Here is a 121896-nt window from a genome sequence, read left to right as displayed (position 1 = left end):
ATCTGTTCTCTGTCTTCATTGAGGACAGAACAAGACAAAATTCATCTAAATTGAAACCAGTAATATTCACGTTTACACAGAGCCGAGTGCTGACAGCAGCAGCTGGGAAAACGGGAAAGTGCGGCATCTTCCATTCTGAAGATTACTACTTACTGTGCACACAACCTTCACAAAAACAATTTACCCTGGCCACTCTATACTGACCTTGAGTTCTTTTATGGAAAACACATTACTGCTTAAACCAAATTACGTCAAGTGAAACAAAACTAACAAAACCACAATGGGGGAGATTGGCGAGATCTTGGGCCCCATGATTATTTAAGAAGAATTTACATAAAGTTCGATGGCTATGAAACAACATCACAGACCCCAGGAACCTCCTCCACTCATTAACCAAATGGGCATCACTAAAGTCATAGAAATTGTTGGTCTGTCTGGCTAATGAAGACAGCCAACAGTCTGCCAAGCCCTTAGCAAAAGGGTTAATGGAGAAGGCAGAAAAGTCATAGGAACCCTTTGAAAAGCAGCTTGAAAAGCAGCTTGAAGAGGAGCTAAATGTGGTCCAGAGTACCAAATTATCTGCAGTTTGCCAAATGTCCTCTGGACCACCTGGAACCTTCCACTCTAGTAACAGACAAAAGTCACAGACAGAGCTTATGAGGCCTAACAACAGCGGGCATCTCCTCAGGGTCTGTTCCCTGTATCATGAACAGCATAGGAGTAAATCTGCACAGGGCCCTTAAAGCAGATCCTCAGTACAATAGAGGGATGTTTTATGTAGACTCCTGCAGGGGGGAGAGCCAGGCAATGGGGTAAGAAACCTGCATTCCAATGGTGAGAAACATTTTAATTGAAGGTTCCAAAGTTCACAAAACCAAAGAAAGACATTTGGATTTCAGTCACACAAAAACTGAAACACAAAGGAAACATCTGAATTCTTTGCTTTTACTTTATGAAAAATTCTTTCAAGGGTCCCAAGGACCAACCCCCACAGCTATAGGCTGCTCCAGAAGAGGTAAGGCAAAGATACAACATATTTTAGCAGCATTCTAAAAGTCTGACTGTTCAATCTTATGGAGATAATTCGGTAACTCATTCAATTAATACATCTTCTGCTTCCTCCACTGGAAAAATAGGAAAGTTTTTTTTTAAACTATTGTTTATAAAATGCTTTCAAAATCTTTATAAGTAAAGGCCCCCAAATGATACAATCCTAATGGCAGTATATACTCATTGTAGATCTCTCTCCTCACTGTAAATTAGTTTATGTCATAAATAAAAACCAGTTTCTCTCCCCTGCTTCAAACAGCCTTTGTTGTGACATTCCACTGCTTCTGCTAATGGGGTGAAATACTGGCTTAACACATAATTAAAAAAAATAAACCAAGAAATAGAATGAAACTAAATGGGAAATTTCATGAGAAAGAAAATAGACTGAGAAAACATGCCATTTAACAGGTTTTTCAAGCCACTGCTTGAATCTGTATTGAGCACCTCCCCTGTTCAAGGCTCCATGCTACATAACAGTGGCTTTTTCATTTGCCACACGCAAACATTAAACAAGGAAGCTATAATGGCACCTATGACCAAATTAAATTTTTTCACTGGTTTTTTTTTCCCTACTTCTGTTTCCCTAAACTACCATTTCTGCTAGCAATGGTAGTCCATAAGACTAAATATTAGCAGGAGAGGCTTTCAAATCAGAATCCTGACATGAGACATAAGAAAAGTTCTTGTCAATTTAAGGTTTTATTCCTTCCTAATAATAATGTTGGTCTTTCATATACAAAGGTGGCACCACACACCCACCAGTAAGGTATACCTGCTGAGCTGCTTTTCCAAGAGTGGGGATGGGGTTGCAAGGACTGCACAGTCTCATTCTGGACCTTCTGAGACTTGAGGCATTTATGTGGGAGGGGCAGGGGGCAGTCTGTAACTGTGAAACCTAACAAAGGTAATAGGGGAATCAAAGTGACTTTAGTCTCATCATGCTCATACATGATCTCTGCCCACTCCAAGTCATGCTGGCCATATTACTTACCAAAAATGTATTATTTATAAAACCCATAAACTTAAGAAGCCAAGAATTTCATTATAAAAACATAGATTTTTTTTAACACTGCTGAGTTTGCACACACACAAAACCTTGCAGAGAATCTTTCTGCTATTTATTCATTACTTAGTTTTATAAAATTAAGGGAGCCCAGTAAGACATATCATAATCAAGTATTTCATGAAAGTGGCTCGGAGTTGTTCAGTCACAATGAATTTGGCTAATCCAAGAATCATACTGTCTTAAGTTATAAAAAACTGTGTACCATGAGCACACAGTTGACACACTTAAGAAAAACTACCAGAAACCCCCAGTCAGGAAGGAGGAAAACTCTTCTTGAAATAAAAATGTTTATGGTAATGAACCTCTCTACTTGGAGTCTGTTGGAGATGGCAAAGTCCTTTATCTTTCCAGAGGATAAGATAAACCTTATACTCACTATTACAGACACAAGACAGAAATGAAAACCATTGTACTTGGCAATGGGACAATAAAGAAAAACTGAATTATTCGAAAAAAGAAGCTGGAAGGCTTTTAAAAAACTCCAAGCTGGCTACAGTACATTTATCCTTAATATCCTCACAATAATTTCTTTCCACAATAAGAAAGTATTTCCAATTATATTTTTCATCCCTTATCAACTCACTGCTAACCCACCCCATGCACGTGCCATCAAGGTCAGACATCTTCTGCTCTGCCCCAGCTCCGCCTCTTCAGGCCACCCGAGCCAGCCACTTCTCAAAGTCCTGGATGTCAGCAGAGCCGTCGTCTCCCATAGCTCCCTTGGCGCTGCACTCCAAAAATTCCACCTTCATTGGCAATTGAGAAAATTCAAATTCTTTGCCCTTCTTTCCAAGCTGAGTGATAACAGCTCCTGAGCTCTCCAGTGTGCTGGGGGCAGCAGTGCGAGTAACTCGCAAAGTATTACTGTCAGATCAAGGAAAGACATAAATTAGAAAAAGTAGGAAGGCCAAATTTCTACAGTACTGAAGATCCTTAAGAAACTAGAATATTTCAGAAGTCTCTCATAGCACTTATACTTCATATACATTATACTATAATGAAATTTCATTTTAAAACTGTTTTTTAAACAAAATAATTTTGCCAACTGTAATTTAATTTTTTCTTCCTGATACTGAACTAGGACGCACATGTAAATCTTACGAAGAATCCTTTACACATTATTATTCTATTTGCCTTATTCCCCCCAGAACTTTCATGCTTCTCTCTCACCTTGCAACAACACTATGAGATAAGAAGGGTGAATAAAGAAATTGAGGCACAAAAAGATGAAATTACTTGTCCACATGTGCAGCCCTAGTCCTGCCCTTTCCACTAAGTCATACCTGCTTCCCAAATGTTCTAAATACCAGTCCCCCTTTAGTAACCCTTTTCTTTCACAAGATTAGAATTTTAGAAGTTAAGTTTTCTTAAAGTATTATGAACATATTTTTATACTCATATTAGCTAACATCAGAGAAACATCGAGGTCCCTTTTAACTCTAGTTCTATTGTGCTAAGATTATTCATTTGCACTTCAACCTGATTATTATTTTTAATTAGATTATTAGGAAAGTCTCAATTTAAAGCATCTTAGTGCCATCTACTGGCTATTAAGTAGAGGTAAGCATTACTCCCAAAGTGTTTCTCTGAAGTGGTACAGTCGGAGATAAAAAGCTTGTCACTCTTTTTCCCAACATGATTTGCTTCCAACTAAAGTAGTGGAACACAGAATAGGTCTACAAAAAAACCTTCATGAATAAATGAATGAATGAATGAATAAATGAATGAATGAAAAGCATTTATTAACATTACATGCCAACTGGTCAGTCAATAAACATTTATTAAGCAAATACTATGTGCCAGGTTCTGTGAAGACTGTGGATAAGCACTAGGGATACAAAAAAAGGCAAAAGAGAGTCAGTCCTTGTCCTCAAAGAGCTCACAGTCTAATGGGGAAGACAACATGCAAAAAAGCTATAGTGGATAGATAGTCAAAATAGTCAGAGGGAAGGCACCAGAATTAAGGGAGATTGGAAAAGGCTTCCTATAGAAGGTAGGATTTTAATAGGAACTTGAAGGAAGCTAGGAGGCAAAGCTGAAAAGGGAAAGCATTCCAGGCATGGGGACAGCCATTGAAGCTTGACTGCAGAGCACATTAGGACTGGGAATGGGGGGAGGGAGATGGCATAAGGTGTAAGAAGACTGAAAAGATGGGGAAAAGGAACTGGTTAAAAAGAGTTGTGAACACCAGAGTATTTTATATCTGATGTTGGAGGTGACCAAGAGTCAGTGGCGTTTATTGAGTACAGAGGTGACATGGTCAGACATCACCTTGGAAGATCACTTTGACAGGTGAATGGAGAATGGCCTGCCATGGGGAGAATCTTGTGGCAGCAAGACCAGTCTAAATGCTGGGACACAAATACAAAAACAAGAGAGTACCTTCCCTCAAGGATTTAAATTAAAACTGGATGAAACAACATGTTGAAGGGAATAGTGGCCAGGGCAGAATATTTTGCTCTGGAAAGTCACAGAGACAGTGAATGATGCCACAGAACAGTCACGATGATGAGGCCTTGGTTTGATGATGAATCCCAGAACAAGAGTGTGTGCAGGTACAGGGAGAGATGGAGGGGGGGAAGTGCAGTGGATACAGGACAGCAAGGCAGTTGGCAAGAAGACAGACTGAGTCAATGGCTAGATGGGATGTAAAGAATGGGATGGTCTGGGGCTATCTGTGTGAGTTTGCTCTCATTCACTTACCCATGAGGACACATCAGCTCCAAAACTGGGTGGATTAACTCTCCTAGGACTTGGTCTCTGAAGGCTCAGTCTGGTGGGTGTAGTAACACCCAATTAACTATTTCTGTAGCCATTCTTGAAAGTGTTTTACTTAGAAACCCAAGTAAAACAGGACAGAATCTCCTGTCCTAGAGACTGAAAGCAGTAAGATAGGAATATAGTAAAAAGAACTTTGGTTTAAAGAGAGGGAATGCAAAGACTACAGCACAGGGAGTCCTTCTCTTGAGTACTGAGGTATCACTGTCTCAAAGTAAGAAAGGTTAAGGAAAATTTTATTCAGTGTTGAGGAGGAGGTGGAGGGGGGGAAATTGGTTCCTTTTCCCAACTCACTGCAAATGATGTAATCACACAAAGTAAGGGGAAGAGAATGGAAGGTACAAAGCATTAATAAGTCAAACTAAGTACAAAAATATGTCTATGCCCTGTTATCCAGCTACAAAGTGAGAAAAGTACAGGCCCTGGTAGAATTAGAAAAGCAACTGGTTATGGACAGATTGGCTGAAGATTGGTCATGCTCTTGGTGGCCTTCAAAAAGCTAAGCCTGACAGCCCAGGAGAAGCAGGAAGCAGCTGTGTAGAAGTATGATCACTGTCCTCTTGGTAGAGGATGAAGAGGGAGAAAAGGGGGTTGTATTTTCTCCCTGTTCTCACAGGCTATGGCATCTGCCACTCACCAGTAGTAGCAGAGAGAGAAAGAGACAGAGAGAAAGTTGGGGGTGGGTGGACAGGAAGCAGCTTCAAGAAACACGACTTTGACCCAAAGACCCCAGCTTCTGGGATAAGAACCCACTCTTTGAAAAAAAGACTGCTGGGAAAACTGGAAAAGAGTATGGCAGAAACTAGGCATAGACCCAAATCTCACACCACATACCAAAATAAAGTCAAAATGGGTTCATGACTTAGATATAAAGGCTGATACCATAAGTAAACTGGGAGAACAAGGAATAGTTTACCTATCAGATCTATGGAGAACAGAAGAATTCATGACCAAACAGGATAGAGAACATTATGAAAAGCAAATGGATAATTCTGATTACGTTAAATTGAAAAGTTTTTGCACAAACAAAGCCAATGCAACTAAGATTAGAAGGAAGATAGAAAATTGGGAAAGAATTTTTACAACCAGTCTCTCTGATAAAGGCCTCATTTCTAAAATATATAGAGAATTAAGACAAATTTATAAGAACACAAGCCATTCCCCAATTGATAAATGGTCAAAGGATATGAACAGACAATTCTCAGATGAAGAAATTAAAGCCATCTACAGTCATATGAAAAAATGCTCTAAATCGTTACTGATTAGAGAAATGCAAATCAAAACAACTCTGAGGTACCACATCACACCAACATGACAAAACAGGAAAATGATAACTGTTGGAGAAGGTGTGGGAAAATTGGAACACTAATACATTGTTGGTGGAGTTGTAAAATGATCCAGCCATTTTGGAGAACAATTTGGAACTATGCCCAAAGGGCTACAAAAATGTGCATACCCTTTGATCCAGCAATAGCTCTTCTAGGGCTATATCCCAAAGAGATCAAACAAATGGGAAAAGGACCCACATGTACAAAAATATTCATAGCAGCTCTTTTTGTGGTGGCAAAGAACTGGAAATTGAGAGGATGCCCATCAATTGGGGAATGGCTGAGCAAGTTGTGGTATAGGAATGTAATGGAATACTATTGTGCTATAAGAAATGATGAACAGGCTGACTTCAGAAAAACCTGGAAAGACGTATATGGTCTGATGCTGAGTGAAGTGAGCAGAACCAAGAGGACTCTGTACACAATAACAGCCACATTATGCAATGACTAATATTGTTAAACTGAACCCTTCTCAGCATTACCAGGATCTAAGACATCTCCAGAGGTCTCGGGATGGAAAATGCTGTCCACATCCAAAGAAAGAACTATGGAAGTCGAATCGCTATCACTTATTTTTACCTTCTGTTGAGTTTTGTTTCATCTTTCTGATGGTTCCTCCCCATTGGTTTTAATTTTTACTTACAACTTCACTAATGTGAAAATATGTTTAATAGGAATGTAAATGTAAAGCCTATATCAGATTGTGTGCCGTCTTGGGGAGGGTGGGGGGTAGAAGGGGAGAAAAATTTTCAACTCAAAAGCATATGGAGGTGAATGTTGATAAATCAATAAATTAATAAAATTGAAAAAAAAAGAAAAGAAAAAATAGAAACATGACTTTGAGCAGCAAGGAAGAGAGGCAATTATGGACTGAAGCACACTATCAGGAGTAGGGTGTGGTGGCAAGGGAATCATGAGCTAGTTTCAGGAACAGGACTCACAATGTACCTTGAACCTGATGGTAACGGCTACCCTCTAGGGAATCCAATTCATGAGTATGAGTGCCAGGTGGGGAGGTAACCCAGCGTGGTGTAATATTTGCAATTGTTAAAAATATTTTTAGACTAGTAAATTTCACAGATTTCCCTACATAGCTATTAAATCTCTAATCCTCAACTAAAGTCCTACTCTGGTGCCTCACTGTGGTCCAGAGGAGACCTTGTGTTCTTGAAGGTTATTCCAATGGACTGCAATTTGGGGTGATTAAGGCTTTAAGTAGAGGCATAGAGATAAGCTGTTGCTATCCTCAAAGTCCAACCTAGATATGTACAATGTCAGCACTAGAAGGTTGGGTGCCTGGTAATAACTTCTTTGGTTCATGGTGCTCCATAAGAATTCATGCACTAATACAATCTAAGTCTGTAAGAAAGAGTACCCACACAATCATAAATAAAAGTAACAAACTAACTGCTCAGTAAAGAACTTGCTTTATTTTTTAGCACATAATGTTAACATCAGAATCAAGTTTCATGTTAATTTATATAATAGAGTTGAATTGGACTTCAAGACTAGAAGCAGCAAGATATAGTGAATCTGGAATCAAAGACCTTAGTTCAATTTATGGCTCCTACATTTACCAGCTGTGTGACTACGGGCGAGTCGCTCAATTTCCATATTTGTGAAACGGGGATAACAACATTTGAACTCCTTGCATAACAGGGTTGTTGCAAGGAAAGCGTTCTGTAAACCATAAAGAGTTAAGTAAATGTGAGCCTTTAGTCTAATTCTTCCCTTACCGTCCTAATCCAATGCTTCGCTGTGGCACAGTGATTCAGGGCTCATGAAGGCCAGGCCAGCACTGTGACGGCTCCAGAAGTCCCCAATGTGTGTGCTGTCGGAGGACCGACCTGGCCCAGTCAGAAGCAGCACAGCAATCAGCTGGCTACAGGCTGAGGAAATTCTCAGCTACAGCAATTCTTGAAGACAATCTATTCAGTCTCAGAAAGGATGCAATCTATGATGGTACAGGGAGTACTCACATTTTTTAAAAGCTGGGCCTTTGACTTCATGCTCACAATGTGGATCAGCAACTCATCTGTTGATGTATAGTTACTATGAGAGTTGCCTTGGGCACAGGGATTAAGTGACTTTCTCATGGGTCACACAGTTACTTATAATGAATAAATGACACCTAAATTTAATATACTAAATATAATTTAATAAGCAAAAACGTTATGCACAAAATATTTTGTGTTTCAAATGGTGACTTTAGATCTGTTCAGGGCTGACTTTTCTAAAAGTTCTAAAAGCATATTTTTCAATCTTTCCAAAAATTTCTTTATTTTGGGAAAGTTTCTAATGCTTTAAAATTTCCAAAAATCTCACTTCTCTACTGCTAACAATGATTCAATTCATAGCTTCATCTCTGTATACACAGACTAGTTTTTTAAAATAAAAGTTAATAATTTCCATAATTATTTCCAGTCAGATCAAAACATCCAACCCTATGGCTATATACTGCATGGTATTTAAAATCAGGAAATCCCCTCCATCAATATATGTAGAGGCTCTGATATCTAAGCAACAAGCTGAGAGACAGTGGCTAAGTCATCTCCCTTTTCTGAGTCTTAATTTCTCTATCTGTAAAATGAGGATAACAATGTGCTACCTTCCCCCTAAGGTTGTTTTGGAAAAAAGCACTATGTAAGCCTTAAAGTTACTGTCATTCATTCATTTATTTATTTATTTTTGTCCAGGCAGTGGGGTTAAGTGACTTGCCCAGGGTCACACAGCTAGTAAGCGTTATGTGTCTGAGGCCGCATTTGAACTCAGGTGCTCCTGACTTCAGGGCTGGCACTCTATACACTGTGCCACCTAGCTGCCCCAATAAAGTTACTTTTACTTATACATATATAGATATAGCACATCTATATATTACATATGCACAGATATAGTATATAGATAGACAGATATAGATATGTATGTATAGGTATACATACATAGGTAAATATGTGTATACACATACAGAGAAACATACACATACAGACATATATATCTCAAAGATTTTAAAGTGCTCATAATTTCTGACACCCAATTTTTTAAATGACATGGATATACTCAAAAGCCTTAGATCCATACTCACAGTTCTTTTTCCAGCTGCTGCTGAATTAATTTGGCAGATTTTGCCATTGTGAGATCTAGAAAGATGAAGATGTTATCATTGGTTTAAATCAGGAATGATATTAGTAATAAGCCCTCCTACACAGAGGCACTTTCATGTTTGAGCAGTCTTTTATAGATTTTTTTCTTTTAAAAAAGGATGACCTTTATTTTCTTTCCTTCTCCACCACAGAGCAACTGTATCTGCACCTACAAGTTGTTTTAAATCGAATTACAATGCTAGACAAGAGAGGCATAATTTTAAATGTAAAGTGAAAATAATTTAGCAGCTCTGAAACACCTCATTAAAATAAAAATGATCAACAGGTATTTTCCTTTGTAAGTCTTTGAAAGAGGCTATTAGGACTACTGAGGCTGAGCAAGATCACAAAATGAGAGTCATGGAGCTAAAATCAGGGTTCAAAATACCTTAATTTATACTTAGTTATTCACAGTTGCTATCTCTTTTAATATCATAGTAAATGCTCCTCCCAATCACTAAGTTTAATAAACATTTGCATCACTCAGGATACACTGTCAAAATGTATGAAGATGTCAAAGAACGAGAAGCCAAAATGGTACTACATCTGAAGATGTGCTGAGATAATCTTACCAACATGATGATTACCTTGCTTATTGCAGGCTATCAATAAGGATGGTGCATTCTTCAATACCATGCTGTCAATAAGGACCTGATAGAGAAATTCAGCTACGTCTTTCACCTCCCGCTGGAATGTTGCACTATCCACCACAAACACAATTGCTCTGAATAAAATGAGAAAAAAAAATAAAACAGAATGAATTGTCACAATGAACTATGAGTTCTGAACTAGATCACATATGATGTCTTCCAGGCCTATATTTCAGGCATGAACCAGTAAAACAAGGGAATGCTATAGGTGGACAAATCAGAATCAGGCTCAGGACTTCCATTAGTGCATCTGCAGCTTCTAATCCACAATCATCCCTTTTTAGTCACTGAGACTCCTGTAATCCATAGGCAAATTCGAAAGCACCATATGAGAGCTTCCCTAGAAGTTTTCTCCACCCAATTCAACTCTCATAGATGACTTCATACCCTTCTTCATCTAAAGAATAACTTCATTAGTATTAAACATCCAAAAGAATGCCCCCAGAATAAGTCATTAATATCATCCTCCCCCTTTTTAAAATAAAAAACAATTAAGCAAGAGATTGAAATAAGATAAGCAATATCTTAAAAGGCTAAAGTCCAGTCAAAGTCAAGATGAAAAGCCAGACATCACTACTCTTTGCTTCCATCTTGGCCTTCTCATCACTAAGTCCTGAATTTCTTAAGGAAAATTCACTAAATAGTAGCTGAGGGCTGGACCCCCTACTCCCCTCCCAACCCTCCAGGTGCTAGAAGCTGAAAGAATACAAAATACATAATACTGGCCTAGGCCCTCATGGGATACGGATAAGAAGGAGGTGAAGGTGGATGGCCTTCTCGCAAGGGGAAGAAACCAAATGCAATGGCTTTTTCAGAGTCACACCCTCATTGCTTGGCTTCATGACATCATACATTCTGTTGGTTGACCTTCTACTTCACTGGCAAACATTTCTCATGATCCTCAATGGCTTCTCTTCCTAATGTTCCCAAGACAAGCTTTCCCCAGTGCTCAGTCCTCAGACCTACTGTCTTCTATCCTGATAGTGTTTTGCTCAGAGCTCTCATTTTCTCATATCAATGATCATCTTGTGCAAATAACACCGATTATCTTGATCTCAACCCTCAATGCTCACTCCCAAACACCAGTCATACTCCAATATCCCATTAATCCCTCAAATTCAACCTGTCTAAAGCTAAACTCTAATGCCCACTTGAGAATTGGCTTTTTGACACATTTTCCTGAAGCACACATAAGTGTGAGTCTCGCTTGAATGTGTATATTTGTTCTAAGACTTTTGTTTTTCTTCTTTTGAGGGAGAAGATGTAGAAAGGAGAAAAAATAAATTCTTTTTAACTGAAATTTTTTTACAGGTTTTTAAAAAAAGAATACAAGAGCTCAAACTTTTGATTAATAGAAGAACAGGCAGAACCTATGAGTCTCTTAGATTTCTGTTCATAGCACCAATATTCTCCAAGTCATCCAAGTTCAAAAACTCAATCACCTTTCAGTCTTTCCCCTGCCTCCCTTTTTTTTTTTGGCTAACCTCTTCATTTTACAGATGATAAAATGGAGGTGCAGAGAAGTGAGTGACTTGCCCAAGGTCACACAGATAGTAAGTAGCAGAGCTGGGATTCCAAGTCACGTCCTCTGACTCCAAGTCTGGCTTTCTTTCTTTGGCACCGTATGTGTGATGGGCCATGTGAGGAATGGTGCCTTCTTTCGGTAACTTTCAGCTTATAAGGGGAGTTAAGACACATTCTACAGCGATAGAAATAAGGTAAGAACCCTATAAATGGCACAGGAAATAGATGTTCTTAGAGTTCAGAGAAGGGAGAAATCATTTGTTTGGGATAATCAGGAAAAGCTTTGTGGAAAAGGTGGCATTTTTTGAAAAATGGGCTTTGAAAACAAGTCACCAAAAAAAAAAAAACCCCAAACCTAAAAAGGAATGACAGAAACATCAAATCAAGAACCAACATGTGATCATTCTAAGTTATGGCTAATGCCAATCTCAGCCATTCTCAATAAGCAGAGGAGAAACTCTAACTAATTCACTTAAATCAATTCAACCAACATTTTCATTAAGCACCTACTCTGTGCAAGGGACTGTGCCAGGATGCAGAGCCAGAAAAGCAAGAATTTGACAGTTCTTTGCATCACAAAGCATTTTGTACTCCACCGTGTGAATAAAACATGGGCCCTAGTAAATCAATAGAAAGTAGCTGAGTAAGAGAAAGCACTAACAAGCCACAGGGAGAGCAGACACAGGAACCCCAGAGACTTCCTAGAGCAGGCAGTCCCTAAGTTGGGCGCTGACCAGGATTCTGAAGGGCTTCTGGTGATGAGCGGGGTGGGAGGGGGGATCTGGACTGAAGAGGCTGCGGTGAGCTTTCCATTTTAGGCTGCTGAGTTTGTATTTTACTTTGGAAACTATGAGGGGATCCCAAATGAACGGTTACACTGATGGACAGGTTTTAGGAAGATGGTTTTGGCAGCTGTGCAGACAATCAGTGGGAGATGGGAAAGCCTGGAAGCAGGGAGACCAGTTAGGAGGCTACTACCATGCCCTCCATGAAAAATGGTGACAGCCTGAAGTACAGTGAGGGGTGTGAGGAAGCTTAGAGATCTCCTGAAGGTAGAAGTGATGAAACATGGAGAAAGGGAAGTGCCAATAATGAAGCTCTGGGCTTCTAATGCAGGATGTCTGGGAAGATGGCAACAGCTTCAAGAGAAATAGTAAAGTCTGGAGGAAGAGCAGGTTGGGGGGGGGGAGGGAAGGAACATAACCAGTTCTGTTCTGCCAGAAAGACAAATACTTGGATTAGATCTAGGAGGACATCTCCCATGCAAACTCTGTACCTCCTGGAGACGGTGCATAAATTCTAAACACATCAACCTATGTGTAACATTCTTCTGCAGCATTCCCTCTGTGAAACTCCTGAAGCTTTTAATATCTGCATAATGAAGTTTTCTATAAGATGCTAAAGTAGCGCAGGCTCTAAAAGGCCCCGTAAAGAGGCAGGACAAAAACAATGACCATGACTGCTGAAGAGCAGGAAGAGATGAGTGAAGAAGCAGGTTAAGTGTGAAGATGCTCCCAATGTGGTAAAGACAAGGATCTGGAGAAAAGTCATTCCATCTTTTCAGTATTATGTCACCTTGAAAACAGGTCTAGAAACAAAGTGGAAGATGTGGTCTGCGCAGATGAAGTCATACTGAGCAGAGAAAAAAATTGTGGAAGAAAAGCAGAATGGTGAGTGGGTCTCCTCATTGGAGAGAATGGAAGAATCAGAAACAGAGATGGCTATATAAAAACTCCTCTTCTGAAAAAACAATCAGGAAAGAAAATTGAGACTGAAAATTATAAAGAGTGGTGTTACTACACTGGTGGAAAAAATCAGATTGCCCAAATGAGTGCATCTAAGTAGCCATATTCACAGGCAAATACAGGAATCAAAACTATTCTCTTTTACGGGTGAAAAGGGGGCCCTTCTGAAATGAAATCTTTTTTATCAAAAATAAATCTCATCACTTCTGAAATCTGCACAACTATTTTGTGGGACTGAGGACAGGTACATTGTGGCTTTAGCAAGCTTCCCTCATTGATGTGATTTGTGCTTCACTTGATTTTTCCTAAGCATGAGAATCAGTCACTTAGTTTCCATATCATTTCATCCACAGTAAGATGTGTAGTGAATGAATTAAATCCAGAGAGCTTGGTCACGGTATGCCTATTTTCCAACTCTAACTGCCATGTGACTTGTAAAATAAAACTGGCTTTGTTTAAACAAGAGAACTGAACAGGAAAATAGTTTTTAACTGTGATTGTTTTCCTCACAAAACAGTACTTTTTAAAAAGTACTGAATTTTTAAATATCACCCAAAGCCATCCCCTTACTCCTTACCACAGACTCCTCTTGAACATATTTGAGTGAAACAAGCACACTAGCCGTATCTGACAACACACACCTCATTCTGGTCCTATGAACCAATACTCCTCTGGGGCATGTTTCATTTTCAGTCCTCTGAAGTCAAGACTGGTCGCTGTATCCATCAGATTTTTTTTTCTTTTTGGTGAAGCAATCGGGGTTAAGTGACTTGCCCAGGGTCACACAACTAGTAAGTGTTAAGTGTCTGAGACCAAATTTGAACTCGGGTCCTCCTGACTCCAAGGCCAGAGCTCTATTCACTGTGCCACCTAGCTGCCCCAGATTACTGGTATCTTTCAATGTTATTTTCCTTCACTACACAGTATTTCAAGAGGCAGTAGCAATAAAACATATATCTGGACATTTTCACAGAGAAGGAAAAAAAAATCTAATTATTTCCCCCATTAGAGTGTGAGCTCCTTGAGAGCAGGCACTGTCTTTTGGTTCTTTTTGTATCCCCAGCACTTAGCACAGTACCTGGCACATAGTAGGTGTTTAATAAATGCTTACTGACTAGCTGACTTCAATTTATAATTTCAGTTCTTGATTTCTGCCATGGATTAGGAAAGAGTTTTCAAAGACTTTTAAACTGAAGCAAAATAATTTTAGAACAGAATTTTTAAGGGGTCATTAATATTAGAACACATTGTCCAAATTATGAAATTCTTTTTCCTAAGCTCCTTAAGGTATCAGCCTTTTTTCAATTAACAAAAATGTATTTTCCTCCTGCTGTTTGCTCTCCTGACTCCTCTCCATTAGGGGGGAAAAAAAACCAACCTCTTGTAATAGGTATAGTCAAGTAAAACAAACCCCCATGCTGGCCCTGTCCAAAACTCTGCCTCACTCTACCCCCTGAATCCTTCATCTCCATCAGGAAGGTGGTAGCATAGTTCACCATCAGGCCTCTGAAATCATGCTTGGTCATTGCATTGATGAGAGTCCTTCAGTCTTTCCAAGTTTGTCTCTACAATGTTGTTCTGTACAAACAGTTCTGCTTCTGTTCACTTCACTCTGCATTAGTTAATACAAGTCTTCTTAGGTTTCTCATTTCACATGGACTAACAGTATTCCACTATATTAATATACTAGCTATTTCTTCAACAGATGAGTATTCCCTTAGTTTCCAGTTCCTGGCCACTACAATAAGAACTATTATATTTTTGTATGTATGAGTCCTTTTCCTCTTTATCTCTCTGAGCCAGAGTTAAAGCATCAGTATTGAATGATTTAGCTGTATGATAATTTACAGACAGTATTGGATTTGAAGAGCTCCTGAGACCTTTCCCAGTTCTTAGGTTCTACTTCAAGAATTTTTTTTTAAAGTATGGCCTTCATTGAGATATTTTCATGGAATGAATGTAACATTTAAATAACAAATACTAAATACAGCACCATCATAAAAGTATAGAGTGAAAATCACATAAGTAGTGTCAATTTATGTACTTTCTACAGAAGTATCAATATTATGTCTCTATTACTTACCTGGCTGAAGCCTTAAACCGTTCTAAGAATTGAAGCCTCAAGCTCTCATGACCAGGAAGATCAATCAAAGTCAAACTATTACCCTAGGAATTGACAACAATAACATAAAATTAATGTCAACAAAAACATTATTATGGAAATTCCATGTTCAGAAAAGAATAAACTTATTTACTAAAAAGCAAGTCAGGACAGGATACCAATATGCTATTTGAGAAACAACTTACTTTCACAAATTAGTATAGTTACTTTATGTACTTAATTTATAATATATGGGAAAAAGACCAAAAAAATGTGTGGAATCAATCTGAGTACTGTAGTAGGGCCTGTGGATAATTTTAAAAGGCCATGTTGTTCTCTCCTCAAGAAGTTTACGATCTAGGTGAGGAGAGACAAGAATAAATACATCATGCAACAGAAAAGAATCAAGTACTAATTGATTGATGTAAGTACTGAAGGAGTTCAGAAGAGAGATATTAGTGAGGACTAAGTCAAAAAAGGCTTTACACGGATCCTGAGATGGCTCTGGGAAGATGAAACAGATCTGAATTGGGGGGAGGAGGGACAGGTTGGAGAGGGTGGGAAGGAAGTCAGGTAATGGCATTCCACTTAAGAAAACTAGTCTACACTGCAATACTCACAAAGATTAACAAAAGAGGGGGGGAAACCAGTTGATTTTCAGATCCAAGCTACAAAGACATGGAAAAAATAAATTCAAGAAACTAACAAAATTAACCATTAAATAATATTCCATTGCACGTCCTGACAGCATAGGTCCCATTATTTTGTATATCAGTTTGGAAACATTACAGAAAAGTGACTAAACAGTCCATCTCTTTGCCAGCAGTGTACTCATTATTATGCATTCACAGAGGAAGTCAAAGAAAGAAACAAAGGTCCAAAATAGAACAAAATATTCAAGAAGCATTTTCTGCAACAGCAAAGAACTGGGAAAAAAAAACAAAAACAAAAAAACAAACTGGGTGTCCATCAGCTGGGGACTGATTGAAAAATGATGGCATATGAATGCAATGGAATATTATCCTGTGATAAGAATATAAAGAATTCAGTAAAACATGGGAAGATTAATATGAATTGATGCACAGCAAAATCAACAAAACTAAAAGAATAATATACACAATGACTATAACAGGGTAAACGAAAAGATCATGATCAAGAAGTCTGAGAAACTGGAAAATCAACGAATGTCAGAGACGACAAAGAGATGGACTAGTAGGGCAGAATGTCACATACACTGAAAAGATGTGGTCACTGTATGGGATACTTTTGCTTAATTGTTTTTCAGTGTCACAAAGAAAGGTTGGATCTAAAAAGGAGAAAGGTCCCTAACCCTAGAAATGAATGTGATATAAAGACAAAAGGCATGAACTTGTGTTTTCAAATGAAGCATGGCTTCTAAAATGGAAAGATAGCTTTTGAATAAGTAAAATTGGTTCCTGTGCATCAGCTTGGGAAGCTAACCATTATTTAAATTAGTTTTTTTTTAATGGGAAAATGTATTCTAAGTTATAAACAACCAACTTCTAATTGAAACTCATTTGTAAATTGAAGACTTCCAATATGCTCACACAAATAATGACGTGGGTATTCTAGATTCTGGTGAATTCTTACCCTGTCGTTGTTGACTCGGTACACAGCAGAGCTATCAGTAATAGATGTCTGGGTATTTCTGTAAAGGCCTGTTAAAAGCTGTAAAACAAGGAGATCAGATTAAATTAATCCTCAGGCTTACTGAGCATGAAATTCTTTTGGCCCTCCAAGATGGAAAGCCCAACAAACTGACTAACACAAAAATAAAGTATCAAAATTATTCTTCTTTTCAAATTGTCAGTCCTGCTAGGGGTCACTCAGAATAAGATATTCTTGATTTCCATACCTCTAAAACAACTTGACACAAAACTTTCAGTTCACATTAGAAACAAAATTATATTTCAAAAGAAATTAGTATTAATGACTCGAATTTATTGTTTTTTTCACAAATGCTATTTTTAGTGATTTTTATTTTTAAAAGGAAAGGAAAAGAGACAGAAAGGAAAGATTTTACACTAATTCTGTAAGATTAACTATGAAGTAGCTCATTTCAAAAGAAGCCCAACCATTCTAGTATGCCAATAACAGCCATCATGAGAACAGCCTTACCAACTTTCACTGAAGGGTTTGCCATCCTTACGGCTTTTAACAATATTACTACAATATTTCTGCTCCTTCTGCCTCTTTATCTGTCCTGGCATCTTCAATAATTGGGTGAAAGGAGCAAAGGGGAAGTGCTAAGCATATTTTCTAATGTCCAGTAAGTTCAATACCATTCAGTCAGTTGTGGTAACCACATGAAAACTGAAGTGGTCAAAAGCTGGCAGCTTACATGCTTTCCAAGATCCCCTTTTCCTACCTAAGAGGGAAGGAAATATCTCCATATTTATCAGAATTAATTTACAAAATTCCACAAAGCAACCAATGGCTCAGACAAATATTGCATATTTCTCACATTTGTCCCATAACTTTATTACATAACAGTAAAAACATTTACCCTGACAAAAAGGAGCGTCTTCCCCGAGTCACAAAGTCCCACCAGAAGTACAGCCCTTCGACTGCTCTTTCTGCTTCGAATGAGTTTCCAGCATACTGTGAAAGTGAAGAGAAAATAGTTAAGATAATAGAACCACACAATTTCAGGGACAGAGAATACTTTAGAGATCACCTGGTCCAAATGTCTCATTTTACAAAAAACAAAGCCAAGACTAGAACAAGTCTTCTCACTCCTTATCTATATTCACTATACTAGGTAGCTTGGTGAGGAACTGAAGTCAGAAAAGCCTGAGTCTGAATCCTGCTTCAGACACTCATAAGCTGTGTGACCCTGGGAAAGTCACTTAACTTCTCTGTACCTCAGTTTCCTCATCTGTAAAACAGGGATAAAAACAGTAGCTACCCCATAGGATGGTTGTGAGGATCAAATGAGTCAACATCTGTAAAGCACTTTGCACATATTAAAACACTATATAAATGCTATTATTATTAATTAATTAATTTATATATAAATTATTGCTAATGAACAACAGGAGGGAAAGTTTTTTGGAGCAGTGGGGGAAATTATACTAAAACAGGCCCGCACAACCTGCGGCCCCGGCCGCTAGCAGCATGCCAAAGGATTTCGGGCAGCCCTCGAAAAATGTAAATGATGTTACATATTTTTCTGGCTGCCCAAAATCCTTTGGTGTGCCATGAGGGGCCCAAGGGCCTCAGGCCAAAGGTTCTGCAGGTCTGTACTAAAAGGTATCTTAATCAACTACATTTATTATGAAACCAATATGAAGCAATACCTAACATAAAATTAAATGCAAAATACAAACTAAGTAAATGTAAAGTAATTTGGGAGTGGGGAAGCACCATCAGCTGGGAGATCAGGAAAGGTCTCAGATGGCACTTAAGCTGGGCTCTGATGGGAGCTAAGAGTTCTAAGGGGCAGGGGATGGGGCAAGGAGTGCATCCCAGGCACTGCAATGGTACAAGCATGGATGCATACAAAGAAAAGCAGGCAAGTCAGTAGGCTAGAATACAGAGTATGGGAGAGATTCACTAATTTATATGCAATCCTCTTTTTGTGTTCTATTTTGTATACAGAAATGCTCTTTTTTTTGTTATTTATAAGGTTCAGAATGAAAAAACATGCTTTTAAAATTCCAAACCTAACAAAACCTCTTCAAAATATATACACATATCCATGTACATATGTGTGTGTTATACGCACACACACACACACACACAAAAACACACACATCTATGTTTATATCTATAAAGAAATGGAAAACAGTACTGGACATGGATGAAGTTCACCAAGTTCTGGATTTGAATCTTACCTCTGACATGCAAGTCATTTAATTAGAAGAATCGGGTACGTCAACTGACAAAAAAAAAATTTGCCTGGTCCTGTGGGGCAGTCTTAAATTCTGGTCCTGAGTCTCAGTTTCTTCATGTCATACCCACTAACTGTGGATGTCCCCCAAGGCTCCATCTAAGGCCCTCTTCCCTTTTCTCTCGATACTCTCTGACTTGGTGATCTTATCAGCTTCCATGGGATTAATTATTATTTACATGCTGATGATTCCTAAACCAATTTATCCAGTTCTAAACTCACTGCAGAGTTCCAGTTGCATTTGGAGATTTCAAATTAAATGTCCTGGAGACAACTCAAACTGAACATGTCCAAAAGAGAATTCATTATCTTTCTCCCTCAAACATACACCCCTTTTCCAAAATTCCCTATTACTGTCAAGAGCACAACCATCCTTCCAGCCACCCAGGCACAAAACTTCTCTCATTCTCATTCCCCTGCCCCCCACATATTTCTGCCTTCACAACATCTCTTGCCTAAATCCTTTTCCTTCCATTCATAAAACCACCACCGTAATTTAGGACCTCACAACCTCTTGTCTACTAAAGGGTCTACCCCTGCCTCAAGTTTATCCCCACTTCAATCTGTCCTGCATATGGCTGTCAAAATGATTTTACTAAAAGATTAATGTCTGACCATATCACTCAAAACACTCCGATAGCTCCCTATTTCCTATATAATCAAATATAGGTTCCTCTATTTAGCATTCAAATCTCTTCGCACCCTGGCCTATTCCTATCTTTTCTGTCTTTTAATACATTACTCCTCTCTACAGGCTCCCTACAGACAGAGGGAGGAGTAGAAGGGGCTAGATTGTCTTCAGGAAACTACAAGGCCCCCTTCCGTGTCACCACATTTCTTGGGCAACAAAAGTCACTATTTAATAATCTGCAATACCAATATTGCACTATTCTGCCCTATCTGCAACAGGTCATTATACAGAACAGTCTCTTAAGAACTGATAAAAAAAAAACCTGTCAGATCGAGGGCAATGGAGAGCTCTGCACATCGAAGGCGTGAACAGGAGGGCAGTGAAGAGGCACATGTTGGTGTGCACAGGAGAGCAATGGAGAATAGGTTGGGTGTGAACAGAAGGGCAATGGTTAAGTTGGGTAGGGGTGTGAGCAGGAGGGCACGTGGCAGGTGTGAGCAGGCTTCAACACGTATCAAACGAGGATCTTCAAAGAACAGGAGGCAAGGATGGCAGCACAGAAATATTAGGCGCTGTCATATAGCAAATGGGGGTGGCTAGGAAACAACTGGGGAAATGCCCATTGGCACCCCCTTCGTGGCAGGGACGGTGGGAAGGCTCCCTAGCTCGCTGGACTGAGCTCCTGCTACGTGGCCTGGAGTGGCACTAGAGGGACGGAGATCTGCTTCAGGGGAGGGACTATCCTGATGGGTGGGATCAGAGATACTCCAGAGTATCCAAACCCACCTCCCTGCCCGAGGGGGGATGGGGCAGGGGACTAGACTAGCTGACTATTTTGGAGAAGGTGTATAGGGGCCAGAAAGGGAGGAGTTCCTGGGTTACTCAAAAAATGACAGACATGGGGAATGTACCACGTGGATGCGGGGCCCACCAAGAGAGGAATTCGGGGGCTCCCATTACCAGGCGGCCCCCCCAACATTGCCCAGCTCGCACCCTGGACCCCTCAACAATCCAAACGGCCTGCCAGGCCGCTGTGGCCTCCTCTCACCCAGAGTCAGCAGAACGACAAGCAGCGCCACCAGCACGGAAAGCATCGCGGGGTCCCTTTGCTGCAGCTCCTGGCGCAGAGAGTCCAGATGCGGCTGGAAGGTACCACCTCCGACCCCCATCTGCTCAGCTTCCGCCGAGACCATCATTGAGCAGTGCCGCCGCAACAGAAAGACGTGGCCCTCCAAGCTCTACGCCGTCCTAGGGGAGCGAAGCATCATGGGAATCGTAGTCTTCCGGGCCTCCTGCCCCAAGCCGGTAGTGGACAAGTGTATTTCCTGAAAAGAGCCTTCTGGGAGTTGTAGTTTTGTTAATCTCTCCTTCTCCCCCATATACCTCCCTATACCCCATACCGGACTTTGGCCCCAAGCCTTGTTATGTTAAAGTCGAGGAGAGGTCCGCAATAGAGAACTGAGTTCTGGTCCCTGCTGCCAAAATCTGAAATTATAAAAAAGTGGTTCCCAAATATTGTACCATCGGTCCCCCAAGTAACAATTCTGCACAGCCGATAAAAATTTAACTCTTAAACTCCAGAGCTTTCTCTGACCTTCTTACAAACTGCAGTATCTCCAAGTCTCTCTACCTTGCCAATTTTGAGCCCATGCACAAATATAAGATAATTAGGATTTGTAAAAGTTTATGTTAAATGCCTACCTGTGGGTAGCCATGGTTTCAGTTTTCTGCAACATGAAAGATAAGGTCTCTTGGCCATGAGAATATCATACTTTTTCTAAGCTAAAAGAGACCCTAGAAGTGAGTCAAGATATGTAAAGCACTTTGCAAATCTTAAAGCTGTATATAAATGGTACTGATGAGGAGGAGGGCAATGATGTTGATGATGGTTGTGGTGATGGTGGTGATGATGATGATGATAACTCATTTTATATGTGAAGAAACCAAGATCCCAAGGTTAATTGATTTTTTGTTGTTCAGTCATTTTTCAATTGTGCCCAACTCTTCATGACTTCATCTGGTGTTTTCTTGGCAAAGATATTGGAGTGGTTTGCCATTTCCTTCTGTAGCTCATTTTACAGATGAAGAAACTGAGGCAAACAGGGTTGAGTGACTTGCCTAGGGTCACACAGCTGGTAAATGTCTGAGGCTAGATTTAAACTCAGGAAGATGAGTCCTGACTCCAGGCCCAATGTTCTGGCAAGCTGCCCTTTAAGCACCCAAATTGTGATGTCACCCAAATAGATAAGGTATTTATACTGTCTATTTTTACCATCTAAGGCTGGTAAAAACAAGACAAAAAGGTATAACGGCATTGAAATAAAGAGATGTTAAATATCTAAGACAAAACAAAATATCCACTTTCATAGCCATGAGGCTCAGTCACTCATGTTTTGTTAGGGAGATACTTTTAAAATTTGGACTTCCCATACATCACAACATTTTACCTTTCAATGATAAGGAGACACTGAAGTGGTTAGACAAAACCAGTTTTTGGACAGACAATGGATTCATCAATTTCAAATCCACCCTTGTGATTAACTGGAGGGAGTAGTCTTAGCAGTTTCAAAACTGTCATTCACAATGGAGAGGGAGAGATCAGCAAGTTATAAAGGAAAGCAGATATGTAGCATAGATCCATAGCAACTACCATATTTATTTTTTAAAAAGCATGTATGTTCTCAAAGTTTGTTGGTTTTTTCTGTTTTTGTACATGTATGCATATTGTCCCAATAACCACCAGCTTTTTACTCTGCCCTCCTCAGGACACCACCCATCTAGATTTTACCCATATGCTGCCATGAGAAATATTGAGATAGAATGCTTGCCCACAGATTCTGTAGCTACCCCTGTGTAAATCAGAGAGCCCTCTGCCACATCTCTTCCAGGTCCATCCACAGTCCCAAAAGTCAACTCTAAAACTGCTTATACGCTTTTTTCTTGATCCCTTTTCAGGTCTTTCCAACCCTATTAAGTCGTAAGGGTTGTTTTCTTCCTTTTCACCTACACTGAGTTTCTAGCATTATTTTTATTTTATTTTGGCTAGGTAATGGGGTTAAGTGACTTGCCCAGGGTCACACAGCTAGTGTTAAATGTGTGAGGCCGCATTTGAACTCATGTTCTCCTGAATCCAGGGCCGGTGCTCTTTCTACTGCACTACCTAGCCGCCCCTCTAGCATAATTTTAAACATAGCTTCACAAATTATTTTCTCTGATGTAGTATCAGAAAACCACCAAGAACAGTGAATGCCCTGAAAGGTTACTAACCCTAAGAAAAGATTTAGGAAGAATAAAAACTTATATCCCCTTGGCCCTGGAAGAAAAATCAGTCAGGTCAAGTAATGATTAATGAAGATGAAATTGTGTCAAGGAGAGGTACTCATGTATATCTAAGGTATTTATATTTATAAAATTATCCTTTTATTGTATTTCCACTATCCTCTGCCCTAGCCAGTCTTTTTTGGTTTTGTCCAGACTGATTGAATTAGCATGAGGAACAATTCTAGGTGAGGAAACAGCTTTGCAACTTGTAGTCTTTGAGAGCTGCCCTACTGCATTGAGAGGTTAAGTGACTTGCCCAGTGGCATATGGCCAAACTGGCAAGAGGTAGACTTGAACCCTCATCCTGACTCTACTGTTAACAGGATTTTACTGAGCCAGTCTCTACCCTGAGAATGATGAAACAGCAGTCCAGAGACAAAGTGCCAGTAATCAGGCAGCCATTTAATTAGTTTCATTATAAGGAACAGATTTGCAAATCAGGAATTCTCATCAGAATTCCACCTTACTGAAGTGAAGACAGAGACACAAATGGGAAGGAGGGGGAAAGGTAGATTACAACGTTTTCCCAGGCTTGGGCAGTGCCAATTCTGGAGACCTGTGGGAGCAGTATTGCTGGAGTCCTTGGGGGTCATTACGTGGTGGGTCACAGGAGCAGAGTTCTGTGATGGGAGCAGGTTCTACATTCTTTGATTCCCTTCACTTCAGGTACGAAGGCAGAAGGATGCCAGTGATTGTGAGCCTTGTCAAAGGTTTGATTTATCATTTCAAGCTGCAGTGTAAGTCTGATTCACAAGAGAGGCAATTCTGAAAAATCTATTAGTATATTCATTACACATTTATCAATTATTTTAAAAATCATAATTCCCTTCACACTACTATGCTATATGCCTCTCATTTAGATGACTCATACTGTTAAGAAAGTATCTTAAAAGTAGCATTTAGCTGGATCATGTACTATATTCCATCTTTCAGCCCTCTTTACCTGTGGACAGTATAATCCGTGGGTATCTTTGCTTGTATTGATACTTAATTTTCTTAACTATGTAGTCATATCAACCTTGCCATAGGAACGGATTTCATACCTTTGATGTCTCTCCCACTCCCTACCCCCTCAATCAGCATGATGTCTACTTAAACTTGGAACTTTTGACAAAAATGGGCACTCTGAAGCCAGTCTTCAAATAGAAGACATGCTGGCTAGGTTACACTTCTCAAGTAATGTTACGCTATAATTCAAGATACCCTGTTGAAGATGTTGCAGAAGTTGGATTGCTTAGATAAACTTTGATGTCCCTTCCAACTCTGAGATTCTGTGAATCAAGGAATTTCATCAAAGACTACATCCCTGAGCTTAATAAATTTAGGTTTCTCTACAGTATCCACTGTAACAAAATTTGAGGATGGGGGAACACTGCTCTTTGAACCCTTGTGATTCTCCCATTATCTCTTGCTGCTATCAGAAGGCACAAATGTGTCCTTCCTCTCTGAATTCCATTCCTCCGTTGCTGCAGTTATTTCCAGGGAGGATGATAGGGTCATAGATGACACAGAATGGATCTTGAAGATCAATGGCAGAGCAGCCCTAGGACTCAGGAGGCAAATCCTACTTCTGCCACATGCTAGCTATGTGACCTTGGGCAAGTCTCTTAACCTCTAGATGTCCCTCTCTGAAGAAAATGACAAATGCTATCCATCTCCTCATAGAGGTGGACTAAATGTGAAGAAAGAGACATTTTTGGACATGACCACCATGGGAATTTATTTTACTTGACCACCACATATTTGTTACAAGGGTCTTTCTTTTTCTTTTCCAGTGGGTTGGAGAAGGTGGGAGGAAAAAAAATAATGCTTGATAATTGAAAAAACTATAACATTTAATTTAAGGCAATAAGTTGCAGGGAAGTTGCCAGTGCATGTAAGTAGAAGCGCCTCACTGGGAGCTTCCTACATGCTCAATGAAATCACAGGTCTAGTTTAAAAAAATAAACCTTACATCTCAGAAACAGAAGTGACTTCAGAAGCCATCTAGCCGATCTCCTAATTTTAGAGATGAGAAAAGAGGCCTCTACAAGATTTAAGTGACTTGCTCAAGGTCACACAGGTAGTAGGCAACAAATGGAGAAACTGACTGCAGTGCCCTTGACTCCAAATCTGGGACTCTTTCCCATACTGCTTTCTCCCAAATGAGTCTGTAAAATTCTGTCACACAAATCCCCCATCTAAAAACCCATTACCAAATAAATGAAGATACACTTTATTGCAGATAGTGAGATTTGGGGAAAATGGGATATGTATTTGTAAACTGAAGAATATTAAAGAGTTGGTCAAGATTTTAGTTTTTGTTATAGTAGAAAAAGTTAAGATTAGATGTTAGGATTATCTGTGTCATAGTTCCCATTGTACTACCATCTAATTGTATGGCTTTGAGCAAGTTACAAATCTTGTTACTTGAGGATCAGAGCTCTAGGGCTGGGGCTTCAGAGGCGATGCTCCAAAGTCCTCATTTTAAAGTTAAGGAAACTTTAAAGCCCAGTGAGGTTAAATTAAGTGGGAGAGGTGACTTGCCAAGGTCAGCTACAGTCTTTTTCCCTGAGGTAAAAATAGGAAAACAACACAGGAACCGAGCAACTAAGAGACAAAGGCAGAAAAAGGCACAGAGATTTCCTATCCCCTTTCAACATTCAATACACACACAACACACAAAAAGGTACCAACAGAATCAGAATCACTTTATTCATAGCCAGGGTTTGCTCTAGTCCTCATCATCAGACAAAATAATCTTGCTGGGGTCAAAATAATTGGAAGTCATAAGGGGAAGGCCCTGGGCCTCCCTAAGCTTCACCTGTAGCTCTGCCTCCCTCCGGGCCCATTCCTTCAACCTGTGGAAGAGGACAAAGAGAGGAAAGAGAGAGTGAGGTCCAACAGAAGTCATCACTTGTACTAGCACCAGCCTGCAAAGGCAGAAAGCTGATCAAGTCAGCTTTTTTATCCTTAACTATGTCAAGCAGCAGGTGATTGATTCCCCCAATCCATACTCACTTGTAGTCGGGGAGATAGGCCAAAAAGGTAAAGCCTAGGACCATGGTAAGAGAGACGCCAACGAAGAACACGGCTCTCATGTTCCAGAGGTCTACCAAGGGGTCTTCATGGTAGCCGTGGAAGTCGGGGTTCTGCAGAGGATTGACAGAAGGCACATATGCTTCTCTAAGGATCACGCTGTGACAACTGACACAGTGCATTTTTTTTTTACCCATAAGGCAAAGAAAACAGAGACAGGATGAAAATTTTTATTTGAAAGCAAAATTGCATCTGCTTGTAATTATACAGACTTAAAAAATACATTTGCCAGATAGAAATTATAGTACATGGTAATAAAATCACAAAAATTGTTCTTAAAATTCTTGCATCAATTGACACGACTGGTCCTTGTAATTTTAAGAAATTAGGACCCAGGGAGGAGGAGGGACGTCAGGGGCTGGACAGACAGGAGGGCAGCGGCCACGGGCATAGGCCTGGGGGAGGGGTGGTGGAAAGGGGGCTAAGACAGGGCTGGAGCGCCCAGGCCTCCTTAGTCCCGCCCCCTCGGCCTCTTCCGGCTCCCTGGCTCCGCCCCCTCACCTTCTCATAGAAGTTGATGTCTTCTTCCTCTGGGTCTTCTGGCCAGACGACCTCCGGGGTTCGGGGTCGTTTCCGCACCGCCGGCGGGGCGACCACGGCTCCGGTCGTGCTGGAGCTCCAGCGGAGAGAAGCGGCAGCCGGCACCTTCCGTGCAGCTCCGAGCAACCGCCGAGAGCAAATCCCCAACAACGCCACCGTTGCCATTGCGGCCGCCACAGCTCCGGAACTGCTGGCTTGGGAGGGGGGAGGGATGTCGGACAGGAACAGCCTGCTGCGCAGGCGCAGGCCGCGGCAGCTACCGCTCTACCGGAACCCCCTGTCCCCGCCCTCCTCAGGCTCATGTGACCGAGCATTTCAGGGACGGGAGCCGCAGGCACGTGACCGGAAAGTGGGACCTAGGAGAAATAATCACCTGTTTCTACCAGTCCTTGCGAGAGGCCCTTGTTGGGCCGGGACGTCTTCCTGGGGTCTCTGAGAGCGCTACTCTGGAGCTGTGATGGTGGGGCCTGGGCGCCTGGAGTTTCCTTGCCTCCTGAGTCCTGGGCCCTGACACTTCCCAGCTGGTTGGAAGTGGCACAGGGGTTCCCTATAGTCTGGGGAGTCTGATTAGCAGCAGTCTCATTCATTGCAAGCACACCCTGATCAGCACTGCACAGCCCCCGAGCAGCAGAATGAGGTAGCCGACCCCACCAAGATGCATTAGTGAGCGACAACTGTGTGCCAACCAGACACCAAGGATGATCCTTTCCTTACACACACACACACACACACACACATTTTTTGTTGTTCAGTGGTTTCAGTTATGTCTGACTTTCATGACTCCAGTTTACTTGCTATTTCCTTCTCCAGCTTATTTTATGGATAAGGAAACTGAGGCAAACAGGGTTAAATGACTTGCCTAGGCTCACACAGCTAGTAGGTGTCTGAGGCAGGATTTGAACGGGGAAGAGATGAGTCTTCTGGTACTCCAGGCCCAGTGCTTTTTATGGGATATGAGCCCAAGCTGAGACCTTTGCCCCTTCCCCAAAAAGAATTTGGGTCCCATTTGTCTAAGGGATTCTCCTTGAATTCTCCCACTTGATTAAGGAGGTCCCTAGCCTTCCCATGAGGCTATAGTTCCATCAACTGGCCTTTTGTTATTGCCTAGACCCAATCTCCCAATTCTGTTACCCTAAACCTAGCCTAGCCCTCCATTGTCTTACCTCCCAATAGCCCCTGGCTACTTCCCCACTCTTGTTGCTATCTACACCCCATTCTCCACTTCCCAGTCATTCCCATCCTAGATACCTCCCACAATCTTTCTACAGATAAGGTCCATCTTATCTCCATTAAGGTGCTCAGATTTTTTGCAGTGTAGCCAATAGCTCACAGGTGCTCAGATTCCTTAAGAGTCTGGCTAATGTGGTGGATCTTTAATAAACCTTGTCTTTGGCTGAAAGAAGGCTTAGGTCAAATTCTTTCTGGCAGGACCCGCATATTGTGATCTTGGGGTTCCAGCACCCCAAAATCTCTAGACCTCATCAAGTGTATCTCTCCCAAGAATCTCTGGTGCCCTTTGCTCCTTAAAAGCACACACAGTTACCTCAGCATTCTCTCTGCCAAAAAAGATGTGGTTCCCACAGTAAGTCCAACAGCATGCAGAATGTGCCAGGTTTAGTTGGAAGCCCAAATGATGTGGTTTGGGGTTGCTGGGAATCCCAGAATATCAGGGTACAGGGCAGCATCTGCCTGGGATGAATTCACAAACTCAAACTGTCTTCCAGTCAAGTGGCAAAATTTATTGTAAACCAATAAAGTGGGCAAGGTTCTTAGGGAACCTGCAAACTAATGAGGATGAGGATGAGGCTGATGCTTGTATACAAAAAGGACAGTGAAAGGATCTCTGTGGGGTTAAAGAGTGGTAAATAGTCTGGGGTGGGCCAGATGCTTTGGGTGGAGGCACCAGTGATCTGGGCTGTTGAAAAGTATGGGAAAATACAGAGACTGGGTTGCTTCCAGAGTTACAGTCTTTTCCTTTTAGGTGTCTGGGTCCCATCACTCCATCACATATATAGTGAGTAATTTTGTGGAGAAAGTTCTTTGTAAACTTTCAAGGTACACGTAGTGCTGTACCAAATTATTATCATTAGTTTTCCTTGAAAACTGAGAAAAATAAGGAAAGTGTTAAGAGCACAAGTTGTTTAAAATCCTTCTTGATTGGAGAGGACCTCTAATGCGCTTTGACTTAAATCTAGCAAGTTACTCTTTCCAAGAAAGAGAGAAAATATTTACCCAGGGTTCTCTAGGCAAATGAGTCCAAAGGAGCTAAAGTTAGCTAAGTGGCTGGGTTAGATGGAGGAAAGAATCTGTCATCTCCTTTCTTTTTGAAAGGAAAGCCATTCCTCCAGAGGGGAAGCAGTTGACTAGTTTGCTATTGTTCTTTGTTCTCAAAGAGGACCAAAATGACATCACTATGTTCTAGTCAAGTTACAATTTGTCCAACTGTGGCTGATCAGACCAATATGAGTTCAGTGTTTCTTTCGAGCTTCTTCAGTTCTGCTTTGCTCATAGCAGACAGCACCTTCTCTGATGTGGGCACGCCATGCTGAGTGGTCCCATGACAGTGTCTCCCATGTTACACAGTTCCAGAGTTCTTAAGACAGATCGTGAAAGTATTGCTTTTTCTGACCATCATGTGAATGCTTGCCTTGTGTGAGCTCTCCATGAAATAGTCTTTTTTGGCAAGTGTACAATTCAGTTTCCTGGCCTGGCTCTGGTATACTATCCAGGTTTCACAGGCATACAACAATGAGGTCAGCTCAATGGCTCTGTAGACCTTCAGTTTAGTAGTCTAATACTTCTTCTCTCCCACACTTTCCTTTGGAGCCTCCCAAAACACTGAGGTAGCTCTGGCAATCAATGTTATTGTCAATATGTACATCCCTGGAAAGTACACTGCCAAGGTAAGTGAACATATCCACAGTATTCAAAACTTCTCCATTTGCCGTAACCAGTGGTTCCATGTATGGATGGTGTGGTGTGTTGGTGGCTGATGGAACACCTGTGTTTTCTTGTTGTTAATTGTTAGGCCATAATTAGCACAAGCAGTAGACTACTAATCCATACTTTGTTGCATCTCAGCTGCAGAGGCTGCACTGAGTGCACAATCATCTGCAAACAGAAAATCCTGCACCAACACTCCCTCCACTTTGGTCTTGGCTTGTAGTCTTTTCAAGTTGAGGAATTTACCATCATTGAGGTAGTTGACCTTGATGCCATGTTCATCCTCATTGAAAGCATTTGACAACATGGCTGAAAACATCATGCTAAAAAGTATGGGAGCAAGTGCACAGCCTTGTTTCACTCCACTGGTGACTGGGAAAGCACAAGAGCATCGTCCATTATACAGAACCCAGGCAAGCATGCAGTCATGAAATTGACCTACAATGCTGATGAACTTCTTTGGGCAACCAAATTTTGACATAATTTTCCATAAGCCTTCATGACTGACAGAATCAAAGGCCTTGGTCAGATCTACAAACTGTGTACAGACCTCTGTTCTGCTCCTAGCATTTCTCCTGGAGTTGCCAGGTAGCAAACACCACATCAACTATTCCCTGGGTCTTTCTGAAGCCACACTGACTCTCAGGTAGATGACCATCTTCCAGGTTAAGAATCAGCCTATTAAGGAGGACTCTGGCAAGAATCTTGCCAGCCGAGACTAAGAGAGAGACCCCCCACCCCGTGATTGTCACAGGACAATCTATTTCCTTTACCTTTATAGAGATGAACAATGGAGGCATCGTTGAACTTGTGGGTGATAACCTCCTCTTACCATATAACTTGGAAAATTTCAGTCAGCTTTTGTATGAGCAATGGACCTCCACCTTATAAATCTCAGCTAGAATAGAATCAGCACCAGGTGCTTTGCCACACAAAAGGAACCTAGTGGCATTCAAAATCTCTTCTTCAATTGGAATTTCAGCAAGGGAGGGATTGACTTCAACCTGAGGTAAATGGTCAATAGCTAAAGAGAAAGTCATTCTCTGAAAATTGAATTTTCTTCTCAATCATAGTCAGACCTTACCCAACCTTATAAGGAATCTTATCTAAGGTGAATTCCATTGAGTCCCACCCAAGCAAGTTTGGGTGAAAGTAGATCCCTTGCCTAGATTGCCCAAGGCTTGGGGGTGGTCTGGATGTAGAGAGTGTGACATAATGTCACTCTCTTAGCCCCTCATTAGAGTGAGCCAGCTTCTTGTTGTAATATTCATTCTCTCATTAATTGTTAGCCAATCAGAGTCAATTGCCACTCCCCGGAACATCTATTTTGGCTCCTCAGAGACAAAGCTGCATTCATGACAGATCCAGAAAATCCTACCCTTTTCTGGAATTACAGGCTTTGTCCCAAGTCCAGATGAGTTAAGGAAGAACCCTGCTTTATACTTAGGAGGGAAACAGAAATCAGAGCTTTTACTCAAATACAGCAACAGATCCCAGTTCTGTGTATCACCACTTACTCCTTCCACATAAGCTCTATCCATGTATAAGCAAAATTGAATATGATAACTATTCCTACATTTTGTTAATGTGAGCCTCAAAGGATTTACCACATTTATATAGTGATCTACCATAAAAAGTTTTCTCAGAATCATCCTGAAAAATAAGTGGCATAAGTATTATTACCATCACTTTACAGATAGAGAAACTGCATTGTTAGAAAAGTTTCCGCACTGGGAGTTCTTTATACTAATGGAGTTATAGGTTTGGACCAAAGTCCAAACTACTGAAGTCCACCTACACTATTATTGTCAAACTTAAACAGAAATGGATTCAGAAAACTACAAATTAGCATTACCTATGTTTAATTATATTTTTATTTCTCTTACTAAACATTCCCAAGTTATGTTTTAGTCAAATTTGGGCAACAATTGAGAGTTTTGCTAGGCCATTTGGCCTGCAGTGCGAGTTTCATACCCCTGAACACCCTCTCTCAGGAACCTCTTACTTAAGTTTCACTTAGGTGACTTGATTGGGGTACTGTAGCTTCCACTGTAAGGGATGAGGAAGAACAAAATCTGAAAAATTCTGAGGAAGGACCCAACTGTTCAAGAATGAGTAACTTAGTTTGGGGATTACAGTATTGAAGAATGTGGCCTAGATGAGGGAAAACTTAGAAATGGAAGAACTCTATAAAAGAAGAGACACACACAATCAATGACATTCATCTGCTTTATTTCTTGCTCAAGTGACAGCAGTAAGCATGAAGGTTCATGAAGTTAGCCCAGACTTCTCTCTGGGATCATCTGTTTACAAGAAGTGAGAAAAGAGGCTTCTATCACATTTGCAGTGGGGCATTTTGGATTGCAAGCCCATCTGGAAAATTGTCCCACTTTCCTAGGTTTCTAAATATTAATGAACTTGCAGATAGGCAGGAGGTCTGTGGAGCAGAAATGGGCAGAACATTATTCATATCAGACTATTTGAATGTCTTAGAAGTCTCCAAAGAATTAAAGTCATGAGTCACTCACAGAATAATGGATAGGTGCTTGGTGGTCACTAGTAGGCTGCAACATATTACATTTTATGTATAAATATATACAACAATTCAGACTTGTGCAGAAGAGTGAATGAAAAAGCCTTTATTAAGCACTTTATTAAGCACTAAGCATTGGAGAAATGGAAAATAGAGACAGTTCCTGCTTTCGAGGAGCTCATAATTAAATAGAGAAGGCAACACATAAGCAACATGAAGGATGTCATCATAGAAATATATAACCAGAAAAGGAGATGAACCTGTCATACAATGAGAACAAGAGATAACTCATGGACAGTTTCGTTGGTATTCATAAAATGTCAGGAGAAGCAGCCCCAGCATGGTGGGCAGACTCCAAGTTGAAGATTTATAGTTAAGAGTGGTGCAAGAAGGGCAGCTAGGTGGTGCAGGTGGGTAAAGCACTGGGCTTGGAGTCAGGAAGACTCCTCTTCCTGAGTTTAAACCCAGTCTCTGACACTTACTAGCTGTGTGACCCTAGGCAAGTCATTTAACCCTGTTTGCCTCAGTTCCTCATCTGTAAAATGAGCTGGAGAAGGAAATGGCAAAGCACTCCAATATCTTTGCCAAAAAAACCACAAATGGGGTCATGAAGAGTCAGACAAGACTGAAATGACTGAACAACAATACAAAAATAGAGGTGCAAGATAATGTGTTAATGTTTATATATACAAGGGACCAATGTAAATCTCCATCTGCCTAATGCCTTTTTGTCTCCACAGAGACAAGGTGATGATGGGTTGCAATCTAGACTACTGCTGGGATACTCACATCAATGAAATTATGGATGCATCAGAGAATAGAAGCCCCTCTTGCCATTAGTTTCTGTATCACCTAGTTTAGCATTTTACTGCGTACTATCTTTTATACCCCTTAATTGTTTCATGTATATGGTCTTCTCTACTAGTCCACAAACTTGTTTTAGACAAAAGCCATGTCTTACACAGAGAGCCCTCAGCTTGCAAAGAGGCTGTGCCCAGAAGTTCACAAGTCAGCTGTTTAGAATTCAGAATGCTTTTAGTCAGTCAACGAGCATTTATTAAGCACTTTTTGCATGCCAGGTACTGTGCTACGTGCTGGGGATATAAAGAAAGACAAAAGATAGCCCCTGCCCTCCAGAAGTGTAGTTGGGGTGATAAGATGCAAAACAACTTTGTATAACTAGGCTATATACAGTATAAATTGGAGGTAATCAACTAAGAGAAAGCACTAGAATTTACTCAAAGAAGTCATGTTTTACTGATGACTGATAACTTTGGAGGCCAGCCTAAATAACCTTCAGTGCTCCTGAAGCATATTTCTGTTGTATTTAACATTTTGTGGAACCATGAAACAGTGGTTCTAAAGGAAGGTATAATCTGAGTTCCAAATTAAAATATCAAGAATATTTTCCTCCTTCAGTGGCATCTGAGACTCTCCCTTCTCCCCTGTCCCTCTCTTGCTGGCCAGTTGTACTATGATTCTTCCAGCTCCAAGTCACGGGTATTGGCTTTTTTAGCTTGGGGTAGGGTTAGGTTTGGCTTAGTACACGTGTAGAAGAGGAGTGGGGGGGGGGTGTGGGAGGGTGTTTTGGGAGTAAGTTATCGGCTTAAGTATCTCATATCAAGATAAAATCTAGGGTACCCTCCCATCCAGTTAAAACTGGGAATGCTTCTGAGCTAACACATCCTTTCCTCTGGGGTCCCTTGGAATTGGTTTCCCTACTTTCCTTTCAATTGTCAACACTTGCTGCTTCCAAATCAAGATTTCTCTTCTTATCTTACTATTAATAACACATGAATACACAGCCCTTGTGAAGTTTCCTAAGGGTTATTTTCTTCCCTTTTGGTGGTAGTGATAGAGAAAAGAAAGTGAAGAAAAAGGCTCTAGCTTAAGTCCCTCTCCTCTTTTTCCACTTCATTATCAGGGAAAGAATCCTGCAGAAGCAATAATGATCTCTACATAATGTTCTAAAATAAGTTATTTACATTTCAGAGGAAAAACACTCTGAAATCCACATTTCAGGCTTTCTCTCGTTTTCTCATGGGAGCTGGAAGTGTGGAGGTCTTGGGCAAAGAACAGAATGAATCACCTGCATTAGGGTATGAGGAAATAAGTGTGGGAATGAGCTGACAACAAAGCCTGTGAAGTAGATATAGGAATTTGCAGCAGGAGTGGGGAATGAATAAAAGAGACCCATCCTTAGAGCTGGGGCATTATAACCCACTTCTCTCTCCTATCCTCCTCTTCCTCTATAGCGGTCCTGCCAGTACAAATCCAACTAAAGCATGACCCTGGGGTGGATTGAGGAGCGAGGGGTCAGTAGCAAACTGAAGAATAAGCAAAGGACATGAGGAGGGCAATTCCTGTCATCAGCTATTCCTCAAATAGGTATTTACGTAAATTTCCACGTGTTTGTCTCCACCACACATACTACATTGTTAGGCTCAAAGTAAATCCTCAAAACATGTTTATTTTACTTAATGACATCTGTGTTGCTTCAGTATCCATTTGTTTGTACATTCCTGATTTCCCCCTTGAGGTTTCATTTGACTTACCTGAAACATCTGAGCATTTTCTCAGAGATTCAATGACCTTGATATGCTCTGGTCCCAAATATTTTTCATAGGTTCTTTTGTCTGGAACATCCGACAAGCATTCAGCGTTGTCTGTAAACAGGAGGTCTTTGTTTTTGGACTGGAACATCTGAAACATGTACCATTCTGTCCCATTGGTCCCAAAAAGGTCCTGTATCAAATGGGCAGACATACAGGTGAGGACCCATGGGATTAGCCTTACGGGAGACTTCCAAGTCAGTGAAGTTTATCTTTTTTTTAAAAATTAATTTATTTTGATTTATCAGCAATCACTTCCATAAGCTTTTGAGTTTAAAATTTTTCTCCCCCTCCCTCCCCACTTCCCTCCCCAAGATAGCATGCAGAGTCTGAAAAGGCTAATGGACTGCTGCACCCTATCTTTCATCTGGTTCAGCTGTTCCAGGGTTTTTCCAGGGGCTGAAGTTTATCTCATCGTAGCCTTTTTTCCTCCTTACCCCTACCTGTTCAATTTCATTTCCCCCTCCCAGATGTGCTGAGTGCTCATGGGATGTTTCTTACTTACAGGTACTCCCTATACAGCCCTTCACCCAGTCAGACCTGCCTGACTTAAATTTTTCTCTTTTTCGTAGCATCTCTCCATCAGAACTTTCCTGTCCTATATCTCCATTTTTTCTCTGACAGCCAAGCCACATGTTTCATTGTGACCACACCTAGAGGCAATTTAACAGGGACCTCCTAGAGACAAAATATTTTCTTCCAAAGGACTGAATGGTAGAATATGATTGAGGCATCCTCATGGGGCAGATAATTTATTTAGTGCAGTGAGGCTTTTTAGAATAATGCTGAAATCATCCCATGTAAACTGTCCCACATGCCTGGAATATACTCACTCCTTATTTCTAGTATATAATATATCTGTCAGATTCAGGCTCAACTGTTTTTATCTCTTTGTTACATGGGATGGCTTGCTGGGCAAGAGAGGAAGAGGAATATACTAAGAAATAAAGATGATGTAATGACTATATATATATATATGTGTGTGTGTGTATATATATATATATATATATATTTTATATATATATATATATTTTATATATATATATATTTATATATATATATTTTATATACATATATTATATATATATGTATATATTTTAAATTTAGAATATATACATATATTATATATATATGTATATATTTTAAATTTAGAATATGGGCTGAAGAAAAAGGAAGAACTACTGACATAAATATCCTTCCCTGGAACCCATTCCTCTCTATCAACCTGTGCCCCAGTAGCATTGAGGGTTCCAGGCCCCTAGGCCTCTCAGAGACTGGAATTGGAGGCCTTCTCTTGGCTTCCATTTTTGAAGGGTTCACCTAGTCCACCTGTGGTACAATATACTGCTTTCCATTAATATCTGAAAAGAATAACCATTCCTCAGTCCTTCATCCCCTTCTTTGTTCCCACTGTTGCTGAGTCTTGGCAGAAGCATGAGTGTGTTGGAGAAAGACTAGGAAGGAAGAAACAGACCTCCTACCCTTGACAAAGCCAAATGCTCCACTTGTACTCCGGATTCCATTCCCTCCCATCTGCCCTGGACGCTTAGTGCCTCTTTCATCTGTGACCTCTCCTTATCCACTGGCTCTTTCTCTGCTATCCACCAACAAGCTCAAGTCTCCCTCATCCTTTAACAACCTCCATATGACTCTGCCATTCCCTCAAAGTACAATCCTAATCTTTTCTCCCTTTCATGGTCAAACTCCTCAGTTTCCTGCTTTTCCCTTAATTCAATTAGTTGCCAACTCATGTAGTATCTACATTCATAACATCTCTTCCAGTTGTCTCCTCTCCATTCACATGAACACCACACTAATTCAGGCCCACATCTACTCTCATCTGGACAATTGAAATAGCTTCTTAATTTGTCTCCCTCTAGTCTGTACTCTCTACCCAGCCAAACTGATATTCCTAAAGCACAAGTCTGACCATGTCACTCTTCTGTTCTAGAAGCTTCAGTAGCTCCCTATTGCTCCTAGGATATGATGCAATTTCCTTTTTGGCACCAAAAGACCTTAACAATCTGTATTTCCAACCTTCCCTTCCAACCTATATTTCTAGACGAATTTTCCATTTTGGACCCCTCCCCACCTCCCCCAACTCTTGCACATACCCTACCTCCCAACCAAAGGAGCCTATTTTTACATACTTGATTTTTTATCTTCCATCTCTATGCTTTGGTACAAGCCTGTGCTTAGAATGTTCTACTTTCAGAATTCGATTAAAAAAAAGTTTATGGAATGAATAAATGCTTGGTACCAGGAATACAAAGACAAAAATGAAAAGGTCTTTGCCCTCAAGGAGCTTTTATTCTACTGGCTGGAAACACTGTATGCACAAAAAAAAATCCTCTGTAATCATAATATTCTGTTCATATGGCTTTCAAAATTATATTCCTAAAGCCCAAGTCCAATCACCTCACTCTCCTGTGCATTAAACACCAGTGGCTCCCTCCTGCCTCTAGGGTCAAATACATACTGTTCCACATTTAAAATCCATTGTAACCTAGCTCCAAGCTATCTTCCCAGCCTTGTTAAATATCACTCTCTTTATATACTCTATGAATCAGCCCCAATGGCCTTTTTAATGTTCCTCACACACAGCACTCTCTTAGCTCTGTGCCTTTGCACAGGTAGCCCTCATCCCTGGAATGCCCTCATTCCTTCTTCCTCACTTCTGCATAGTTTCTTTCAAAGATCAGCTCAAGCACTGCTTTCTAAATGATACATTTCATGATCTCTTCCACTGCTAATGCTTTCTTCTCTCATTTACCTAGTATTTATTTTATATGTGCTTATGTTTACACAGACAGCTAGGTGGTACAGCAGACAGAGCACTGTGTCTGGAGTCAGTAAGATTCATCTTCCTGAGTTCAAATCTGACCTCAGACATTTACTAGCTATGTGACCCTGGGCAAGTCACTTAATCTTGTTTGCCTCAGTTCCTCATGTATAAAATCAGTTGGAAAAGAAAATGGCAAACCACTCCAGTATGTCTGCCAAGAAAACCTCAAATGGGGTCACAAAGAGTTGGACACAGCTGAAAACAACTGAACAACAAAATGTTTATAAATGTTGCTTCCTCTAATGGAATCTAAGCTCATTGAGGGCAGGAACTCTTTAATTTTTGTCTTTGTATCCCCAGTGCCTAGTACACATTAAGCACTTAATAAATGCTTGTTGACTGATTGTCTTTCTTTTTCTCCCTCTGTCTCACTCTTCATAAACATATCCTTTTGATGGGGTATGGGCCCAAGCCAAGACCTTTGCCCGTCACCCCAAAAAGAATTTGGGTCCCATTTGTCTACAGACCCCAGAAAACCCTTAAACTTTCTTTAAACTCATTTATCTGGTCAAGGAAGTTTAGCAGTCTCCTGATTATTAACTGGCCTTATCCCTAGGCCCTATCTCCCTCTAATACCCTAATGAAGCCTACTCTTTGATACCCTAATGAGGCCTAATATATTTCCCATCTTTGATCTTATCCAGACCCCATTCAATCTCTTCTTCCCTGTCTTTCAGTTCTTTGTTACCCTGATGAAGCCTGGCTCTCCTTGTCTATTCCTGGATGATTTCATTCAACCTCCCAGACACTCCCATTGGGATTCCCCCTGAACTCCTCCAGTCACCCCAAATTACTTGGCTATTTACAAGATCCATCTTGGCCGCCATTTAAATGCTGAGATTTCCTCGTGCCCGCTCATCCTTATGGATGTCACTAATGTTCTGACTCCTTAAGAGTCTGGCCTGTATGGTTCATCTCTAATAAAACCTTGTCTTTGGCTGAAAGAAATCTTGGGTCGAATTCATTCGGGAAGGACCCATGTGTCATGATTTTGGGGTCCCAGCACCCCTAGCATCTATATCTCAACACTTTGGCTTCAAACTACAACCTCTATCCCTTCCAACCCTCCTTGCTCTCTCATTCCATCCCTTCTCCTCTGGTGTCACTTTCTTCTCTTCATAGTCTTGACTCTAGCTAATTAATTCAACTGCACACTTCCCTGTACCCCTGATTCACCTCTTTCTAATTCATTCTTCATTCTTGTTCTATCAGTCCTCAATTTTGAGTGACTCCCACCATTTGCCTTTGCTACTTTTGCTCCTGAGTTGAGGAAGACACACAACTCTGCCAACTGGGTCCACTACAAACTGATGTTATCTGACTTTAAATGGATTCTCATTATTGTTATCGTTGTTCAGTCATTTCAGTTGTGTCTGACTCTTTGTGACCCCATTTGATGTTTTCTGGGCAAAAATACAGGAGGGGTTTGCCATTTCCTTCTCCAGATCATTTTTACAGATGAGGAAACTGAGGCAAACAGGGTTAAGTGACTTGCCCAGGGCACACAGCTAGTAAGTATCTGAGGCCAGATTTGAACTTGGGTCTTCCTAACTCTAGGCCTGGTACTTCATCCACTGGCTCCACCAAGCTGGTTCTCATTACCGTACAACAATCCTCTTCTTCTCCCCCTATTAACATCCTCCCTTCAGAGGATATTCCAAGCCCTCAGCTCTTATCTCAGACTTCCATTGATCCCTTCAACCCTTGTCTCTTCGAAGATGTCCTTGTCTACTTTACTGAACAAATTGGTTATCAGTCTTAAATTTCCTACTCTTCCTTATTCCATAGCTCAAAATCCTTCTGCACTTTCACTCATTCTTTCCTCTTTTGCTTCAGTCTCCGAGGAAGGTAGCCTCTTTCATGGGAAAATTTAACTCTTCTACTAATGTTCTTTATCCTTTCTCTTCCTGTCCTCTGGAAGAGTTTGTCCCTTTGATAATTCCCATTCTCTTTCTATGGGGTCCAGTCTCACTTTCCATAGCAGCTCTTTCCCTGCCACCTATGAACATTCTCAGGTTTTCCCAGCCTTAAAAAGAAACAGAAAACCTTCACTCAGCTTTGCCAGTTTCTCAAGCCACCATTTTATATCTCTCCTTTCTTTTACTGCCAAATGCCTCTAGGTCCTAGAACATCATGTATTCACTGAATTTTCTTTCTCACAGCCTAGAGATTTCTCAGCTCCTTGTAACCTGGCTACTAACCACACCTTTGTCTGGCTACCAGTAATCTCTTACTTTTTAAACCCAATTACTATTTGTCATCCTTCTTGATATTTCTGAAGCACTTGACATTGTTGAGGATGCCCTTCTCCTAGTTACTCTCCCTTTCCTTGCCTTCTGTGATATTGATCTTTCCTCATTGCTTTACCTGTCTATTTCTTTTCTGTCACCTTTGTTGGATATCATTCATCTCACTTGGTTATGTCATTTGCCCAGTGGGTTTATTTCTATGCAGGTGGCTTCCAATTCTATATCTTCCATGTTACTCTTACTCCTAAGCTCCAGATTTTCATCAGCAGTTGTCTGGTGGTGATTTTCATCTAGATGTCCCATCAATAATACAAACTCAACATGTCCAAAATGGAACTCATCATTTCCCCCCACAAACCTGGCCATTCTCCAAAGTACCCTGTTCTTATCAAAGGTACTGCCATCCTCCAACTCTCCCATGTCTTTAACTTTAACTTTTTTTGGAGGCAATTGGGATTAAGTGACTTGCCTAGGGTCACACAACTAGTAAGTATCTGAGGTCCTCCTGATTCTAGGGCCTATGCTCTTATCCACTGTGTCACCTAGTTGCCCCTTGTGTCTTTAAGTTTAAAATCATGTTTGATTCTTTCTTCTCACTCAGTGCCCCTCCATCCCATATCTGACCAGTTGCTAGGCTCTCTCCATTGTACTTTTTCAACATCTCTCAAATTTACCCCCTTCTCTTTACTAATATAGCTTTTACCCTATTTCTGGCCCTCATTGCCCACCTGTCACCTGAATTATTGTAATAACCACCTTGTTTCAAGTCTCTCTTCTCTCCAATCCATCCTCTACATAGCTGCCAAATGGTTTTCCTAAGCTAGGGGCTGGCCATGTCATTTTTCTCAAAGACCTTTAGTGACTCCCTGTCTTCCCAACAATAAAATACAAATGCCTCAGCCTGGCATTAAGGCCTTCTACAACCTTGTTTGAACCAATTTACCTTTCTAGTCTTGTTTCACTATTTTCCCCTTTACATACTCTTCATTTCATCCAAACCAGATTCCAGTTCTCCAAACTAAACATTTCAGTGCATTCACTTAAGTCATCCCCTTTGCTTGGAACGTATTCCCTTCTTAACTTTGCCTTTTTGACTTTTTATCTTCCTTCAGGGCTCACCTCGGGGGCCACCTCTTCCATGTAGTCTTCCCCAAACCCTCCCAAACACTGGTTAGTACTCTGTCTCTCCACAAAGTACCTTTTACTCATTTGTGTACATGTATCCCTTCCCTCAAATAGAATGGAAGCACCTTGAAAGTAAGTGCTAAAATCTTTTTATTCCTAGGAATGAGTACAATACCTAGCATATAGAAGATACCTGATAAATATTTGTTGAATTTAATTGAATGTGAATTTAAGCAGATAGGTGGTGCAGTGGATGGAGCACTGGACCTGGAGTTAGGAAGATCTGATTTAAAACCTGGCCTCAGAAACTTCACTAGCTGTGTGACCCTGGACAAGTCACTTAACCGCTATTTGCCTCAGTTTCCTAATCTGTAAAATGGGGATGATAATAGCACCTATCTCCCAAAGTTGCTGTGAAGATAAAATGAGACAGTATTTGTAAAGTGCGCTGCATACCTTAAAGCATTATATAAATGTGATTATTATATAGGAAGCTAGTTATATAGATAGCCATGTAGTAGTAGATAGTGGATAGACAAATGAACTTGGAGTTAGAAAGACCTGAGTTCAAATCTAGCCTGGCAAGTCACATAAATCTGCCCAGTAACCCTGGGCAAGTCACATAAATCTCTGCCTCAGCTTCCTCATCTGTAAAATGGGAATAATAAAATAAAATGGAAATAAATGAGTGCAATAATAACACCTACCTTCCAGAGTTGTTGTAAGGATAACACAAGATAATATTTGTGAAGTGTTTCGCAAACTCTAAAGTACTATATAAATAGTATTGCTGTTATCATCGATGTCCTAAATTACACATACCTGTTGGTTCAACAGTATATGGCGAACAAACGCCGCCTTGTCTGGCCGTGAGACCACAGCATGATTTGGGGCCTGAGCCAGATGGCAGTCTTTAGCCTCTGTCACAGGCTTCCGTTTACCATCTAAGCACAAGAGTTCAAAGTCCTCACTCTTTAAGTTGTGGGCCCAGCTTTCTTGGTTCTGGCCTGTAGAGAGAGTGGAGTTCATGATTAGCATCTATCTAGTGGGGATTCTATAGGGATGACACAAGTGATAATCAGTACCCATGCATAGGACCTGCTGGGTGATAGAAATCCATATATTTGTGTCATGTGTAGGTCACAAGTCACAGACTGAAAGCTGGAAGGAAATAACCCCAGAAGTGATCTACTCCTGCCTTCTCATTAGCGAGTTCACCACCGGTAAAGTCATCCATCCGCCTACGTCTCCAGCCCCTATATGAGGTTCATGGTCTCAGTGCAGTTCTTCATGAGCAAGGTGGCTTCTCAATAACTTACAGCTTGTCTAAATCATTGGATACTAGGAACACAATTTCTGCTATTGGCTGTCTTCCCTATTGTCCATCTATTTCTTTCCTTCTTCCTTCTAATATACTACAATTCCTCCCCTTCTTTCCTCTCTCACCCTTAATCACCCCCATGCAATTGTTCCCACCTGAAACTCTGCTCTTCTGAGTTAGGATGTAGGTATAGCCTGGCTCAACTGCAGAAACTGCTGGTACTGTCAGTAGTAAGGGGACGTTAGACATGGTTTGAATTGTGTCTTTAGGCCATGGACTTACTGGGCCATGTAGAGAAGAAAATAAAGCTATACTGTTCTGTAGAAGAAGAGAGTGCTTGGTGGGACTGATGGTTTTCTTCAAGTCCTTTCAGGGACCTTATGTACAAGAGGAATTGTGTAGAATTGTTGTGCTTGACCCCAGAGGGCAGCACCAGGACCAATGAGTAGAAATTGCAGGGAAGTCAATTTAGGCTTTATATTGGGAAGAGTTTCCTAATAATTAAAAGATTAGAATGAACTGCCTCAAAAGATCAAGAATTCTTCATTGCTCAAGGTCTGCTGGTAGATACTGGGTGATAATTTGTTGAGTGTTGCTTATTTAGATATGGGTGGGATTGGATGGTCTCTTAGTCTCTTGCAATGCTGAGATTCTGTGTTTGGGAGGCAAGGTAGTATAGTGGGTTGAGTGCTGGACTTGGAGTCCTGAAGACCTGAATTCAAATCCTGCTTTAGATGCTTACTAGCTGTGTGATTCTAGGCAAGTCACTTAATCTCTCTGGGCCTCAGTTTCCTCATCTTTAGAATGAAGAGGTCAGAATCAACACCCTTGAAGTTCTATTTAAACTCTAAATCTATTACCCTATTATTCTATGTGAGTGAATGGATAGAGCAGTGATGCTAATGATTGTGTTCATTTTCACTTTCACAATCATTTGCACATATGTCTCTAAAAACTACTGGGTAGATAAAGCCCTAAGCCTGGAGACAGAAAGACCTGAGTTCAAATCTAGCCTCGTATATTTACTAGCTATGAAACACTGGGCAAGTCACTTAACCTCTTCCTGCCTAAGTTTCCTCATCTGTAAAACGGGGAATAGTAGATTGTGAAGATTAAAATGAGATATATCTGAGTGTCTGGAACATAGAAGGCACTTAATAAGTATTTGTTTCCATCTATCTGCCTATCTATCTATCTATCTATCTATCTATCTATCTATCTACCTACCTATCTATCTATCTATCTATCTATCTACTACTATCTATCTATCTATCTATCTATCTATCTATCTATCTATCTATCTATCTATCTATCCGTCTACCTATTTGTTTATCTGTCTATCTTTAGAAAGCATCTCCCTATCTTTCCCAGGCTACAGGTGTATGGGTTACTCATGGGCCCAATCACACTTTTAATCAGCACAGATGTTTTGACCCACCCTGTTTCCTACCTGACCTAGTTTGTCCCTTCTTAGACAACACTGTGGCTCCCACTCCCAGGGGTTTACCGTGTGGATGTCAAACCTCATAGCGACACCCAATCTACATAGCCTACTTCAGTTAAGAACTTTCAAGCTCAAAATATCCACCATTTTCAACACACCTGGTAGCTAAGATTACAGGTATGCACCACCATGCCTAGCTCATATATGACTTAACACCCTTCTAGAATACAAGCTCCATGAGAGCTGGGATGATTTCTTATCCAAATTTCACATATCATAGGGCCATAGTGTTAAAACTGGAAGTGGTCTTGAAGATGATCTAGTTCAGCCCATTAATTTTATAAATGAGAAATGAAGTCATTTGCTCAGTTATATAAGTACAGAGTATAAGTGCATAAGAAAGTAGCAGAGCCAGGATTTGAACCCAAATCCCCTGTCTCCAGTCCCCTTTTTACTACATCACACTGTAATCTTTAGCATCTAGGAGAGTGCTCTGTATACAGTGGGTATTTAATAAATGCTTGTTGAATAGAATTGTAGAGGTTTCATGTAAAGACTCATGGAATCACAAAATTTGAGAGTTGATAGACCAACCCACAGTCTAACACATATCTCAGAGGAATTCGTCCTATGAAATACCTGACACATATAGTTTCTACTAGAAGACCTCCAACAAGGGAGAATCCACCATCTCTCAAAGTAGAACATTCCACTTTTGGACAGTTCTAATCGTTAGGAGCTTCTTCCTTATATCAAACCTAAATTGACCTGCTTTCAATTTCTACCCATTGTTCCTAGTTTGGGGTCAAGCAAAACAAATCCACCCATTTAGTCTTCCACATGAGTGTCCTAAAAGTTCTTGAAGACAGTCATCATGTTTTCCTTGAGTTTCTTCTCCAGGGTGAACATAACCACCTTGAACGAAATCTCATAGGAAATAGACTCAAGGCCCTTGGAAACTACCTCCAATTTATCTTGTGTATATCTTATTAATACATAGTTGTTTGCATGGTGTTTCCCCCATTATACCATGGGCTCCTTGAGATGAAGAACTATGGGTTTGGCGTAGGGTTTTTTTTATGCCTTTCTATGTATCCCAGTGCTTAATACATTGTTTATCACATATTGGGCACTTAATAAATATTTGTTGACTAGATTTGACTTGGTTTAACTATCTTGGTTGATCTCTAGACATTCTCCAGCTGTTTATCAATATTTTTCTTAAATTGTGGTGCCCAGAACCTTATAAGATACTCCAGATATAGTCTGATAAGGGCAGAGTACAAAGGGGCCATCGCTTCTTACATCTGGGAACTGTGCCACTTTCAGTGCAGCCCAAGAGGGAATTAGATTTTTCAGCTGCCCCATCACACTACTGATTCATATTGACCTTCAAGTCAACTAAAACCTCTAGCTCCTCTTCAGAATAACTATTTTCTCACACTGTCTTCTTCCCCAATTCCATATTTGTTGCATTGGCTTTTTGAATTAAAGGTAAGATTTCACATTTGTCCCTAATGAATTTCATCTTATTAGATTCAGCCCAATGCCCTAAGCTCTTCAAGACCTTTTTGTATCCTGACTCTTTAATCTATGTGTGATAGCTCTCCATCTCAGCTTAATCTGTAAATTGGTTGATTATAAATCAGATCTATAAATTTGTTGAGCATGTGATCTAAGCCTTTATCCAGGTAATAATAAAAATACATCACCTTTTGTACTTTTTATACTGTTTACACACATGAAAGACCTATTATTGGTCCTTTTCAGGAAAAAATGTTGGTGACTAGAGCCATAGAGATGAAGAGTTCGTAAAATTTCCTCATATGCTTAATTGACTTCCACAGAGGTGAGTGTACCCTGGATAATATGGTTCTAGGGGCCAGATAAAAGCATAGTTAATATCATACCATCTGTATTCTCCAGGACAGTGCTGTGTTTCACAAAGGCAACATCTCCTTTATTCTCAGCCAGGCACCTATAGAAAAATAAGAAGAGAGGAGAGGGGAGGAAAGGGGAGGGGAGGAGAAGGGAGTTGAGGGGAAGAGAGGAGATGAGAGGGTCAGGTAAAAGAGAGAGAGAAAATCAATGTTAGGATGATGTGTTATTTATTTTCCTTCCTTGAAGGCAATTCATTTTAATGTCATATACCTTTCATTTAAGGGAACCATTTTACATATATAATTCTTTTCCTCTTCCCAGCAATAATAGTAATTTACAATCTATGACTGTCACCAAAAACAAAGATAAAAAAGGAAAAGTTTCCATTAAGTTTTTGGATTAAGAAAATATTTCTAAAATTTTTGTACTGTTAAAAACTTTTATTTAAATAAAACTTTGTGGTTCCTATTTGAGTTTTATATTGAAATCTTTAAAAAATTTTGAAAATGTATTACCAATGATGCACTTCAATAGTTCAGCATATGTGTGATTTCATTCACTAGGAGTGCTCCCTTCAACGATGTAGAGAGCAACTTAAGCATAAGCTTTTTTATCCTATGCAACACTTGTCCATGGTCCTACAGATTCTTCACAGGGACTCTGTCCAACTAGCCAAAGACCTTTCTCTTGATTTCTGTGTGTGTGTGTGTGTGTGTGTGTGTGTGTGTGTGTGTATGTGTGTGTGTGAGGCAATCAAGGTTAAGTAACTTGCCCAGGGTCACACAGCTAGTGTCATGTGTCTGAGGCCAGATTTGACAGTTCCTCCTGACTCCAAGGCCGGAGCTTTATTCAATTGCCACCTACCTGCCCCTTGATTTCTTAACATTACGTGGAGAACCAGTGTCATCAGGTCATCCATTGTTTTTCACTCTTGTGCTTGACTGGTTCACCTGCTTTTCCATCCATATGTTTCCTGGATGATATCTTTTGTGCCTCTTTATGTATGCCATTCATCATTCGTAATATGCTCTAGCTTATTTTTGTTTTTTTCCCCCTCCATTGTCCTCTGGATGATCTACAGTTTTGATTTCCCAGACATGATAGAATTCCATGATTCATAATCACAGAGCATCCCCAGGAGAGCTCTGATACTATAAAAATGTGAGATTTTGTTTCAAGAAGGGTTTTTTTTTGGGGGGTGGGGGTTATCAAAAATGCTGCACAATTTCCCAAATCCAATCTAGCCTCTCTCTTCCTCTTAAATTCTTTTTTATATTAGTTAATATCACTGATGTTAACTGGGAGGCTAAAGGCATATTGTCTGGCTGGTTTATACAATGTGATAAAGTTTGAAAGAAAAGTAGATAACTTAATCCTCAGAGATTTCCACCAGGATTCCTGTTCCTATACAATAGCTCTATGAGGGATGAAATGACATTACTCCTTCCTCTATTGTTACATTCCTGATCACCTTAAAAATGATCCTGAGACACAGTTTTAATTTTTTTTCTTCTGACAAATGCAGATTACATTAGGAATTGTTCTCTGCCATTCTGTCCATTTAAGATATTTTTTTCAATGACATCATCACACATATACCATGTGATAGCCAGAACTCAAAAACATGACCCTCAAACAGTAGGAGATGCTGATTAGTGAAATAAAATTAAATTATATTCTTTAGAGTTTTAGTGTTGGTTCTATTTTGATAGCTTCCAATTCTTTGGATTAAGGAATACTATTCTAAAAGACCAAAAGTAGGAATATTATTCCATGAAATATTGTTCCTTTGTGTGTGGCTGTATCTGAGTGCTTAATTTTTGGTTTTCCTCTTGTTCTCTCTATCCTATATTTTCTTTGTCTCAATCTCTCTGTCTCTCCATGAATTTTGCTCTTTCCATTTCTCTTTCCATCCCTATTTCTTAACTGACCATCATGATGAACTGGAGTTATTTTCATGATTTATTCTATTAATTGCAATAAAGGCACATCATTTTTTTTGGTGAAAGAGTGCTTTCTGTTCTTAATTTAAAAGGCTGATGGCTAGAACGTTTAATATCTCTCTCTCTCGCAAAAACAACACTGAATGTGTTTGCTTATTACTTGTATGTGAGTTTCAATGTATTTTTTTCTGTGGGCTAATGGGCTTCAATTGGGAGGCAGTAAGCCATAGTCAATAGAGCCCTGGACTTGGGGTTAGGAAGACATGACTCAAATTTCACTTCAAATATTTGATAGCTAGTTGTGTGACCCTGGGCAAGTTATTTACCCTTTCTTAACCTCAGTTTCCTCATCTGTAAAATGAAGGAGTTGAACTACATGCCTTCTAATTTTCCTTCTAGCTTTAAATCTGTGATCCTATAATTAAAAAAAACATTCCTTTTGGAAGGAAAATAAAAGCTTCTATTCAAAGCTACATCTATATAGCAGGTTAAGTGGTTGGTACTGATTCCTTTATATTGTGGCGTAAGCTTCCTGAAGTTGGAATAACAGCAAGAAAAATGAGATAAATATTGGAAATATGCCAAGAAGATAAGGGATAGACACTGGTGGTAGTGGTGATGTGAACAGGATTCGATTTAGCAGAGGCAGTGTAGCATAGTGGATAAGGAATTGGCCTCAACTACAAGAAGACCCCTTATTCATACTGGCAGGGTAACCTTGGGGAAAGCAGCTTGACTTCTCGGTCCTCTACATCAATGGTTTCAAATTCAGGTGGAAATGGATCCTTGCAAGCTACCTATTAACTTTAAAAACCACAAGTTGACATTATCTATGTTTTATTGTTTTAAATTTATTTTATTAAACATTTCCCAATTACATCTAAATCTGGTTGCAGCTGCATAGAGTTACATGCTTCAAGTTTGACACCTCTTCTCTAGAAAACTCTTTTTTTTTTGTGAGGCAATTGGGGTTAAGTGAGTTGACCAGAGTCACACAGTGTTATGTATCTGAGGTCAGATTTGAACTTAGGTCCTCCTGACTCCAGGGTTGGTGCTCTATCCACTGCGCCACCTAGCTGCCCCTAGAGAACTCTTTAACACTAGAAGATGTTGACCTGCATTAGCAGAAATTGTTTCCTCACCCAGGAGTTCCCTATTCTAATGAAATTACAGTACCATACCTTAAACAGAGGGCTAGGAACCAGTAGTATTCCATCCTGCTGAGTCTAGATCATAAAGAATAGAGGAAACACATCCCTTTTCTTCAGACAATTCTTTATCACTGATTTCTTAGAACAAAGGTATAGCTGTCTGTCTACTGACCTAGTAAAATGAACTGCCTTCAGGGAAGGAAAATAAATAACTTCATCCAAACAGTGATTTTCTCTGTGACACTTACCTGAAAGCCCCTGTGTAGCCATAATATTTCTCTTTGCTGTTGGCAGCACACTTGTTCAAACCTCCTGCCTCTGGACTGCCAACACATAAGGCACAGAGGCTAGAATTAACATCAGCACCAGGAGCACAGGATTCACTGAAGTATTTATCTGCACAGAGGAAAGACAGTTGTTCTACCAGAGTCAATATAGGACCTTTATAAGCATAAAGGGGGTGATCAGAACGTTCCTTGATCACTTTGGTGAATTTACTCCAAATCAACCTGGTTAGATTATAGCATACGAGACTTAGTTTAGAAGCAACTGAGGGATCCATCCCCATGGAATGTAGGCATGCCCAATGAGGCCTAGCAGAGATGACATGGGCATCTCTAGACGACAGTTTGCCCAAGACTCAGGAATGGACAGGATTTGAAGGAGCTGTCCGTGGTCCTGCTCTATAAGATAAGCTAAGGACCAACTTGTTTCTCTTTCTCTCTCTGTCTCTCTCTCTCTCTGTCTCTCTCTCTCCCCCCCCTCTATTTCTTTCTCTCCCCTTCTGTCTCTGCCTCTCTCTGTCTCTTTCCTCCTCCTCCTCCTTTTTCTTCTTCTTCTTCTTCTTCTTCTTCTTCTTCTTCTTCTTCTTCTTCTTCTTCTTCTTCTTCTCTCTCTCTCTCTCTCTCTCTCTCTCTCTCTCTCTCTCTCTCTCTCTGATCACAGACCAGTAAGGAGCAGAGCATACCTGCATTTTAGGAGTGGAAGAGACTCTCTATGTGTAGTTTCTTTACTCCAGGGCCCCAAGCACTTAATGACAATTTGGAGAATCCATCTCCAGACTCCTCCTTTGTACTGGCTATCCCCATACCTGGAATGCTCTCCTTCCTCCCTCTAACTCCTAACTTCCATGACTTTCTTCAAACTTCAGCTCAAATCCTTTCTGTAGGAGATCTTCCCTCACTTTCTCCCACCCTCACACTTACCCCTGTTTGTATCTTACTCTGAGATTAAATGGCCCAAGTAGCATTATCCTGGATTCTAATTTTCTAGCCAGAGAAAAGAGATTTCTTGCACAGCATCAACTTTGGGAGATGCTTCCTAAGTAAATTCAATTGCAAGACTTCCTAAATTTAAGGGTTCCTAAAATTTCAAGAATTGGAGAATTGGACCTTCTAGTTCAGGGGTCCATGGACCCCTTGGGGGTCTGGGAACTTGGATGGGAATTTATTTTCTCCAAACTTTGGTTTCCTTTGTAATTGTGTATGTTTTCATTTGATTCATTAAAATATTATTCTGATAAAGGTTCTCTCTATAGGCTTCACCAAAATGACAAAGGATTGCATGACAGAAAAAAAGGTTAACAACCTCTAGATTGGAGGGATGCAGTGTGTTTGTTGGAGAATGAAGAGACATGATATAGTTCCTAAAGCTCAGGCCTGCCTTGTGATTAAAAAGGCCTATTCCAGCTCAAAAGACAGTTAGGAAAAGAGGAAAAAAAAAGAGAAAAATTTAAAAACACATAAAAGGAAAAAAGGTGGGGGGCTGCCCTCCTCAAAAGGGAAATCTACTCCCAGTCAACTAATCATCTTGTGTTACCTGAATCCTCTCCACAAAGTACCAGTGAGCAGCCTATGCTCCATGGGAGGATGCCCCTCTGGTGTCCCCAAAGAGCAATCTCATCAGGTTAAGTGGAGAACTCATTAAACTGATCTGGAACTTTCCTGAGCATCCCCTGCTCCTTCCACCATGTTACAAACTTCTGTTTTAATCTGCACAATTGCTTCAATTAAGTGAGGGCATATGGCCATAATACCAGAATCTGAAATAAATTCAAAGTTTATAAAGAACCTTTACAAAGTCTATGAGCAATTAAGGTGTCCAGTTCAGGGAAAGGAAATAACTATCAGCTGGTGATTGAAAAACAAAACAAAGATCTGAGTCTCCTATATATAGAAAGGCAGCTTACAAACTCCCACCATCACTCAGGTTCTTTGGTGATGTATTTTCTTTCTCCAGAGGGAGGCTCTTTGTGTCTATTTTAACCTGATTTCATCTGTATAAAAATGTTTTGTGTGCGTGGGAGCAGTATGATTTTACTAAGGTCTGCATATTCTTCCCCACTCCTATTCCGACCCCTAGAATGTCCTATTCTTATTTCTCTCAGCACACTGTCTTACCAAATTCACAGGAGTTGGTTTGATTGTGTATCAGACCCATAGGAATGTTCCAACCAGCGGCTCTGTTAATTGCTGTGTGACAGGACTTTTTGCCTTGCAGTGAGCCCCACTTAAGATCAGCATCAGACTTCCTAACAACTGCCACAGCATAATAGCCTTGCAAGACACATAGAAAAGCAAATGTTAATGCAGGGGCAGGAGGAATCATTGATTTAGGCATTTCATCAGGTGCTGCTGGTTTCTGCCCACCCAAGTCTTCTCTTCACCCTGGGGGAGGCAAGAAGGTCTCCCCCAACTCCCACTTTTCATAGTCTCACTTTCTCCCTTTTCAGATGAAGAAAAACTGAGGATCACAGAATTCAATTGATTTGCCTAAGGTCGCACAGCCCTTAGGCTCAGTGTAAAGGAACACTTCCCTATAGTTAGAAGTATGTATAGATGGAATGGGCCACATAGGAGGTAGCTGATTCTCCCTCCAGGGAAATCTTCCAGCAAGAAATGAATGACTCCTTGTTGAGTAAGTTGTAGGTGATTCTCGCTCAGATAATAAACAGATTGTTCTTCAGGCAGGCCTTTCCCCCCCTATTTTAAATATTATTATATTATAATATAATCTATTATATCATATTATATTTATATTAGTTTATATTTTATTTTTATATTTTTTATTTTTTGTATTGTTTATATTGTCACTCAATTTAGGCTTTCAAAATCTTATTTTGTGGCCTTCACATTTTTAAACACATGGAACAAAAGTAATCATCTATTTTTCTTCTTAAGTTACTACACGCTTAAGGTATTCATAGGTTTCTCCTGCTGTAGCTCTTTGCTAATAGAATCTTTACTAAACTGCCGCTGAGCTCCACGATGTGTGCAGTCTTACTCCAGCAGTAGATGGAGCTCACTATGGGCACCTGACAATTTTCAAACACTTTTGGAGCTATTTGGAGTTGGTATAAAATTGTTAAAATGAGGAAATTCAGCTTGATGATCTCAAACATCCCTTCCAGCTCTAACGTTCTAGTACTTTTTACCTCTTTCTTGCTTGAAATATCCCAATAGCTTCCCATTCAAGTCTCTCCCCTTCTTTGATCCATGTTTTGGGAGGTTAAGTGACTTGCCCAGGGTCACACAGCTAGTAAGTGTCTGAGGCCGGATTTGAACTTGGGTCCTCCTGACTCCAGGGCTACTTGCTCTATCCACTGCACCACCTGGCTGCCCCAATCCATTTTCTTACAGTTGCCAAAGTGATTTTCCTAAAGCATAGGTCTTCTCACATCACTCAATAAACCTCAGTGACTCTCTATACCTCTGATGTTAAATACAAACTACTCTGACCATGTCATTCCTCTACTTGATAAACTGGCATTACCTTCAGGATTAAATATTAAAATCTTCTGTTTGGTGTTCAAAGACCTTCATAACCTGCTTTCCTCCCCCACTTCTTTCCAGTCTTCTCACAACTTATATCCCTCCCCCACAACATTCTCTGAGATCCAGTGACCCCAGCCCCAAACAAGATACTCCGTCTTCTGACTCTGGTCATTTTCACTGTCTCCCATACCTAGAATGCTCTTCCTCCTCATCTCTGCCTTCTCTCTACCCTGGCTTCCTTCAAATGCCAGCTAAAAGCCCACCTTCTCCAAGATGCCTTCCTTGATTCCCCCTTAATTCTAGTGTCTCTCCTCTTGTTAATTATTACCCATTTATCCTCTATATACCTTGTTTGTACATAATTGTTTGCATGTTGTCTTTCCCCACTGCCCTCCTTAGACTATGTTGTTCTTGAGAGCAGCAATTGTATTTTTCCTTTCTTTGTATGCACAGTGCTCAGTTCATTGCTTGGCACGTAGTAGGTGCTTTCTGTGTTTTCTTTTCAGTTTCAAGTCTTGAAATTGCCTCAATCTCTTGTTTAGTTAAAAGTACATCTCTTACCCATGGCTGTAAGAGGCATATGATCTGTTTGTTGTCTAATTGCTTTATAATATGATCTTTAATGTTAAGGTCACATATTAATATAGCATTACATTTATATAGCACCTACTATGGGCCAGACCCTGGGTCAAGTGCCTTACAATTATTATCTCATTTGATCTTCATAACAACCCTGAAAAGCAGGTGCTAATATTATCTTTATTTTACAACTGAGGAAACTGAGGCAAATAGAGGTTGACTTGCCAAGGGTCACATAGCTGATAAGTGTCTGAGGTCAGATTTGAACTCAGGTCTTCCTGACTCCAGGTTCAGCACTCTATCCAAAGTGCTCAATAAAAGTTTATTCATTGTTCTGAATTTGAGGCTCTTCACAATATGATTCCAATCTATCCTTCTAGCCTTTTTACATAATATTTCCCTTCACACGCTGCCCAACCCAGCCAAAATGGCAGTCTTACTATTCTTCACATGTGACATTCTGCCTCCCATGTTGCCCGAGCCTGGAATGCCCTCCCTCCTCACCTTTACTTCTTAGAGTCGTTTGTTTTCTTCAAAGCTCAGCTCAAGCATAGCCTTCTAAATGAGGCCTTTCCTGATCCCCCCATCTGATAGTGCCATCTCTCAAATTATTCTTTATTTATTTTTGTGTCTATTTTCTATTAGAGGCAGCTGGCTGAAGAACCAGGAAGACCTGGGTCCAAATGCTGCCTTTGACACATACTAACTAGATGACCCTGGGCAAATTACATCACTCTCAGTACTGTAGGGCAGGGCTTCTTAAACTTTTTTCCACTTGCACCTCCTTCAGCGGCTCTTAAACTGTGAATCATGATCCACAAATCGATTTGTTCTGTGAAGTTTGGTTTCAGTCTAAGGGCTGCACTTGAGGACCTAGCAGGCCACATGTGGCCTTGAGGCTACAGGTTCCCCACCCTTGAGCTAGGCTAATAATTCGTAGTCCCTTGCTTGGTGCTATGCCATATCTACAAACTGACAGCCACCAAAGCGGTCACCTAATAACCCTTGTGCATTTTCACAGCTGAACCTGGCTTTCTACAGATTCACCAAATTGGATTTCTTTGCAACTCTTTTTTCCCCTCAAGGATTACAAATTTCCATACACTATCTGAGTTACCAATTTAGACCCACCTTCGATTGGTTTAATGGAGCAAAGAGGCCCTCGCCCATAACTGGAATCCTTAGTCTCTGAAAGTACAAGGATAAAGGAGATGTCATCTTTCATTAGTATTTACTGAGTTGAGTATCTGGCATCTTTAATAACTGTTTAATGTCATACTCCTTTCATTTTCCACAGTTTAACATAAAGTGAATTATAAAAAGAATCTGATTGAATTCAGCCAATTTTCATTTAGTTATTATCTGATTATGCACCTTGTGGATAACTCTTTTCTTTTTCTTCTTTTCTATCTGTTTTCTTCCTTGTGTCCATTCTATTACTTGTTAGGCCCTCCCTCCCTTGGAGAATGGTCAGGGGCAGAGGGAAGAGCTGAAACTTGCTCCTTGGCACGATGAAGAAATTTAAAATAAATGACTAAACTAAGATGTTTTCATGATCATTGAACTTCAAGTTACTTATGCTTCTCATGATTATTGACCATTCTGTTATCCCTGCCATCCCTACATTTCAAATCTGCTTAAACAGGCCAATAAAATCTATGTGTGGAATATAATTTCTCCAGGAACCAGGTGGAGTCAGTTACCAAGGGAAGGTCTCATTCAACTTACTGTAATTCTCTGCCAGGACAACCTCTAGACCACATTTGCCAGCAATGTAGATAAATCCTCCATCCAAGCTCATGGCATCAGCTTCCCCTTTCTAAATGGCAAAGTAAATAATTAGAGGGATGAATGGATGGAATTAGCATTTATTAAGTACATACCCTGTGCAAAGCCCCTTACAGATATTATATCATTTGATCATTAGCAAAGTGACTGGGTTGTTTCCTGTCCCATATTCCTTGTAGCCCTCCCCTCTATCAGGACAGCTTCATCGTATACAAGGTGACTATGCTGGCAAATGAAGGCCCAGGACTAGGTTTTCTGCCAGACACTAGTCAGAGGATCAGCCACATGAAATAGACAGACATAGAAAAATAATAATAGTATTAATAATAACTACTATCCGTACACATATACTCATTTACAAAGCATTCCTATGCAGGTCCACTCTTCACAATGAGTTTTTTAATTTGTGAGAAAGTGAGTTCAAGGCTTATGGGAAGAATATTGTTATTGTTATTACACTGCAATTTAATTAAATGCCTTTGAGACAAGTGGCACAATGGTAGAATACGGGGCTTGCAGTCAGGAAGACCTGAGTTTAATTGAGGTCCTAGCCACTTCCTAGCTGAGTGACCCTGGCCAAGTCACTTAACTGCTCTTTGCCTCAGTTTCCTCAACTGAAAATGGGGATCATAATAGCCCTACCTTGTAGGGTTGTTGTGAAGATCAAATGAGATATTTGTAAAATAGCAGAGTGCCTGGCACATAGGAAACACTTAATAAATGCTTGTTCCTCTCCCCCAAATCCTTTTGTTATGAACTAAGGAGTGTGTATGGTAAAAGTAAACATAGTGGTAGGTATTTGGAGCCAGATTTTTGGAGAGGACTGACTCACAAGATAGCTGTAGAGGGGCCCAGAGTGATAGGGAAGCATGGAGTTACATATTCAACTAATTCCAAGTCAGGATCATATGACCATAGAGTTAGAGCTTAAAGGTCATCAGGTTTAACTCCTTTAGTTTATAGATGAGGAAACTGAGGCCCAGAAACATTAAACGACTTGCTGAAGTCCACACAAGTGGCAAGAGGCAGAGTTAGGATTCCAAGCCAACTCCTCTCACTCCAAATACCATCCCGCCAAATAAGTAGTAGAACTAGGATTCAGATCCAAGTTCTTTGTCCTTTAGAACCCAAGAATGATGATGCAATGTCAATATGTTGGCTCTGTACCATAATCTTGTCGATGCACTCTTCTGTGGTTTCTGCCACAACACATTTAATGGCTAAACCACTGACTGTACTCCATTCAAAGCACTTTGACTCTTCATCTTTGCTCACTGCACACCACATCACTTTGTTGGATAAAGAGGGAGAAGTCTTGGCTAGGACAAAAGCAAGAAGGAGAGATCAGAGTTTGGTTTTTTGTTTGTTCCTTAAGTCAGTAAGAGGAAGAGGGGTTGTGCTAATACTTATGTTGAGACTTGTCAGCTTTGTTGCTATCCAATAATAGCAGCTGTTTTTTTTCTTTAACAGTGACACATCCTGAGTACTTTATATCCTCAACTAATTTCCTTCCACTCATTCCCCATTTGTCACTTAACACACATTATTTTGCACCTACTATGTGCCAGGCATTATATTAATCACTGGGGATACAAAAAAAAAAGGGAAAAATAGTTACAACCCTCAAGGAATTCAATTCTAATGGAGAGGATGACATGTAAAGAACTAGGTACGTCCAAGATATATACAAACAGGAATGTGCTGGTAAACACTTGTTTAACAACTGGGTCTCAAAAAAAGGTATGAAGTTCAAAATAAGTTTAATATGCATTGTCAAAATTTTGTCATTTTATTATCAATATCTTTCTCCCTCTTTTCAGTCTAGATAATCAACAACACAAAATATCAAGATGTGATTTGTGGCCTTTGCTGATTTCTGAGGTGTAAATGCTCACATTGCAAATTTAACAATCAGTTCTCCTGAGCTGGTTTGACCTGGCTCCAGCACACCTTTGTGTAGATGGATGGTAACCTGAGAGGGGAAGGGGAAGCAGCTAGGGAGACCAGAAACGGTCTCCTTGCAGAACGTGACATCTGAGTCAAGTCTTGAAAGAAGCCAGGGAAACGAAACAGAGATGAGGAGATAGAGATTTCTAGGCATGGGGGACAGAGAGTAAAAAGGCACCCTGGTGGAAAGACTCCACGGGCCTACTTGTCCACATCTAGAAAACAAAAGGGTTGGACCAGATTCTCTCTGTCTCTTCTCTCTTTGTCTCTGTCTCTCTATCTCTCCCCTCATCTGTAAAATGAAGGGGTTGAAGCAGATAATGTGTATCCTATGACCTACATTCAAATATTAACTCTGTTACTTAATATATGTAGGACCCTGGGCAAGTCACTCAAACTGCCTGGACATCAGTTTCCTCATCTATAAAAGGGGAGGTTGTATGAGATAACTTCTGAAATCCCTTCAAAGTCTAAGACAATGAACCCCTGGATTTATATCTAATTTTACTAGCTTACTAACTAATAAATGTCACTATCTGGATCAGAAAGCCCAGATGTTTACTATGGACACAATGCCAGTGTTAATTCAATATGATGTCAGCAGTCAAGCATAACTCACTGATCCCAATATCCTGATTCACCTTGACAGGGCAGATCAACAAAAGCCAAAACCATTAACAAATAACTCCATATGATTGTCTAGAAAGGAGAGCTAAAAAAGTATCCAGAAATGAATTCCTTTCCTATTTAGCAAGATTCAGCAAGAAGTAGAACAGCAATTGAGGAAGAAAGATAAAGACTAGCAAATCAGAAGATCTAGAGTTGGAAGTTCAGTCCGTCAACAAGCATTTATTAAGCACCCACTATGAGCTCATCACTGAGCATACAAAGAAAGGAAAAAGAGTCCTTGCTCTCGAGGAGTTCACAGTCTAATGGGCAACACAATTTACAAACTGTGTACAAACAAGCTATAGACAGGAAAGCTTGGAGATAATCAACAGACAAAAGGTACTAGAATTAAGGGAGATTAGGGAGGGCTTCCTTGTAGAAGGTAGGATTTTAGCTGGGACTTGAAGAAAACCTGGGAAGCCAGGAGGCAGAGATGAGGAGGGAGAGCATTCCAGGCCTGGGGGACAGCCAGGGAGAACGCCCAGAGCAGAGATGGAGTGTCTTGTTCAAGGAACAGTCAGAAGGCCAGAGTCACTGGATTAAAGAATATGTGTTGGGGAGTAAGGTGTAAGAAGGCTGGAAAGGTAAGGAAGCACTTGGAAATAATCTAGTTCAATCTCATCATTTTGCAGATGAAGAAACTGAATTGAATAATTTATCCAAGTTCACACAGGAAAAGAACAGAGTGAGGATTCAAACCCAGGTCCTCTGACTCCTAACCTAGTGCTCTCTCCTCTAGTGGGATGATACTTGGTTGACAAAAAACTTTCCAGACACTTCCAAAGTGAACCAACTGACCTAACACTGGTGTGCAATTTGGGGCAAGTCAGTTCCCCTCCCTAACCTTTCAATTTCCCCATCTAGAAATGAGTGGGGAGGAGCTCTGATAGTCTAGGATGTTGTATTTCCTCACTGGTGGCAGGTGGGAACTAGGAAAGCAGAAGAGATTTCCTGGTCTCCTAGATTGAGGGAGGAAAGTTTACAGCAAGAAATTGGAGGGGATGTTCTGAAAACTTTCTCTGAGCTTTGTCCATGGACACTGGGTGGTAGGCAGCCCGGAGGCTCAGCATGAGGTTCTTGACACGTGTGTGCCAGCATCCTACATTGGTACAAAACAGTCTAGTACAGAGCTTCTTAATCTGGGGTCTGGGGTTAGATTGCAGGAGGTCTGGAAATTTCAGTTGGAAAAAGAAAAACGTTCTTATTTTCCCTATCCTCTAGCCAAAATTTAGCATTTCCTCCAATTACGAAATTTTATTTTAAAACATTTTAAGGAAGGGTCTCTAGGTTTCACCAGTGTGCCAGAGGAGCCCACAATACAACACAGGTGAAGAAGCTGACTGTGTTTAGTGGTTCACCAGACTTAGGTGAAAAGAGAAATGTGATAAGGGAGTAACTGGGCTTGTTTTCCAATAGATCAAAGAGCTGTGAGTCAGGAGTCTGTGAAAACTTATGGGAAAGAGGTCATTTAAATTTATGGTTGTTAGCTTCCCTGGCTATTCATTTGCCAGAATTATCTATCTGTCACCTATCTATCATCTATCTAACTAACTATCTATCTTTCTTTCTTTCTTTCTTTCTCTTTCTTTCTTTCTTTCTTTCTTTCTTTCTTTCTCTCTCTCTCTCTCTTCTCTCTCTTCTCTTCTCTCTCTCTCTCTCTCTCTCTCTCTCTCTCTCTCTCTCTCTTTCTATATCTATCTATCTATCTATCTATCTATCTACTTATTTATCTATCTATTTACTCATTCATCTATTTTAGGGAAATGTTTTGGAACCCAAAGGACCATACTCCCCAAAGTATGAAGATGTCTCTCAATGCCTACAACAAAACTAGGGTTATTAGGGACTGCTCTTGTTTACACTGCCCAGCCCCCTCTGGCATGTCCCAGAGTCATTGCTTACACATTGTCAAAGTCTTCAGAGCCTTCATGTGCTTATAGCCCAGGTACTGCTCATGATCCATTTTAGGAGGGAGCCTCAGAAACCTGTTTGTTGAGTCTTTAAACAGCAGATCCTTGCCATGATGGGAACCAAAGAGTTGGAATGTCTCCGATTTGCCCTTGCCAAACCTTTCCTATTCAAGGGAAAAGAGAATCATGAGTGAAAGCAGATGACAAGGGAGGCCATAATTCAATGTTTAAAAGGACAAAAAATGAGACCACAAAAGGAGAATCCTTGGGGGAAAAGGAAAAAGGCCAAAAGATGGAAAGGAATCTTTGAATAAAATGGGTCCATAGAAGGAAATATAGATGTGACTGTAGATAGAGACTGTGGTGGATTTCCCTGTAGAAGGACTTCTCTTCTATCCATTCCCAAGACCCTTTCATGGCATCTGCGAGGTCAAAATTACTTTCAAAATAATACTAAGATGTCATTTGCTTATTAAATATTCCTCCCTTTTCCAACTACATATCGGTGTGAGGCTGGATTTTCTTTATATGATTCATTTCAGCCAAAACAACATGTCACAAAAGATTGAATCCAGAGCAGCTATGAGAATCCAACTGTCTTCTATTAAGCCAGACATTAAAGAGATTTGCAAAAATTTGTAAAACAATGCCACTCTTCTCACTAATTTTTTTGTTTTGGAAAACATATTTTTCTTTAAAATATTATTTATGTTAACATGTAATAGGTTTATTATTTTTAAATGAATTAATAAATAAATATTTCAAAAATTGGTCAGTTTAAATTTCTAATACAGTAAATATTAATAGATAATAGCCTATGAAAACATATCTTTAGGGATGGAGGCCTCCATAATTTTTAAGAATATAAAGAAGTCCTGAGACCAAAATGTTTCCAAACCACTGCTCAATGGCATAGCTTAGGCACAGCCTGGCAGGCAGGTCTAAGCTCATGAAATCCTGATCAATGAGTCAGCAATACAGGAGGTGGCCTTCATGGGCTTTAGGGTCTGTGGAGTATATACTGAAGTAATGAGATACCAATATATGGTGAATGGCATCACCTTTTGAGAGAATCACTGAATTGATCAAAGGTTGGCTCTTTTGCAACATCTGATATGCCATCTGATACTGAAAGTGAGGCTGAGGAGATACTTAGTATCCACAAAGAATGTTTTTTTCCGTGAATATGTAGGATAGAATGAAGTTTGGACAGCTATAATGCACAGAATTTGGAGGTAAGAGTGAATTTCTTGGCTTTTAAAAAAATAGTATTTTGTTTTGTCTCTTTTCACTCACACACACACACACACACACACACACACACACACACACACTCACAAACAAACCCATGCTGGCCTTGCCTTCTAATTCAGGGGTCATTGATTTGTTTCTGTTATGGTCAATGACACTCAGACCTCCAATTACATTTGAATTCTACTGATTCAGATAAAGACACTTCATACAACTGTTCTGCCTTTACCAAATATAAACTCCTTGAAGGCAGGAGCTATTTTCTTTTTGTCCTTTTGCCCAGCCCCTAAGAAAGTATATTGCAAATATTAGGTGCTTAGTAAATGTCTGCTGACAAAATCAGAAGACCTGGCTTCTAGTTCTTCTTACCCTCTCTAAACCTTGATTTTCTCATCTGTAAACTGGGTATAGTACCAGCCCTGCCAATCTCACAGGGCTATTGTGAGAATCAAAGGATAAGAATGACTTAATTTACAGAGGACTTCAAGGATATAAGGGACTGGAGAATTTTATATGTTCTGATATTATTTCCATTTTAGAGATGAAGACATCAAAGTCCTCAAAGTTGCAGTGAATTGCCCAAAGTCATTAGAAACAAAGCCAGGCTTTGCATCAAATTTGCATCAGACTTTCAAACCAGTTAGTTTTCCAATACAACATACTGCCTTAATGGCGACAGGGTGTAGTATACCTGAAAGAGTCTTATAAATTGTAAAGTGCTATATGTAAGTGATGTATGATTATTATGTAGTAATAGATTTTTGTTGTTGTTGGGGGGGTTGGAGTAGGGAGAGGTATCTTCTAGAATTAGAAAAAGTAGTTAAGAAAGGGGGGAAAAAACCATTCATTGAGCGCCTACTATGTACCTGGCACCATGCTAAGTGCTTCATATGTGTTATTTCATTTGATCCTCACAACCACCCTGGGGAGTAGGTGCTGTTATTATCCCCATTTTACAGTTGAAGAATATGAGGCAGACAGAGGCTAAGTGACTCCTCCACTGTCATACAGCTGGGAGGTCTTTGAAGCTGGATTTGAACTCAGGTCTTCCTGTCCCCAGGACCAGTGCTCTATATCCACTGTGCCATCTAGCTGCCTAAAAAGGGGCAGACAGGTCGAGAAAGAAAAATCCTTGAGAGTCCAAATAAGGAAAACTAAGCATGAAGAGAAGATGGTCCATACCTGTGCCTCAGAAAGAAGATTCCAGATCAGATCCTCCTTGTTATTCACTCTTCGGGCCACAACTGCATTAGCAGGGACCTTGCCTAGGTGACATTTCCTGTACTCATTCACTGGCCTGCTGGTATTATCCTCACAGAGTAGCTCAAATTCATCCCTTTCAGCCGCAGTTGGAAGTGTCTCTGAAAGAATCAAAAATAAAACAAAAGCAATTGAGCACAGTTCCAAGGAAAAAGCCATCCCCTTCAGTTTTCTCTAATTTAATACCTCATGGATCCTCGCCTGAGAGGTTGGGACTGACCTGAGCTAGTCAGGCCAAATTCACTGGATGCAAAACTATTAAAAACAATTACAATTCAATATAAAAAAAAAGCAGCAGATGGCAGTAGCAGCTCAGCAGAGAAACTATTGATGACCTCACCAGCCCACCAATGAGAAAACCACCCAGCAGAAGAGCCAGTGATACATAGCATCACCTCCTAGGGTAAGTATCAGTCAACAGCTCAGGAAGCAGAAAGACATTCTCCACGATGGCACAGAAACTTCTTCCCCCTAGAAACTCACTCTACCCTTGGGTTATTTCTCCTATTGGAAGTATCTGTTTCCTCTGTGGCTTCTCCCTGATTGGTTGGTTCCTCCTAGAACCTTTATTTTAAAGAGGATACTCAGGCCAACCATGGCTTCATTTCTCTCCAGGCCATAATCCTGACCACTTTCTGAGCTTTCTCCATCATGCTCCTGTGTCTGGGACATGTATGTCTTCCTACAATCCCCAACTTTTTCAGTTTCCTTTATGTATTATCTTCCCCCACTAGAATGCAAGCTCCTTAAGGGCAGGGACTATCTTTCTTTCTGCTTGTATTTGTTTCCCAGGGCTTAGCATAGTGTCTGGCACATAGTAAGTGTTTAAATATTTGTTGACTTGTTGACTTGGCTTTTTGATTTGCTCCGATTGGGATGTGATCCTTGCTGTCTATTTGCATTTCTTCTCTCACCAGTGGTATGGGAATCTGTGGGAGGGTATACCCTATGTTTGAGGGAGGAAGGAATTTTTCTACATCCTTAATATTGACTTTTTTTTTTTAGGCAATTGGGGTTAAGTGACTTGCCCAGGGTCACACAGCTAGTGTCAAGTGTTTGGTCTGAGGCCGGATTTGAACTCAGGTCCTCCTGACTTCAGGGCCAGTGCTCTATCCACTGTGCCACCTAGCTGCCCCAACACTCTGTTTAATTAAATGCCTTTGCTTTGAGTTAATATGTCCATTGTTATGGTCTGATAGAGGAAAAAAACTGGATGGGAACTCATGACCTGTGGTTTTCAATGCTACCCTAAAAAGTGCTATGAGCCTAAGTATAACTTTCAGAGGAGGAAGTCTAAGCTAAAAATAAGATCATCACAAAGAGGGTTTTTCTTTTCCCTTCCCAAGTGGGATGTAAGGAAGAACACAAGGATGGGAAACAGAGTGAGCAAGATTGAGATTGGGCAATATTCAAGACTGAACTCAGAGGTGAGTTGGGTTTCTAGATTCTGATCATTACCTAAAAGAGTTGTATGCTCCATAAAACTCACATCTCCAACACCATCCTTCAGGCACCTAAGAAAAGGGGAAGTGGAAGAATGGTTAGAGTCTAGCCATCACTAATGCATCTGACCTCTGCAGTAGTCATAGTCGTAGTCATAGAATTTCTGATTTGGTAGAGACCTTAGCTATCATCTAATTCAACCCTCCTCATTTCAAAACCGAGGCCCTGAAGAGTAAAGTGACTTTCCCAAGGTCACACAGATAGTGAATGGCAGAGCTGGTAGTCAAACCCAGGTCTCCTAATTCTAAGAGTCTTTCCACTATACCATGAGGCCATACCACACAAATCAGCACTTAATAACACACAGTAGTATTTAGATATAATATGGGAGCAAGGTGGTGCAGTGGATAAAAATGGACTTGAAATTAGGAAGATATGAGTTTGAATCCTTCTAGGGACAGTTGGCTGTGTGACCCTGCGCAAATTACATAAATTCTCTCAACCTCAGTTTCATCGTCTGTAAAATAACGGCCCTGCTTCATAGATTTGTGAGTATTAAATGAGATAACATATGTAAAAATTCTCTGTAAAAATGTTGGCTGGTTATTGTTCTTCATTCTTAAAGAGGACCAAAATGACATCAAGGAGTTAGAATCAAGGTACAGTGTCTGACTGTGGCTGATCAAACCAAGATGAGCTTGGAATGCTCTACCACGGTTGGGAAACAGATAGTCCACATGAACATTTGGGGTGAAAATGCCTCTAAACATGCGCATCTCATGTTCTTTTGAGCTACTTCAATTCTTCTTTGCTCATAGAACCCAGCGGCTTCTTTGATGTAGACATGCCATGCTGGGTGGTCCTGTGCCAGTGTCTCCCCTGTTATCCAATTGATTCCAGAGTTCTTCAGAGAGACCTTGAGAGTGTCCCTGCATCACTTCTTCTGACCACCATGTGAATGCTTGCTTGTGTGAGTTCTCCATAAAACAGTCTTTTGGGCAAGCATACATTTGGCATTTAAATAATGTGGCCAGCCCATTGGAGAGAAAGGACCTCAGTGCTGGGTACCCTGTCTTGCCAGGTGATCTTCAGAGTCTTTCTAAGACAATTCAAGTGGAAGCCATTCAGTTTCCTAGCATGTCACTGTCCAGGATTCACAGGCATGCAGCAATGAGGTCAGCACAATGGCTTTGTAGACCTTCAGTTTGGTAGTCAGTCTAATACCTCTTCTTTCCCATGCTTTCCTTCAAAACCTCCCAATCACTGACAATCCCAAACACTGTGGCAATGCATGCCTCAACCTAGTCATCAATGTGTACATCCATGAAAAGTATACTGCCAAGGGAAGTAAGTGAGCTTATCTACAGCATTCAAAACTTCTCCATTTGCTGTAACTGTTGGTTCCACATATGGATGGTGTGGTGCTGGCTGGTGGAGCATCTGTGTTTTCTTGGTGTTAATTGTTAGGCCAAACTTAGCACAAGCAGCAGAGACTCAATTCTAAGTGCTACAGAAATACTAGTTATCATTATACTATATTGTATGGTTGGCTGTTTTTTCTTGAGGGTTACTCTTGCCTTTGCCCCTGGATTATGAGCTGTTTCATTACAGAAACCATGCTTTTTATTTATTTTATTTTATTAAGGCAATTGGGGTTAAGTGACTTGCCCAGGGTCACACAGCTAGTAAGTGTCAAGTGTTTGGTCTGAGATCACATTTGAACTCAGGTCCTCCTGACTCCAGGGCCGGTGCTGTATCCACTGTGCCACCTAGCTGTCCCTCATGTTTTTTATTTCTTCTGTATTCCCAAAGTACATAACAAAGGTCAGAACATGAAGTGTGCATGCTCCCTTCTCCACTGATTACTGAAAAGACAAGACCAAAAAAAAAAAAGTAGGAAAAAATGGAATATCTAAGAACCTTGACATGGAGGGAAGGAGAGGGAATACCTGCTTATTAAGTGTCTACTATGTGTCAGGCACTATATTAAGTGCTTTACAAATATTATCTCATTTGATCCTCACAACAACTCTAGAAGGTAGATCTTATTATGATCCCCATTTTACAGTTGAGGAAACTGAGACAGACAGAAGGTAAGTGACTTTCCCAGGGTCACACAGCTAGTAAGTATCTGAGGCTGGTTTAAACTTAGGTCTTCCTGAGTCCAGGCCTAGCATGAGGGAGACCTATTTCAGGGGGCTTTTTTTCTAGGTGAGGAGCCCTTTTCCAGTATCCTAGGCATACTCTCAGCAAATGCCCAGTTACTACAGCTCATTTTCTATTCCAGAAAGTTTATTTTTTCCAATTCATCTATGAGGTAGGACTGGGGAGGAATAGAAGGAGCACACCCTAAAAAAGGTGGAGAAACCATTTAATTCCTGTGTTATCTAAAGCAAATCGTTAAACTTCCCTGAGCCTGTTTTCCCACCTCTAAAATGGAGGGAGAAACAGCCACTGAGATTCTTTTCAGCTCACGGGATGTGAATTCTTGACCTAAGTGCTGTGGGAAGAAAAAAGGGAGCACCTATCAATTGGGGAATGGCTAAACATATGAGTGTTTATTACTGCTATGAGTACATGAGGGTAATAGAATATTACCCGGCTGTAAGAAATGATGTCTGTGATGGATACAGAGAATCGTGGAAAAGATCTACATGATACATGATACAGAGTGAAGCAAGCAGAGTCAAGAAAACACTACACACAGTGACTGCAACAATGTAAATGGAAAGAACAATGATCCACCAAAAAGTCAAAGGCAAATGTAACAAAATTATAAAGATCAATAGGACTTGAATGAAGAGAGATCTCAGAAGACACCCCAGACCTACCCCTTGGGGGAGGTGGGAGGGCCACAGGGGTTACACATTACCCATATTTTTAGACTTTCTCCATGTATCAATCAGTTGTGCTAACTTTTTTTCCTCTCAAAAATACTATTTATCATATGGAATGGTTCTGTGGGAGGATACTTGGGTAACTATGATGATTTCAGAAACAGAAAAGTATCAAAAGCTTTTAAAAAAAGGAAAAAAGGGAAAAGGAAATAGACAACTTTATGTTTTTAGTGGGATCAGAATAAATTTACAGAAGATAGAAAATGTTCACAGGTCAGATGATATCTGAATTGCAATTAAGTGGAGGGTCCCACTCACATGAGAGCTCCTGAGCTGCCAAAGTAAGGTTCTCTGTTTGAGCACGCACACTGGTCAGGTCCCACTCCAACACACAGGTGACATAGCTGAGAGTTCATCCAAAAAGCACAGGGCACACAGCTGTCAGAGAAAAACTCAGCTACCGCTGCACAGAGAAAAGGACAAGTCATGGAACAACTGAGAACGGTGTGTATGTGTTGGCTGTGTGTTTGCGATGTGAGTATATGTGTGTGATGTCAGTGTGTATATGTGTACATTGTATGATGTGAACATGTACATGTGTGATGTATGTGTACATGTATGCATGTGTGTGATGTGAGTGCATGTATATATGTATGTGTATACGTGCGTGCACATGTGTGACATGAACATGTGCACGTATATGTTTGCAGTGAGTATATGTGTATGTGTGCATGTGTGATATATGTGTGTGCGTGTGTGTACTGTATGGCATGAGTATATGTGTCTGCATGTGATATGAGCATAGCATGTATTTGTATGTATTGCATGTGTGTGGTGCGAGTATATGTGTATATGTGTTTGTGCACATGGTGTGAGTATGGTGTGTATTTGTATATATATATGTGTGGTGTGAGTATATATGTGTACATGTAAATGCGTGTGTGTGCATCTGTGTGATGTGAGTATATATGTGTATGTGTGGTGTGAGCATGTGTGGTGAGTATATGTGTATATGTGCATATGTGTGATGAGTGTGTGTTTGTGCATACATGTACATGTGTGCATGTGTACATGTGTGATGTGAGTATATGTGTATATGTGCATGTATGTATGTATATATGTGTGTATGATGTGAGTATCAAAATGAAGTTGTAAGCATGAAGGAAATTAAGCTTCAGGTATGAAGTAAGAATTTGAATAAAAATCCAAAACTTCAGAAGATTCTTCTCTTACAAAATAGAACTTTTATGCACTGAAAGATTTGGTAATGACCTCTTACATGGCCAAAGTGTGTTGTGCCCATTGCTTGTTGTCATCAGTCTAGAATTCAAAGGTTCTTAAGACTTATTTTAAAAATATTTTGATCACTATTTTTCAATTTAATTAATTTGCTTTGTAATTGTTCATATTTTGTTTTATGTATTTAGAGGTAGTCTCCTGGGAAGGGTCCACAGGTTTCACCAGACTGCCAAAGGGTTCAGAACACAAAAAAGTCCAGAGTCTCTAATCTAGATAATCCTTTTCCTGAACATCTAAGTTCATGCATTACTCACTGTGTGTCCAAAGCTCACACACAAATGCAAGTAAAGATTGATGGCTTTGTAAAACATCATTTTAAAATCTATCTATTTAATATTTATTTTTCCACAATTACATGTAAAAACAATTTTTAACATTTGCTTTTTAAAATTTTGAGTTCCAAATTATCCCCCTTCCTCCCTCCCTCCCAACTCATTGAGAAGGCAAGCAATAGGATATAGGCTATACATGTGCAGTCATGCAAAATATATTTCCATATTAGTCATGAACCATCATTTTTTAAACATAGTTTCAGACCACCAGAAGCCACTCACTGCATTCAGTGCTTACTGCTTGCCACTTACCATTTTCAATAGAATAATTGATATTGTTCCAGTCCAACACACCAAGTTCCACAAGTTTCCCAATGGGGATGATCCACCCGGCTGACATGCCCAGGCCAGTATGGCAGGACCTCTTGCCTTTGAGATCCCTGAGTCTGAAATCAGTTCCTTTCTTCACAACAGCCACAGCAAAGGAGTAAATTTGCCGCTCTGTAAGGTAAAGGATTAGGGAAGATTCTCAGAGCAATAGTCTCCAGGGATAGGAAGACATAAAGGGGTCTCAGATTCTTCACTTTTACCTGATAAGTAAGAGAAGGAAGGATGAGAAAACTCTCCCTTGACTTGCATGGTAAAGTTTTGGGATGAGTTCTTAATTCTTATTAAAAAGGACCTTCACAATCAGGTTCCAGATTACATTTTCAGACTGATTTCACATGGCAGAGGTAGGGAGGTAGCACAGTGGATGATAGGGTGCTCACAGGAAGAGAGTTCAAATCCAGCCTCAGACTGTTACTAGCTGTGTGACCCCCGACAAATCGCCTAACCTCTATCAGTCTCAGTTTTTTCCATGTATAAAATGGGGCGGCATAGAGATGATAATAGCACCTACTACCTTTGGTGAGTCACATTTGATCTCACATGCATACTTTACACATGGGAGCACCTTCCCCTATATTAGATATAGGTGGTAACCATACCCAGGGTGGTTATGAGGCTCAAATTAGATAATATTTGTAAAACACTTTGCAAATGCTACAAAAATGCTGGCTATTAGACACTTCCCCTCACAACCTCCACGTTCCAGCCAAACTGCTCTACTTTTTATTCTCCATAAGTGACATTCCACCTCTTGCCTTCATACCTTGCCTGGCCCACACACCTGGAATGCTGTCCTCCCTCACTACTGCAGCTTGGAATCTCTAGCTCCCTTCAAGGCTCAGCTCATGTGTCACCTCATACATAAGACATTTTCTAATCCCACCCCCCTAATTGTTAGTGCTCCATGAGACCTTGTCACTTATTCTCTCTGGGCCTCAATTTCTTCTTCTGTAAAATAAGGTTAGATTAGATCACCTCTAAGAGATCTTCTAGCTCTAAATGTACAATTCTATGAAATTTTATTAATTCTGTAGATATTATTTACTCATCCGTGTGCATGTTGTATGCTCTTTTCTCCCTCTCCCCTGCCTTTCCCCAACAGCAAAATGTGAGGACAGTTACCTGTTTCCCTCACCACAATGCTCTGAACATAGTAGGTATTCAGTATATGTTTGCTGAATTTTAGAATGCAAAGGATTTTTTCAAAGGCTCCATTTAGGTAAATGAAAGTTATAAAGTCCTGTAACTGGCAGCTGCATAATCCCAGCAGTCTATTTCAGGAAATTTTCTGATTAGAATATTTTTATTGCTTCCTTCTGAAGGATATCCCTTGTGGATTTTTCTTTTTTCCTCTATTCCTTGTTTTTTAAGAGTGGAGAAGGGTCCATCCTACCCGAAAACAAACATAGATGGCTTATAATTCTTGATTGAATCAATCAATCACTCAAAGGTCAACAATCAATCAATCAAAGGGGCCAACAAGGCCTAAGTTATTTTGGTAAGTGTGAAGTACTTAGATCATTAAATGAATCAGGAATGACACACAGGAAACGCATTGGAATTGCTTGAAAGAATCAGACATACCTCTATGACTGTGTATATTTATAGCAAGCCAGTCCCAGCATTCCAGGCAGAAAGTCCAACAAGACAGTCTAGGGATGGTAAAGGAACTCCTTTGGAGGGGTGGGGAAGGATTGAGTTCTCTCTTCTACCTTCAGACTCACCTCCTTTATATTGGCCAGAGGATGATCATGGAAACTTTGAAAGGTTGGAACATTTGAGTTTGGGGAGGTGGTGTCCCTGGAGCAGCAGTGGCTGATGACAGAGTCTGCATTGAGATCAGAAGAGCACATCTAGGACTAACTAGATGCACCAGGGACATTGAGCTTGGCTACTCTGCAAGGGTACCTACCATTGGAACCCAGTAGAAAGCTATACTTATATCATAAGGATTCTTCAAAGGAAAAAAAAAATACTTCTAATCCTAAGGTAGAAATGAATCGTCATTGGTCTCATGTGTCTGCTCTACACATGAGAGTATCTTGCCCTGTATTGGTTATAGGTAGGTAACCACACCATATGGAAATCCAACCATAGGGTTACGTACCTATAACCAATGCAGGGTAAAGTGCTCCCAAATAGATTTACAAATGGGGAATTTTTCATGAGTCCTTACTAAACAAAGTTTAGCCCTAGAACCCTGAGGAGGAGAGTAGTAAATTGTCCTTTGGGACCCAACCAGCTTCATGCCAGTGGGAATTGGAGAAGTAGTCAAGGGAGGGGTGAGATAGCTGTGTGTGTGTGTGTGTGTGTGTGTGTGTGTGTGTGTGTGTGCATTAAATTTCTATCATTTGTCTGGATTCCCCATCACCAAAAGTGTGTCTCTAAGAGGAACAAAGAGGTAGAAATATAGGTGGGTAAGGTATGTTGGTTACACCAGGGTGACCTCTGTCACCCAGGACATTTCCAGCAATTTAGGAAGAGCTTTTGGCAGAAACCCCATTCATTCACTTCCTAAAAGATCTCTCCTGGTACTAAAAGCCAACCTCAATTTCTGAACAGCATAGATTTGTTTCAAGAGCCATGAGATCTCCTGGCACATGAGTCAATAGATTCACATTAGGAAGAACCCACCTTCTTCAGAGCCATAGTCTTCAACTATGATAGGCTTCAGATCAAAGGGGGGTACAGCTGCTTCATAGATTAAGCCACTGTCAACACAAATGGCATCAGCTTCATTATTCTGCAAGAGATGAGCCAAAACGAAACAAAACAATGAAGTCCTTTACCTCTGAAAAAAGAGGAGTTGGAATACAAGTAAGGTTTGTATTTCATAGAAAATCAGGACTAGAAGAATCTTCATGAGATCATCTAGTCCATGGCTCTACCTTTGAACATAAAGCACATAAATATGGTGGATAGCTCTCTTTCAGTAAAGGGGGAGAAGGGGCACCGGCCCTGGATTCAGGAGGACCTGAGTTCAAATCCGACCTCAGACACATAACACTTACTAGCTGTGTGACCCTGGGCAAGTCACTTAAACCCCATTGCCTAGCCAAAAAAAAAAAAGGGGGGGGCAGGGAAGGTGACCTTTCTCTTTAATCTTCCTTAGTAACTCATTCCAGTGTCTCATAGACCTTATCAATGGGAAATATATTTCACTAAAATATAAACCTCCCTTCCTTCATGTAAAATTCATGTAAAAGTTCACCATCAACTATTAGAGTAAGAATTCCCTACTCAACAAAACTGTTAGAAAATATGGAAAGCAACTTGGCAAAAATTAGTCTTAGATTAACATCCTACACCATATATCACAATAAATTTCAAATGGATATGTGACCTAAATATAAAAGATTACATGTCAAAATAATTAGAAAAGAATAGAAAGAGGTACCTTGTATAAAGTACCTCTAGGGAAAGAGTACTAACCATGAGATAAAGGTGATCATAAAAGAGAAAATGAACAATTTCAATTACATAAAAATGCAAAGGTTTTGAAAGAGCAAAATCAGTACAGTTAGAATTAGAGGAAAGCTAATTTGGGAGGAAAGCTTTGTAACAGACATCTCTAATAAAAATCTGATATACAAGATGTATAGGAAATTTACAAATATATAAGAACAAGAGCCATTCCCCAATATATAAGTGGTCAAAGGAAGCAGTTTACTAAAGAGGAAATACAAGTTATCAACAATTCTGAGGCTTTATTTTGCAGCCATTAACTTGGCCAAGATAACAAAAGACAAAATTAATAAGTATTGGAGAAACTTCAGGGAAGACAGGCACACTAATGTGGTAGAGATGTAATTTGGTCTAACAATTCTATATACAGTTTGGATTTATGCCCCTAAATGTCACTAAACTACATATATTCTTTGACCCATTGATACCCCTACTAGTCATATACTCCCAAAGAAGTCAAAGACAGAGCAAAATGTCCTCTCTATTCAAACATTTATATCAGCATTTAAAAAATAATTTTATGAATAGTTTTTGTTCATACATCCCCTACAATTCCTAATGTATATCATCTCCCTTTCACAGAAAGCTATTTCTTATAACAAAGAACTTTTTTTAAAACTTCTGCAAAACTAGTCAATGTAGGGACAGCTAGGTGGTTCAGTGGATAGAGCACTGGCCCTGAAGTCAGGAGGACCTGATTTCAAATCCAGCCTCAGATACATAACATTCACTAGCTATGTGACTCTGGGCAAGTCACTTAACCCCATTGTCTAACCAAAAAAAAAAAACCCCAAAACTAGTCAATGCATAAAAAAATTTAAGTTATTTATTAATAAAAATCTTAATTAACTCTTTCGTATCCATGGTCCTTCACCTTTGCAAAGTAAGAAGTGAGTTGCCTTCTCATATTTCTTCTTTGAGGCCAAGCTTAATCATTATAATTTTGTCTCCATTTCATTTTACTTGCTTTAAAAAATGTATTTATCAATCTATCTATAATAAATCATATGCTTCCTTCCTTCCTTCCTCCTTCCTTCCTTCCTTCCTTCCTTCCTTCCTTCCTTCCTTCCTTCCTTCCTTCCTTCCTTCTTCCTTCCTTTCTTCCTTTCTTTCTTTCTTTCTTTCTTTCTTCTTTCTTTCTTTCTTTCTTTCTTTCTTTCTTTCTTCTTCTCTTTCTTCTTTCTTTCTTTTTTCTTTCTTTCTTTCTTTCTTTCTTTCTCTTTCTTCCTTCTTTCTTTCTTCTTTCTTTCCTTCTTTCTTTCCTTCTTTTCTTTCTTTCTTCTTTTCTTTCTTTCTTTCTTTCTTTCCTTCTTCCTTTCCTTCTTCTTTCCTTCCTTTCTTTCTTCTTTTTCTTCTTTCTTTCTTCTTTCTTTCTTCTTCTTCTTTCTTTCTTTCTTTCTTTCTTTCTTTCTTTCTTTCTTTCTTTCTTTCTTTCTTTCTTTTCCTAACAGTCAACCAAGAAGCATTTATTAAGTACTTACTATGTTTCAGAAAATGTTTTAAGTGCTGAGGATACAGAGAAAGGCAAAAAACATGAGCTCCCTCGAACTCATAGTTGTGGACACAACATGTAAATAAGTAGGTATATACAAGATTTATACTAAGTAGATGGAGGGTAATCTCATAGGGGAAGGCATTAATAGCTAGAGGCAGGAAGGGTCTGAGAAAAGTCTCCTCCAGAAAGGAAAAGATGAGCTGGATCTTTTTTTTTTTTAATTTTTGAGGCAATTGGGATTAAGTGATTTGCCCTGGGTGACACAGCTAGTAAGCGTCTGAGGCCACATTTGAACTCAGGTCCTCCTGACTGCACAGCTGAGCTAGATCTTGAAGTAAGCCAAGGAACAGCTGAATAAACCAGCCACCTCTCTCTTCATCCATTATCTTCATTCTCTGTACCCTAAGCAGCAAGGTCCTTTCTTGTATTCTCAATCAATCCAGCCCTTAAAAATCAGTCAGAACCACTTATATATCTATGTGCCAGATGCTATACTAGATGCCAGCGGAAGTGGGGTAAAGACAAAAATGTATTCTCTGTCCCTGTTGAGCTTACATTCTGTTGGGCGAAACAATATCTTTTTAAATTTTTTTTTTTACTTTTAACATGTGTTTTTAAAACTTTGGGTTACAAATTTTCTCCCTTCCTCCCTCCCCACCTACCCTCAATGAGAAGGTAAGCATCTCAATACAGGTTATAGATGTGTAGTCATATAAAACACTTCCATAGTAATCATGTTGTGAAAAACTAAGTATATTTCCCTTCATCCTATCCTACCCACCATTTATTCTATTCTCTCTTTTTGCCCTGTCCCTCCTTAGAAGTGTTTGCTTCTGATTATCCCCTCCCCCAATCTGCCCTCCCTTCTATCAACCCCCTGCTCTTTTGTCCCCTTACCCCCTTATTTTCCTGTAGGGTAACATAGATTTCCATACCCCATTGTGTATGTTATTCCCTCCTTAAGCCAAATCCTATGAGAATAAGATTCACTCATTCCCTCTCACCTTCCCCCATTCCCCTCCACTGTAAAAGCCTTTTCTTGTCTGTTTCATGTGAGATAATTTACCCCATTCTACTTCTCCCTTTCTCCTTCTCCCAGTATAATCCTCTCTCACCCCTTAATTTTATTTTCCAGATATTACCCCTTCATCTTCACCCTGTGCCCTCTATCTATCTATCTGTACATACATACATATAATTTTTTTCCCCTCCCACTACCCTAACACTGACAAAGAACTCATGAGTTACAAATATCATCTTTCCATGCAGGAATGTAAACAGTTCAACCTTAGTAAGTCTCTTATGATTTCCCTTCCCTGTTTACTCCTCCATGTTTCACTTGAGTCCTGTATTTGAAAGTCAAATTTTCAGAAGTCTCCTATTTCATTGAATGATAATTTTCCCCCCTAAAGGATTATACTCAGTTTTGCTGGGTACCTGCTTCTTGGTTGTAATCCTATCTCCTCTGCCCTCCAGAATATTATATTCCATGCCCTCTGGTCCCTTAATGTAGAAGCTGCTAAATCTTGTGTTATCCTGATTGTGCTTCCACAATTCTTGAATTGTTTCTTTCTGGCTGCTTGCTGTTTTCTCTTTGACCTAGGAACTCTGGAATTTGGCTATAATATTCCTAGGAGCTTTCCTTTGGGGATCTCTTCCAGGAAGTGATCAGCGGATTCTTTCAATTTCTATTTTGCCCTCTGGTTCTAAAATATCAGGGCAGTTTTCCTTGATAATTTCTTATTTGTTTGTTTTTTTGGCTAGGCAATGGGGTCAAGTGACTTGCCCAGGGTCACACAGCTAGTAAGTGTTATGTTTCTGAGGCCAGATTTGAACTCAGGTCCTACTGAATCCAGGGCCGGTGCTCTATCCACTGTGCCACCTAGCTGCCCCCTGGTAATTTCTTGAAATATGATGTCTAGGCTCTTTTTTTGATCATGGCTTTCAGATAGTCCAATAATTTTTAAATTCTCTCTCCTGGATCTATTTTCCAGGTCAGTTGTTTTTCCAATGAGATATTTCACATTGTTTTCTAATTTTTCATTCTTTTGGATTTGTTTTACAGTGTCTTGATTTCTCATAAAGTCACTAGCTTCCAATTGCTCTATTCTAATTTTTAAGGAAATATTTTCTTCAGTGAGCTTTTGGACTTCCTTTTCCATTTGGCCAATTTTGCTTTTAGGGCATTCTTTCTCACTGGCTTTTTGGACCTCTTTTGCCATTTGGGTTAGGCTATTTTTTAAGGTGTTATTTTCTTCAGTATTTTTTTGGGTCTCCTTTAGCAAGCTGTTGACTTGTTTTTCATGATTTTCTTGCATCACTCTCATTTCTCTTCCCAGTTTTTCCTCTGCTTCTCTTACTTGCTTCTCAAACTCCTTTTTGAGCTCTTCCAAGGCCTGGGACTGCTTCACATTTTTCTTGGAGACTTTGGATGTAGGAGCTTTGACTTTGTTGTCTTCTTCTGGTTGTATATTTTGATCTTCTTTTTCACCAAAGTATAGTCTGATTCTTTTTGTGCTGCTTGTTCATGATCCCGGCCAATTATTTGAGTTTTAAACTCTTTGTTAAGGTCAGAGTCTGCTTCCAATGTGGAGAATGTACTGTCCCAAGCTTCGGGGGGTTTGTACAGCTGTTTTCAGAGATACTTGTAGGGGCTTGTAAATTTTCAGTTCTTCCAAGGTGGTATGATAAGGGGTGAGGTGTTTACTCCTTTCCTGGCCTGTGCTCTAGTCTATGAGCGACCACAAGCACTCTTTTCTGCCTTGGAACTGTGAGGAAGATTTCTTTTTCGCAGCCACTACAAGCTCCACTACACCAGCGCTCCTCCTCACCCCAGGACTGCCCCTCAGAACTGTGACCCAGATCCAAGTATGGGCAAAGCAAGAGATTCCTGCCTCAGCTGGCAAAGAGATCCCTGCAATCCCCCTCTGATCAGCCACCTGATTCCCCCTCAGTCTGTGGGCTGGAAGCTCAGGAGGCAGCTGCTGCCCTGAGACTGGGCTCACTAGGGAACTGAGTCTGAAACCTGGCTTCTCTCTCACTGCAGAAACAGACTTTTCCCACTGACTTTCTAGGTTGTCTTTGGCATTCGTGGGTTGAGAGGTCTGGAAACCACCACTGCTGCCTGAGATTCAGTCCTCTGAGGCCTGCTCTAGCTTTGCTGTGGGCAACGAACTGCAGTCCTCTCCCAGCCAGCTGCGATATACCTTTCTGATCAACCATCCAAGTTGTCTTGGGCTGGAAATTTGTTTCACTCTGTCTTTTTTGTGGGTTCTGTTGCTTTAGAATTTGTTTAGAGCCATTTTTTACAGGTATTTAGAGGGCTTTGGGGGAGAGCTTAAGCAAGTCACTGCTTTCACTCTGCCATTTTGGCTTCCCCCGAGAAGCAATATCTACTACTACTAACTACTACTACTGCTACTACTATTACTACGTCTACTACAACTACTACTACTAGCTATGATTTATATAGTGCTTTAAAGTTTGCAAATGCTTTATAAATATTATCTCATTTTATCATCACAACAACCTGTTTCCTAGGGTAGATGGAACAAAGGAAACAGAAGTTAAATGACTTCCCAGAGTCACACAGTTATGAAGGGCCTGAGGCTAGGTTTGAACTCAGGTCTTCTTGATACCAGGTCCAGAACTCTTACCTACCACACTGCCTAGGGACCATATATAAGTATACAGAAAATATGGTGAGGTACTAGCAACTGGAAGTTTCAGGAAAGGTTGTCCTATTAGAAGTGACATTAGAACGAAGTTTTGAAGAAAAGTAGGGATTCTAAGCAATGGAGGTAGTGGAGGAGTACATTGCAGGCACTGGAGACATCCTGTATAGCAACATCGAGTCAGGGGCTGGAATAATGTGGATGAGGGACAGCAAGAAGACTTGTTTGGCTGGATTGCAGAGGCTGTGAAGGGGAGTGGTGGATAACAAAACTGGAAAGGTAGTTTCAAGCTAGGTTGTCAAGACTTTAAATGCCAAACCAAATAGTTGATCCTAAAAGTCATAGGGACTCACAGAAGTCTATTGAGTAGGGGAGTAACATAGTCAAAGCTATACTATCATTTTGGCAGTTGTGTGGAGGTGTATACTTTCAAAACTGTCCTGCTTCTGCTGTATTGTGCATTTTTAAAAATGTTACAATGACTTCTTTTTTTCGTCACTATTGCTAGTCTAACTTTACCTCAATCCCTTCCCCTCAATCAAAAACCAAGTGAGAAGAAAAAAAAGCGGAACTATTGCAGCAAATAAACATAGTCAAGTAAAACAAACCCGCACAGTTGCTATGTTTGTCTCTGTATCTTGTACCTGTCGTATGAGGTGAGCAACATGCTTAATCGTAAGTCCTCCGGAGACATGGTTGGTCATTGCATCAATTAGGATTCTTAAATCTTTCTAAGCTGTTTTTCTTTACGTTGCTGCTGTCCTTGTATAATTATTCATATGACCCAAGACTCTCTGAAAGTCCCCCTTTCGCCATTTTTTATGGCAAAATAGTTTTTCTTTATATTCACGTACCATAATTTGTTTGGTCACTCCCCAATCATCTAATAGGCAATTTTCTTCCCTTCTAATCTCCCTTTTGGGATTAAGAAGTTTGTTTTGCTAGTGACTGTATTCATTCCACAGTATTATCTTCCCTCTTAACCTTTTTCTATCCTATCTCCACCTATTTCCCTGTTGAGTTTGATATATTTCCACACCAAACTGTCTGTTTGACCCTCCTTTACCCATTTAAAACAAGTGAGCTTCATCTGATGTCAATTCCCCCACCCTTTCCTCCATGTTTGAATATTTTTCTTATGTGCCCCAATTATGAGAATAGTATGGTCTACCCCATTCTTCCTCCTTTCTACACTAGTGTAGCCCTCCTTTTACCCTTCCTCCTCTTTCTTCTCTTACAACCTTGGAACAGAATCAATATTTTTCTTACTTAACTCCCATCGTTCTCTTGGAAGACACTAGGGTTCTGAAAGGATATTTATTTCTGGTACCCCTACTAAACCATTAGTACAACATCATCACACAGCCCCATCTAATCATTCAAACAAACTTACTTTTCTAGGTTTCTCTGGACTCCTATGTCTGTATTTCAAATTTTCTCTGGTCCTTTCATCAGAAATAATTCAAAGTTCTTTATTGCAGTCACTATATCCACATTCAAGGGCTTTCTAGCTTGGCATTCCCTGCCGAAGCTCATCCTCCATTCTCAGAGCCTTAAATGAGGCCTCCCTGCCACAACAAGGCAGCAGAGGAAATACTATATGCATTTACATTTAAAAGTAACATGGCTGTTTTTGCACTGATTATTTCTGGACATTTTTATCCTCTTCCATATTTCTCTACTTTAAAATTTTTATTTTCTGCCTCAATCTTGAATGTTCTCAATGCATCATCTAGGCTGTCTGTGGGGAGCATAATTTTCCAGAATTGTTGAGTACCAGGAAAATTCTAAAGATGATAGGATCATAGGTTTAGAGCTGAAAGGGACCTTCAAGATTTTGAGTCCAGTCCTCTCATTTTAGGGGTGTGGAAACGGAGGTTGAGAGATGCTAAGAGATTTGTGTGGGATCAAGCACCTACTGAGTGTCTGAGGTAAGATTAAATTCAGGTCTCCCTGACTCTAAACCCAGTACTCTGTCCACCACACCACATCACTACCTAGATGAGCCAGCTACGGGGATACCAGTATATTGAAATAGATGGAGTGAAGACTGGGGAGTGGAAGAAGACACCCTCCCCCACACCCAAGATACTTACCCAGATGGCCCTGAAACAGTCCTTGTAGGAAATTTTCTTTACACAGGTCAAACTCGGGCTCGTGGTACCTGTCAGGACCTCTTTAAGCTTATTACATTTTTCCTGCTCATTTTCTGATTGGACACACCATCTCACCTGTTGCTCTGTAGTAGCTAGGCACAACCCTAGTGGAAAGATGCCAGAGGGAGAGAGGGAGGAAATAAGTGACCCCATAATCTTTGTTGAGAGAGATTTTACTGGCAACAAAAAAGGCAAGTCGGAGCTCTTAGCAAGAGCCATATGCTCTCTTCTCTGGTAGTCATTTTCAGGAGCACACCAGGGCAGTTTCCATTTTGATCCTCTATAATCACATATAAGATAGGTAGCTGTGCCCCTGTTGGAACCTAGGAGTAGCTGGGTGAGAGGACAGCTTGTTTTACCATCAATTTGTGATTATCCAGAACAGATCATTTTATTCTCCTGATATTTCCCATTGGGGGTGGGGAAGCCAAGGGGAATAAAAGAAAACTACTTCTCCCATATTAGCTTGTTCTTCATTAGTCTGCTTTTTGTATTATTTGGTTCTTAACAAATCTTACATTTTACTAGAGAAGGCATAACAAAGTCCTTCATTTACATATGGATTAAAATTATATCTTTATCTTCGACAATCATTGGTAACTGATACAGGTTTTAGGGAAGTGTGTTCTAGGTAGGGTGATTTCCTCTGAATTTGTTACTAGCTAATTTTCCTTACTCATTCTCATACCTGATGCTATAGAGATCAAAGAGTATGTTCTGATATTTCCACATTAATTTTAATACTAAAAATGCAATATCTCTCCCTATTAATCATTTCCAGGTGGCTAGCTGGTTTATTTATTAAATATTGTTTATTTTTTAAAACTAGTAAGACCTATTTTCCCATAAGCATTTGTTCATGTCTCTACATATATAAAACTCTTTAATCTCCTAGGATTAAAAAATAATTGACTAGACTCTTTTTCTAAAAAAAACCAAAAAATTAAATAGCTTCATTTTTTGTCTTTCTATTTTATTTTTATTACATTAATTTTTTTTCACATTCATGTTAAAATTTTGAGTTCCCAAATTCTCTTTCTCCCTCCCTCCAGCCCTCCATCCTCTCCATCCATTGAGAAGGCAAGCAATATGATACCCATTATTCATGTGAAGTCATACAAAACATACGTCCATATTTTGGCTATACTCTTTATGGTATATACTATGCCACATGATACTATACTACACCTTACCATACCATAGCATATCATACTGTGCTATGCCATGCCATATCATGCCTTACCAAATAATACTATGCTATGCTATGTTATCTATCTATCTACTATTTACAATACAGGGCAACAAACAATAAAACAAAGATATAATTATCTGATCAACTGTGAGAAAGTTCTCAACTAAAGTCCTCTTTAACCATCACTACGCCTTCTGACTTCTTAACTCTAGAAATAGTCTATAGACCCCAAGTTAAGAACCTCAGCCTCAAATCCACTTTCCCACTGAAAATTTTGTTGTAATAAGAACACTTAAGGTCAGCTCACACAATAACTACTTCTGATAGGGTTTACTGTCTTTCACATCAGGAGTCTTCCACCTCTACTGAGAGAAGGGAAGTATGTCTCATTGTCTGTTTTCCTAGAACCAAGATTATTCATCATAGCTAATCAGAGCTAAGTTCTTTTAAGTCTTGTTTTTATTTTCATTGTTGTAGTCATTGGCTATGTTGTTCTTCTGGTTCTACTCACTTCTTGCCTTTACCCAGTGATGTCTCTTTGAACTCAACTAGACCAGGAGGCAAGGTGATGTACTAAAGAGAGAACTAGGTTTGGATCCTGGGTTTGAATCTTCCATTGAGTACCTTGGGTAGCCTTGGGTAAGTCAAGTAGCCTCAGTTTTCCCTTCTATAAACCCCAGAAATTTACATTAGAAAATCCCTAAGGTCCCTTCTGGCTCTAAAGTCTGTTGATCAGGTGGTCCTGAGACAATAGACACAGTAAGTTCAAATTTTTAAAACTTTCAAGTTTGGTAGGACCTAAGTCAGTCAATCAGTCAGTCAATAAACATTCATTAATTGTTTACTATTTGCCATGCACTGTGATAAGAAAGGTAAAAGACAGTCCCTGCCCTCAAAGAGCTCACAGCTAATGGTAGAGACAGCATGCAAAAAAAAGACAAAAACAAAAACAAAAATATATACAAACAAGATATGTACTCATATATAGACTCATTGATGTAAAATATTATCCACCTCCAAATTGAGAACTGACAGACTTGTAGTATTTTTTCCCATTGTTTATTGTTCTTGCTTTTTGGGAGGAACATAGCTAATGTGGAAGTATATTTTGTGTGACTTCATGTGTGTAATGGGCATTATATTTCTTTCCATCTCATTGGGTAAGGAAAGAGGTAGAAAGAAGAAAATTTAGAACTGAAAATAAAAATTATATGAAAATTTTAAAAATGCTTGTTGCCTCACTGACCTATGACACAATGCAAAAAAAGGGATCTCTTCCCTACAAGCAGGGTGTAAGTGTATAGAATGTCAGAGGACAGAGTGATCACTTCTGACTTTGGAATCAGGGCTGGACTTTGACTTTTGGACTTTGAGCTGGCCTTTACAGGGCAGAATTTTTAAAAGTAGTATTATAGGGTTGTCGGACAGAAGCAGAACAATGAATAGAGAGCATAAGCAGGTAAAGCATAAGGCATACTTGAGGTAAAGGGACAAACTGAGATACAGCTAGGCATTTTTATGAGGATGAGGAACAACAGTAGTTGTAAATGAGCCTGGGGGAAGGGGTGGTTAAAGTGACAATAATTCAGTAAATGTAAAAACCAAAATAAAATAATGATACTTCTATGTGACACAAGTCACATTTTATCCCTAATATCCTGTCACTGTGGTGTTCCTCTTCCAGGCCTACCTTCCCCTTCTCCTCTGAAACCCCATAGAGTCAAGGACCAGACCATCCCCTCTCTCAACATGACTGTGCCGTCTACTGAATTATTTGCAATGGGCACCTTTAAATAAAATTCTTCTCCTGATCCTAAATTAAAGAAAACATGTTCAGCCTTATCTTTTGGGGCAAAAAGGTATGTTTCCAACTAGAACTTGCCCTCTTGGCCTCACACTCTGCATGAAGGAAGGGAGGAGGAGCTTAAGAACTGGAGAATAGAATTTAAACTTTTAATTTTTTATTATTTTCCTTACCTATAACAACCCTAGTTCCAGGGCCATATATTCTAGATGGAGACTTTTAAAAGAGTGGCCAGAGGAGTCAAAGGGGGAAAAAACTTAGTTGATTTTCCCCTAACCCAGAAGCAGCCTCTGGAGCCCCTATCAGAGTAGGATGCTTCAGGGGATGGGAGGAAGGCAAAAAGTCCATCTGGCCTCCCCAGGAACTGGGCTCCACCAAGCAGAAGTACAATTAGAGCAGGCAAGGCAGAATCTTTATAGTTCTGGCCAATCTAGAAAGATTCTGGAAGAGGGTTGGAGAGGGACTCTGGCCTATCAGGTGACCAGGTCACTGATGACTCCCTTTTCTTCCCTGACCAGAGCCTCTCTTGCAGAAAGGAAGAAAGCAGTAAATGGAGGAAGGATGGAAGGAGAAAGGAAGGAAGGAAGGAAGGAAGGAAGGAAGGAAGGAAGGAAGGAAGGAAGGAAGGAAGGAAGGAAGGAAGGAAGGAAGGAAGAAAATATAGTAACACTAGTGGCTGTGGGCAATGGATGTTTCTCACAGACTGGGAAAGACACCCCTGCCCACAGTGGGCTCTAGGTCCCAGGCAGCCCCACCATGTCATGAGGAGTGTACCTGGGCACTTCTGGGACACCTCTTCCTTCTGCTGCCTGTAAGAAATCAGTTACTGCAAAACCATCTCCTCCCCACCCTCTCCCCCCAACATTGCTGGCATTCTTTCTGTAAATTAGAGTCCAGCCACTGGTCACTTACCTAGTATCCCAAAGAATAACAAGACAGGGAGGGTGAATTGCATTTCTTAGCTGATTCCAGGTTTTGCAGCGAGGGTGTGGTAAGGTGTCTTACTGAATGATCCCTTGGGTCCTGAGATGGCTTCTTAGCTGCTCTGCTGGTCCTGTTAACAGAGAGATGGAACTGTTAGTAGAATTAGTGACCTATGTTTGTCTTTCCTTATTGCTCAATAGTTACTCAAGCCTCTCCCCCACCCCCTCCCCTCTTTGTGCACACAGACACATACATAGGTTCATACCAATAAGTCTGTTTTCTGGAAGGCTTGGACTCTGTCACAGCCCTGGAGAGCAGGTTTAAGGGGGAGCAGAGGGAAGGAATGTGGGTTAACAGGATTGGGGTCAGAACAAAGGAAAAGGGAGTCTCAATTCTTTGTAGGTTCTTGGGCTGACAACTAAGAGACAGTATAGCACCAGTCTGACAATGATGCTCTTAATACCATGCTAACTTCACTGATTGTAGCAATTTGCCAGTGTTTGTCTTTCCTTGTTGTCTAATACACACTAACTTTTCATCCTGCCTTGTCCCACACCCCTTTTCACTCCACACTCCCACTCAGTCTACCCATTTTCAGTAAGGCTTGGGCTCTAGTGTAGTGCCTATCATAGCAGGTTTGGGTGGGAGCAATGAAAAGGAATGCTGATTCCTGAAGAGCCAGGTGAGAAAAGGAATAAAGGAAAAACAGCAGATGTTTACAGAGGTCCAATTCTGTACAAGTGCCATGAAGACTTGGTCCTCTGGGTGGAAAGAATGCTAGATGTGAAGTTGGAGCGTCTGGATTTGAATTTCAACTGTGGCATTGCTACCTATGTAAGAACTTGGGTAAACCACTTAAGGCTTTAGTTCCCTCATCTGTAAAATGAAGGGGCTGGATATGTACAAAAACATTAATAATAGGTCTTTCCAGGGCAGCTAGATGGCACAGTGGATAGAATACTGGCCCTGGATTCAGGAAGACCTGAGTTTAAATCTGACCTCAGACACTTGACGCTAGCTGTGTGAGCCTGGGCAAGTCACTTCACCCATTGCCTTGCTCCTCCCCCCAAATATGTCTTTCTGTAGCAGCTAAAAACTGGAAACTAAGGGGTACCCATTTATACCATAAACAAATTTGGGTAAGCAAATATAATGAATATTATTGTGTCATAAAAATAATGAAATGGACAGTTTCAAAGAAAACTAGGAGGATCCATATGATCTGATGTAGAGTGAAATGAGCAGAAGCAGGAGGGCAGTTGTTGCAATAACAACAATATTATAAAGAAAAGCCACTTTGAAAGACTGAGGAATTCTGATCAGTGCAATGACCAACCAGGATTCCAAAGGGCCTCTTGACAGAGAGGTACAGGACTTGCATTTTTGGACATGGTCAATGTGGGAAATTGTTTTGAGTTTACATATTTGTTGCGAAGACTTCATTTTTTATTTTTACTCTTTGCTCAACTGTGGGGGGAAGGGAGAGGAAATAAGTGCTTGTTAATTGAAAATAGGTAATTATTTTTTTATATGAGGCAATTGGGGTTAAGTGATTTGCCCAGGGTCACACAGCTAGTAAGTATCAAGTATGTGGTCTGAGACTGGATTTGGATTCAGGTCCTCCTGACTGCAGGGCCGGTACTCTATCCACTGTGCCACCAGCTGCCCCGAAAAAAAGGTAAAATTTTAAAAGCAAAATGAAGAGGTTGTATTAGCTAGTCTCTGAAGTCACTTCCACCTCTAACTCTAGATCTCTTAAAGGAGAGCATGGTATGATGGGAAGAATCCTTTCTTAGGAAGCAGAGAACCTGAGGTTTGAAGCCTGGCTCTGCCACCACTGTAAGAGGGCAGAATATGTCCTGCCCTAATTATGCCAATTGTAGGGTGGCATGCCATCTGAGAGAACACTGAGATGTCAAAGAAAGAAGGACTCATACAAGCTTCTTTCTTCCCTTTGATGCACCATCACGTTCTGTGATTAAATCCCCCTGCTCCCCATTCTAACAGTGATACATCTGTAGGCAGGGCGCTGTGAGCTTTAGTCCATCATGTTTCAGACCTGTTTTTCCACCATTTCTTCTATTTTACTTCCTTGTACTCCCTGCTTTTCTTGTGTATTTTTAGAAAGAAATCTCTTTACCCTCTTCCTGTTGTTCTTTTGTTGATGTCCCCGCAGGCGATATTTGTTTTTCTTTCCTGTATTTCTGTTGTCTCCGGTAGCCCAGATCTTCTGAATTCCAAAGTAACATTGACTACCCTGGCCCCCACCACCTGAAAGCCAGTTTACATTTCATTACAATATATAACATTATGTAGTATATATAATAATTATGCTATATATAAATTATATATAATATAATATTATATATATATTGCTATTATATATTATAATTTACCCCATCCCCAGGGTTCTCTGATACCTTTTAGGGGGATTGAGGGGGAAATGACCCTAGCAAATGGCTCCAGGCCCAATCAATGGTGATCCCCAAGTATAAGGAGCACTCCTGCATCCACATTTCATTTTACTTCTAACAGTCAGATTCACTTTTACAAGGAAATATTCACTCAAAGATATAACCACAAATGTTCAAACTTACCCCCCCAGCCTGTGGGAGGCATAATCCCCCTCCCCTCCCCAAAGCCCCCTGCACCGCCTCGGTCTCTGGGGAGGGTTAGGTTCACAGTTAAGTTCAGCTCCTTTAGAACACTCAGTCCCAGTCCCAGTCCTCTTTGAGAATGAAGGCCAAACAACAACCCAGGTGCAAGTTCAAAACCTTCCTTGGGCGCGTGTCGCAGGCTTCTTTGGGCTTCCCTGCCCAGCTAGCTGCATCATCCTGCTTGTAATCCAGGCTCCAATATCACTATGGTTCAAACTACTGAGTCGAGGGAGATGACCACCAGCATGGGAAATGAAGAAACTGAGGACATGTGGTGACAAACCGTACCCTCCCTGAGGCCCATTTCTCCAAGTGGGGTAAAAGAAGAAGACTAGGGGATCAAAGTTCTTCCCTTCTCACTGGTTCATTTCATGGCACTGAGGTGGCATTGTGGGTGAACTGGGATCTTCACCCTCTGGGAAAGGTAGGAAGGAGCTTGAAGGAAAGAGTCTTTGAGTCAGTGGTGGAAAGAGGTTGGCTTTTCTCAGTCTCACCAGTCCTAAAAACACAGCCTTTCTGGCTATGCAGCCAATCTACATATACCCACCCATTTGGTAAGGGACCAAGAGTGCCCCCATCTTAGGAGATCTGGGCATGCCCCAGCAGAGCCCCCCCCCGCCCCAGAAGCACCTCTTTATTAAGTGATTTGGGCATACCCAGACCAGCCTAGGTTGTACAAATAAAGTGCATTTCCTATTACATCAGTTGCCTCTCATCATGCAGTTGCAGCCCTTGAAGTTTGTCCTTGATGTTACTAAAGAAGAGGTCAGCTTGTACAGTGAGGACATGTCATGAAGCAAGTGAAAAACTTACCTATTCCAGGGGCACTTCACCCCCTCCAAATTCTCCACCTCAGACTGACTTCCTGCCAGCAAAGACAGACTTCTGCCCACTGAAAAGAAAAGCATTTGGAGCATACAGTGCACAAACATCTGTTGTTGTTCATCCTTCATTTTCTAAGAAGACCAGTGACATCATGGGGCGATGTCTTGACTTGTGCAATTGGATTGAAGTGAGGCAGAGCAGAACAAAGTTGTTAGCCTCATTTTCTCTTCCAGAGTCATCCTCCTCTAATGTTCTCTTCCACCCATTCCACCCAGGGAAGGATTCATATCTGTACACCCATATGTCCAGAGTAACTGTGTGTTAGAATGTTTGATAACAGAGAATTTTCATAGAACTATGGTGGTTGTGGGGGAGGGAGAGGTGTTGGTTTTGTTTTGTTTTGTTTCTATTTGTTTTTGTTAAAGAGGAGTTGTTTTTAAGAGCTAGAAGTAATCTGTAAAGTGTTGCTGTAACTAATTCCATTTTGTTCTGTATTTGTCATTTTTGCTCTCTGATAGCTCAGCACTTACTGTAGGGACATCTGAAAGCAAAATGTCACCTTCAATACTGTATCTCCATTCCTTCTAACCACTGTACAAAAGAAGGCTCAAGAGGACTTTGATAACTGTCAAGTACAAAACAAAGATCTCAGACCTCATCAGTGTCTTGTAAGACTTGCTAAGTGATAGGTCTAGAATTTCTAAATTCTGTGTTGCAAGAGAGGCAGCTAGGTGGTAGGGTAAATGGAGCACTGGGTCTGGAGCTGGGAATATCCATGAAGTTCAAAGTTGGCCTCAGATACTTACTAACTGTGTGACCCTGGGTAAGTCACTTAACCCTATTTGTTCTTTCAATTTCTATTTGGCCCTCTGGTTCTAATATATCAGGGCAGTTTTCCTTGATAATTTCTTGAAAGATGATGTCTAAGCTCTTTTTTTGATCATGGTTTTCAGATAGTCCAATAATTTTTAAATTCTCTCTCCTGGATCTATTTTCCAGGTCAGTGGTTTTTCCAATGAGATATTTCACATTGTCTTCTATTTTTCATTCTTTTGGATTTGTTTTACAGTGTCTTGATTTCTCATAAAGTCATAAGCTTCCAATTGCTCTATTCTAATTTTTAAGGAAGTATTTTCTTCAGTAAGCTTTTGGACTTCCTTTTCCATTTGGCCAATTTTGCTTTTTAGGGAATTCTTCTCCTCATTGGCTTTTTGGACTTCTTTTGCCATTTGGGTTAGGCTATTTTTTAAGGTGTTATTTTCTTCAGTATTTTTCTGGGTCTCCTTTAGCAAGCTGTTGACTTGTTTTTCATGATTTTCTTGCACCACTCTCATTTCTCTTCCCAGTTTTTCCTCTACTTCTCTTACCTACTTCTCAAACTCCTTTTTGAGCTCTTCCAAGGCCTGGGACTGATTCATATTTTTCTTGGAGACTTTGGATGTAGGACCTTTGACTTTGTTGTCTTCTTCTGGTTGTATATTTTGATCTTCTTTTTCACCAAAGTATATAGTCTGATTTTTGCTGCTTGCTCATGATCCCAGCCAATTATTTGAGTTTTAAACTCTTTGTTAAGGTCAGAGTCTGCTTCCAATGTGGAGAATGTACTGTCCCAAGCTTTGGGGGGTTTGTACAGCTGTTTTCAGAGATACTTGTAGGGACCTGTAAATTTTCAGTTCTTCCAAGGTGGTATGATAAGGGTGAGGTGTTTACTCCTTTCCTGCCTGTGCTCTGGTCTATTAGTGACCACAAGCACTCCTTTCTGTCCTGTAACTGTGAGGAGGGTTTCTACTCCACAGCCACTACAAGCTCCACCACACCAGCACTCCTCCTCACCCCAGGACCACCACCCAGAACTGTGACCCAGATCCAAGCATGGGTTCCTACCTCAGTGCTGGCAAAGAGATCCCTGCAATCCCTCTCTGATCAGCCACTGGATTCCCCCTCAGTCTATGGGCTGGAAGCTCAGGAGGCAGCTGCCCCACCCAGGGCCATGCTGTTGGGGAACTGGATCTGAGACCCCATGTTCCTCTCTCAGCACCGACAGAAACAGACTTTTCCCACTGATCTTCTAAGTTGTTTTTGGCATTTGTGGATTGAGGAGTCTGGAAACCACCACAGCTGCCCATGATTCAGTCCTCTGAGGCCTGCTCCAGGTTTGCTGTGGCCTGTGAGCCCATACCGCACTGCACTCCGCTCCCCACCTAGCTCAAATATACCTTTCTGATCAATCATCCAGGTTGTCTTGGGCTGGAAATTTGTTTCACTCTGTCTTTTTTGGATTCTGCTGCTTTAGAATTTGTTTAGAGCCATTTTTTGTAAGTATTTGGAGGGGTTTGGGGGAAAGCTCAAGCAAGTCACTACTTTCACTCTGCCATCTTGGCTCTGCCCCCACTTAGCCCTATTTGCCTCTGTTTCTTCATCTGTAAAATGAGCTGGAGAAGGAAATGGCAAAACGTTCCAGTATCTTTGCCAAGAAAACCCCAAACATGTTCACGAAGTGTCAGACACAACTGAAATGACTGAACAACAAATGTTGCAAGAAAATTAGAGTTTTATGTAAACTGCTTTCAAGAGAAAATTCAGGGACTTTGGACCTGTCTCTTTCTGAGAATATACAATTAGCCTTTCTATTCTCTCTGTCTTTCTCTGTCTCTGACTCTCCATCTCCATCTCTCCCCGCTCTTCTCCCTCTCTCTCTCTCATACTCTGCAGCTGACCTTGAGCTCCCCTTGGAGTTTTCTTGGGACAGAGGACATTTTGGTTTACAGCCAGACAAGGATATGGGCTGGCTCTCCCCTGGAGAAAAATAAGCCCAAATATCTGGTCATAGGGTGAAACCCATCCTGTCTGTGATGCCCTCACGTTATTATTCTGGATAGAAACTCTAGGTCAGCAGGTGCTAAATAAGGCTGGTTCCACCCAGGATAGGAAGCAATCGAGACTTCCAAGATATTACCACCCACTTGGGGCACCATCTGGGCACAAGAGTCCACTAGGGCTCTTTATCATATAGTATAAAGGAGAAAGAGAGAATGCCTGTGTTTGCCATTTCTACATGGAATGAACTAGCTCTCTGAGTACGTCATCTGAAGGTTTGTTTTTATTGGAGACCAGAGCTGTGATTTCATTAGTAAATGGAATTCTCTGTTAGGAACTTTTCTCTGTCAGGAAAGATCATCATCTGTTTGACAACATATGATTTTAGAGAGTTGCTTAGGGCACAGTGAGGTTGAATAACTTCCTTCAAGTCACATAGTATGTATTACAGGCAGGACTTGAACCCAGATCTTCTGAGGTCAGCTCTCTATTCACTATCTCATGCTGCCATCTCCATCTTCATAAAGGAAATAATAATAATAATATCACATGCTTTCACATTATCTTTAATTCCCCAAGTCACACATTACATTACCTCATGTGACCTTTACCACAATCCTACAAGGTAGGAGGGACTCATATTAATGTAACCCTGGTGTCAGAGTATTCCCCAATCCTCACATGAGGTCATGGATACAGTTTTGGAGGACCTCTCATGTACAGTCTCTCTAGTTTGTGCCCCAGGGAAAATTCCAGAGAGATTAGTTTCTTGCTGGTTTTGCTTAACTAAAAGGACCTTCCCTTGCAAGCACTCAGGCTAACAAGACATTAAATATAGGATAGCTTTCATTTAACTTGACCAAAGAACAGAATTGGATTATACTAGGTAGCTAGGTGGTTTAGGGGACAGAATGCTGGCCTTGGAGTCAGGAATATCTGAGTTCAAATCCCACCTTAGGCATTTGCCAACCATATAACTAGTTAAGTCACAGCCTCTCTAGGGCTGACTTGGTTTCTTCATTTGTACAATAAAGGGGTTGAATTCTATGGCCTCTAAGGTTTCTTTCAGCCCTAAATCTATGATCCCTCAGCTAGTAGGAAAACTGTCTTTCCTTTTTCAAAGGGATATATGAAGTTGTTCTATCTAGAAAGTGACATACACTGTGTGGCTCAGAGTCCCTAGGGAGTCCACCTTCCTTACGGATTTCCAAACCATCAGACTTACCCAGACTATATGATTCACATAATATCAGTGAAGGGATAGGTCTGGGTTACTTTTTGGTGCATGTTTTTCTCCTTAACTTGTTTCTCTAGCAAAGATCTAGGGGTTTGTGCCTCCTCTGTGATGCAAAGACAAAAGTAAAATAATCCCTGCCCTCAAGAAACTTACATTCTCCTGGAGCAGAAAACACATATACATATATTTATGCCATACAATTATATGAAAAAATATGCAAAATAATTATTGTTCCCATTTTATAGATGATGAAGCCAAGGCATGAAGAGGTTAAATGATTTGGCTATGGATACAAAATGAGATAGATATAATGGTAGGATATCTAGTCCTGTATTCTTTGCCCTGCCCCCACACCCCTTCCCTGCTTCCTCCTGCTTTATTTACACCATGATTCCAAAGGTTTTTCACAATAGCAGGGAAAGTGCTGTCTTTGGAATCAAAGGACCTAGGTCGAAATCTTACTTCTGATACTACCTGTGTGACTTTGAGGAGGTCACTTAGCCTGGTGGCCCCAGCTTCCTTATCCATGAAATGAAAAAGTTATGCTAAATAGCCTCCAAAGCTTCTCCGGGCTTATCCAGAATGATCTTACCCAGATCTTATCCAGATCTTATCCAGAATGGCCAGCAACAACATAAGTCCTGAGTAGTGCCAACACAAAAGAAACTCAGCTGTCTGTTCAGCTATGTAGTAAGTTCAGAAACATAACCTAAAGGGAGATTCTATCTCTGATTCTCTCTGATACTGCCCTGGAGGCAGATGAAGGCAAGGCTCTTAGCTGAAGCCTTGAAAGCATTAATTCAATCCCTGTCTCTCCCTATTTCTACAGAACTAATGAAAACTTTCTGAAAAGGTTTTGAGGCAAAAGACTATTAAAGTTTGGTCGTGGAACCGGCTCTATTATGGAAAGATCTGAACTAAAAGATGCTGCTGGTGGGGAGGCTAAGAAGTTAAATCTCTCTAATGAATGTGTGTTTAGTTGTTTTTCAGTCATGTCTGACTCTTCGTGACCCCATTTGGGGTTTTCTTGCAAAGATATTGGAGTGGTTTGCCATTTCCTTCTCCAGTTCATTTTACAGATGAGGAAACTGGGGCAAACAGGGTTAAGTGACTTACCCAGGGTCACAAAGCCAGTTATCTGAGGCTGGGTTTGAACTCAGGAAGGTAAGTCTTTCTAATTCCAAGCCCAGTGCTCTATCCACTGCGCCACCTAGCTGCCCTCTCTATGTGAACATTTGTTGCCAAATATTGCCCAATGTATAAATGACATTGGCCCTCTGCTTGAGTTAGGTCATTTCTGTTGTCTTATTCTTTGACCTATGTCCTGACTTTTTTGCTTAAAATTGTTTTACCTGGCATAGCTGCAGAGTGGCTGTAACTACAGATGTGCTGGTAAAGGTTTAACAACAGACTCTCCAAAAATAAGGTATATATATGACACACTTTGGGCAGCTGGTAGGCACAGTGTATAGAGCACTGGAATCAGGAAGACTGGAGTTCAAAACCAGCCTCAGACACTTTCTAGCTGTGTAACACTGAATAGAATAAGTAACTTAATCCTTTTTGCCTCAGTTTCCTCATCTGTAAAATGAACTGGAGAAGGAAATGGCAAACCACTCCAGTATCTCTGCCAAGAAAACCCCAGATGAGGGTCACAAAGAGTCAGACATGACTGAAAACCACCCAACAACAACAATAACAATCCTCAATGCACAGTGCTTAGAACATAATAGGAGATTAATAAATAAATACTTGTAGAATGAATTTATAAATCCTCCACATCTGCTGAACCTATATTAATTAGGTGAGACAGACATCAAGGCAAGTAGGTTGTTCTGAGAACTTGTCTGGTATCACAATTTTTTTCTTTCAGGAAACCCTTAGACAAATTTAAGGAAAGGTCCCATGGGACCCTATTTAGAAAGTGCTGGTGGAAGGCTTCATAGTTCCCCTTCTAAATTCTATTCACATGTTAATGTCTCTAATAGCAATTGAGAGGCTAAAGGCATTTTTTTTTCTTCATGGATTATATTATGACAGTATTTAAAAAAACAATGTAAAATCTGATTCTTGGGAGTATTCTCAGCTTTACTGTGAAATGACTGTGAAATTATAATGATGAGAAAACATAAAATCATTACATTCTTGTGTCATTTAAAAATGATTGTTTTCTTGTTCATGGAGCCATTTTTCTCTTGAGAAATACAGATTACAGTAAGCGCTATTTTCTGCCTTTCTGGCTATAGAAATCTCTATTCAATGGTGTTTTCATACTTCTATAATGTGATAACCAAGTTTTAAAAACATGACCCAGAAACAATGGAACATCCTGAATAATAATTAAAGCTTTTGGCATTGTCTATTTTTCGGCACTCTAGATCTTTGGCTTAACAAAAATTATCTCAAAAACCAAAAGGTGGAGCTGTTACTCCATGAAAGAATGTGTGTGTCCCTGTGCCTCTGTGTATGTCTGGAGGGGCATGGCAGTTTTTGCTGTTTTTCTCTCTATGCCCATCTCTGTTTCTCTGTACCTTTTTTCTCTGCTTTATCTTCTCTCTCTCTCTCTCTCTCTCTCTCTCTCTCTCTCTCTCTCTCTCTCTCTCTCTCTCTCTCTCTCTCTCTCTCTTTCTCCCCCCCACCCTCTGTGTGTGTATTTTGTGCTTTCCCTATTTCCTTTCTTTCTGTCTGCTGGCCAGAACATAGAACTGAAATATACATATATACATACACACACATATATATTTGCATACATGTATATATCTTCATTTTAAATTATATTCATTACAGTGAACACATTTTTTTTGCCACAGAAAACTGTATTTCCTTTCTTTAGTGGAAAGGCCAATGAATATTTAACATTTAATATTGGCAGCGAGGCAATTCAGTGAGTAGAGTGCTGGGCCTGGAGTCAGAAGACAAATTCAAATCTAGCCTCATTCACTGGCTACTAGCTATGTGACCCTGGGCAAGTCAGTTAAACCTCTATCTGCCTCAATTTCCTGATCTACTGTAAAGTGGAGATACTATACAGCACCTATCTCTCAGGATTATTGTGAGGATAAAGTGAGATTTTTGTAAAGTATTTTACAAACCTTAAATTGCCATATATACATGCTAACTTTTAGTAGCAATGAATGGAACCCAGGAGCACGAGAGCACTTGCAGGGAGCTGGCCAAGGCAACTGTCAGAGCAAGTTCTGTTTTTTCAGAGTTTTTATAGAAACACAGCTTTTCACACCAGAAAGGAACCTTAGAGACCATCCAGTCCAGCCAATTCCTGAAAAACAAAAAGGATCCCCTCTGCTAACTCATCCCCTTGAAAAGATTCCCTGTATAACATACCTAACAAGCCATTGCCCAGCCTTTACTGAAACGCCAAATGTGAGGAAATCCACCACCGTTTGGGGTTACCTGTTCCAATTTTGGACAGCTCTCATTGTTAAGTAATTTTTTCCAATTTCAAGCCCGAATTTGTCCTTTTGCAACTTCTACCTATTGCTTCTAGTTCTGTCCTTTGGGACCCAAGGAGAAGAAATCTAATTCCTTTTTCCTGTACTTGAAGATATCTGTCAAGACTTTGCTAAGTTTTCTCTCCTGTAAGCAAAACACCTTTAGTTACTTCATCCATTCTTCTTTTGACCTTCATATGGCATGAATTCAAGGATGCTCATGATCCTGACTTTCCATGGACATTTTGTAGCTTGTTAACATCCTTCTGAAATGTGTTACTTAGAAATGAACATAGTCCCCCACATGTGGTCTGACCAGAGTAGAATAAATGAGACCATCCATCACCTCTTTCTTCCTGGTGCTCTGCCTCTCTCATAAAGATGCAGCCCAAGATTATGCGACCTTTCTCACCTGCCAGGTCACATATTTTGATTGATGTTGAGTTTTGGGGTTGATAAAGCTGCAGATTTTTTTTCTTACATATTGCTATTGTTTGTAAAAAAAAAAAGCAACTGTTTCCATGTGTTGTTTGTTTTTTTGAACCCAAATGTAACATTTTCACACCTTTCCTTTTAATTTTGTCTAATTTGATTTGGTCTAATGGTCTATCCTGTCAAGATCTTTTTGAATCCTGACTTGTCATCCAGTGTGTTATCTGTTCTTTACTATTTTGTGCCACTGGCAAATTTGATAAGTATAGCTTCCCCCAGGGAAGGGGATGTGGTGGTGGTGGGGTGAGGTAGTGGGAAGGGCACAAACATTTATTAAGCACTTTCTATGTGTCTGGAAAGCAGGTGTTTTATGATCTTTATTTTACAGTTGAGGAAACTGAGGTAGAAGTTAAGTAACTTTCCCAGGGTCACACAGCTATTAAATATCTAAAGTGAGATTTGAACTTGACTTTTTCTGACTCTTGGGCCTGTGTTCTATCCGCTATGCCACCTAGATGCCTCTAGAAGGCACTATCCAATTTGTATTCTGGTTTTTTCAAATAAGGCTACTCCTGCCAAGTTCAAGGTACTCTCTGGATCCACTTCTCCCTATGAAGTTCCACCAATGTCTTCATCTTTAATAGTTGGCAAGAGGCTGCATGATAGAGTAGAGAGAATTCTGGACCCCCAGAATATAAACGAAAGGGCCAACCTGAAAGGAGGCCTCCAGTGCACTTGTTTCAATCTGACATTTTTAACAATGACTTGGATTTAGGAATAAATAGAACACTGCCAAAACATAGTTCATAAGTCCCACCATAATGTGAACACTTTTCGTAGTCAGCCAGAGTCAGAGTGGCATGATGGAACTGCATCTCCAACTGATATAATTTGTCATAATGGTAGAACCAAGGGAGCTGTTGTTGTTCAGAGGGAGAAGTTTGTCAGATTTCAATTTCAAAGAACTGAAATCCCAAAGAACTGAGACTTGTGCCTTGGAGAAGAAGGCTCTGAAGCGAAAACAAAATAAAAATAGTTCTAAAGAAGCAAAGAGGACCCCTGACTCAGTGTTGGAGGTTGGAAGACTTCATGCAGGGCTGTAAAGGTAAGAAGGACAAGAGAATACTTGAGGCTAAGAAACAAAAAGAAGGCTCTTTCTAAAGAGGAGGGAGCTGTACCTTAGAAGAGAAGCAGAAGCAGCTGCTTTTTACTTCATGGGAAGATATGTGAGTCTTCCCATATATGCTCTCAGGCAACAGATCAGCCACTAAGGGTCAGAAGAAGAGATGAATATTACTGGTTTAGGGGACGTAGGCTGCTGGATCATCCTTATAGAGGCATGTCATCTTCTTGGAGAACGTATCTAAGATTTGACAGAGAACCTCTCAAGTCTTGCCAAATCAGATGATTGCTACCAATTCTGATGATTCATATATGTATACATGAATTTGCTAGAAGAAAGGCAGAAAATGTTACCAAAAATTAAAGTCTTTGACCTTCTACCAAAAACTTAGGGCACAGGTGGTGTTTTCCTTACTCTTACTGATGAAATGCAATAGATTGAGAAAGAAAAGATAGATGAGGAGATGAACAGCTGGTTAAGAAATGGTGTCTGATTGGAAATTGAGGGGATGCCCACCAATTGGGGGAATGGCTGAACAAGATGTAGTATACGAATGTAGTGGAATACTATTGTGCTATAAGAAATGATGAGCAGGCAGATTTCAGAGAAACCTGAAAAGGCTTACATGAACTGATGCTGAGTGAAGTGAGCAGAACCAGAACATTGTGTACAATAACAGTAGTATTGTGCCATGCTTAGTGACCATTGACTTAGCTCTTCTTAACAATACAATGATCTGAGAAAATTCCAAAAGACTCATGATGAAAAATGCTATCCACATCCAGAAAAAGAAGTGATGGAGTATGAATGCAGATCAAAGCATACTATTTTCATTTTTTATGTTTTTTTCCTTTTGTTCTATTTTTTCTTTCACAACATAACTAATGTGGAAATATATTTTACATGATTGCACATATATAACCTATATCAGATTGCTTTCTGTCTTGGAGAAGGGAGAAAAAATTGGAACTTGAAATCTTATTTAAAATGAATGTTGAAAATTGTCTTCATTATGTTATTGAAAAAAATAAAATACTATTAAAGAAAAAAAGAAATGGTGTCTGGGACTGAGGTTTAGATGTCTGGACCATGGCTTATAATATGAGAATAACAGGCTCCTGGGCAAGGATGGAGCATGCCTAGAAGGGCTAATAAATTTGATTTACCTGGATTCTTGTAAATCTGACCAAAAAGATTTTTACCGATAAAAAGAAGAGAGGAAGGGAAAAATTGTTTGTGCATTTCCACCAAGTCAAATACCATAGGAAGCAGATACAATGTTGGAAGAAAAGGAGCTGCAACCCTTAGGAGGTCACAAAAGACAAAATCCACAACATCAGCCGCATCTATAAAAGCTATAACTCAAAGTACAGCTAACAAGGAAAACGAGCTGGACGTACTAACACAGGGACAAATCTGACCTCATGAATATCAATGAGATTTGGTGACTTGAGACATGACTGAAATATGGTTCCAGAAGAGAGCCATATTCACATTGTGAATTTTTTGAAATAATGAAATATGGAGCATGTCATTTGAAGTTGAGGGTTGGGTGAAAAGAAGGATAGAATAAAGAGGATTGTGGACAACAAGGTGTACTTTACCGACAATAATAAAGTGGAATCAAGCCATTTTCATACAAGATTAGAGGAGGCAGAGAAAAAGTTATTTTCTTCCACGGGGAGTCAGTCAGAGTACAGTCTATTTACTAGAAGCTAATTATGGCATGAGAAGAAGGAGAAAACATAAAACTTTTTCTCTCTGTATGTCCAAGAGAGTCCCTAGCTGAAATTTTCTTACTGTCTGAATATTTTAAGAGAGAGAATGAGAGAAGGAAAGAGGGATGGAGGGAGGGAGAGAGAGCGGGAGTGGGAGAGCAAGAGGGGAAGAGAGAGTAGGAGGGAGACAGAAGGAGAGAGGGAGAGAAAGAGTGAGGGAGAGAGAGTAAGAAAGAGGAAGGAGAGAGAGAGAGAGAGAGAGAGAGAGAGAGAGAGAGAGAGAGAGAGAGAGAGAGAGAGAGAGAGAGAGCGCACAGGTTTTGAATATTTACAGGATAGAGGTTTTTAGTTCATTTCTTTTCAAAGAGAAAAAAAATGGTTATTTAATTTCCTCTTTGTTTTAATCCCCTTGGGTCCCCTCTGGGTCTCCTTCGTCTCTTCTTGGGCATTTCTTTCATGCATGGCTGTTGGCTTCTAATTGTGGCTTTTTCCCCTGGCTGGTGATTCTTGCCATGGGTGAAGTAAAGCCACTTTTTCTTTGCAGGCTCAGAGAGCACAGAGTCTGAGCGGGAAGATCTGGGAAAGGCTGATGGGCGGTGTAAAGGCCTTTGCAAATAATAATGGGTATATGGGAGGTTGAAAATGTTGTAAGCTGTTGTCTGGGGCACTTGGAAGACAAATTTCACACTTAGCTTTTGCTTAGAACCAGGCAGCAGCATTGGCATGGCCAGCAATTGTGTTACACATGGATATTTTGTTTTTTGAGTGTGGGGACAGCCATATGGAATCCAGGAGGCACAAATTAAACAGACCAAATAATTACTGGAAAAGACTTGATGGGCCCAATGAGTTGGAGATTCTTCAGTCCTCCACAAGAGAATCAGCTTGTTGATGTCATTTTTTATTTTCTCCTGAGGGATGGAATTGATGACGGCATGAACAATTTTAGCAGGCACAGAGACCCCCTTAATAATGTACGGTTTGATGTAGTTAAAACCCCGTGGACCTTGTCTTTTTGGTACAGTGTGGGCTTGATGTTGGAGCCCATTTTGAACCTGGTCTTGATGGTTAGAATTTAGTGTCTGATGGCTGGTTTCTGTTGGGATCTAGTCCTGCAGTTGGATCTTGGTTGAGCTGTTTCTTGATCATTCAGACTAGTTGGAGGTGTGTGATTCTGCTGGTAATCTGATACAGACTTCTCCTGGTTTTCGTGATTGGGTAGAGTGTTGAGCCTAGGTGCAAATTGGTTTTCTGGACTCCCTGACAATTTTATGTAGTCTGGTGGAAATGAAGCCTGAGTGTTGGGGTCTGGAGCAACTTCCAACTGGTGATCATGGCCAGGTGGATATGGAGCCTGGTGGAAGCCAGGGAAAGTTGTATCCCGGGAGACTGATGAGCTCATAAGAGGTGTCGTCTCATGATGTTGGTCTAGAATTGTGTTCTGGTGATCTGTTTCTAGTGACTTTGTTTCCCAGTACTCTTCTGTTTGAGTTGAGACATCGACTTTGCCTTGAGAAATCAGGTTTGACATATCCTTATCCTGGTGGTCAGGGCTGGTTTGAGTTGTGGCCTCACGATTGGGGTCAGGTAGAATTTTTTCCTCTGTGCCTAGTGGAGATGCTTTTCCATAATCAGGATCTGTTTGTGGGGCAGCCTGGTGGTCTGTTTTTGGTGGCATCACCTTCCCATGCTCAAATTCCTTAGCCAGCCAATTAAGGTTCACTTGAGAGGTATCTAAGGAGTCAAGTCCAGGTAAAGTTTTATCCTGGGGATCTAAGACTGGTGGAGATGTTGTTCCATGATCCTGGCCTGTTACAACTGCAGCCTGTTGGTCCATCTTTGATGGTGTCATTTCCCAGCATTCTACCTCTCATTGGAAATGGGGCTTGGGCAATGGGGGCCAATATATTCTCAGCCTGCTCTTCAGGGCTGGGTGCTGATGTATCTCTAGTTCTTTGCTCCAGATGTGATGGAGTTACACCCAGGGCCCTGGGTATCTTATGGTCAGCACATCTTAACAGTGATACTGTTTCCTTAGCGTATAGGTTAGGATGCGATGTCTTAGAATGTTGGGCTTCACTTGGTGATTCAAAAGCTGTAGCCCAAGAATAGTACTGGTTATCACAGGATGGTATGATTATGACATGCTTCTTGTGGATAAGGCTCTGCCTAGATTTTAGTGAAGTTTCATCCTGGTGCCTGGGGCTCATTGTGGCAAGTGTGGCTGGGTCCTGGCAGTCTGGGAATGTACTGAGGATAGCTTCAGCCTTGGTCTTGTGATCCTCACAGGGTGGAACCTCAGAGGTTTGGCAGTTGGGGAGTGATGGAATTAGGGGTTTCTGGTTGAAGTTTGGTAGCTTCTCCGCTGGTTGGTCACAGCATTGGTAAATCTTAGGAAGGTGACAGTAATGGCCTGAAGAATTCATTGTCTGGTGATCAGGGAGCAATGGAGACTCAGGCTGGTGTTTGGAGCTAACTAGAAGTGTAAGATGTTGTTTATCAGCTTTTAATGACACGTCTGTTTTCCTGGTCCCAATATCGGCCCTAGGAAAAGGCTTGGCTGCGCCAGAGGATGCCTTCTGTGCGGTGTGGATGATTTAGCTGTAGCCTGGCGATGAAGATGGCCTAACGGTACCACCATTGTTTTGTGTGAGGCATGAGGAAGCTGTGGAGTTGTAACTAGATGTTGGAGCCATGGTGAGGACGAGGTTTTGGTCCAGGAGCTGGGAGGGGATGATTGTTTAATGATTCTGGACCAGTGGTTGATGTGGGACATCTGCTTCATCATGGACCTATTACTTTGTTTCCACAGTGGTGAAATCCGGTGAGGGGGGCATGGTAACAGCGTCAGTAGGAGCCTGGCAATAGGGGCTTCTTCTAGAGAAAGGGACCAGTTCTGTTGATGAAGGAGAAACTATGTGAGTGAGAGGAACCAATGTTTTGTATATATTATATATACACATACATGTATTATGTATATATTTATATATGTATGTGTATATTTATATATTCACACACATATTTTATATACCTATACATTCATATTCCATATATTTATATGCATATGTATATGTTTTATGTATTTATATACCTATATTTATATATTCACATACATGCATGTATATTTTATATATCTATACACATATTTCATGTATTTATACACATGTGTCTATGTTATATATTTATACATGTATTTATAGATGTATATATTCACATACATATAGGTATGAATTTTCTATGTCTATATACACATTTCCTATATTTATACACACATGTATATCTCTATATTTAAACATACATATGTATATGTTTACATGTTTATATACACATGTACTTATCTATGTGTTTATACACATGTATGTGTACCTATATGTATATCTATACATGCAGGGTCTATGGGAAAGGCAGCTATGGGACATTGAGCAGTAGAAGCGACAGTGAGGACATAACTTACATTTGTTACAGCCACTTTATCATATTCAGAGCACTTTCACATATACTCATTTTTTCCATATAGGTGGTTCATTGTACTTAAGGAAAATATCAGGCAAAGAAAGGGATTGCATTTATTTAATAATGCTATTTTCCCCCCCAAAAAAACCCAAAAAACCAACCAACCAAACGAACATGAAACAAAACCAAAAAGCACTTGTTTTTTCCTACAGCTCTGTGAGGCAGGAAGTACAAGTATTTTTCTTTGTCATTTTGCAAATGAGGAAAACCGAGACCCAGAGGGCTTAAGTACTTTGATCTAAGTCACATGTGTGGCTAGTAAATGGTGCAGACAGGAATGGAAATCTAGAAAATTGAGTTTCAGAGCATTTAAGTGACTTAATTATAATAACTAACATGTATGTAGCACTTTAAGACTTGCAAATACATTATTTTATCTTACCACATGAGTGTCTTATTTTAGTCTCACGACAATCCTAGGAAATAGGTGCTACTGTTATCCCCATTTTACAGATGAGGAAATGTGTGGACAGAAAGGTTAAATGATTTGCCCAGAACCACACAGCTGGTAAATGCCTGAGGCTAGATTTGAACTCAAGTCTTCCAGACTCCAGGCCCAGCACTCTAACTGTTGTGCCACCAGCTGCCTCCATCTGATTTAACCAAAGTCCATACAACTAATAAGAGGCAGCGGTAGCATTAGACCTCAGGTTTTTTGATATTTGAACCATTGTTCTCTCTACTATATTATATCAGAAATTTACAGCATCGAGAACAATTGGATGAGCAACACAAGAAATGGTTGAGACATTCTATCTTGAGTGGGAAGGGACCTTGGAAACCATCTTGTTCACTTCTCCCCATTTTATAGCTGAGTAAACCGAGGCTCTGAGAGGTCAAACAATTTGCTTACAAAAGTAAAATGAGAGAGGTGCAAGGAGAATCCAGATGCTTTGACTCCATTTTCAATGCTCTTTTTGGTGCACTGTGGTATCATCTCTATGTGATGGGAGTCTGGCTGAGATGCCTGAAAACCGAAGTTCTCACCTTTCGGAGATGTCCTGGGCCTTCTGACCTCTATTCTTCCTCTAAAGGTCTCCTTGAGAAAATAACATATTAATGAAAGATTGTAAAGTTCTGACTACTAACAACTGATGTCCCTTACAGGGTAGCCCTACCCTGCCTAGGGCAATTCTTTTCTTTTTCTTTTTTTTTTGGTTGATATCTTTATTTTTACATCATCTTCATTTTCAAATATAACATACATACACACACGTACCCAGACTTTAACAAATAACTAAAAGAAAAAGAAAAAAAGAAGCAAGTTCAGCAAAACCAGCCAACATATCAACAGGAGATATCTTTTTTTAACCTAATTCTGCTAGCTGCTCCATCATTTTTAACAGTTTTTTGTTATTGAGTATTTACACTCATGAACATTTGCGGTTTTCTTGGCAAAGAGTGGCTTACCATTTCCTTCTCCAGCTCATTTTACAGATGAAGAAACTGAGGCAAACAGGGTTAAGTGACTTGCCTAGGGTCACACAGCTAATAGGTGTCTGAGACTGGATTTGAATTCGGGTCCTCCTGACTTCAGGGCTAGCTCATCTCCTGCACCACCAGCTGCCCTTAAGAGCTTTGTTCGTATGCTAGCTTTAGTTTTTATTTAAGTCTGGCTTCAACAGTGTGGAGGAAAGAGTTGAATTTAATCATTGCTTTCAAGGCATCTTCCTAGTCTCATCCTCACTACCAGCAGTTAGCATAGTATCTGGTCCCTAGCTAGAACTTATTGCATAATAAGCAACTAGAAAACTAGGCCTGAATTAACTCAGAAATTACTGGAACTCATTCTGATTCTACCTTGAAATTACAATCCTCATTTTGTGAATATCTCGCATATTCCCTAAGATATTAAGCTGAAGTTACTTTGGAATATCACATCTGCAGTTTGGATCTTTGGCCTAGTTCATCTCTAGTCCTGCCTTTTAAATCAGGGGATTTTTAATTGAGGTCCAAGAACTTGGAAAAAAATTAACAATTCTATTTCAATATATAATTGGTTTCCTTTAATCCTACATATTTTATTGTATACATTTAAAAACACTATTCTGCGGAGGTGTCCATGGGCTTCACTAGGTTGCCAAAGGAGGTACATCACAAAATAGCTTAAGAACCCCAGCTCTAAACTCTCCCAACACAGTCTTCCACTTCCACTCCAGCCTCCCCCTCCCCATTGTCAGAATCCATTCAGAAGTCGTCCTGGTCCTGTACTTTCCATAAGTCAGACGCAAGTTGCACTGTAGGGTCCAGGAGCTGGAACCTGAGGTCTGCCCCTGGGCTGACTGTCCACCGATGTTGTGTTCTCACTGTTGAGCACAGATTTCCTTCCCTTTTCTTTTGCCCCACAAGAATATCCATCACATTAGTCCCTGGGGAAACTATTCTTCTGCAATCAGAGTCAGTCCCAGAGGACCTTACCATTAGGAACTTCTAAGGAGAGCAGGGTATTTCAAATGTCCTAATGACCAGCACTCTCATCCAGCCCGATTCTTGCTTCTGGTTCTATGCAGTTTTAAGATTTTCCACTAGGGAAAGGCTTACTGAGTTAGGGACTGGGTCTGTAGAATTTTGAAGTAACTAAAAGAAAAATCCAGTCATTTCACAAGAGTAAGCACTCTCTCTGGAGAGGCCTGTGTGCTGGGAAACAGAGAAAAATAGATGTTTTTTCCTTACATACTTAGTGCAGCACTGAAACCTTGGGTCTCTCAGCCCGGACAGAGGTGCTGAAGTGGCCCTGACATCATAAAACACCACCTGTCCCTTGTCCTCCTGCAGACAGAGCTGCTGTCCTGCTCATGTTTAGGGGACCAGTCAGTGCAGGCAGGCCAGAGGCCCTCAGAGACAGACAAAGGTGCCGTGGAGCTGGGAGGAGACCCTAGACACAAGCGATACCCTGCCTTGGCTCTGTATCAGACACTCAAATTCCTGTTGGTTCTTATCAGTTAGCTATCCCTCTCCTTGTTCATGGTCCCTTTCAATACTCAGTCAGCCAATAAGCATTTATTAAGTGCCTACCATGTGCCATGCACTATGCTAAGTGCTAGGGATATGAACAAAGTCAAGAACTGGCTATTACCTGAAGCATTGAGACATGAGATAGAAGAGGAAAAGTTCATCCATGCATGGACATATGGCTCCCCTTTTCAGTAGGGCATTGAATCCACATATCCAATTTCCCATGTCCCTTTCTATCACCTACTCATTTATTTATTTATTCAATATTTATTTATTTATTCAGGTGCCAAGCCTAGAGCCAGGAGGATCTGAGTTCAAATCCAGCCTCAGACACTAGCTATATGACCCTAGGCAGGTCATTTAACCCTGTTTGCCTAAGTTTCCTCATCTGTAAAATGAGCTGGAGAAGGAAATGGCAAATCACTTCAGTATCTTTACCAAGTAAACCCCAAATGGGATCACAGAGAGTCAGACACAACCAAGCCACAACAATCATTCGTCTAGCTCCAACTAAATAGCAGGCACGTGCTAGCTTCTGGGGAGACAGAGACAAAAATGAAAGTCTGCCCTCAAATGTCTTATTACATTCTATTAGAGGAAATTATATGAACTCACATCATTAAATGCAAAATATGTAGGAAGTTTACTCACAAAATTATTTCAGGATTGACACCATCAGCTGGGGTTGTAGGAGCTGACTCTGGAGTTGAGCTTTGAAAGAAGAAGATAAGTATTCCAAAGGACGGAGGCATCCTCTGCTTCTGCCAGCTGAGCCCCCTGAACACAATGATATGTCATCATCTTGTGCCTTACAGCTTCACCAGAAAATTGCCAGTTTGATGCTACCTGAAATCAACCACCTCAAGCTTATAAGCCATTGACAAAAATTCCAGAGCATTGCAAGGGAAACAAGCTTTTTGGAATCCCCTACTGCTACAGCATAGTGAGTTCAATTGTCTGTATGTTTGTGAGTCCTTTGGACCCAGAGTCACATAGAGCTGCACTAATTCTCATAAAAGCAACCTCAGCTGGACCTGGAATCATCAGTGGTGATCTCAGTGTAGCTCTCACCATATAATCTATGTTTTTCTCTGCTCTGTGGACCTGAATGGGTGGGTTTCTAACAGTGGAGACTTTGACTGATAACTCACCTAGCACGGCTTGTTTGCCCCCACCCTGTCTGGAAACTGGTAATTTCTGAAGTTAATTTAGGCCTAGATTATTATGCTAATAAAAACAATCAAATAACCAACAAGTATTTGTTATGTGCCAGGTGCTACATACCAGGCAAAGATCTGAAACTGAAACAATAAACCTTTCATCAGGAGCAAATATTGAAATAATGAAAATAGTACTAGCCAGATTTTGGAGTGAGTACAGTTATCGCCTCCTTCCCACCAGAGTTATTTGGGCTTCTTACAAGTCCAAACTCTCAACTCTGGTGGTAGAATAGAAGGTTTAGGGCAGCTAAGTGGTGCAGTGAATGGAGCTCTGGCCTTGGAGTCAGGAGGACCTGAGTTCAAATCTGGCTTCAGACATTTGACACTTACCAGCTGTATGACCCTGGGCAAGTCACTTAACCCCAATTGCCTCACCAAAAAGCAAAAAAAAAAAAAAAGAATAGAGGATTTGACACTCTCTCTGTACTTGGGGATACAACTGGAAGGTCCCTGGGGATGAAGATTTCAATGAATTGTTGACCTTATATCTAGGGTTATCAGCATCTCCTGCTCATCCTTATGAATACATCAACAAAAATGATGAGTTAGGAAGTAGGACGACAGGAGAGAAAAGTACAGTTATCCCCTTCACATCCCAGGGATTAAGGGCGTGGCGCCTCTGTGATCTAGAAAATCCAAGTAAAATTTTGTAGCTCTCCTTTCACACCAGAGAAGAAGTCTGAATTATTATGGTATGAAGAGATAAAATATGTTGATATTATATGATACTATACATTTATTTTATGCATTTCTGAGAGCCTAAACTTTTTTCTGTATCATCTGCTGGCCTTTATGCATCATCTGCAGCTTTCTCAAAACTCCATCAAAATTCCCTTTTAATTTCTTATGCTGACCCGTGATGTATTAAACCACCACAGGGAAAGTTGTGATGTGGAAGGGATAATGGACCAATAGGGAAACTACTCCTACACATCCTTCCTTGAGGGCAGGAACAATTTCTTTTTGACTTTTTTATCTCTACCACCTACATCTCCTAGCTGGTGCCTGGCACATAACATGAATGTGGTCTGACTGTTTGGTTGATTGATTGATGGGGAAAAGCTTAAGACAATTTACAAGGTATCATACACACACATATATACATAGGTACACACTATTTATTCACCCACACACATAGACACACACATTGTGAGTTCAGTGAGGGATATATAGGTGTAGTCAGATTCCAATAAGGGAAATATTTGGAGTGGAGAGAGATACTGGCATAGCCTTAAACATAACAAAGCAAGGACTCTTTCCCATAGAGTTAGGGAGCTGTTCCCTTGAAGAAGTAGGGCAACTGAGAACAATCATATTATACGTTAACATGTGGTCATATGCTAGGCCAGCAGTTCTCAAACTTTTTGGTTTCAAGCTCCCTTTACACTCTTAAAAGTTATTGAGGACTCCCTCCCCCCACAAAGAGTTTTTCTTCATGTTGGTTACACCTACGGGCATTTACCCTATTAGAAATTTAAAAATCATCAAAAAAATAGTTTCAACTTTGCAGACTCCCTGAAAGGGTCTTGGGAGCACCAAGGGTCACTAGACCACACTTTAAGAACTGCTATGCTAGGCAGTCAAACAAGGCCCGGTTTCCTGTGCATTAAATAATAATAGCTAGAATTTAGGTAGCACTTTAAAGTTTGCAAAGCACTTTATAAATATCACCTCATATGATCCTTACAACGACCCTGAGAGGTAGGTACTATAATTGTCTCTATTTTACAGATGAGGAAACTGAGGCAGTTGGAGGTTTTAAGGTCTGGAATTCCCCTGAATGGGGAACCCCATACCTCCCCCATAACTGTGGAGTGTTCTTTTTAATACCAAAGGAAGAGGCCAAGTATCTCCAGGCTGATTATAGGTAGTAGTTTATTTTGTTTGTTTGTTTGGTTTTTTTAGGCAATTGGGGTTAAGCCACTTGCCCAGGGTCACACAGCTAGTAAGTGTCAAGTGTTTGGTCTGAGGCCGGAATTGAACTCAGGTCCTCCTGACTTCAGGGCTGGTGCTCTATGCACTGCGCCACCTATAGATAGTAGTTTAATCAGTCATTATGAATACTTACAAAACAGGGCAATCTTCAGTCTGGGGTAGTGGCCAGACAGTTCAGTGAATTCCCACTAAGATATTAATTATCCTCAGTCTGGGGTGGCAGCCAGATCATTCAGTTAATCTTCACTAAGAACCCCCAAAATCCCCAAGGTAATTATAGAAAACAGACAAGGGGAGGAGGAACTATTGAATGTATCACTATCCACTGGTGGATATTTTTGGTTTTCTGCTTAGTGATGAGCTTGGGAGTTAAAGCCAATGTTATGCTCAAACATAAGTTGGTGTTATCTATCATGTACCAGTCACATATAGCTCACAATATTCTTATTATGGCTTTCATAGGTCATAGTATCTTAAGTTATGACTCAGTGTCTAAAATATAATTCAGTATCTAAGTTATGATTCTAAACAGGTCGCCATGTTCGGGCTTCCACCTATCACAGAGTTTTAAATTTTATGGCTTTTCACTTATTACTGTATTTTATGGCTTTTGCACAATTGGGACCCCACCAGGTGAAGTGACTTGCCCAGGGTCACATGTCTAGTGAGTGTCTGAGACTAGATCAGTCAAGCACCTTCTCCCTCTGCTCCTGTGGCCTGGTGGAGGGAATTTCCTTACCTTGGAGTTCCCTGTAACAATTAAATCATAATTCTAACCCCTTTCCCTGATATTTTAAAGTACCATTTGTTTTTCTGAAGTGATTTCATATCTTTCAGTGCACTAATTCCTCACCAGCCCCGTGATGAAATGCAGGCATTATGTTACACACTTTATAGATTGAATAACTTCAGGACAGCTAGTCCCAACAAAGTAGGAGAACTGAAACCCAGGTTTTGTGATCCCTAAATATTTCTTGCCTCTATTACAGAAGTTCTCAAAATAAAGTCTGGGAACCCCTGGGACTCCCTTAGGTGATTTCAGAGAGCCTAAAAGGTCAACGTTACTTTCATAATAATACAAGACATTTTAATTTTGAATAAATATTAATAGCTATCACTCCCATAAACATAAATCTCTTGGGAAGTCCTCAATTTTTAAGATTTTAAAGAGGTCCTAAGACCAAAAGGTTGAGAACCACTATTCTATTAGATAAATGTCTTGCTTTCAAGAGTCTCACATTCTATGTAGGGTGAAGGAGGATCCTTACCAGATACAGACAAAGGTTTAGTCACATAGCTAGACCTCTAAGGAGGAATGAAATGGGAATGTGACCTTCACTGGGTCATAGACAAGCACATAATCAGATTTGAAGTCAGATGGTAGTTGGGTTCCATGATTACAGGTGAACAGAGAGATGTGTAGATTTACTTTCAGAGCAGCTAATCAAAAGAAAAATTAGCTCCCATTATACGTTTTTCCTTTCTCTGTCTTTGAGTGGTTGGAAAAAAAAAAGATAGGATCAGATTCTGCTATTCAGTCATTTCAGTTGCATCCAACTCTTTGTGACCCCATTTGGGGTTTTCTTGGCAAAGATACTGAAACGGTTTGCGATTTTCTTCTTCAGCTCATTTTACAGATGAGAAATTAAGGTAAACAGAGTGAAGTGACTTGCCCAGGGTCACACAGCTAGTAAGTGTCTGAGGCCAGATTTGAACTCAAGAAGATGAGTCTTCATCACTTCAGGGCCCAGCCCTCTATCTACTGAGCCACCTAGCTATCCCCAGGGTCAGATTGCCACTGCTCCAACACATACATCAGAAATTCCAGGAGTTTACTTGGGGAAGGATCATCAATTCCCAATGCCAAGGACAGAGGTGGGGAAGGATAGAAAAGAAAGGAAGAGAAGCATCAGGAGCCTTAGCCTGAGGTAAAAATACTTCAGATGTGAGTAAAATGTTTTGATTTTGAATGGGCTTTGGAATATTATGTTCCTGTCTTCTGGGGAACAGAATATCCCTTGTTTATCAGTACAAGATCCTATCCTTTTGGAATATGATGTTATTTCCTTGTGGCTTAAGAAAAGGAATGAATTCATACTCCTTAAACTCTCTAATTTTGGGAGGAGAGTTTGCAAATGCAAACAAAAGTATGTCCTGAGCTTTGCCACAAGTAGGAGTGAATAACTAGGCAGCTAGGTGGTGCAGTGTTCCAGGCCTAGAGTCAGAAAGATTCATCCTCCTGAGTTCAAATCTGGCCTTAGAGACTTACTAGCTGTGTGACCTTGGGCAAGTCACTTAGCTTTGTTTGCCTCAGTTTCCTCATCTGTAAAATGAGCTGGAAAAAAATGGCAAACCCCTTCAGTATCTTTGCCAAGAAAACCCCAAATGGGATCATAAAGAATGGTACACAACTGATAAATGATTGAACAATAACAACAGGAATGAATAAATAAATCTCCATCCGCAGTTCTATAGGAAGAGTAGGCTCTAACTTTAAACCAGAGGGGAACAGAGCTTAGAAATGCCTATGACTCAATTCAGTGCATGACAGTAGACTAGCTTGGAAAGAATGGTGAGGCTTTTCTTGAAAGTAGAGTCAGTAATATTGGTTACTGAGATAGTTTTTGCAATTATTAAGGGATTCAGGGGGAATGGAAAAAAGACTAGTACTGGGTTGAGATTATACTAGTCAACAATCAGAGGATTATACTAGGGCACTTAGAAGGAGTATACATAAGAGAGGGCATGGATATGAGTTGAATATGATGGAGTGATTAAAAAATAAAATTAAGGAGTGAGAAAGAGGAGTGCACCAGGAGAAGGAGAAAGAGAGTGGTAGAATAGGGTAAATTATCTCACATAAAAGAGGCAGAGGGGCAGCTATATTGCGCAGCACATGAGCACCAGCCCGGAGGTCAGTAGGACCTGAGTTCAAATACAGTCTCAGACCAAACACTTGACACTTACTAGCTGTGTGACCCTGGGCAAGTTACTTAACCCCAATTGCCTTAAAAAAAAAAGAGGCAGAGTTCTTTTACAGTGAGGCTCAAAGAAGGAATAACTTACACAATTAGTTGATTGTAGGAATCTATCTTATCCTACAGGAGAGTAGGGGGAAAGGGGATAAGAAGAGGAGGGTGGTAGAAGGGAAGGTGGATTGAGGTAGGTAAAAGTAAGAAGCAAAATAGTTTTGGGGATGGATAGGGTGAGAGGAGAGAGTGAAAAGGGTAAATAGGGAGAAAAATAAGATGGAGGGAAATATACAGTAATCATAACCGTGAAAAAAATTTTACAGCATTTCTCTGATAAAAACCTCATTTCTCAAATATGTAGAGAAATGAGTCAGATTTATAAAAAAAAATAAGAGCTGTTCCTCAACTGATAAATGGTCAAAGGATATGAATAGGCAATTTTCAGACTAAGTAATCAAGCTATCTATAATCATATGAAAAAATGCTCTAAATCAGGATTGTTAAATACAAATCAAACATCTCTGAACTATCAAATTGTCCAACATGACAGAAAAGGAAAATAATAAATGGTGGAGTGGATGTGGTAAAATTGAGACACTAATGCACTGTTGGTAAAGTTGTATACTGATTCAACCATTCTGTAGAATAGTTTGGAACAATACCCAAAGGGCTATAAAACCATGCGTATCCTTTGACCAAGTAATACCACTACTGGGCATGTATCCCAAAGAGGCTTTTTAAAAAAGGAAAGGACCTATATGGACAAAAATATTTATAGCAGCCCTTTTAATGGTGGCAAAGAATTGGGAATTAAGGGGATGTCCATCAGCTAGGAAATGTCTGAGCAAGTTGTATATGATTGTGATGGAATACTATTATGCTATAAGAATGAAGAGCAAGATGCTCTTAGAAAAACCTGACAAGAGTTAAATGAACTTATGTAAAGTGAAGTGAGCAGAGCCAGGAGAACATTGTATGCAGTAACAGCAATATTGTATGATGATCAACTGTGAATGACTTAGCTATTCTCAGCAATTGCAATGGTCCAAGACAGTTCTGAAGGACTTATAATGAAAAATGCCAACGACCTCCAGAGAAAGAACTGATCGAATCTGAATGCAGATTTAAGTATACTTTCTCTTTGCTTTCTTTATCTTTCTCGGTTTTTGGGGGTTTTTTTAGGTTTGTGTTTTCTTTCACAACATGACTCGTGGAAATAGGAAAAAAAATCATAGAATGATAGATTGGAACATAGCTTAGAACTCAGAGTCTAACACCATCATTTTACAGGTGAAGAACAGAGAGGTCTAGAATAGTTATGTGACTTGCCCAGGGTCACATTGCTAAAAAATTTCTGAAGCAGCATTTGCACTCAGGTCTCCTTGCCTTTAATATTTCATTCTATCTATGATTCTATAACCAGAACACTACTGTCCATCTGGCAGAAGCTCATCTAAATTCCTAACAACTTCTTGGAAGCCCCAACTTAAAAAAGAGATAGATGGTGATATTCTGGGACAAAGATACTTCCCGATATCGTGTGACCTTCCACGTTGTTCCTTCTTAAGTTTTTTCCTAAGGTTTTGCCAGGCTCTGGTTCCACCATGTCAATAATGCAGATGGTATTTTTGGTTTTTAGGCATTATTGTAATTGGGAAAAGTTTTCATATTTTAGCCTGTCAAGTCAGCAACAAGCAAGCATTTAGTAGTTCCTACTATGTTCCAGGCACTTTGTACCCACTGGGAGCACAAAAAAAAAAAGCAAAAAATAGCCCCTGCTCCCAAGGAGCTCATGGTTTAAAGGGAGAGACAATATGAAAACAACAATGTACAAACAAGATATAGGATAAAGCAGAAGTGATCTTAGAGAGAAAGGCACTAAAGGCTTCTTGCAGAAGTGGGATTTTAGCTGAGGTTTGAAGGAAGCCAGGAGGCAGAGATGAGGAGGACAGAGTTCCAGGCATGGGGGACAGCCAGTAAAAATGTCTACAGGGTCTGCACATGAAATATTTTGTTTGAAAAACAGCGAGGGGGCCAGTGTCACTGACCACAGAGTATGTGTGGGGTGAAATGCATAAGAATACTGAAAGAGTAGGAAAAGGACAGGTTAGGAAGAGTTTTAAATGGCCAAACAGGGAGGAAGGGGGAATTATCTGATCCTGGAAATAATAGGAAGTCACTAGAGTTTAGTGACTAGCGGAGTAACTTGGTCAGGCCTGCACTTTAGGAAGCTGGAGCAGCTGAGTCTCTGGAGAATGGACTGGAGTGGGGAAGTGACTTCAGAGTCTGAAAAAGAGTTGTGGACCCAGCAGAATACATTACCACAAATACCAGATGGGTTTTTCCATACATGAGACTTGTGGTGCCAAGATTGAGAGACAGTAAATACTACCATTTGGGAAATGAGACAGAATGATGCTTTATCTGTAAGTGGCCACAGGGCATACATTTTCTTCTCCTTTCTTTCTTTTTTCATTTTTTTTTCTTTTGGAGGCAATCGGGGTAAGTGACTTGCCCAGGGCCACACAGCTAGTGAGTATCTGAGGCCAGCTTTGAACTCAGGTCTTCCTGACTCCAGGGCTTGTGCTCTATCCACTGTGCCACCTAGCTGCCCCACATATTTTTTTTATGTTCCATAGATCCTTGATCTCCATGAAGTCCTACTCTGGTGCCAACTTCATAGGATAGAAGTGAGTGGGTGGTTTTGAAAACTTTGCCAATCTTGCTGCTCTTACCAAGCTGGAAACATTTTAGTTTATTAACCTAGAAAAGTATGTCATGCCTTAGACAAGACTCAAATATGGTTGGATAAACATCACTAAGCAGATGATGGAATTTTTTCAACTTAATAAAAGATAAAAATTAACAATAGCTCTTAGGGTTCAGCAGATTCCTGCTATCTGGCAGTTGGTGAAGTGTTTGAATTGTGACCATTATGGAACTTTTGAAGTTTTAAAATGATGATGTATGGAACCATGAGCATGATTTCCTTTAAGGCTGAGTTATAGATGAGGAGGTGGGTCAGAATAAATAGGTTTATGGATAATAATGTATAGTCACTGTTAGTGAAAACTGTGTGATCTTCTGGATTGCTGCTTTGTAGGTTGGGTTTCTTCTAGGGAAATGATTCTAACTCTATGAAGGAGGAGATCCTGTAGAGTCCAGGTCAAAGAAGAATTCCGTGTGGATGGGGTCTTCCAAATGTTCCTGTTTATGGGCAATGTACTGATCTCATCAAGCTATAGAACATTGCAAAGCCCCTTGGAAGAGATCTATAATCATGCAAAGGAGATTGTCCTATCTATCCACTCAGGAAAGACCAAGTGGATGAGGAATATCTATTGATCAGATTTCAACATACATATGAATGGACTCACTATAGTTTTGTCCAACAGTATGTCTATATGGAACAGTCCAGACAGTGCAGATGGACAATGAATTTGTACCCAGGGTTTGACAGGAGGAAAAGCATAGGCTGGATTGCTTTTAGGAAATTGCAAAACTCTTTTGCTGACCCCAATTTTCCCATCACAGCAGTTTTACCAGTACTACTATAGGATGATGATATATGGACCACCACTTCCTCCAAAGAACTAAAAATGATTATCACATCTATGTGATGTAATGGCAATGTAGCAGCACATGGTGAGTGTGAACAGCTGCAACATAGTACCCTAGAGGAACTATGAAAAACAGGAGTAAAGGACATGATTAAGAAATTATATGGTAGGAAGAGAAGATGGGCCTGGTCACATGGCAAGAGCAAGAGATGGGTGCATAGACAGGCACTGGCGTTTTCTCAATGTTGGAAGAAATAGAGGAAGAATTCCAGAAATTTGGGTGGACTCTTGTAGGGAACTTTTGAAAGTAGCGGGATAAAGAAAAGATGGATGGGTATAAATGGGTTATGTTCTGTATCAAGGAAGGGAATTCCTGAATTGATGGGATCATAGATCCATTTGAATATTTACATATGGGTAATACCATATCCGAAGACTTGGTATTTCATCAAGGTTTATGGAGAGGAGGCAGGAGTGTACCGGAGCCAGCTCAAATCAGCTTGCAAGCCTATTGTTAAACTTTCATTTTGAACATTTACCCCTCAGAAACTGGCAAATGCTACAAATCAGGGTTTTATTGTTTTTGTTGATTTCCAGACTTTAAAAAGTGATAGAGACAATTCTAATCATGCAGATTAAACTTGAAACTATATCATGCATACTTTTTTTTTGACAGTTGGCTGTTGGATATTTTCCAGCACACCTCTGATTTCGGGAGTCTGCTCATGAAACAAGGTTTCTGCTTTGAGATACATTCGTTTTGAATACAGTTTGTTTGACACAGGGGTGGGGAGCCTGCGGCCTCCAGGCTGCATGTGGCCCTCTAAGTCCTCAAGTGTGGCCCTTTGACTGAATCCAAACTTCATGAAATTTTGATTCTGTCAAAGGGCTGCACTTGAGGACCTAGAGAGACACTTGCAGCCTCAAGGCCGCAGGTTCCCCACCCCTGCAGAGACTAGACAAAAGCATGAGAGGTAGGGAAGAACATGACATTTTTCTTTTCTTTTTCTTTTTTTCCCCCCACTTAATATTATGTTATTTTTTCCAATTACATGTAAAGATCGTTTTCCAACATTCACTTTTATAAGATTTTGAGTTCCACATTTTTTCCTCCCTCCCTCCCTCCATTCTCCCTCCCCAAGACAGCAAGCAATCTGGTATAGGCTATACATGCATAATCATATTAAACATATTTCCACAGTAGCCAAAACAGGAAGTTTTTCTCACTGACTACCTAAGGCAGTCCTCAATTGGCTCTCTCCTGATTTAAAAGATAGCTTTACCCTCAACTTATCCAACTACATTTTTTAAAAAAGTGAGCTACAAAATAAAATACAAATTTCAAATATACACAGAGAGTCAATACTTTTCAAAGTAGAAAAGTTAGCCATTTAATTTACTTTTTGCCTCAACTAAATTCTCTCTAGCAGAGACCTGAAAAATACTGGATGTCCCGTTGACTAGTCCTCTCTGTTGCTGTACTCTCTCATGAGCTTTGTGCCCATGAGTGACTGTTGGCTTCTAAATGTGGCTCTCTGCCCTGGCTGGCAATATTTGTCAATTAAAAAGCTGAGCCTCTTTGTCTTTTCAGAAACAGAGGATGGCATACAGGTTCGACATTTCAGGAGCACAGGGGTCCTCACATATTCTGAGTGTGAAGATGGTGAACAGTCTGCTAAATGGTATGAGGGCATTTGTGAAGTGTAACACATTTCTGGGAGAATAAACGTACAGCTTTTGGTCTGGGGTGTTTGAAGGACAAATATGATACCCATGTCCTCTTCCTTAGGACTAGGTGGAGGGGTTGGTATAGCTAGTAGTTGCACCACACAAGGGTGTTTCATTCTGTGAACATGGGAACAGTCATTTGGGATCCAGGAGGCATAGATCAAACAGATTGGATAACTAACTAGAGGAGATCAGTTGACCACTTTGAGGAGCAGAAGAGACTTTCATTCTCCTTAGGAGAATCTGTTTTGACGTATCATTTTTTATTCTTTCTTGAGGGATGGAACTAATGATGGTCTGCATGATTTCAGTAGGAATAGTTGTTCCATTAAAACTTTGATATACTCAAAAAACCAAGGATTCTGCTTACTTTGCCCAGGCTTGAGGTTGATGATGGATTTGGACATGACCTTGTGATTGGAATTCATTGACAATTTTGGCAAGTGATGATTATTCAAGCGAGCTGTGGCATTGGTTTGGAGGTCTAGAACAACTTCGGACTTGTGGTTACAGTTGACTGGAGGTGTGATGGCCTGGTGATCAGAGCCAGATTGATTTGGGTTCCAGGGAACTGAGCTCAGTGAAGATCCTGCCCCATCAGCCTGACCCATGTGACTTGTGGCCTGATGGGCTATTCTTGGTGGCATTTTTTCCCTGGACTTTGGTTCAGTTTGACATGGAACATAGGCATTGGAACTCTGTGTAGGCTCCATTTGCTGGTCAGGGATGAATTTGCTTGTGTTCTGGAGATTGGGGCCAGATGGAATTTTGTCCTGGGAGTCTAAACTTAGTAAAGCTATTTCCCCGTTGTGTCCTGGTGGTGGTCTATTCTTGATGGCATTGTTTCCCAATACTCTTGTTCCATTTGAAGTAAGACATGGGCAGTGGGCCTTTGTATATCTCCTACCTGCTGGTCAGGATGGAACATATTTGTGTCTTCGTAATTGGAGCCAGGTAAAGTTATGTTCTGGGAGTCTAAGCTTACTGGAAATAATGCCTTATTATTTTATGCTTTAAGAGTTGTAGTCTGGTTATCCATTCTAGGCGAAATTATTTCTCTGGGCTCTGGGTCAGTTTGAAATGAGATATGGGCAACTGGGCTTTGTGTATCCTCTGCCTGCTTATAGAGGCTAGGTGAAGGTATGGCCTGGGTCCAGGGTCAGCAAGAGCTTTATTCTGGTCTAAACCCACAAGAGGTGTTTCCTCGTGATCCAAGTCTGTCTGTGCTTTGGCCTGGGGAATCTTTTCTTTTTGTCATTGTTTTCCAAGAGTCTTGTCCTGTTTGAGTTGAGGCATGGACATTAGATGCTGGTGTATCCTCAGACTGATGGTCAGGGCTGGGTAAACATGTGAGGTGAGAGACCAGGTTGTATTTTATCCTGCTCTAAACCCCATGGAGGTGTTACCTCAGGATCCTGGTCTGATGGAGTTGTAGCATGCTGGCCTTTTCCTGTTGGTGGTGTTTCCAAGGGCTCTTGTACCATTCAAGGACAGACATGAATATCAGAATCTAGGGTATCCTCAGCTGAGTGTTCAGGGTTGGTTTGAGGTATGGCCTGGTGGTGAAGGAATGGTAGAGTTTGATCCTGTAGGCCTAAGGCCAATGGGGGTATTGCCTGGCTTGTGAGAGTTATGGCCTTGGGTCCTATTCCTTGTGGTATATTGACTTCCAGTGGTCTTGTTCTGACTGAGGTAAGAGCATTACTTTAGGATATTGCATATCCTCAAGTTGGCAGTAAGGACTGGGTGAACATATGTCCCAGTGGTCAAGGCCAGCTTGAGTTGTTTCTTGGTTATCGAGCCCCAAGAAAGGAGGTGAGTCCAAGAAATCCTCAACCATTAGATTTGTATGACTCAGGTTTTTGTTCTGTGATATTGTTTCCCAGTTAAAATCTGCCTGAAGTGTGACATGGACGTTGCGGTCTATGATCATCTTATCCAGTTGGTTAAGACTATAATGAGATATGGCCCAGTAGTCAAGGTCTGTAGGACTTGTGTCCTTGGGGTCTAAACCCATTAAGGGTATTGTCCCATGACTCTGGCCTACTAACATTGTGGGTTGGTGGTGTGTTTTCTGTGCCATTTCTCCCAAGGAGTCCTGTTTTCCTTGAATTGTGAGCTGGACATTTGGATCTGGTATATTCTCAGCCTGGTGGTCAGAGCTGGATGGAGATGTGGCCTGGTGACCAATGCTAGGTGAAAGTGTGTCCTTGGTACCTAAGACCAGTAAAGGTGTCTTTACCCCATGATCTCAGTCTGTTAGAGTTGTGGCTTGCTTGCCAGTTTTTGGTGGCATTGTTTGCCAGAGTTCTTGATTTGTTTGAACCGAGATTTCAAGAAAGTGGTCTTGAATAGCTTGGTTTGGGTGATAAGGGCTTGTTAGAACCATGGCCCACTGAGCAGGCTCAGACAAGGTTTTGTTTGTGGGCCTAAGGCTAGTAGGGGTGTTATCCCATGGTCCTGGCCTGATGGCCTATAACCCAGTCATCAGAGGCAAGGAAAAATTTATCCTGGGGATCTAAGTTGAAAGGAGGAGTTGCCTCTAAGACCCTGGGCTATTGATAATGTGGTTTGGTGGTATGTTTCCACTAGTTGTCTTTGAAATGTGTATTGGATATCTAGTACTGTTAAATCCTCAGTCTGATGGTCAGGGCTGGGTGGAGATGTAGCCTGATGGTCAAGACCAGGTTGAAGTATGTCTTTGGAGTCTGAGCCATGATCCTGGCCCATTAGAGCTGTAGCTGTTGGTCTGTTTTCAGCATTATTTCCCAGGGCTCATGTTCTTTTTGAACTGAAACACAGGCAAAGTAGTCTTCGGTCTCTTTGGCCAAGTGGTGAGGACTTGTTAGAGATGTAGCCTGTTGACCTGGTTCTGGTAGTATTATTTTCTGTGGGCCTAAGGCCACTGGAGGTATTGCCCCAGGATCCTGGGCAGTCAGTGTTATAACTTAGTAGTCAGGGCCAGGTACAGTTTTGTCCTGAGGGTCTAAATCTAATGGCCTACAATCCCGACCTGTGAAAAATATGGCCCGGTCTAGGTCTGTTTTTTGGTCCATTTCCCTCAAGTGCTCTTGCCCTGCTTGAAGTGTGACAGGAGGACTAATATCTACTATATTTCCAGTTCCTTGGTAGTCTAGGCTCTGTGTGGGTGTGGGATGGTGGTTGAAGCCAAAGAGTCTCATGTTGGAATTTAAGCCCAGTGGAGGTGTTATCCCATGATCTGAGCCTATAAGTGCTGTGGCCTGATGGTCTATTCTTGATGACATTATTTGCCAACTCTCTTGTTCTGTCTGAACTGAGGCATGGGTGACAGGCCCTTTGTTTGTTTGAACTGAGACATGGACAAAGAGGCATTGTATAATAGCTTCATCCTGGTGAGGAGGGCTTGGTGTAAGTTTGACCCACTGGTCAGGTCAAGTATCTTGTAGGACTGAGGGTGGATATGTTGTCTTGTGAGGTTTGCCTGCTGGGATTATAGCCTGGTGTTCTATTTTCTCTGCCATTTTTTCCTGTTAGTCTTGTTCTGTTTGAAGTGTGAAATAGATATTTGAGTCTGGCAAATCTTTAGCCTCAGAGACAGATGTTGGTGTGGTCCAGTGTTCTGGGCTATGCTGATTAAGGAGAGGTATTGCTTCATGATCTTGGCCTGCTACAGTTGTGGCCTGGTCATCTGTCCTTGGTGGTGTTGCTTCTTCCCAGGGCTCTACCTCCATTGGAAGGGTTACTTGAGCAGTGAGTGCTTGTATATCATCAGCCTGATGGCCAGAATTGGGTACAGTTGTAATCCTGGTCTTCTGATCATGATGTAATGAGGGTGGAATTAGGGATTTGGACTCAGGGTTAGTGCATCCTATCAGTGATACTATATTCCTGGGGCAGAGGTCAGAATGTGATTTTTTCAACACTTTGGCCAGGTCTGATGGTTTTAAAGCCTTGGCCCAAGACCAATCTTTAAGACAGAGGGAAGAGGTTGAGAGTGTAGGTCTGTCTCCCTTCCTGGTAACTCCTAACAACATAGTTGCAACCCTAACCTTGTTTTTTCTGTGCCTCAGGAAGCTTTAGTCTGTTGTGTAGTGTTCTAGCCTTACCCAGGTGTTGCTCCTGTCTGGGAATCTAAGTGGGGATCTGCATATAGGTCCTAGCCTGGTCTTCTCACCTTCACATGATGGAACTTCAGCCTTGTTGTCAGGAGTTGTTGAAGATGAAGCCTTTTGATTAAGGCGTGTGATGTCCTCAATTCGATTTTTGTAGCCTGGGAAAATGTTAGGAAGGTGGTCAGGGCCTGAGTGATCCAAAGACTGGTAGCCAGGGTCCAATAGACATTTAGGCTGGTTTTTATGACCTGGTAAAAGCATCAGACATTGTTCAGCAGCTGTTAACTTCAGAGCAGTTTTCTTGGCCCTGAAGGTAGACCTAGGAAAAGGCATGACTGTGGCCAAGGCACAGTATTTATGGTGGGGGAATGATTTAGTCAGACCTCAGTGGTGAAGACTGGACAGTAGGACAGCCATTGTCTTGTGATCAGTGTGGGACAGATGGGAAGATATGACCAAATGTCTAAGTAACTGTGTTGAGGATGCTCTCTCAGAATCCCTGAGGAAAGTACTGGCTGACGATGTTTCAGTGAGCCTGGCCTGGTAGCTGAGGTGGGGCACCTGCTCAGCCCTGGACTTATAGCTTTGTTCCCACAGAGGGGAAATCCAGTGTGAGAGACAAGGTAATGGCACTGATGGCATCTTGTTTTGGAGGCTTTTCCGAGGGAAATGAACCAGTTCTGTTGGTAAAGAAGATAATGGGTATAATAGGATACTCTACACACACTATGTTGTACGGGAAAAGCAATTAGGTGTCCAAGCAGTTGACAAATTGATATATCTAAAGCACAAATTTGACCAAAATAATTCCCCTGCTCAAGAAGCTCTAATAATTTCCTTACTGTCCTAAGATAACACACATATGCTTTTCTCTTTGTCATTTAAAGTGTTTCATAACCTGGGTGATTTCCTGTTACTCCCCCCTGCCCTCCATCCTCATCATACTCTACTTCCCAGCCAAGATGATTGTCATTTGTTCTGGTGCATGTCTCCCAGGACTCTCATGCCTCTTGGAAGTCTGTGCTCTCTGCCTGGAATGTTTCCCTTTGGATCTCCAACTCTTACTGTAGTCCCTGACTCCATTTAAGGCTTAGCTCATCTACTACTTTCTGACCAGATTCTCCCATTTATTCATGTTCCCCCCCTTATCTACCCTCTCTTCCCCAGCCCCTACCCAGTCTTCTGGAAATTCCATTGTTTTTACCTTACATATATTTTATATTTCCTTAACAGTATACATGTGGCTGTTTCATTATCATTGTGGTCCCCATTTTGGGATAGAGTTGTTCTAGCCTTATCTTACCACCAACAGCAATAGAATGGGTAAAATTAGCCCAGTAGCTCTCTCTCTCTCTCTCTCTCTCTCTCTCTCTCTCTCTCTCTCTCTCTCTGTCTCTCTCTCTGTCTCTCTCTCTGTCTCTCTGTCTCTCTGTCTCTCTCTGTCTCTCTGTTTCTCTCTCTCTCTCTCTGTCTCTCTCTCTGTCTCTCTCTCTGTCTCTGTCTCTCTCTCTGTCTCTCTCTCTCTCTCTCTCTCTGTCTCTCTCTCTCTGTCTCTCTCTCTGTCTCTGTCTCTGTTTCTCTCTCTCTCTGTCTCTCTCTGTCTGTCTCTCTCTGTCTGTCTCTCTCTCTGTCTCTGTCTCTCCCTCTCTCTGTCTCTGTCTCTGTCTCTGTCTCTCTCTCTCTCTCTCTCTCTCTCTCTCTCTCTCTCTCTCTCTCTGTGTGTGTGTGTGTGTGTGTGTGTGTGTGTGTCTCCTTGCTTTCCAGGCCTTCCGAACCTTTTCTAAGAGTCAAACCCCATCCTATTCCATTCCATCCCTCCTCAGCCAAGGTTGGCCTCCTCCCAGTAATATCTCCTCTAAGGAAAAGATCCAAGAAACTACTTGCGTGAGTATATAAACTCACTGAGAAAAGGAAAGAGTTATCCCTTTTTCAGGGAACATTTTTAAAGCTTCAAGGCAGAGATTTCTCATTTAACCCCCTGTGATGTCAGGTGGCATTTTTCTCTTTTCCCAGCGTCCTAGGAATCAGGTTCCCCAGAGTCAGAGGAAATTTTGAGGCTCACACCCTCATATCACCAAAGGAGTTTTCTCGCATGTATTCGTACTCTTATTTCCCAGTGATGGATACATTTTATTTTGAAGCTGTGGAGAATTTTGGGATGCCCTTCTCAGGAAATCAGAAACTGTTTTGATTCTGAAACAAGTAGAGCTAAGACGGGCAGGACTGGGTTATCCAGACCTCTTCAAAACCCCTCTTTTCTTCTCTTAATCATCCAGTGATCCCATACTCCATTCATCCCTCATCCCTCCCTCCCTCAGCAATTTTCACCAATAGACTATGCAAGGAGAACAGGAAGAAGGGTTTTTCAAATGCCCTAATACCAATGGACTCGAGAGTTCAAAGTTTCTCTAATTTACAGAGCTTTAAGAACAAATATGCCCAAGAAAATAAAAATAAGCTATTCAAGAAAAAACAAACAAACAAAAAGACATTCTCCTGAGAAGGTTGGATCCCAAGAGGCAGAGAAAACTAGATGGACAGTGTTCTTAGATGCCCATAGCAGGACTTAATACTATGGTCCCAACTGCTCCGGGGACCAGAGGGCCAGACATCTCAAAACG

General features: G+C 40.6%; 3 protein-coding genes across 4 annotated transcripts; all 3 read right to left on the bottom strand.

Moving 5' to 3' along the window:
• Positions 1–832: 832 nt before the first annotated feature.
• Positions 833–21164, bottom strand: SRPRB (SRP receptor subunit beta). The gene is made up of 7 exons (NM_001396562.1): positions 20975–21164; positions 17910–18004; positions 16994–17071; positions 15365–15447; positions 9950–10086; positions 9305–9359; positions 833–2980 (listed from the first exon to the last, which is right to left on the bottom strand). The coding sequence occupies exons 1-7, from the start codon at positions 21120–21122 to the stop codon at positions 2767–2769; spliced, it is 810 nt and encodes a 269-aa protein (NP_001383491.1). The 5' UTR covers positions 21123–21164; the 3' UTR covers positions 833–2766.
• Positions 21165–25916: 4752 nt separating this feature from the next.
• NDUFB11 (NADH:ubiquinone oxidoreductase subunit B11) lies at positions 25917–27094 on the bottom strand. Its single transcript, XM_078146760.1, has 3 exons — positions 26827–27094; positions 26248–26378; positions 25917–26087 (listed from the first exon to the last, which is right to left on the bottom strand). The coding sequence occupies exons 1-3, from the start codon at positions 27028–27030 to the stop codon at positions 25961–25963; spliced, it is 462 nt and encodes a 153-aa protein (XP_078002886.1). The 5' UTR covers positions 27031–27094; the 3' UTR covers positions 25917–25960.
• Positions 27095–32018: 4924 nt separating this feature from the next.
• Positions 32019–83182, bottom strand: TF (transferrin). 2 transcript variants are annotated; one of them, NM_001396561.1, is made up of 17 exons: positions 83029–83170; positions 79061–79224; positions 70965–71073; positions 68253–68441; positions 66688–66832; positions 63548–63603; positions 62012–62190; positions 59571–59742; positions 56220–56371; positions 54993–55083; positions 54396–54452; positions 51312–51467; positions 49161–49308; positions 45848–45915; positions 41995–42179; positions 34897–35086; positions 32019–32245 (listed from the first exon to the last, which is right to left on the bottom strand). In NM_001396561.1, the coding sequence occupies exons 1-17, from the start codon at positions 83069–83071 to the stop codon at positions 32211–32213; spliced, it is 2139 nt and encodes a 712-aa protein (NP_001383490.1). In that variant the 5' UTR covers positions 83072–83170; the 3' UTR covers positions 32019–32210. The 2 variants fall into 2 exon arrangements, with proteins under 2 accessions (NP_001383490.1, XP_078012958.1); XM_078156832.1 differs by having other exon boundaries at positions 32024–32111; positions 83029–83182.
• Positions 83183–121896: the final 38714 nt, after the last annotated feature.

The sequence above is a fragment of the Phascolarctos cinereus genome, unplaced genomic scaffold, assembly GCF_003287225.1.
Source record: "Phascolarctos cinereus isolate Bilbo 61053 unplaced genomic scaffold, phaCin_HiC Scaffold_726;HRSCAF=1367, whole genome shotgun sequence".
Taxonomy (NCBI): Eukaryota; Metazoa; Chordata; class Mammalia; order Diprotodontia; family Phascolarctidae; genus Phascolarctos; species Phascolarctos cinereus.
This window is presented reverse-complemented; position numbering and strand designations above follow the sequence as displayed.

What these genes read in the sequence shown, in the direction of transcription:
- SRPRB (NM_001396562.1), bottom strand. Translation starts at nt 21,122, where the DNA reads ATGATGGTCTCGGCGGAAGCTGAGCAGATGGGGGTCGGAGGTGGTACC. An exon ending in CGGTTTAAGGCTTCAGCCAG is followed by an intron (nt 10,087 to 15,364) that starts GTAAGTAATAGA and finishes CATTTTATTCAG; the next exon opens with AGCAATTGTGTTTGTGGTGG. An exon ending in CAGCAGCTGGAAAAAGAACT is followed by an intron (nt 2,981 to 9,304) that starts GTGAGTATGGAT and finishes TTGATCTGACAG; the next exon opens with TAATACTTTGCGAGTTACTC.
- NDUFB11 (XM_078146760.1), bottom strand. Translation starts at nt 27,030, where the DNA reads ATGGCAACGGTGGCGTTGTTGGGGATTTGCTCTCGGCGGTTGCTCGGA. An exon ending in ACATCAACTTCTATGAGAAG is followed by an intron (nt 26,379 to 26,826) that starts GTGAGGGGGCGG and finishes AATCCTCTGCAG; the next exon opens with AACCCCGACTTCCACGGCTA. An exon ending in GCCTATCTCCCCGACTACAA is followed by an intron (nt 26,088 to 26,247) that starts GTGAGTATGGAT and finishes CCTCTTCCACAG; the next exon opens with GTTGAAGGAATGGGCCCGGA.
- TF (XM_078156832.1), bottom strand. Translation starts at nt 83,071, where the DNA reads ATGCAATTCACCCTCCCTGTCTTGTTATTCTTTGGGATACTAG. An exon ending in ATCTTCTTTCTGAGGCACAG is followed by an intron (nt 59,743 to 62,011) that starts GTATGGACCATC and finishes TCCCTTGAATAG; the next exon opens with GAAAGGTTTGGCAAGGGCAA. An exon ending in CTCCATTAAACCAATCGAAG is followed by an intron (nt 51,468 to 54,395) that starts GTGGGTCTAAAT and finishes GTGTCTTGCAAG; the next exon opens with GCTATTATGCTGTGGCAGTT.